Below are 144,179 nucleotides of genomic sequence, written 5' to 3' on the forward strand. Positions count from 1 at the left end.
GTTTAAAAATTATCTTAAATTGAATAATTATTCTCTATTCATATTTTTAATGATTACCTCCTGTGATGACATTTGTGGATAATATCAAAAGTACTAATTTGTCAGAAGAAATTAGTAATGGTTCTTAATAACCCATATATTCATCCTATCTCAAATTTCTATATTAATTAGAAAATGTTACAGAAATTATATTTTAAAAATTCAAGCTCTTCCACTAGTAGAGAAGAAATTTGTACTCCTATTCACAATACAACATAATGAACCTCCTTTTAAAGATGAACAAATATCATAGAATTTATCTTTATATTTCATATATATGAACAATGATTAGTGCTATATTTCTTCTATATCCTGAAGGTGCATTTAAATTTCAGATTTCTTTGAATTGAAATAACATATTATTTTCACCCTTTAATTTTATTTTTTTTTCCATTTTTTATTAGGTATTTAACTCATTTACATTTCCAATGCTATACCAAAAGTCCCCCATATCCACCCACCCCCACTCCCCTGCCCACCCACTCCCCCTTTTTGGCCCTGGTATTCCCCTGTACTGGGGCATATAAAGTTTGCAAGTCCAATGGGCCTCTCTTTCCAGTGATGGCCGACTAGGCCATCTTTTGATATATATGCAGCTAGAGTCAAGAGCTCCGGGGTACTGGTTAGCTCATAATGTTGTTCCACCTATAGGGTTGCAGATCCCTTTAGCTCCTTGGCTACTTTCTCTAGCTCCTCCATTGGGAGCCCTATGATCCATCCATTAGCTGACTGTGAGCATCCACTTCTGTGTTTGCTGGGCCCCGGCATAGTCTCACAAGAGACAGCTACATCTGCGTCCTTTCAATAAAATCTTGCTAGTGTATGCAATGGTGTCAGCGTTTGGATGCTGATTATGGGGTGGATCCCTGGCTATGGCAGTCTCTACATGGTCCATCCTTTCATCTCAGCTCCAAACTCCGTCTCTGTAACTCCTTCCATGGGTGTTTTGTTCCCAAATCTAAGGAGGGGCATAGTGTCCACACTTCAGTCTTCATTCTCCTTGAGTTTCATGTGTTTAGCAAATTATATCTTATATCTTGGGTATCCTAGGTTTGGGGCTAATATCCACTTATCAGTGAATACATATTGTGTGAGTTTCTTTGTGAATGTGTTACCTCACTCAGGATGATGCCCTCCAGGTCCATCCATTTGGCTAGGAATTTCATAAATTCATTCTTTTTAATAGCTGAGTAGTACTCCATTGTGTAGATGTACCACATTTTCTGTATCCATTCCTCTGTTGAGGGGCATCTAGGTTCTTTCCAGCTTCTGGCTATTATAAATAAGGCTGCTATGAACATAGTGGAGCATGTGTCCTTCTTACCTGTTGGGGCATCTTCTGGATATATGCCCAGGAGAGGTATTGCTGGATCCTCCGGTAGTACTATGTCCAGTTTTCTGAGGAACCGCCAGACTGATTTCCAGAGTGGTTGTACAAGCCTGCACTCCCACCAACAATGGAGGAGTGTTCCTCTTTCTCCACATCCTCGCCAGCATCTGCTGTCACCTGAATTTTTGATCTTAGCCATTCTGACTGGTGTGAGGTGGAATCTCAGGGTTGTTTTGATTTGCATTTCCCTGATGATTAAGGATGTTGAACATTTTTTCAAGTGCTTCTCTGCCATTCGGTATTCCTCAGGTGAGAATTCTTTGTTCAGTTCTGAGCCCCATTTTTTAATGGGGTTATTTGATTTTCTGAAGTCCACCTTCTTGAGTTCTTTATATATGTTGGATATTAGTCCCCTATCTGATTTAGGATAGGTAAAGATCCTTTCCCAATCTGTTGGTGGTCTTTTTGTCTTATTGACGGTGTCTTTTGCCTTGCAGAAACTTTGGAGTTTCATTAGGTCCCATTTGTCGATTCTCGATCTTACAGCACAAGCCATCGCTGTTCTGTTCACACCCTTTAATTTTAAACTTGTCTAAATAATTTTCTAATAATTTGAACTTTTAAGACATTCTTTATACAATTTCTTGTTACTTTAGTGATAACTTCATTTTTATTTACTTCAGATTTATAATGGTATGTCATGGTAACATAACTAAGAAAAAGCTAAAACGTATTCCTTTAGTCTATGGTCACCTCTATAACATGATTTCCATTACTGTGTTAGGTATTTGTTATTGCTGAATTGGAGTAAGTTAAATATTTGTTAAATAAAACAAACAAAAATGTATCAACACATGTCAAACTTCTTTCAAGCCAAAAGTTTTGAAGGTAATAATAAAGTCTAATAAACAAGCTACTGTAGGCTTTTCTACAATAATATTCTCAAATAATCTTAAATTAATTTATAAATAGAAAACATAAAGCAAAAATATAGTAGAATTGGCCCTGATTGGTAGCATTACAGGTAAGTCATCCATGGAAGCATGAGAGAAAAATAGCTGGTCCAGTTATTCACCTGCATCACATGGGAGGGCAGACCCAGCCCTTCACCTGGGCAACACAATCGAGATGACCCTGCTAACCTGGACATGAGAGCAGGAGACTGGCTCTCTGCTCCCAAAGGCTCAGAGATAATCATAAATAAAATAATATATAAGACATAATGTTTATTTTCTGGTAAATCGTTGCAGTGAATTTTTTGGTTGTTGTAATATAACCATAGTGCTCCATCTAGGTTCAGTTCATACAGCCATTTCAATGTTAATGCTCTCACATCAAAGATTACTTCTCTGAAAATAATAAATAATGTACGTTATTGGGTAGAATTTTGTTAAACCTGGACCTAATGACCTCATAAACCATAAGTATTGTAGCATTTTAACATAGTGATTTTCATTTGGTGGAATTGAAAAGTTTTTCTTAGAAAATTTTGGTATTGTAAGAAGTGTGGTCAATGTGTATCCCAAGCTTTTGTCCCCGCCGGCAAGAACACACTCAGGAATCTTCTGCGGCAAAAAGCTTTATTGCTTACTTCTCAGGGGGAAGACCCCGAACCCAGAAATTGGCGCTGCTTATATAGCCTGCAGCGTGACGTTTCAGCACCTGATGTGGCGTGACAGCTCCTTATTCGTTGCTCGCCCATCACCCCATTACTACGCCCCAAGATGGGCAGTGACTAGGCGTGAATTCACTCTTGCACTTGCGCATAAGGCTTGTTTACTAGTTAGGCACAGTGGAAGCCAGCGCCATCTTATAATGGCGATTGCTCACGGCACAGCTCTCCATAAACGTGCCTATTGCACACTCCATTCTGCATACAGTCATTAAGCTTGTGTTCTTTCACTTACAGCTCAGAATGTCTGATTTTCTTTTGTTGGGTATCCTTAAAGTCCAGCCCCCACTTCAAAGAAAGGGTAGAAGCATCCAGAAGCTAGCCCTGGGTAACTTCACCTCAGTACAAGTGCTGCAGTTTCAAACATAACTTGGACAGGCAACAGGGGAGGAGAAGAAGAAGGAGGAGGAGGAGGAGGAGCAGGAGGAGGAGGAGGAAGACGAAGAAAGAGGAAGAGGAACAGGAAGAAGAATCTGGGAGGCTCATTCTTCACAATTTGTGCAACTGACCTAATTGTGGCAGAATTGAGTAACTACCATGTTTTATAAAGACATGCTGTGCATCAACACAGTGAAAAAGAGGAATCTCTTTCCTTCAGTAAAACATTCTTTGGGGATATGTATTTTCAACAAATCAATTGAAGCACCTTTTAAACAAAATTATGATTTTATGTCTCATTATTAGACATAAATGTGGATCCATGGGACTCTCAGAGACTAAACCACTAACCAAATTACATGCACAAGTTAGACCTAGGCCTCCCTGCACATATAGTAGATGTGCAACTTGATCTTCATGTGGATCCTGAACAACTGGAGCAAGTGATATCCCAAAGGCTATTGCCTCTATGTGGGATATGTTCTTCGAGCTGGGCTGCCTTGTCTGGCCTCAGTGTGAGAAGAAGGACCTAGCCACATAGAGACTTGAGGTGCTAAGGTAGGGGGATACTCAGGGGGCCTCATCCACTCAGAGGAGCTGTGGGGGGAGAGGAATGAGGAAAGGATTGTGGGATGGAGTGACCAGGAGTGAGGCAATGAGCAGTATGTTACCTGAATAAGTTTATAAAAAATAAATAAAAATAATAAGAATCAGTAAAAAAAAAAAAAAGTATATAAATTGAACCTGTCTTTAAACCATTAAAACTGTAAGCTATAGAATCATAAAAGGTGCATATACTTCCAATAATGCTTTTTTCTTTAATACGCACACACCCAAAGAAAGAGAGAGACAGAGAGGAAACAGAGAGAGACACAGAGACAGAGAAAGACAGAAAGAGGCTTATATAAATGTGTCAGAATAGCCAGAAGCTGGAAAGAACCCAGATGTCCCTCAACAGAGGAATGGATTCAGAATATGTGGTACATTTACACAATGGAATACTTACTTCTCAGCTATTAAAAACAGTGAATTAATGAAATTCTTAGGCAAATGGATGGATCTGGAGGATATCATCCTGAGTGAGGTAACCAATCATAAAAGAACATACATGGTATGCACTCACAGATAAGTGGATATTATCCCAGAAGCTTATAATACCCTAGATACAATTTGCAAAACACATGAAATTTAAGAAGAAGGAAGACCAAAGTGTGGACACTTCAATCCTTCTTAGAAGGGGGACCAAAATTCCCATGGAAGGGATTAAGAGAAAAAGTTCAGATCAGAGACTGAAGGAATGGCCATCTAGAGACTGCCCCACCAGTGGATCCATTCCATAAAAAACCACTAAACCCAGACACTATTGCGGATGCCAACAAGAGGTAGCTGACAGGAGCCTGATAAAGCTGTCTCCTGAGAGGCTCTGCCACTGCCTGACAAATACAGAAGTGGATGCTCACAGCCATGCATTGGGTGAAGCACAGGGTCCCCAATGAAAGAACTAGAGAAAGTACCCAAGAAGCTGAAGAGGTTTGCAGCCCCCTAGGAGGAACAACAGTATGAACTAACCAGTATCCTGAGTGCTCCCTTGGACTGAACCACCAGTCAAAGCAAACACATGGTGGGACTCATGGCTCTAGCTGCATATGTAGCAGAGGGTGGCCTAGTTGGTCATCAGTGGTAGGATAGGCCCTTGGACCTCTGAAGGTTCATTTCCCCAGTATAAGAGAATGCCAGGACCAGAAAGTGAGAGTTGGTGGGTTGGGGAGCAGTGGGAGAGGGAGGGTATAGGGTATATTCAGAGGGGAATCTAGGAAAGAGGATAACATTTAAAATGTAAATAAAGAAAATAACTAATAAAAATGTCTCAGAATATGTAAAAATAAAATATATAAATGTGGTTTATTATTATATGTTCATAAGACACAAATCATGTTTAAAACCAATACTGTTTTAATGCTTCTTTCAATTACCAAAATATTCCCATTGCTCCAATTAGAATCAACAATTTTTTGTGTCAATTTTGATGGACAAAAATGCCAGGTGGTACATTTATAGAAGTAAGCTATTTCTTCCCTTCTCGTGAAATTCACAATCTACCTGTAGAAAAAAAATTCACTAATTCTTCAAGGGGTAAGTCAAACAGATGTCATTCTTGAGTTCACCACAGAGGAGTGTCTCTGAAAAACTGTAAATTTTGGGCAACACAAATAACATATTTAGAAATTTTTCTACATCATATAAAATATTTCCTTCTTAGCCCAGGTAAGCTTGCAATTGTAGGAAGTACTGATAACATTCTGTCCTAGATATGTAGGGCAATTTCTGTTTTTCAAATATTGTGAGGAGCAGGTGTGGCGGCAGTCTCAAAGGCGCCAGGGACTGCAGCTAAGTCGTATGATTTGCACCTGACTTCCTCATATAAGCCACAAACGTCTTGCAAGCTGCGCAGGTGTACCAGGATATCGGTGAATCCATTTTGATGGAGATATGCCCCTGCTGCCCTAATTAGCTGAAGTTGCGTGCCTGGTGAGGTGGCGTGGCCTGCTGTGCGTGGATGGGAACTGAGAGTATAAAAGAGTGAGAGGCCCAGGGTTCGGTGGAGATATAAACAAGGGAGATATAAACAAGGGAGATATAAACAAGGGGGATATAAACAAGGGAGATATAAACAAGAAGAAACAGGACTGAATAAACGTGTGCAGAAGAATCCTGTTGCAGCGTCGTTCTTCCTGGCCAGTTGGGCGTGCACAAGAAAATATTATTCAACACGTGAGGAAAATCTGTTGACGAGGGAAAAACTGTACTTTCTGTGTGAATTGCATGTTTGTGTTTAATATCAATACATTCTACATAAGACAATACTTAGAGGTAAATAAATTAGCTGAGAATGTAGATTGAAATTTGCCTAGAAATATATAATTTAAAAATATTTAATATTTAAAATTTCAAAATATGATTTAAAATATATAAAAATTATAATTTAAAAACAATGTAAAAATGACCAAGACTGATAAAACTGACAGGGGTTATGTCTAATAAAAAGAAAGCAAGTACCTTACCTGCTTTATATTTATGTTCTACTTACTGGCATGTGTGCCTTTTGCTTTCAGCTATCTGACCTCTCCAACTACCTCTCTGTTATGCAGACACATTAGAGAGGAAAACAAGGGAACTGCATCCATTCCTATTTACTTAACATACTGAGATTGAAAAAAAGTAATTAACTGCAAACTGAAACCACTACACTCTCACTAAAGTTACTTTATTGATCATGTCTTCTTTGTACTATAATACCATGTTGCTAATGTGTAGATAGATGTTAAAAACTGTAGGAAAGTGACTGAACTCACCTAATGTTTTCAAGGACATTATGTGCAGGTCTGCCAAATTATAAAATGTTTCTAAAAGGTTACTTTCTGGATATTGAAACTAAATTTCCAAGGCAGACCTTTACTTAATAGAATTGTAAATATAAAAATGATCGACAAATTTCCAATTGAAAACTTCAGGGTTTTCATGTATTTTTTGATAAGTCTCTAAAATTATATGAACATTTAGAGATAAGATGTGATCTTTATAAACTATGTAATATCAGAATGACAAAGAAGGAGTTTCCAAATTTTCCGGAGATATAATAGGAGAAGCTGAATACTAGCAGATGATCTTCCTGAGATGGTCTGCTTCAGAGTATTATATAATCTGTGACAGATTTGCTCTTATTTGTCAAGGCTGAAAGATAATTCATTTTAGGAAAGAATCCTGCTATTAATATGCTTTTCCTGCGATTACTAAACATATATAGCAATAACTAGTTATTAGTCCACCACTTTTCAGCAGATCTCTGCAGATCCACAAAGATGTCCTGTCTTGTAGTGAGGCTACCTAGAGAAATAGATGACTTCTTAAATCTTAATGGTAATCCTATATGAATTCCTAAAACTTTATCAGTGATTATTAAGCTCTTCTATAATGTGAAGATTGTCAAAACTGCAGTGAGAACTCTGCCAGTCTCTCGTGTGTCACCAGTTAATTAATGCTCTTAGTAACCAGACTTTCTCCTATTCAGAACACATTCCAAGAGGTTGTAAAACAATTAACCAAAGTCCATAAAAAAGAAACTAGCAAATTATTATAGATGCTAAGACAGAAGTTCAAATATTGACTGGGTTTATCTATGTAAAACTTCACTAATAATGTAGAGAAAGTTTTTCAACTGACAATGAATCTGTGGAGCTGCAACAGGTGATGGAAGTTTAGTCAGATAATTACTCCTAATGGATATGGATGTAAAAATTCTCTGTTGTCATTTTCTATTTCAGTTTATGATTTGATTTTATGTGTGAACTTGTGCTGGACTTTTTAACATGTGATCATGTATTCTGAAAGATGTTTTACATGCTGAGGACAAAAGTAAGAGTCAGAACTGAGCTAAGAAGAACTGAGCTAAAAGAAAATGAGCTGATAAGTTTTTTTAGACAGAAAACCTTTTAGACAGAACAGAACTCAAAAAGAACTTAGAAGTGTAGGCATAGCTTTGGAAGAAAAGACACTGAGAGTAAGAGCGTTGTTGAGACTTCAGAGCAGGAGGAGGGAGCAAGATTAGAAGAATACAGAAGGGAAAAATTTAGAAACTATAGGTAACATGAAAAATAACCTAAGAGAGCAATGTGCAGAATGCAGAGGGAAAGAGGAAAAGAGAAGATTCTGCAGAGAGTAGAAGAAGCAGACAGGCTTCTCCTTACCTTGGGACAGAACATGTCCTTTCTTAATCACAAGACAGACTTAGTCTTATTAAAAGGAACAAAGCTTATTTCTTATAAACATGGGCTTAATTCATTTAGCGTTAAAAGGGTAAAAGCTTTTTCTTTGTCTATGCAATATAGATTGGAGCTCATTTTTCATCCAGAATGAGTGAGTTCTTTCTGCACTGGTGCTTGGATTTTTCCTCCATTTGCATACATAAGTATGGTTGCCTGTGTGTAACTATGTAATTGTGAGAATGCATAAAAGTTAAGCCCAACTAGTTTGAATAGAAATGCAAAAATGAGCATGCATGTATCTGTATATGAACTTATCTGAGTTTTTGCATATTTGCTTATGTAAAAGTTTTTTTTCTTCTGTGGTTGCTATTCTCTTCCCCTGGTTCAATAGAAGTTTATTGCTCCAAATTTGTCCCTATCCTGACAAGCAAGAGGCATCTGAACAAAAGGGAAAAGACTAGCAATTAATCCTTTATTTACTCTCCTGCTGTTTTAGGATGGCATGCTACATGCCAGAGACTGCAGCTTCTGTCCTCAGAGAAACACATAAGGCTGTGCAGCTACAGTAGGTAACTTAGAATTATATAAGTAAGCATTTTATTATTATACAGCAACCCTAAATATCTCATAAGACAATGTCTTACCCCTGTATCTTGTAAGAAAATTTACCTTCTGCCAATGCTTTTGCCCCTCTGAAGCTTCAAGAAGCATCAACAAGAAAGAAGACCTCTTCAAGGCTACCCCCTGGCACCAAATAGCACTAACCCATCACATAAGTCACTTAGTTTGATAGTAAACTCATATTGCAGAGGATAATTTATAGATAGATAGATAGATAGATAGATGATAGATAGATAGATAAATGGATGATAGATAGATAGATAGATAGACAGACAGGCAGATACAAGGCTCCCTCCATGTGCATTCTTTGGTTGGTAGTTTAGTCACTGGGAGCTCTGGGGTGGGCGGTGGGTGTCTGGTTGGTTGATATTGTTGTTCTTCTTATGGGTTGCAAATCCCTTCAGCTCCTTCAGTCATTTCTCTAACTCCTCCATTGGGGATTCTCTGCTCAGTGCAGTGGTTGACTGTGAGCATCTGCCTCTGTATTTGACAGTCTCTAACCGAGCCTCTCAGGAGACAGCTATATCAGGCTCCTGTCAGCATAGTATCTTCAATAGTGTCTGATTTGGTGTCTATATATGGGACTGATCCCTAGGTGGGGCAGTCTCTGGAAGGCCTTTCTTTTAGTCTCTGATCAAAACTTTGTCACTGTATTTTCTACCTTGAGTATTTTGTTCCCCCTTCCAATAAGGACTGATGCATATACACTTTAGTTTTCCTTCTCCTTGAGCTTCATGTGGTCTGTGAATTGTATTTTTGGTATTCTGTGTTTTGGGGCTAATAACCACTTATCTGTGCATACCATGTGTGTTCTTTTGTGACTGGGTTAACTCAGGATGACAGGATAACATTTTCTAATTCCACTTATTTGCCTAGGAATTTTATAAATTCATTGTTTTAAAAAGGTGAGTAGTACTCCATTGTGTAAATGAACAACACATTGTTGAAGGACATCTGGGATCTTTCCATCTTCTGGCTATTATAAATAAGGCTTCTATGAACATAGTCGGACATGTGTTCTTGTTATACTTTGGAGCATCTTTTGGGAATATGTCCAGGAGTCATATTGCTGGATCCTCAGTTAGTACTCTGTCAAATTTTCTGAGAAACCACCTGATTGATTTCAAGAGTAGTGGTAGCAGCTTGCAATCCTACCAAAGGAGGAGTGTTCATCTTTCGCCACATCATCACCAGCATCTGCTGTCATCTGAGTTTTTGATCTTAGACATTCTTACTGGTGTAAGGTGAAATATCAGGGAAGTTTTGATTTGCATTTCCCTGATGACTAAGGATGATGAACATTTCTTTAGGTGCTTCCCAGCCATTCAGTATTCCTTAGTTGAGAATTCTTTGATTAGCTCTGGACCTCATTTTTAATAGGGTTGTTGGTTTCTCTGAAGTCTAACTTAGTGACTTCTTTGTCACATATGTAGGATACTAGCCCTCTTTGGGATGTAGGGTTGGTACAGATCTTTTCCCAATCTATTGGTTGCCATTTTGTACTCTTGACAGTGCCCTTTGCCTTATAGAAGCTTTGTAATTTTATAAGGTCCTATGTGTCTATTGTTGATCTTAGAATCATCAGTGTTCCCTTGTGCCCATATGTTTGAGACTCTTCCACACTTTCTCTTCTATTAGTTTCAGTGTATCTGGTTTTATGTGGAGGTCCTTGATATACTTGGACTTGAGCTTTGTTCAAGGAGATAAGAATAGATCAATTTGCATTCTTTTATATGCTGACATCTGTTTGAATTAGCACCATTTGTTTAAAATGCTGTCTTTTTTCCCACTGGATGGTTTTAGCTCCCTTGTCAAAGATCAAGTGACCATAGGTGTGTGTCTGTGTGTGTGTTTTAAGCAGAATATTATTTTATTCTAAACAATTTGTTTTCTTAACATGTCCCTTGAATCTTTTTTTTATTAGGTGTTTATTTCATTTACATTTCCAATGCTACTCCAAAAGCTCCCCACACTCTCCCCCACTCACCTACTCCCACTTCTTGGCCCTGGCGTTCCCCTGTACTGAGATATATAAAGTTTGCACAACCAATGGGCCTCTCTTTCCACTGATGGCTGACTAGGCCATCTTCTGATACATATGCAGCTAGAGACAAGAGCTCCAGGGGATACTAGTTAGTTCATATTGTTGTTCCACATAGGTGTGTTTCTAATGTTAATATCTGTTTATCTTTATCATTAAAGCTTTATGGTCTAATTTTATGTCAATTGTGCTGATGTCTACAATTTAATTCTTATATTTTATGATTACCATGGGTATTTGTGTTATTTAATAAATATTTAAAATATGACATCAAATTTTTATGTGGATTATGTCATTTGAGACGTTATTATTATTATTATTATTATTATTATTATTATTATTTTGTTTTTTCGAGACAGGGTTTCTCTGTATAGCCTTAGCTTTCCTAGAACTCACTCTATAGACCAGGCTGGCCTCGAACTCAGAAATCTGCCTGTGTCTGCTTCCCAAGTTTTGGGATTAAAGGCGTGTGCTATGACTCCCAGAGAGGCATATTATTCTAGCAAGCATTCTTGTTTTAGTTTCAATTCCCATTGGTGGCATAGAAAATGTATTTGGATAGTACATTTGAATAGCATTTGGAATGTTTTTCACCACAAAAAAATAATTTTTAAGACAGGAAGAAGATAAACTTGTTCTAAGCATTTCATAATATCATCATGTGCAGGAATATCAAAAAGTATACATCCCATTACTATACATTTAACATACAATTTTTGACCAAGCTAGCTCAGTCAGTCAACAGATGACTTCCCTCAAGAGATGGAGGGAAGATTGAAAGGAAAAAAAAAAGACAACTAGACAATATTATAATATGATGCCAGCCAGTGCTGTGGCTGAAGCACCTTTATTTTTCCCAGTCTGCGTTTATATCAATCTATGTTCATCCAAAAAAACATGGTCAGTTCTAAATCAAAGATAAAATAATCAAGCAAAGCAATAATCAATGTCCCATGGTACATTGATTCAGGGACTTGTTGAGACAATCAAAGTCTTGAGCCTACTTCCTTGTCTTAGGCAATGTCAAATTACTGTCTGAGCCTACTTCCATGTCCTTGACTAATATCAAATTCTTGCCAAATTTCTAGAAGTGTCACAAATTGCTCCACATCTCCCTCTTATTCATTTTATAAGTAAGACTCTGTCTATCTTAGGTTGTTCTGGCAAGAATGCCTTCCTTACCTGTTATGGGGTGTACATTTTTAAAAGCTAGGTATTTCTATCTTAGATTGGTAAGGCACTGTGCAGAATCTTACCTGTCTTTTACTGCCAGCCTGTTGAATTAATAACTCTGTCTGGGGATCCTTGTTTAGTTTCAAGCCATGTATTTTGGCTACCAACATGTTGATGTTGCTAAAGGCAAGATTTATCACAATGGGAATTAATAAATGTATTCCCAGGACAAGAATGGCAAACATGATCAAGTTATATAAGCCATTCTTGAAGCTTGAACAAGATGGAAATAGTGATTTTAAGCCACAAATAATTCAGCAGAACAGTATTATCTAAATTTATAATCTTGTTATGCAAACTTAAAACATGCAGAGAAGTGATAAAATTATGCCAAATACCCTGTATCTTTGAACTTTCTCCCCATTATAGTGGCTGTCATTGTAAATTTTTGAGCGAACCAAAATCAATTGATATTTAGCCTGACAGCTGAGATCGCTTCTTACTCTTAAACTCTGAACCTCCTCTCCAATAAATTGAATATTATTATAAAGTTCATTTATTGTTTTGAAAACTCCTATCTAAATAAAGAACTCTAGCTAACTTCCAAATATGTCTTGGGAAAATGTCCAGAAACTAATTGCAAAACCTATGGATATCTCGTTTGTTCAATGTATGACTGATTCCTAGACCAGTCCATGATAGAGTCAGAATAACTTGTCACATTAAAGAAAATTGAAGGGTTATTATAACAACTTCTCTGTTTGATTAATTTTTTCAAAGGCTGTTTTCACAGTCTCTATATTCTCTGCCCCCAAGGTCTAAAAGCTTGAAACAAGACAACTTGTCTGTGATATAGGAAAACAAAGGTGGATCGGGATCATATGTCCAATACAGCTTCCCTGTCACCATTGTCAGGGCACTCAGCAAGGTGATAGCATTATTCTTTGTCTCAGCATCAGTAAGTCTCACCAATAACTCTGGTAGCTACCATGCTCCCGCATTGTCCTGCAAAAACACTAGCATGCCCTCTTCCCCTTATTAATACCTGATTGGAATCATGCCATATGCCAGTAAGTAGGTGCTTCCATTTCATCTAGGCATATATATGCCTTCCTGTAGTGTGATATAAACACTCAGCAAAGAGTTTCTTGACATCCAAATTTTAAAAATAAAAATAAAAAGAGAATGATTTAGATAAATTTGTGGTGTGTAGGGATATAATTCTCCCTTTTTTTATTTTATGAAAATATTGTTTTTCGGTTCCACTATACATTTTCCTTGAGGAATATAAGGAATCCCAGTAGTATAGGTAACATTAAATTGTATCAAAACATCTCAAATGCTTGCCTGCAATACACAGTTCCATTATTTGTTTTAATGTGATTTGGAATATGTAACATAGAGAAACAACGTAGGCAAAGAGCAAGTACATTCTTAATTGCGTCTCCTGTTAAAGCAGGTACAACTAGAAAGCTTGAGGTGTCAATAGTCATATGTACATATTTTAATTTTCCAAAATTAGAAATTTGAATAACATCCATTTTCCATAATTGAAGGATTAACACCATTGTATGGTACAAGAAGAAATGGAGTACATTCAGGGCAAGTCTATACAATTTGATTTGTACATTCTCTAGAGATACCAAATTGTTGTCTCAATCATTGACTATTTTGATGATGTAAAGAATGGTATTGTTTGGCTATTTGTTTCTGTGTAAAACCTATAATATGCCTGGTATGCAAACCTGCTGTGGCACTGCCTCCACTAAGGTGTCTTGGCAATCCAGTAATCCTTACAAAGTAAGGAACACTATGTTCTCTTAAATTGGGTTATATTTGTTTTGCATAAATAATCACAAAATTTGATAATTAGAAGTATCTAAAAAGGTAACAATATCAAGAAATTGTAAACCATGATCTATATATTAGCCATCAGTATACAAATTAAAAACATTTCAAGAAAAAATGGCTACAGCATGCAATTCAATTATTTATGCTGAAGCAGGAGAAAATTCAAGAGAATAAACATGTGATCCAATTATATATGCCACTTTCTCATTTGATCCATCTGAAAATACAGCAAGCACAGTCTCTATAGACTAGATGCATACATTTACCGGAAATAAAAAAGTATGCATAGAGGCAAATAGTATCAACTTGTATTTCATATAACTATTATTAATTTTTCCTGGAAAGTTTGCACAAGCAATAGGCCAAATATCAGTATTCTGCAGTATATACGATATATATCATAAATTTGGGATGCATATGACATATATGACATACATGACCCACATGACACATATGACACTTATTATACATATACGTTATATTTAAAATTTTAAATATTTATTTCTATCCTTGTATGTGTTGTTCTCTAAACTGCTTATACACCAACATAGGAAGATTTTTTAATGCAATATTCTTGAAAATAACAATGTGCCTGTGTTGAAATTTCAAATTATTTAATAATTTTAAAATAGGCACTGGCCATGGTCTTTGTATTTTATTTTCAATTTATTTGCTGAAATGAAAATTGTAGTTTAAAGACAATTAATATATTTGAGACAATTTCTATTTTAATTCTTACCTCCAACTGCACCTTTAATTAGAAGAGGATGACTATAGACAAAAACATTTCTCTGAATATGTCTTAATTACAGGAATGTATGTTTTTAGTGTATTTCAAATGCCTTCCTATGAGATAAAGAATATTATATACTTTTTATTGGAAGTGGGATGAATTTTATTGCAAATATTCCTAAATAAGACTGTGACTTTGACAACTTAAATACTCAACCAAAGATGGGACCCTCCTGTTAAATTGTTTTAAGATACTCTGTAATGAAAAATTATTTCCAGGGACAAAGAGTAGAGCACAGACTGAAGGAAAGGCCATCCAGACACTGCCCCACATAGTGGTCCATCCCATCTACAGATATCAAACTCAGGCACTATGGCTGATGCCAAGAAGACCTTGATCATAGGAGGATAGTATAACTATCCCTTGAGAGGCTCTGCCAGAGGCTGACCAATATAGATGCAGATGCACACAGCCAAACATCGGAGTAAGCGTGAGAAGTTAGGGGAAGGAATGAAGTTACTGAAGGGATTTGCAATGCTTTAAGGAATAATACCAACCAACCAGACCCCCTAAATTCCCAGGAACTAAACAACCAACCAAAGAGTACTCATGGAGGGACTCATGGCTCCAGATGCATATGTATCAGAGGATTGCCTTATTTGGCATCAATGGGGCGGGAGAACTCCTTGGTCCTGTGGAGTCTCGATGACCCTGTAAGCAGTATAATAAGAACAAACAAACAAACAAAAAAAGTCAAAGACAGGAAAGTCCAACCATCACTTATGATGAAATGCAAAATACTCTTAACAGGTGAAGGAGAGGAGAGATGGGTTGGGGGACTATAGATGTGGAACGGTGAAGGGGAGACAACATTTGAAATGTAGACAAATGAAATAATTGATGAAAAAAAACTGAATAAAAGAACTCAGTTTATTTTAGAATTACTGAAATGGTTTCATGCAGAGCCTACAATGGTAAGATTGTGCTAAAAGGACACAAATTTCAAATAGCCTTACTCTTATATGTATACAATATGAGGATTTCTAGACCTATTATAATTAATTTTTTACTTTTATTTAATGAAAAATAAATTGAAACTATCTGATTATAAAGCTAAATTATAAAATTTGATATATTGACTGGATTGAATCCAGCATTTAAATTGTGCAGAAGTATAAAAACAGAATTGTAACTCATTTAAGCATACACATATAATTATATCTATTTTAATTAGACATCTTATATAATTGTATAATTTATATAAAATATATAATATGAGGCTATAAAATATTTATTTATTGTACATAATTACTATAAATTTAAAAAATAATTTTATTATATATTTAATATAAACATATGTAAATTCATGTGATATATATAAATATATGAATATAAATATATGTATAATATATAATATATTAATGTATTATGATATATAGCTATGTATACTACATTTATAACTATATATACTATATGTAGTTATATATAATCTATTTTTAAAATATTGATATATTATATATTATATATATCATCTATATATGTATATAGTCATATATAAAATATATAATATATCAATGTGTACAATATATTATATATAGCATCTATATATGTATATAGTCATATTTATAATATATAATGTATCAATATGTACATATATAATTTTATTTATAAATCAAGTTGATATCTACATGAAAAAAAATCCTATATGAAATCTGAATTTTAACCCCACATCTGATAGAGGGCTAATCATTAAAATTTATAAAGAACTCAAAAAGCTAACCTCCAAAACTCCAAACAACCCAACCAAATATGGGTTATAATAAACCGAAAATTGACAACAGAAGATTCTCAAATGGCTGAGAAGTACTTAAAGCAGTGTTCAAAGTCCTAAGTGATCAGAAAAGTGCAATTCAAAAGGACCCTGAGATATCATATTACACCATTCAGAATGACTAAGATTAAAAACTCAGGTGACAGTATATAGTGGCAAGGATGTGGAAAGAGGAACACTGCTCTATTGCTGGTGGGATTGCAAACTGGTACAACCATTCTGTAAATCAATATGGAGGTTCCTCAGAAAATTAGAAATAGATCTTCCTGAAGATCCAGCTATACCACTCCTGGGCATACCAGAAGATGGTCCACCATGCCACATGGGCACTAGTTCTACTATGTTCATAGTGGCATTATTTGTGATACCCAAAAGCTGGAAACAACTCAGATGTCCCTCTTTGGAAAAATGGATATGGAGAATGTTTATTAAGAGGGAGGACACCATGCATTTTACACTCAAATGACTTGAACTAAAAAAAAAAAAAATCATTCCAAAAGACATGCATGGTATGTACTCACTAATACGTGGATATTAGCCAAAAAATTACCGAATACCCAGGGTACAATGCACCAAATTATTCAAGAAGCTTAACAAGCCAAAGGGCTAAAGTGAGGATGCCTCAATCCACTTGGGATGGAGAAGAAAGGACTCATTGTAGGAGGGGGTGGAGAGTGGGACATGGACAGAAGGAGAGAGGGAACTGGATGAAAGAGGGGATATGGAGGGGAAAAGGGAAACATGATCAAGTATTGAGTGGGGTGAATCAGGACAGAAGTCCTGAGGGCCAGCAGAAAAAATTGAAACAGGCAAACTCAGAAGGTAGTAGGCAGGGAAGGGTGTGAGGGGGTTCTCTAGAATTTACCAGAGACCTGGAAAGGAGGAGATGCTCAGGACTCAGAGGAAAGGAACTTAGATGAAATGCCAAACAGTAGGGAAAGGGAACTTGTAGAGTCTACCTCCAGTAGAAAGACAGGACATCAAGTGAAGGGATGGGGTTGCCATCCCACAGTCAAAAACTCTGACTCAGTATTACCGTTCTCTAAAAGGACTGCAAGAACAAAAATGGAAAAGAGACTGAGGGAAAGGAGGTCCAGTGACCAGTCTAAATTGGGATCCAACTCAAGGGAGTCTCCAAGTCTCCTGCTGCTATGGTGTACTTACAGACAGGAGCCTAGAATGGTGGCCCTCTGAGAGAGCAGAACAAGAAGCTAAAAGACCCAGATGTAGATACTTACACCCAACCAATGTGCAAAAGCTGGGGAACCCTGTGATTGAATTTGAGAAAATCAAGAAGGTGGGGATGACCTCATAGGAAGACCAGCTATATCAGCTAACCTAAATTCCCGAGATCTCTCCAACATCTAGCCATGAGCCACCATCTAAGCACATGCACTAGGTGATATGCGGCCCCAACACATATACAGCAGATGACTGCTTAGTCTGGCCTCAGTGATAAAAGAAGCATCTAACCTTTGAGCAACTGAAGGCCCCAGGGATGGGAGAGGTCTTTTGGGTTGGGGGAAAGTGGGAATATCCTCTTGGAGACTTAGAAGAGGAATGAGTTGAGGAACTGTCAAAGAGTGGACCGGAGGTATAACAACTGGAGTGTAAAAAAGATAATAGCAGGGTCCATATGCCATTTCATTTTAATTTAGTAACTTTTCAGTCGATTTATATTTACTTTCTTACTCAATAAATTCATTTCCTTTTCCAACTCTGGTATTTGACATTTTCCAACTATATTTGTTAAAAAAGTATAGTGGTGGGTTATGGTGTTCAATTTCCTATGAAATTATATCAGCAACTTTATTTCTGTGTACTCTAAATGTAAATTTTTACATGCTTCATCAAAATCTTTAAGAATTTAATATATACTTCATTTCTTAGTTCATTGATAAGTTCTCAAAGAAAAAGAAGTGTATTTTATAGGAAAATATATTTATATACAATAAAGACTGTTTCAAAGTGAATGTTGTTTTCTGTAGACTGTGTTTAAAGATGGCTTCATGACTGCAACACAAATTTAATTGTGTTAGATTTTATTTCTGACATTTAGATATATAAATGAGAAAGGTATTTATATTTCAGGAAAAGGACAACCCACTGAGTGCAAAATAAAAAGGACTGAACTTTGAAAACATTCAAAGCACAGTGTCAGAAAACACAAAAATTATGGACAACTAAAATCAATCTTTCCAAGCACAAAAATAGTGCTCTGAAAGGACTTGTGTTCTTTATGACCATAATTGCAGGTCTGAGCAAAATGCACTTTCAGTTTTGGAGCTGTAGTCATTTGCTAAAGCATCTACTGATTGAAAAGAAAACCCCATGTGAGTTCTGATTATCATAACAGTTCTTTTTGGAGTGAAGGGGACAGCTTTTTCATTTCATTTCATGCAAAATTACAGTACCTGGTGTCTGACCTTTCTGATATGGACTGTTAAGCATTACAGTGCTATGTCTTTTCACAAAATCAATTATTTTAATTATGTGTATCTAACAAGATGACAAGAAATATCCAGGACACAAACAAGAAGAGAATATTTAAATAAAAAGAAAATCAGGTTATTTTTTCTCTATGATGCACAGTGTGATTACTTATAATAATGAAACATGAGCTTTTAGCATTGTACTTCACCCAATTCCTATTTCCAAATTATTATATTTTCTTTAACAAAGACTATTTATGTAATGAATAAACTTTTAGAATAATGAATAAATTGTTTTAGAGAGCCACTATTTTGGAAGATAAGGAAGCATTATGATGAGATGAGATTGAGATTCATTTTTCACAAACCATACTAAAGCTTCTAAGGCAGTAAATATCATGTTAAATTTTATTTTTCAGTGGCAAAAAAATGAATAAAATATTTTCCTACTTTAACAGAATCCTAGTCAAAGAGAGAAGTTGCTGAATCTGAAATGGTGATGCTTAGCTCACTGAGCTGCATAAAATATTTGTCCGTTTTAGATACCATCTCTCTATGTAGCATGTCCTGTAATCTGCTATTTAGAGCAGTTTGGCCTCAAACTCAAAGTGAACCACTTGTGTCTGCCTCCAGCCTCCAGATGGCTTTGATTAAAGATGTGTTCTGCCATGCTCCATTTTACTTATCTTAACCTCTCCTCACATTTACCAATGTTATAATATCTGCACAAGATCACATCCAGGTAACCCATGCATATGACATATTTTCTAGGGAAGAAATTTCTATGAAGTCCTGAGATAATTTCCCAAGATGATTACATTTGTATATGCAAGCCGGGTGTGGTGGCACACGCCTTTAATCCCAGCACTCGGGAGGCAGAGGCAGGCGGATTTCTGAGTTCAACACCAGCCTGGTCTACACAGTGAGTTCCAGGACAGCCAGGGCTATACAGAGAAACCCTGTCTCGAAAAACCAAAAAAAAAAAAAAAAAGTATATGCATATCTGATAAGGAAATTGGCTTTATTTTACTAAAGTGATATTTGTTACTGTATATAATCACTCACCTCTCAATGAACATTTAATTTATCATAGTTGTAACATATCTAGGTTACTGTGAAAGGTTAAATTTGATCACCTTTATCCCACTCTCAATTCACTGGGTGGGTATTACCCAGGTGAGATTTATTTGTTTGTTTGTTTGTTTATTGGTGTCTTCCTTAAGACTCATGAGGAGCAGTGCAGTTGCCAATAAATTCTGTTGCAGTAGGATAGAGTTTCACAGCAAATTGGTTCAACTGCTTCAGGAAATGGAGGAAGTTACTTGATTTGTTAAGATTTTTCTGTGGGCTGGAGAGATGGCTCAGTGGTTAAGAGCACTGACTGCTCTTCCAAAGATCCTGAGTTCAAATCCCAGCAACCACATGGAGGCTAACAACTATCCTCCGGGGCCTAGCAAACACAGAAGTGGATGCTCACAGTCAGCTATTGAATGGATCACAGGGCCCCCAATGGAGGAGCTAGAGAAAGCACCCAAGGAACTAAAGGGAACTGCAACCCTATAGGTGGAACAACAATATGAACTAACCAGTACCCGGGAGCTCTTGACTCTAGCTGCATATGTATCAAAAGATGGCCTAGTTGGCCATCACTGGAAAGAGAGGCCCATTGGACTTGCAAACTTTATATGCCCCAGTACAGGGGAACGCCAGAGCCAAAAAGGGGGAGTGGGGGGTGGGTATGGGGGACCTTTGGGATATCATTGGAAATGTAAATGAGGAAAATACCTAATTAAAAAAAAAGATTTTCTGTAATGCTCCACTATGGTCATAGAAACCATATTTATAATAGCCAGAGGCTGGAAGGAACCCAGATGTCCCTCAACAGAAGAATGGATATAGAAAATGTGGTAAATACACACTGGAGTATGACTCAGCCATTAAAAACAATAACTTCATGAAATTCACAGGCAAATGGATGGAACTTTAGAATATCATCCTGAGTGAGATGACTCATTCATAAAGGAACAAACATGGTATATACTCACTGATAAGTGGATATTAGCCCAAAAGTTCGGAATACCCAAGATTCAATTCACATACCATATGAAGCCTAAGAAGAAGGAAGACCAAAATGTGGATGTTTAGTGCTTTTTAGAACAGTGAACAAAATACTCAGAGTAGGAAATATGGAGACAAAGTGTGGAGCAGAGACTGACGGAAAGTTTGCAGGCTGTCCAGAGACTGCCCCTCCTGGGGATCCATCCCGTATACAGCCACTAAAACGCGACGTTATTGTGGATGCCAGTAAATGCTTGCTGATAGAAGCCTGACATGGCTGACTCCTGAGAGGCTCTGCTAGACCCTGAGGAATACAGAGGAGGAAGCTCACAGCCAACCATTGGACTGAGCTTGGGGGTCCTCAGTTGAGAGGGTTTGAAGTCCCATGGAGGGAATAACAGTGTCAACAGGCCAGACCCCCCAGAGCTCCCAGGAACTTCACCACCAACCAAAGAATACACATTGAATTGTCTCTGGTGCTGGCCACATATGTGGCAGAGGATGGCCTATTGGACATCAATGGGATGAGAGACCCTCAGGCCTGAGAGTGTTCGATGCCCCAGTGCAGTGGAATCCCAGGCTGGAAAATTGGTAGTGGGTAAGTGGGGGAGCACCCTCATAGAGTCAGGGGAAGGGGGAATAGAATAGGGGATTTCTGAAGAGGAGACCTGGGACTGAAAATGAGAAAACATTTGAAATGTAAATAAAGAAAATATCCAATAAAATAAAATAGCAAGGAAATTTAAACATAAAAAAGAAAAAAAAAAGATTTTCTATAATGGCTAATGGTGTTTTCAGCTGTCTTACTGTTTGGATCCTGGTTGAAATTATTACCACCCAACAGCTTCATCTCACTATGTGACACTGACCTATAAATTACTTCAGTTTCTCAAATGAGACACAGCAGATTGATCTTGTCAGACATCTTTCACAGTAAATGACAGAGTTATTGGAATCCAAAGTATTACAATTAACAGTAGGTAGTAGATTCACATGTGTCTTGTCGACAGAGGATCTGACAGTCTTGATTCTAGATTTTCTTTTCAGATTGCTATTACAGTAAAATATTCAAAATATAAGATCCAGGAAATTTGTTTTTGTTAAGAGAGTACAATTATTTTAATGTTACCTACTGCAGTGACTGGCTGTAAAATGGCTGGCTTGCCTGTTCTCACAGAGCTTACAACTGAATAGTTAATAGGTCTCAGCTTAATCAGTTCTCTAGGCAAGAACTTTTGCTTCAGTCATGTTCAAAATGTTCACACCACCTCTTATCTGAGTATCATGAAGTGAAATCATCGGACATTTTCTAAAATGGTCTTCATAAAACAGAAGGTCTGCACTGACCAGTCAGTTTGATAACTGCACATAGCACTCCTAGCAGCCAAAGAGTAGGAATTCAAGAGGGGAAGAGAATGTGATAAATGACTTCAGGTCATTTTGAAACTAACAGGCCTTGAACTATAATTTCCTTGATCATACTCCATGAGGTCACAGGACATCCTGATAGTAAACCAAGAACTGAGGTCAGTGACTCATTAGCACACCAGAGATGATCATTCTGTTTCATAAACTGACCATATATTTATAACATGGGAAAGCCACTGGTGATCCTGTCCTGATTGTCCCTGGTAGAAATGCAGAACTGTCTTTTAGATCCTACAAGACATCTGCCTCCATTGTCCCTTTCTTATCCAAGTTATGCCATCTTCTGTGCTCTGAATAATCTTAGCACTATTTTGATTCTAATGCATCAAACAGTGCCTAAAGTCATGTGTTCTGGGACCCTAGAATGAATTCTTCCCACTTGACTTTAATTTATCTCCATCCAGAAGTAACCATCTCCTATTTACTGCCCACAATGGAAAAGTCTGGTCTTCATTACATAGACAAAGTGCATCCAACAATGAGGGCAAGGGACTGTAGCAAAGAAAATTGTCTTGACCATGAGTATATCCATGAGTTCCAGACACAATTGGGAAAATATCTCCGCCACTTCACCCATGTCATCATAGTACCCTAGAGGGGCAGGGTACAGCTTTATTGTCAACTTGCTGAGACTGGCCATGCATTTCAGAAGGTCCTTCAGTATAGGACTGGAGAAGTTGCCACAGAAATTGATCTGTTGAGCTGGGAGCATTGGCTAAGGGCAGGCAGCAGTGCACTGAGCTGGAGTCCTTCATCCTACACTGCTCCAACTCTAGGATCTGCAAAGAGTCTGCTACATTTTTAGGAGAGCTCAGAGATGTGTGACTTTCATGAGCAGGTGTTTAGGTTGACAAAACCAGTTACACTGTGACAAGTATTTCAAATGTAACTCTGAGAGACACCAGAGCTTGATAAACAAAGACTCCAAGAAGAACCTCAGGCACCTGAAAAACTCTTTCATGTTGTCATTGGAAAAATAGATTTCATTCATGTAGAGATGCTGGAGATGGTTGAGTTTGGAGAACTGAGAAAGGAACTTGGCTCTACACTTCCCTTTGTCTGCCAATGTATCTGAAATTATGTCTCTATCTGAGCTGATGCAAGTTAGTTGTAATTTGCAGATATCACATATTTCCAAAGTAAGGTAATCCAGGGAAGATACAAACTGGTTTATGTTCCAAATCATTGATATAACTTGACTTGAAAATCTCTAAGAACTCCCTGATAATCCATACAGGGAAGTCACAAGTCTCCATCTTTTGAAAGCATAGCTTCAAAGAACTTTTTCTCAAAGAGCCTTTTTCTTCTGGGTCCACTGCAGCACATATGTCTGGCATTCATTCAGGTCAGTGACCACCTTCAAATCCTGCCTCAATGTTTTTCTAGAAATGAGCTCTGCTTCTTGCTTCTCACTCCCAGTATCTGCTGAGTGGACTTCATCCTCTCTTCTAGCCCATGCATCCCACAAATCCTGATGCACATCTCTCAAGTCCAATACTTGAACCTTCTACCTTCTGGGATGAACATTCTGTGACAGCAGTATATCTATGCCATCCAGCACAGCTTGCAAGATCTCACCATTGGGGATTTTTTTCATCAGTGCCCCCACAGGGAGGCAGCAAAAATCCCAGGCTTCCACCATTGTCTTCAATATTCCTGTGTGTCTGTCATTGAAAGCCTTTATGAAGAGCATAGTGGGTAGGTTCTCCAGATCAGAAAAGCCTATGACATAATTCCTCAGCATCCACTCCTGTACCAGCTTCTGGAGTGTGGGAGAGTTGTAGATGCCCATCCTGATAGATATTCAGTTAGAACAAACAGTCTGTGGTCCAACTCCCAACAGCACAGCTGTGAATGGAAGTCCAAGGATGTAGCAGTTGCTCAGTTCTACAAGGCAAGCAGGCTAAAAAGAGAGTAAATCTTCCTTCTTCCAATGTCCTTATGTAGGTCTGCAGCAGAAGGAGTAGCCCAGATTTAAGGTGTGTGGCACCACTCCTTTAATCCTAGATGACCCTGAACTCAAAGATCTCCCTGTCTTAATCTTCTGGAATTCATTGCCACTATGCCTCAAGATCTCCATGCCAAGATCCAGGTCAGAAACATGTATCTCTCAGTCTCCAGATTAGGATCACAGGTGGGTTTTCCAATTCTGGACTGTAGTTCATTCCAGATATAGTCAAGTTGACAACCAGGAATAGCCACTACACCTTCCAATCTTGAATGGAACTCATTCTATAGCCCAGGCTTGTGCCTACTTACCATGCTCCGGCTTGTGATTAGGAGTGTAAGGTTATTTTTTATTTTTTTCCTTCCACCATTCTTGTCCAGAGCACAATGCTGTTAGAATGCTGCATAAATTCCACACATGCCAGTGGGAGTATATTATTGTAGCTCTTTGGAGGATGAGTTGGGAGACGTCTAGGTCAATCTAATTTATATAGGGTGTTTCCAGCAAATCCAGGTTAGAGGAAATCAAGTAAAATAGGATTTTAAATGTTTTCATTGAAATTGTCCTGTAGGGGACTTGTTCCCACTACACAAATGTTCTACAATTCAGTCATAATTCCTTCAGAAAACTCCCTTTGCCATCTCCCCTCCCCCTGCTCACCAACCTACACACTCCTGCTTCCTTGTCCTGGCATCCTCCTATACTGGGGCATTGAGTCATAATTCCAGGTTATTTAAATTATTTGTTTAATTTCATGTAGAGATGAGGTAGGTCTCTTTGTACAGACAAGTCTAGCCTGGAATGTGGTATTTTGTGCACAGCACATTAATTATAGTTTCCAGGTGTGGCTGTTAAATGCTTCTTCGCCACATACATACATACATACATACATACATACATATATACATACATACATACATACATACATATATACATACATACATACAATAATCACTCTCAGGCAATGTCTAGTCAAGTAGGCAAAGCTGAAGCCACCACATTCCTACAGCCTTAGTTCCTGGATCAGCTAGACTTCAGAATTTTGTCATTGAAGCCTTCCCCAGCAATTTTTAAACTTGAGTTATAAGGAAATTTTAGTTCATACAGTTGCCATACCATAGTAATCCTTGAGACATAATTTAAGAGATTGTAAAGGGATTAAATTATAAATATCCTAACTGAAATTCAAAAATGAATCTAGAAAAGTGAACAGAAGAAGAAGGATAGAAAGTTCAACTTGCATTTGCAAGTTCCCATATTTAAAATCTCAACTGAATCTAAGAAACTAGCATGTAAATTCCCATGTAATGGTCATTTATCATTAAAAAGAACTATAGCATATTTAAATTTTCTAAATTGGAAATACTGCTGGTTGGCTCCATATGGTTTTTGAATTGTATCTTGGGTATTCCGAGGTTCTGGGCTAATCTCCTCTTATTAGTGAGTACATACCATGTGTGTTCTATTGTAAGTAGGTTACCTCACTCAGGATGATATTTTCTAGTTCCAACCATTTGCCTAAGAATTTCATGAATGTATTGTTTTTAACAGCTGAGTAGTATTCCATTGTATAAATGTAGCACATTTTCTGTATCCATTTTTCTGTTGAGGGACATATGGGTTCTTTCCAGCTTCTGGTTATTATAAATAAGGCTGCAATGGACATAGTGAAGCATGTGTCCTTATTACATGTTAGAGCATTTCCTGTGTATATGCCCAGGAGTAGTACAGCTGGGCCCTCAGATAGTACTATGTCCAATTTTCTGAGGAACTCATTGTGGATGCCAATAAGTACTTGCTGACAGGAGCCTGATATAGCTGTATCCTGAGAGGCTCTGCCAGTGCCTGACAAAAACAGAAGTGGATGCTCACAACCAACCAGTGGACAGGGTTCCCAATGGAGGAGCTAGAGAAAGGACCCAAGGATGTGAAGGGGGTTTGCAGCCCCATAGGAGGAACAACAATATGAACCAACCAAAGAGTACACATGGAGGGACCCATGGCTCCAGCCACATATGTAGCAGATGTTGGCTTATTTGGGCATCAAAGAGAGGAGAGACCTTAGGTCCTGTGAAGGCTCGAACGCTCAATACCCCATGTAGGAGGATGCCAGGACAAGGAAGCAGGAATGGGTAGGTTGCTGAGCAGGGGGAGGCAGGATGGCATAGGGAGTTTTCTGAGGGGAAATGAGGAAAAGGGATAACATTAGAAATGGAAATAAAGAAAATATCTAATTAAAAAAAAAGTCAAGTTGGGCTAGATCTTAAGGTTGTCTTCCATGAAACTCCTACTATGAGAGGAAAGTGTAGAAAGAAGAGAGTAAAAAGCCTGAAGCACATAGAATATGAGACAGAGGTCTAAGTAAATAACTTGTGCTGCCACAAAGACTTACGGAGTAGAAAAATGCTATTCTGGAGACAATGATGCTGGTACAAGCTGCTAGATTGTATGCTATTGTCAGAAATATGACTCATTTAACCTAGAATTCACTATCTCTACTTGCCATGACCTTCAGAAAGACTGGCTGTCTTCTTGGCAAACAAAACTGGCCAACTGGCTATCTGCCCTAGACTTTTGTTATTCTGGAATACCTCTGTCCTTACTTGTGTAAAAGTGTAAGTTGTATAAAATGAAATCATATTTCTTGCTGTCATAGTTAATGATAAAAATAAATAAATAAAAAGAACTAAAATCATTAGACTTTTTGGAAAGTAGTTTTTCCATTTGCCTGCTCAGCCCTTGTACTGATCTTTTAACCTAGGTTAAATATTAATAAACATTCACAATGCAAAAACTAAATGTACTAATAATTTTCCTTTGGGGAAGCCCAGCCCAGTCTCTCTCTGAAGGACAAACTTCCTTTTGCTTTGCCAAATAAACCTCTGATTAAAATAACTGAATTCTTTATTTCTTTCACTAAATAAAACAAGAAATTTACTCCCAGGTGTGGTTCAGCAGCCTTTAACCTCAGCAATCTTATGTAAAGGCAAAGGAATTTCCAAGTTCTAGGCCAGCTGGTCTATGTAGGAATTTTCAAGCCAGTCAAGGACACATAGTAAAACCCCATTTAAAAAAAAGAAAAGAAGAAAAAAAATTCAAGGTAGATGTTTCTCTGCAATTTTCTGAATAAACTCAATTTTAATGTTCGTTTGGTCCACTTTTTAAGAAAAATATAGCAGTTTTAATTGGGTGATGGCCAAAAATAATAATTCTTCTTTCAAATGCCAAAGACTTATGAGACTCATTTATTAATGGCATTTTCATCTTGTTTTTTAAGTGAATCAAGCTGCACTGCTTTCATCTCTTGATCATATACATGTAAGAACTTCTCAGTGTTCACCCCTCTGTTTCCAAATTCATTCTGATTTAAATTAAACTAGTGTGCTTTAAACTTCATGGAAAGTGGTCAAGTATTGAAATCTAAGTGCTACACTCATGTTTTGTTTTATTAATAATGTCTTGGAACATTTCATATGTCCCAGGAAATTGGGACCATAAATCCCTCAGTCGTAGGTTTGCTCACAGTAAAATCAACAACAGCAACAAAACAAAACAAAGCAAAACAAAAAACAAAAACAGAAACAAACAAAGACAAAACCAAAACCCCTGCTTGTGTAGTTATGACATCATGCTATATTATGTTACAGAAATTCTATTCAGCAGGAACCTAAACTCATATATGTTATCTCTTTAAATATGATTTATGAATAGCTTTTATACCAATATCAAGATGACTAAACATAACATTAAGCAACATGATTTTTCAATGTACCCCCCTTTGTTTCATTTCTTTATTCACCTTGAAATACAACCATACCTAATGATAAAAAATACTGTAGACTTTTGATTAATGTTAATTAATGTTAGTTCACAGGATAGAAAATCTTTTAGATTATATCTATGCCATGGCTCACAATGATAGGTAGGTTATATTAAACATCTAAGGAAGCAATGACTAGATAAAAACAACTTTAACTTTTTTCTTGTAAAATTATTTAATATTGTTAGATGTTCAAGAAATCTATCCTGAAAGATACTCTGGCACCTCACATGCCTTGTTTTAAATATGTTTCAGTGTATCAATGCTGTGTGAAAAACAAGTGAAGGTGCATGCAAATCCCTGTCTGACCTATTTTTGATGTGAGCTATGGAGGTGGAAGAAGTTCACAGCCAACCCCTTTAAAACACCAATTTATCAGGGAAAGTGAAGTACTCAGTACAGGTACATTTCTTTTTCTTTCAATCATTCATCTTCTTTTTAATATTATAGTATAATTACATCATTCCTTCTTCTCTTTTGTCCCTCTAAGACACCCTCCAACAAAAATTTGGTTTTGATTACGTTTGGTCTCTACCACTGAATTTCTGAATCAAGTTTTGAGACTTCCTCTTTTTGAGTTGAAGCTTCAAACTAAATATTAAAATTAATGAAAACAAAGTTTGTAGCTGGGTAAAAATCCATTCATGATAAAAGATAGAATAAGTATATTGAACAATTTTGGGACATGAAATTTTTGGGCATAGAGGACTACACAAACTGATGTATGTACAAACACAGTGCTTTAGTTTACAATACTTTATTTTATTTATTTATTTATTTATTTATTTTTACAAAAAGATACAGGTAAAATCCAAAATCCCATAAGAATGCATACTAGAATGAGTAAAACTACATATGTTAACATATTTCTTTGTATTGTCATGAAGGTAACAGATAAAGAAATGCTAGTGTAACAAATGTCTTATTAGAGACAAATGTATGAGCTTGTAATTATCTTAAAAACTTGGATACTAATATTTAGGAATATTATCAACATTTGCTTGATTAGTCTGTACTATATAAGAACAAATTTCTTTGCTTTCACCAGACAGTGCCCAGAAGCAATCATGTTACAGTATTACAGAATCTCCACAAATTAATCAAATTAAAAGAGCAAAGATTATTTATACAAATAAATAAACCTGGAGCTGGATAAAATATATAGATGATGCCCCTGAGATATTTGGTGTCTACTAAGAATTGTTTTAAACTTTAATAAATGGATATGGATGTATGAAGAAAATAATAAATAAGCACAAATCAAGAATCAAACTACCTTTCTTAAAAGCTTAATGTGAATGGGATTGTATAATTCTAATGATATAGTTAATTAAATTTAATTTCATTATATTTAATTTAATACTTCATAAACCTATAGTTCCATATTAGTTAAAGAGTAGTTAATGATTGTCAAAATAAATAATTACAAATTGTATGCAAGTATGCAAATTTCATTCATATTTATTGATTTTAACCTAAGCTCTTGATTCAATGCAAAATATAGTCACACTAATATAGCTTAGAGAACAAAGGCGATTTTAAATACTTAGTCAATGTTAACTATAATGTTATTCATATTATCAGAGGAATAGTTTTTTCTTAAATGTTGTAATATTAAAAATGATAAGTAGTAAGTCCAAGATATACCTTTCTGAAAACGAAGTTGGGAATTTCTTCTTAAGTAATAAAAAAATTTTATATTACTGGAAAACAGATTAATTTTACTGTATTTTTGAAGACTAACTCTTACATATCCAGCAATCTCCAATGGAAGATAATTGACTTAAGCTAGAATATTTTGTATGTGATATATGATTTTATCAACACAGTAACATTTTGCCTTTCAATTAAGAAACACATGAAATACATTTTAATATATGAATAAAATAACTATGCTCACCATGTTCTTTGCAAAATTTTATTTTTCATCAGTTTATTGAATTTATGTGTTAGCTCTCCCTAACAGTAGTCCCAATTTGCATATAATTAAGAAAAACTTTATTAATAGTGGTATGTAGTTCTATAAATTCATAAATACAGATTGGTATTCTCTTGTGTAGATAGTATATATAATACCTGGTTCTTATTCATCAGTTACTATGTTCTCTGATTAAGTTACTTGCTGTCCTATAATTTTTTGTGATCCATCAGAAATAGAAATAGCGTCAATGCAAGTGTTTAAATCCAAAGGGGATTCAGATAGTGTGAGGTTGACCTAATCTTGTGGAAATATAACAGTCAAACTAAACACAGTTGAAACTGTTGCAGCACTGAGTAGGTTATCTGATATGCATGTCATGGCCACATGGAAACGATAATTAGCAAATACTTAAGGGAGCTTGAAGGGATCTTATAGTCCTTTCCCTAGTACCATTTCTACATGATGAAGAGTCCTGGAACATAGATTGAGTTCAGCCTTTGAGGCATAAAATATGGGACCAAGGTTAGAAGCAGTCATATTCCTACAAGGGATTACTGATTTAAAAAAAACAAAACAAAACAAACAAACAAACAAAACGTTGTGGATTTATGTGGTTAAGTCAATGATAACTTGATAGAGAGTAGTAATGGTTCAAATCAAATATAACTGATTTAGTGATCACAATTTTTATAATATAGGTTCTATGGTTCTTCCAAAGCATGAGTAGTTATGCATTAAAGTCATGGTAGCATGCTTTGATTGAAAGTAATATTGCTATGTAGTAAAAGCAGGTTATTTAGTATTATTTACTATGATCTCATGATCTGGAATCTTTTTTTTTTTTTTTTTTTTTTTTCGAGACAGGGTTTATCGGTATAGCCCCGGCTGTCTTGGAACTTGCTTTGTAGACCAGGCTGGCTCGAGCTCAGAAATCTGCCTGCCTCTGCCTCCCAAGTGCTGGGATTAAAGGTGTGCACCACGACTGCCTGGCATGATCTGGAATCTTACCTGAGGCTCATGTAGAGATTTGTCTTTATTTTACTGTTGTTAAATAAATCAGAAAAAAAAAAAGACTAGGAAAAGTACTCAGGATTAATAAGTACAAGAAAATGTGACATATAGTCACATTTTTTAAAACCCTTTACTATCCTTATAGCTAGTAACATTTCTCATTCTCAAAAATAAATTTAAAAAAAAATCAAAGTCACTCAAGAACTATTCATGAAATTTTATATTAAAGCACTTGGATTTAGCCAGTCATCTCTCAAATAAAGCAGGGGTATCAAGTGTTCAAGTTCAACATGAGATAAAACTGAGACATTGTTTCTACAAAACCAGGGGCTATAGTGCCATCTCAGTGTCAGTGTTCTTTTCTTGAATGCCCAAAGTCCTGGAGTGTATCCTTAATACTGAAACACAAAACAAAGCAATTGCAACTACCACCAATGTGCCTCTTTCTGAAACTTTGCTTTAGCCTTAGAGTAAAATTTCTGTTCCGTCTGTTTAAACCTTTCACCATAATTGTATCTGTCTTCTTCACTTTTGATGGACATTCCAGAGCAATACTACTACTACTTCTTTGTACTGGGAATTTCCTATTTACCTTCTGAGACTTTGTTAAAACTGTTTGGTATTCTCAATGTAGGCCATAATGTAAAATTGCTCTTCCATTGCTGTACCAGAAGCTACTAATTTCTTCCTGTTTTTTCCATGCTCTTGGTACAGCTGAGTTACCATGATTTCCTTTTGCCTGTTTTTTTTTTTTTTTTCCCACAAATATAGCAAAATCGGTTTTTTAACCCCATGCAGGTTAATTTTTATTTTGTCTTTAGCAAATTTTCTTGATTCTGATCTTATACATATTTATCTTCAACATTTAGCTTTAGATACTAAGAAAAAGTAATTATAATGATTATTATTAGTAGTAGTAATTAGTAATGTATTAATTACAGCCACGATATTATCAGTTAAATGCTCAAAACAATTTTGCTCCTGACAAGGATTAGTTATTTTTATTAGCTGTATGGTGAAAGATGAACTTTCACATTTGAATCTAATTATAGATTTGAATATTTTTTAAACTCGGAAGAATTTTAAAATATTTAAAAATGTACTATTTTTCACTTATCAAAGGATTGCCTTCTTTTTTGGAAAAATAGTATAAATAATCTGATAATTATATAACAGCATTAAGGCTCAAAGTGTCTTTTGCATTTATATGCATAGGCCAGTATTCTGTGCAGTTCCTGATTTTGCCTCTGCTCTACTATGACATTTGCAAAATCTTTTGTTTTTTTTTTCTCAGTATTCAACCACAGCTTACCTTTCAGAAGGTATTTTCTAATGACACTGAAAGTGTTTTCTTAACCTGTCAATCTCATGAAGATAAAAATCTTATTACTTGAATAATTCATCATTGTTAGAATACTTACAATTTTTTAAGTATTGCAGAAAAAACAGTGTCTTTACCAAAAGGGGAAAAAAATCTTTAATAATGAAAATTGAAGTACTGACAGAAAGGGCTCTGGGCATACAAATGAGACTCTTCACAGAAAACCATATCCTTTTCAGGTCAACTTCTACCATATTATAGTTTATGTACTATAAGTCTTCTTTAATAAACACACACACAAAAACACACAGAGAACTGCTCTTCAATTGCTAAGTTTAATATGTCTATTCTTGTGGTTTTCATCATTGAATTGTATTTTCTTTTGAACTCTCTTATTGCATTTTTTCTATTTAAAATCATCTGCCTATTCATTTTCTTATCATTTTATTACATTTGCTTCAATCGTTTTATATCCAGTCCCATAATTAATTTGACTATTTTCTCTAATGCATCTAAATAATGTGTGTGTGTGAGTGTGTGTGTGTGTGTGTCGGTTTGTGTGTGTGTATGTGTATGTAAGTGGATCATAGAGTAAAGCATGCACATGTGGAATTTAGCATACTAAATTACTGTTTATGTTTGTTGTAAATGCATATATATTTTTATTGTGATGAGCCTGGAAGGAGGTTATGTGTACGGCTCCTTTACCTGCACACTGGGGATTTGACCTCTATCTCCACTCTCATTAATATGGGTGGCCTATTGCTCTTATTAATAGAAAAGGGGGAACTGTGGGAAGCCACCCCCACATTCGCCGTTACAAGATGGCGCTGACAGCTGTGTTCTAAGTGGTAAACAAATAATCTGCGCATGTGCCAAGGGTAGTTCTCCACCCCATGTGCTCTGCCTTCCCCGTGACGACAACTCGGCCATGGGCTGCAGCCAATCAGGGAGTGATACGTCCTAGGCGAAGGATAACTCTCCTTAAGAGGGACGGGGTTTCGCTTTTGCTTTTGGGGGGCTTGCACTCTTGCTCCTGAAGATGTAAGCAATAAAGTTTTGCCGCAAAAGATTCTGGTTTGCTGCATCTTTCCTGGCCGGTCGCGAACGCGTGTAAGACCATAAAAGGACATGTAGAGGACTTCTGAGTCACATTTGACGTCTCTGAACGGAAGATACTCCCCATGAATTTGTTGGGTCTTGAATATGCACACAGGCATGAATGAAAGAACTGGCTGAAATAATCACATAGTGGACAACATATTACAGGATTAGCCTGCTGTAGACATATTTTTTCTTCATGAAGCACCTATCAAAAGCTTTGTATATTATGCCAGAAGAGAGTGATAAATGATCGAAAAGCATCCCTTAGGCCCATAAAGTATACTCTAAGAGTTACATAACAATGACAAACTCTAGAGGCACTAACAATTATTTGGCTGAGCAATTTCTGGTAAGTCCTTGATTCTCAAGAGCTATGTTGAGTATTGATATAATAGATAATTTGAAATCAGCTTAGGAGTATGTGTACATAAGGCACCATTCCAAAAGTATCCACAGGCAGCATGATGAACCTCGTTCAGTGCAAAGATGTTACCTATCATCTCCAGAAATTCTGATGACATCCAGCTAAGTGTAAAGAAAACATGTAGGGAAATCATTTGTGAATCATGTGACAGTACAGTAACAAACATGACCTTCAGGGAGCATGACCTGAGCTTGCCACCAGTGCTGTACCTGCAGCTGATGAAGTCTGTACATGATCCTCAGATATCCAAAATGTCAAGGTCAAAACGAATTCAAATTCTCAGAACAATCAACAAGTGCTGAATCATGGGGAAAACAGAATGTAAGGACTCCACAAATTATTTTTCATGCACCCCTGAATACTATCATATAGAATAGTGATAGATATTATGTGGTTAATCTGATCCACATGGATAGTCTGCAAATAGTATAATTTGGGGGTGATGTGGTGTGCTACCAAAGTCTGTAAAAGAGAGGAAATTGTGCTACCTTTGAATATGTGTGCTCCTAAACTAATGGAGCATGAGTTACTGTGATACTTCTAGATAAGTGATCTCCATTGTCTGTGGCATGAAAGATTGATTCACCTTGGTCTCAAAATTGTGGCCAGTCCCACAGAGCCCAGAGGAGTCTCTACTCCCAGGAGCTTTAGGACAACCTGCTTCTTAAGATCCAGGGGTCCCAGGAACCCAGGAGATTGGTCATACCAGGATTATATGGTCTCAGAGGCAGCTGGACTCCCAGGAACTCTGACACAGCCAGAATCTCAGGATCACAGGATCCTGGAATCACAAGGTCACAGAGAAAGGTCTTACTCAACCACGATGACAGGAACGACAGGTTCCAGTCAGATATAGGGAGGGAAGGGAGCACTAGAGATAATCGGATGTCAGGAGGCAACCATAAAAACAGAAGCAACAGAAACCAAGGTAACTTTGTATCATGAGAACACATTTTTCTCACCATAGCAAGTCCTGGATACACCATCACACTGAAAAAGCAAGGTTGGGATCTAAAGTCACTTCTCATGACAATGATCAAGACTTTAAGAAAGACATAAATAACTTTCTTAAAGAAATACAGATGAACACAGGTACACAGCAAGAAACCCTTAAAGAGGAAACACAAAAATTCCTTAAAGAATTACAGGAAAACACAATCAAACAGGAGAAAGAAATGAACAAAACCATCCAGGATCTAAACATGGAAATAGAAACAATAAAGAAAACACAAAAGGAGACAACACTGTAGTTAGAAAATCCAGAAAAGAGGTCAGGAGTCATAGATGCAAATATTACCAACAGAATACAAGAGATAGAAGAGAGAATCAAAGGGACAGAAGATACCATGGAAAGCATTGACACAACAGTGAAAGAAAATGTGAAATGTAAAAGGCTCCTAACCCCAAATATCCAGGAAATACAGGACACAATGAGAAGACCAAACCTAAGGATATTAGGTATAGATGAGAAGGAAGATTTCCAACTTAAAAGGCAAGTAAATATTTTCAACAAAATTATAGAAGAAAACTTCCCCACTCTAATGAAAGAGATGCCCATGAACATACAAGAAGCCTATAGAACTCCAAATAGGCTGGATCAAAAATTAAATTCCTCCTGTCACATAATAATCAAACAACAAATTCACAAAACAAAGAAAAAATATTAAAAGCAGTAAGGGAAAAAGGTCAAGTAACATATAGAGGTAGACCTATCAAAATTGTACCTGAATTCTCCCCAGAGACTATGAAAGCAAGAAGATGCTGGACAGATGTCATATAGACCCTAAGAGGGCACAAATGCCAGCCCAGGCTACTATAACAATCAAATCTCAATTACCATAGACGGAGAAACCAACGTATTCCATGACAAACCAAATTTATATAATATTGTTCCACAAAACCACCCCTTCAAAGGATAATAAAGGAAAAACTCCAATTCGAGGAGGGAAACTGCACTCTAGAAAAAGCAAGAAAGTAATCTTTAAACAAATCTAAACGAAGATAGCCACATGAACAGAATTCCAACTCTAACAAGAAAAATAACAGGAAGCAACAATGACTTTTCCTTAATATCTCTTAATATCAATGGACTAAATTCCTCAATAAAATAGACATAGACTACCAGACTGGTTACATAAACAGGACCCAACATTTTGCTGCATACAGGAAACCCACCTCAGTGACAAAGACAGATACTACCTCAGAATAAAAGGCTGGAAAATAGTTTTCGAAGCAAATGGTTCCAAGAAACTAGCTGGAGTAGCCAGTCTAATATAGAATAAAATCAACTTTCAACCAAAAGCTATCAAAAAGGATAAGGAGGATATTTCATACTCATCAAACGTAAAATCTACCTAGTTGAAATCTCAGTTCTGAACAGATATGCTCCAAATGCAAGGGCACCCACATCCATTAAAGAAACTTTAGTAAAGCTCAAAACACACATTGCACCACACACAATAATAGTGAGAGACTTCAACAGCCCAGTCTCATCAAAGGACAGATCCTGGAAACAGAAACTAGATAAAGACACAGTAAAACTAACAGAAGTTATGAAACAAATGGATTTAACTAATATCTATAGAACATTCTAAAAAAAAAAAAAAAAAAAAAAGGATATACCTTTTTCTCAGCATCTCATGGTACCTTCTCCAAAACTGACCATATGATCAGTCATAAAATAGTCCTCAACAGATACAAAAATATTGAAATAATCCTGTGCATACTATCAGATCACCAATGAGTAAGGCTGACCTTCAATAACAACATAAATAAAAGAAAGCCCATCCCATATACACGTGGAAGCTGAACAACACTCTACTCAATGATAACTTGGTCAAGGAAGAAATAAGGAAAAAAAATTAAAGACTGTTTAGAGTTTAATGAAAATGAAGCCACAACATACCCAATCTTATGGGACATAATGAAAGCAGTCATAAGAGGAAAACTCATAGCTCTGAGTGCCTCCAAAAAGAATGTGCAGAGAGCATACATAAGCAGCTTGACAACACACCTAAAAGCTATAGAACAAAAGTAAGCAAATTCACCCAAAAGGAGTAGACAGGAGGAAATAGTCAAACTCAGGGCTGGGCTGAAATCAACCAAATAGAAACAAAAAGAACTATAAAAATGAATCAACCAAACCATGAGCTGGGTCTTTGAGAAAATCAACAAGATAGACAAACACCCAGACTAACTAGAGGGCACAAAGATAGTATCCTAACATAACAGCAGAATCTGAGAAGGTCCAAAAAATCATCCTATCCTACTACAAAAGCTTATATTCAAAACAACTGGAACAGCTGGGTGAAATGGACAATTTTCTAGACAGCTACCAGGTATGAAAGTTAAATCAGTATCAGATTAACGATCTAAACAGTCCCATTTCCCCTAATGAAATAGAAACAATCATTAATAGTCTCTAAACCAAAAATTCCCAGAATCTGATGGATTTAGTGCAGATTTCTATCAGACTTTCAAAGGGGACCTAATTGCAATACTCCTCAAACTACTTCAGAACATAAAAAACAGAAGGTACTCTACTCAATTCATTCTATGAAGCCACAATTAACCTGATACCTAAAGGACACAAAAATCCAATAAAGAAAGAAAACTTCAGACCAATTTCCCTTATGAATATTGATGCAAAAATATTCATTATAATTCTTGCAGACTGAATCTAAGAACACATGAAAACAATTATCCATCATGATCAAGAAGGCTTCATCCCAGGGATGCAGGGATGGTTCAACATTTGGAAATCCATCAACATAATCCACTATCTAAACCAACTCAAAGACAAAAACCACAAGATCTTCTCATTAGATGCTGAGAAAGGTTTTGATAAAATCCAACATCTGTTCATGATAAAAGTCTTGGAAAGATAAGGACTTCTAGGCGCATATCTGTACATAGATAAAGCAGTATACAGCAATCTAGTAGCCAATATCAAACTAAATAGAAACAAACTTGAAGCAAGTCCAATAACAATATGGACTAGACAAGGCTTCCCACTATCTCCCTACCTATTCAATATAGTACTTGAAGTCCTATCCAGAGCAATTAGAAAACAAAAGTAAATCAAAGCAATACAAATTGGAAAGGAAGAAGTCAAATCATAATTATTTGCAGATAGTATAATAGTATATATAAGTGACCACAAAAATTCCAACAGAGAACTCCTAAACCTGATAAACAACTCAGTGAAGTAGCTGGTTACAAAATTCACATAAACAAATCAGTGGTCTTTTTCTCCACAAAGGATAAACAGGCTGAGAAAGAAATTTGGGAAACAACACCCTTCAAAATAATCACAAATAATATAAAATACCGTGGTGTGACTCTAACTAAGGAAGTGAAAGATCTGTATGACAATAACTTAGAGCCTCAATGCAGCCCCCATCAAAAGATCTCCCATGCTCATGGATTGGCAGGATTAATATAGTCAAAATGTCTATCTTGCCAAAAGAGGAGAGCTTGCCTGCAGAGAGTGCTAACAACTGAAACTCAGGAGAGAGCTAGTCTCCCAGGTCTGCTGGTAGAGGTTAACAGAATCAGGAGAAGAAAAATCTCTAATCAGAGAAAACTATACCAACTGACTCCAGAGACTACCAGATGGTGAAAGGCAGATGTAAGAATCTTACTAACAGAAAAAAAGACCACTCACCCAGATTTAAAGGCATATCTCATAATGATGGTAGAGGACATCAAGAAGGACTTTAATAACTCACTTAAAGAAATACAGGAGAACACTGCTAAAGAGTTATAAGTCCTTAAAGAAAAAGAGGAAAACACATCCAAACAGGTGATGGAAATGAACAAAACCATACTGGACCTAAAAAGGGAAGAGGACACAATAAAGACAACCCAAAGTGAGGAAAAGTTGGAGATAGAAAACCTAGGAAAGAAATCGGGAACCATAGATGCGAGCATTAGCAACAGAATACAAGTGATGGAAGAGAGAATATCAGGTGCAGAAGATTCCATTGGAACAACAATCAATGACAATTCAAAATGCAAAATGATCCTCACTCAAAATATCCAGAAAATCCAGGACACAATGAGAAGACCAAACCTACAGATAATAGGAGTAGATGCGAATAAAGATTTTCAACGGAAAGGGCCAGCAAATATCTTCAACAAAATTATAGAAAAAAAATTCCTAAAACTAAAGAAAGAGATGCCCATGAACATACAAGAAGCCTACAGAACTCCAAATAGACTGGACCAGAAAAGAAATTCCTCCCAACACATAATAATCAGAACAACAAATGCACTAAATAAAGATAGAATATTAAAAGCAGTAAGGGAAAAAGGTCAAATAACATATGAAGGTAAGCCTATCAGAATTACACCAGATTTTTTACCAGAGACTATGAAAGGCAGAAGATCCTGGACAGATGTTATACAGACACTAATAGAACACAAATGCCAGCCCAGACTACTATACCTAGCCAAAAGTTCAATTACCATAGATGGAGAAATCAAAATATTTCACGACAAAACAAAATTCACACATTATCTTTCCATGAATCTAGCCCTTAAAAGGATAATAACAGAAAAAAAAATACAAGGACGGAAAACATGTCCTAGAAAAAGCAAGTAAGTAATCCTTCAACAAACCTAAAAAAAGACACCCAGAAGAATAGAATGCAAACTTTAACAACAAAAATAATAGGAAGCAACAACTACTTTTCCTTAATATCTCCTAATATCAATGGACTCAACCCCCCAATAAAAAGACATAGACTAACAGACTGGCTACACAAACAGGACCCAACATTCTGCTGCTTGCAGGAAACCCATCTCAGGGGAAAAGACAGACACTACCTCAGAATGAAAGGCTAGAAAACAACTTTCCAAGCAAATGGTCTGAAAAAACAAGCTGGAGTAGCCATTCTAATATCTAATAAAATCGATTTCCAACACAAAGTCATCAAAAAAGACAAAGAATGGCACTTCATACTCATCAAAGGTAAAATCTTCCAAGAGGAACTCTCAATTCTGCATAACTATGCTCCAAATAAAAGGGCAGCCACATTCATTAAAGAAACTTTAGTAAAGATCAAAGCACACATTGAACCTCACAATATAATAGAAGGAGTGTTCAACACACCACTTTGATCAATGGACAGATCATGGAAACAAAAACTAAACAGTGACAGAGTGAAACTAACAGAAGTTATGAAACAAATGGATCAAACAGATATCTACAGAACATCTTATCCTGAAACAAAAGGATATATCTTCTTCTCAGCAACTCATGGAACCTTTTCCAAAATTGACCATTTATTTGGTCATAAAACAGGCCTCAACAGATACAAAGATATTGACATTATCCCATGAATCCTATCAGATCACCATGGACTAAGTCTGATTTTCTACAACAACATAAATAATAGAAAGCCAACAGTCATGTGGAAACAGAACAGCACACTTCTCAATGACACCTTGATCAAGGAAGTTATAAAGAAATAAATTAAGGACTTTTTAGAGTTTAATGAAAATGAAGCCACAACATACCCAAACTTATGGGACACAATGAAAGCATTTCTAAGAGGAAAACTCATAGCGCTGAGTGCCTTCAAAAAGAAACTGGAGAAAGCACACACTAGCAGCTTGACAACACACCTAAAAGCTCTAGAACAAAAGGAAGTAAATGCACCCAAGGGGAGTAGAAGGCAGGAAATAATCAAACTCAGGTGCAAAATTAACCACGTGGAAACAAGAAGAACTATTCAAAGAATCAACCAAACGAGGAGCTGGTTCTTTGAGAAAATCAACAAGATAGATAAACCCTTAGCCAGATTCACTAGAGGGCACAGGGACAGCATCCTAATTAACAAAATCAGAAATGAAAAGGGAGACATAACAACAGATCCTGAAGAAATCCAAAACACCATCACATCCTTCTACGAAAGGCTATACTTAAGAAAACTGGAGAACCTAGATGAAATGGAAAAATTTCTAGACAGATACGAGGTACCAAAGTTAAATCAGGATCAAGTTAATGACCTAAACAGTCCTATATCTCCTAAAGAAATAGAAGCAGTCATTAATAGTCTCCCAAAAAAAGCCCAGGACCAGATGGTTTTAGTGCAGAGTTCTATCAGACCTACAAAGAAGATCTAATTCCAGTTCTTCACAAACTATTCCACAAAATAGAAGCAGAATGTACTCTACCCAATTCATTCTATGAAGCCACAATTACTCTGATACCTAAACCACAGAAAGACCTAACAAAGATAGAGAACTTCAGACCAATTTCCTGTATGAATATCCATGCAAAAATCCTCAATAAAATTCTCGCTAACTGAATCCAAGAACACATTAAAACAATAATCCATCCTGACCAAGTAGGAATCATTCCAGGGATGCAGGGATGGTTTAATATATGAAAATCCATCAATGTAATCCATTATATAAACAAACTCAAAGACATAAACCACATGATCATCTCCTTAGATGAGGAGAAAGCATTTGACAAAATCTAACACCCAATCATGATAAAAGTCTTGGAAAGGTCAGGTATTCAAAGCCCATACCTAAACATGATAAAAGCAATCTACAGCAAACCAGTAGCCAACATCAAAGTACATGGTGAGAAGCTGGAAGCAATCCCACTAAAAGCAGGGACTAGACAAGGCTGACCACTTTCTCCCTACCTATTCAACATTGTACTTGAAGTCCTAGCCAGAGCAATTGGACAACAAAAAGAGATCAAGGGGATACAAATTGGAAAGGAAGAAGTCAAAATATCACTTTTTGCAGATGATATGATAGTATATATAAGTGACCTTAAAAATTCCACCAGAGAACTCCTAAACATGATAAACAGGTTCAATGAAGTAGCTGGATATAAAATTAACTCAAAGAAGCCCATGGCCTTTCTCTACACAAAGGATAAACAGGCTGAGAAAGAAATTAGGGAAACAACACCCTTCTCAATAGTCACAAATAATATAAAATACCTTGTTGTGACTCTAACTAAGGAAGTGAAAGATCTGTATGATAAGAACTTCAAATCTCTAAAGAAAGAAATTAAAGAAGATCTCAGAAGATGGAAAGATCTCCCATGCTCATGGATTGGCAGGATCAATATAGTAAAAATGGCTATCTTGCCAAAAGCAATCTACAGATTCAATGCAATCCCCATCAAAATTCCAACTCAATTCTTCAAGGAATTGGAAAGGACAATCTCCAAATTCATCTTTAATAACAAAAAACCTAGGTTTAACAAAAACTCTTCTCAAGGATAAATGAACCTCTGGTGGTATCACCATGCCTGACCTAAAGCTGTACTACAGAGCAATTGTGATCAAAAATCAAAACTGCATGGTACTGGTATAGTGACAGACAAGTAGACCAATGGAATAGAATTGAAGACCCAGAAATGAACCAACACACCTATAGTCACTTGATCTTTGACAAGGGAGCTAAAACCATCCAGTGGAAAAAAAGACAGCATTTTCAAAAATGGTGCTGGCACAACTGGAGGTTATCATGTAGAAGAATGCAAATTGATCCATTCCTATCTCCTTATACTAAGGTCAAATCTAAGTGGATTAAGGAACTCCACATAAAACCAGAGACACTGAAACTTAGAGGAGAAGTTGGGGAAAAGCCTCGAAGATATGGGCACAGGGGAGAAATTCCTGAATAGAACAGCAATGACTTGTGCTGTAAGATTGGGAATTGACAAATGGGACCTCATAAAATTGCAAAGTTTCTGTAAGGCAAAAGACACCATCAATAAGACAAAAAGGCCACCAACTGATTGGGAAAGGATCTTTATCTATCCTAAATCAGATAGTGGAGTTATATCCAATATATATAAAGAACTCAAGAAGGTGGACTGCAGAAAATCAAATAGCCCCATTAAAAAATAGGCTCAGAGTTAAACAAAGAATTTTCACTGGAGGAATATCGAATGCCTGAGAAGCACCTGAAAAAAATGTTCAGCATCCTTAAGCATGAGGGAAATACAAATCAAAGCAACCCTGAGATTCCACCTCACACCAGTCAGAATGGTTAAGATAAAAAATTCAGGTGACAGCAGATGCTGGCGAGGATGTGGAGAAAGAGGAACACTCCTCCGTTGTTGGTGGGATTTCAAGCTTGTACAACCACTGTGGAAATCAGTCTGGCTGTTCCTCAAAAAACTGGACATAGTACTACTGGAGGATCCTGCAATACCACTCCTGGGCATATATCCAGAAGATGTTCCAACTGCTAAGAAGGACACATGCTCCACTATGTTCATAGCAGCCTTATTTATAATAGCCAGAAGCTGGAAAGAACCCAGATGCCCCTCAACAGAGGAATAAATACAGAAAATGTGGTACATTTACACAACGGAGTACTACTCAGCTATTAAAAAAATGAATTTATGAAGTTCATAGGCAAATGGATAGACCTGAAGGGCATCATCCTGAGTGAGGTAACTCAATCACAAAAGAACTCGCATGTTATGTACTCACTGACAAGTGGATATTATTCCAGAAACTTAGAATACCCAAGATATATGATACAATTTGTGAAACACATGAAGCTCAGGAAGAATGAAGACCAAGGTGTGGATACATTTCTCCTTCTTCTAATTGGGAGCAAGGCACCCATGGAAGGAGCTATAGAGACAGAGTTTGGAGCTGAAATGAAAGGATGGACCATCTAGAGGCTGCCATACCCGAAGATCCATCTGATAATCAGCCTCCAAATGCTGACACCATTTCATGTACTAGCAAGATTTTGCTGAAAGGACCCTGATATAGCTGTCTCATGTGAGACTATGCCGGGGCCTAGCAAATCCAGAAGTGGATGCTCACATTCATCTATTGGATGGATCACAGGGCCCCCAATGGAGGAGCTGCAGGAAGTACCCAGGGAGCTGGGGGGATCTGCCACCCTATAGGTGGAACAACAATATGAACTAACCAGTACCCCCGCCCCCAGTGCTCGTGTCTCTAGCTGCATATGTATCAGAAGATGGCCTGGTCGGCCATCAGTGGAAAGAGAGGCCCATTGGTCGTGCAGACTTTATATGCCCCAGTCCAGGGTTATGCCAGGGCCAAGAGGTGGGAGTGGGTGGGTGGGGGAGTGGGTGTGGGAGGGTGTAGGGGACTTTTAGAATAGCATTGAAAATATAAATGAAATAAATACCCAATAATAATTTTAAAAAGGAAAAAAATAACAAAAAACCTAGGATAACAAAAACTATTCTCAACAGTAAAGTACCCCTGGGGGAATGGCCATTCCCTACATCAAGCTATGCTACAGAACAATTGTTTTAAAAAAACTCATGATACTGGTACAATGACAGACTGGTTGGTACATCATTGGAGTAGAATTGAAGACCCAGAAATAAACCCACACATCTATGGTCACCTGACCTTTGACAAAGTAGCTAAAACCATCCAGTGGAAAAAAGACAGCATTTTTAAAGAATAGTGCTGGCTCAACTGGTGGTTACCATGTAGAAGAATGCAAATTGATCCATTCTTACCTCTTTGTACAAAGCTCAAGTATAAGTGGATCAAGGAACTCCACATAAAACCAGAGACACTGAAACTTACAGAGGAGAAAGTGGGGAAGAGCCTCCAACATATGGGCAGAGGGGAAAGATTCCTGAACAGAACAACCATGGCTTGTACTGTAAGATATGAATTGACAAATGGGACCTCATAAAATTGCAAAGCTTCTTTAAGGCAAAGGACATTGTCAATAAGATAAAATGGCAACCAACAGATTGGAAAAAGATCTTTACCAATATTTCCTAATATTCGATATATATACAAAGAACTCAAGAAGGTAGACTCCAGAGAACCAAATAACCCTATTAAAAATCAGGTACCGTGCAAAAGAAAGAATTTTCAACTGAGGAATATCAAATGGCTGAGAAGCACCCAAAGAAATGTTCAACATCCTTAGACATCAGGGAAATCCAAATCAAAAATCAAAACAACCCTGAGATTCCACCTCACACCAATCAGAATGGCTAAATTAAAAAACTCATGTAGCATCAGATGCTGGTGAGGATATGAAGAAAGAGGAATACTCCACCATTGTAGGTGGGAATGCAAGCTAGTACAACCCCTCTGGAAATCAGTTTGGTGATTCCTTAGAAAATTGGACATAATATTATCTGAGGACCCATCTATACCATTCCTGGGCATATACCCACAAGATGCTCCAACATGTAATAAGGACACATGGTCTTATATATTCATATTTATAATACCCAGAAGCTAGAAAGAACCCAGATGTCCTTCAACAGAGGAATGGATACAGAAAATGTGGTACATTCTTAGGCAAATGAATGGAACTAGAAATATCATCCTGAGTGAGGTAACCCAATTGCAAAAGTAAACACATGGTATGTACTCACTAATAAGTGGTAATAGCCCAAAAGGTCTAAATAACCAGGATGCAATTCACAGACCACATGAAGCTCAAGAAGTAAAACCAAAGTGTGGGTGCTTCATTCCTTCTTACAAAGAGAACAAAATAAACACAGGAGCAAATATGGAGGTAAAGTGTAGAGCAGAAGCTAAAGGAAAGTCCACCCAGAGACTGTCCTACCTGGGGATTCATCCATATACAGTTACCAAACCAAGACACTATTGTGGATGCCAAGAAGTGCATGCTGAAACAAGCCTGATATGGCTGTCTCCTAAGGCCCTGTAACAGCCTTAAAAATACAGAGGCGGATGTTAGCAGCCAATCATTGAACTGAGCTTGGGGTTTTTAATAGAGGACTTAGAGAAGGGACTGAAGGAGTTGAAGGGGTTTGCAACCCCATAAGAAGAAAAACAATACAACCAACCATTCCCCTGAGAACTCCCAGGGACTAATCAATCAACAAAGGACTATGCATTGCTCTAGCTGCATATGTAGCAGAGGATGGCCTTGTCATGCATCAATGTAAGAAGAGGTCCTTGGTCCTATGAAGGCTGGATAGATGCCCCAGTGTAGGGGAATTGAAGGTGGGGAGGTGGGAGTGGGTGGGTAGGTGGAGGAACACCCTCAAAGAAGCAGGGGGAGAGAGGATGGATAAGGTGTTTCCAGGTTGAAGGGAAACCAGGAAATGAGGTCACATTTGAAATGTAAATTTAATAAAATCCAATAAAAAAAGATTTATCCAGGATATGAAGTGTATCATCCACAATTAAGTTAAACCCAATATCACAGACAAAACTTGGATTCCTACTACTCTCTTAATAAAGCCTTTGTTAAATGATGACACATTATAGTTTCAGAGGTGTAGGAAGTCAACTCTAAGATGGCGCCGGTTTCCGGTGTGCCTTTGTGGTAAATAACACTACTGCACAGGCGCTAGCCTGAATCTGGCGCCAACCCCTCCCGAGCAGGTGCATGCAAATTAGGTGCTGGCAGACTGACCAATCCCAGGGGGCCACAGAGCCTTCTCCTGTGCTGGAGTGCATATAAGCAGTCCTCCCTGGGTTCCCCGGGGTCCCTGTAGCAGCATCGAGGCGTTCCTGCAATAAATGCTTTGAGAAGAATCTGACTGTGTTGTGTCTTCCTTGCTGGCCGAGGTGGGCACATCACAGAGGGATGATCTGAAACATGTAATTGTAAATATTTCTGCAAAAGAGCATTTCAGAGAATTTTATTTCTGCAACTGTTTAACTGCAATTATTCATTTATCAGGTTTGTAAGGTTGGAGCAGGTCATTATTAGACATAACTGTGTAGGGATAATGAGAACTTCTATAATGCTAAAAGATGAAAACCTAAGAAAATTCACTATTTGCAACTAATGTCAAAAGTACAGACTTGGGAAACAACAAAGCTTTTTTTTTTTAAGTGCCTTAGGCTTAAGAGCCATTTCAGAGCCAAGGAAGCAGTACTATATCCAGATCAGTGCTGCTGTGTGTAGGACATGTCAGACAAAGTGGGAGGGAAGCTATAGATTTCCAGGACAAAGCATCAAGAACAATTAGGTTGCTAAAAAAATATTATATTATATTACATTATATTATATTATGTTATGTTATGTTATGTTAATTATAGTATGCTAAAGTTTATTGGTATTCATCAAGAAGATACTCATATCCTTAGGTGTAGAAAGATCTGGGCAGAGTTAAGATGAGGACCCAGGTAGACAGGAGAAGTATGTTTCCACAGAGAGGTGTGTGGGATTCCTCTCTTGCTGAAGTTGCACCAGGCAGGGCTTCAGCGAAGGCAGAAACACATCCAGAGCTGCTCAGCATTCAGGAGAAAAAGTCCAAGACTATAAATTAATACTTGTCCTGATCTGCCACAGAGAATATTTAATGGAGGTGAGTTAAGTAAAATTAAGACTTTGAGCAAAAGCCTATAACTTTTCTTATCCTTGGCCAAAAAGGCTTAACCTCCAAAGACCTCAAAGAAGCATGGCAACACTTGCCTTGATGGGCTATTTCATCTGCATCTGTGTCTCTACCTTGTCTCCAATGCTGGCCACATGGTGTAGCTCAGTGTTGCTAAAGTACAGCAAGAGAATATGACTTAACTTTACATTTTATTGTTTGATTTTTGGTTTGCGTTTTGTTTCCTTTGGCATTTGGGTTGTTTGTTCCATTGGTTTGAGATTTTGATATTTATTTTCTCTTTCTTTTGTTCTGGTCATTACTTTGATATTTTGCTGTGGTTATATACACTATGTATACTGATCCAGCTGAGTAGGGGCTCTTTTAAGCCCCTATCGAGTGAAATGACTGTATTTTTATGAATTAAAAAGTTAATTTCCAAGGCTTCACTTTTAAGACAGCTGTTTTTCACCAGGGTTGTGTCACACACCTGTAGCCCCTGAATTCACAAGCAGAATGAATCTGTAAGCTCCAGGCACTATGGGCTACACTGGGAATTCCCAGCCAGCCAGTGCTGCGCAGGGTAAGTTTCCTGGGGTGTGGATGTCATGGCCTACTCTGTGGATACCCACTTAATGATAGGAAATGAATCAATACTGTATCCTTTATGTCATATATTTAGATTGCCTTAAAATATGGTCCGCTGCATTTGCATGTTCCTAAAATTGTCATGCAGACCAAATTAATGAGAATCACAACTGTATTGTGCTAAAGCGTCTTAGGAAATGAATATTCATTTGGGGGTGTATACAAGAAATCAGGAAATCAAGAGTTATTTGCCTCTCATCTCCTTGAAATATAGGCTCAGTGATAGCTGCAAAATAGAGATGGCTTCCCAGATAAAGACTTCCCAGCTTCTCTATTCAAACTGCCCAGACAGGTTGAGACATGGCTTTATTAATAGGTACCATTTGTGGGGCTATACATTTGGAGCTTTTTGGGTTTTGGTTTGTTGTTTACATAGCATATAGTCTGCAGGGTATTGATATGTCATTCACATGACTCTTTGTTAAAAACAATGCTAAATAAAAGAAGCCAGACACAAAGGATTACAATGTATATGTCATCCAGTAGGGCCTGGACATAGATATGTTAAAATATTTATGTAAAATACCTCTCCAATCTCTGACAAACCTAGATATGATACACTGCTCAGTCTAGTGTACACTCCCAGATCTCAGCTACATGAGGCATCTCTGGAAAATGTCTCATAATAGATGTCAAATTTCCATCTCTACAATCCTATATAATCCCCTCTTCATTGCCTTTTCCTTTTCCAAATTTGAATATAGTCCACTGATGTTATGCTTAGAGTGTAACACTATTCTCCTACAGCTATTAGTCATTTTTTGACACGTGTTGCTAAATTTTTTCTGTAGAATAAGGTTCAGGTCATGTACCAAATCCATGTCCCAGTTTTTCTCCTGCATCAACTGGCAATGTTGAAATTCTGACATGAAATCTATGAGAACACCTGGTCATCTTCACCATACTTTGGTCTTTGGTGGAGACACCTTACTTTCTGTCCAGGTCAGTCCTCACAGCAGAGAAATTGGCTTGAGATGTATTAACCTCTTCTGGATGATTTTGGTACTGCAAGGGGATCTTTCACGCACTTCTGGATGCTTTGTGTATTGCATAGCATCTATAATCTTATTCTGGAGTCTGCGTATTACATGTGGATTTACATGGGGATCCAAAGGATCTCTTTGGAGATGTTTGGCATTGGAAGGGGATCAATAGCCACCTTCTAAGTATTTTGAGTACCAAAAGGTATTCTATCCCACTCTCTGGAAAAGGCACCTTGACTTCAGGTAAACTTGGGTGAGGTACTTAGCAAGAAGGCAAAGAGCTATCCTGTGTGACATCAACAGTCCCTTCCTAACATGTTGTATTATAACCTGGAGTTCCCTGGCATTGTCTGTGATGTTATTAATGTTGAGTTGACTCCAACTGCTCTTGGAGCATTCATTCAGTACCTTTACGGTTCACCTATAGACATGTTTGCAAAACTGAGCAGGCTTCTTGGAAGAGAGGACAGTGAACATACAGAGACCAGTAAGGGGTAGAAACAAGATGGCCTTTGGTCTTAGTTTAAAAGAACTCTAAAATTAATGGTCCTGGGGAATTCACAGTGAGTCCAGGAAATGAAATAGGGAGCTTGAGCTGCATCTTCCAGCAACGGGATTCAGGCGCTTGGAACTTCTGGGAAGCAGGTTGTTTGGCAGAGTGGCAGGAATTGTCAAGGCTACAGCTGCTGTGCTAGGAGCTCCTTAATTTCACTCTGACTCTCAGAAGAGGGTTTCAAGAGGCAGACTCCTCCTCTTTGTTCCTAGGGCTACATCACACGCTGAACATTGAGCTTAAGATGCTCTCTGGATGCTTTTGATACTGCATGGGAATCTGCCTTATTCCATCTTGTGGATACTTTGGGTACTGAGGATCTAGCACCCTCTTCTGGATGCTTTTCATATTGCATGGGAGGACTTTCATCGTTTTCTTCCTGCTTTGAGTACAGGAAATAAATCTAACCCATTCTTCTAGTCACTGAAGTTACTCCATGAAACAGGCCTCAAGGATCAAGTGGATTCAGGCTATATCCTGGACTACCCCCATGCAGTGGCTGCCACATTCTGCCTCCTATATACTCGGACCTTCTGGTGCTTATTAAACTTAGTATTCTGACCCCAGCACAGCACAGAAGATTTCCCTGGTAAGGGATCCAGGGCTTCAAGAACTCCCTCATGGGCCTGAAAGGAAAGACTACCCCTCTAAAAAGTTCCCAGGAAGTCTGTGCCACAGGTCCTGGCCCACCTGAAACCTGTTACCACCTTATTTATATCTTCAGAACACAGATTCGCAGTCATGGGTTCTTATTGCCATGCATATGCTCAGAGTAAATACTTCAAGGAAGGAGACTCAATTTCAGGATGGCAATATAAACTGGCATGGAATTTCAATGTGCAACATGGAATAAAAGCACTGCTGCTTAAAGTGGGGCTCCCTGCTCATGGCGCGGGCATCACCTCAAAACAGGCCCCACTATAGACTTCAGTACCCACACACATGCACATGCACACATACAATTGGTCCTCTGTGAACAGTCCTTGTTTGTATGTTTTTGCTGAACTGCATCCTTAGCAGATTCCATTAAATTCCTTGGATGTCTGATTGCAAAAACCAGGGGAAGAAACTCCCCATGAACATACACCAAGGTCTCAGACATTCAGGTACATCCTGTGTCTTGGACACAGGAAATCACAGCCTGGTGATGCTAAGCCCTAGGGACTCTAGGACCTACTTGCATCACATCAGCTATTAGCTGAAATTGTACTCCAAGCACAGCATGGCTGGGCTAAGTTAAGCAATTCCAGATCCAGTAGGAATGCAGTATGGCCTGAAACATGTGTCTAGCCACAGTGGTTGGGAATGGGATCCCAGCTTGAGGAGAGCTGTCCTGCTTTTAGGGGCACCAGTAGATCACTATTTGGAACTCAGCATGGTCTCTCCTGTCCCTATACCACTCAACCATACAAGGTCACTTGTGATTATGTACCTAAAGATACTACTGGAATGTACTACGTGGTAAGGTATTGTCCTGTTCTGGATGATTTGAGTACAGCATTATGCTCTGTCGCCCTCTTCTAGTTTCTCTTGGTAATGCAATAGACTCTCTTTTTCTTTGATGCTTTACACACTGCATGTGGCTTTTTCTCCCTCTTCTGGGTGCTTTGGATACTGCATGGGGATGTATCCATGTCTTCTGTGTGGTTTGAGATCTATCACCTCTTTTAGATGTCTTGGAGACTATATTGGCATATATTGGCATTTTCTGGAGTCCTTGGGTGAGACATGTGACTATATAGACCTCTTCTACATGCTTTCTGTATAGCAAGAGATCAATGTCCCTCTTTTGCCCACTGCCAGTACTGCCTGGGAAGCTATAGACCTCATTTGGATGGATAAGTCACTGCATGGGAATCTGTCACCCACTTCTGAAGTTTTGGCGTACTTTCTATGTATTTTGTGTATTGCAAAGGCAACTATCATCCTCTTTTAGAAATACATATAACACCTGGCATTACCCACTACCCCTACTATCAGGCCTCAGGTCCAAAGGACAGGCCTTGGAAGGAAAAAGTCCAGAGATCTGGAGAACATTTGTCCTAGGCTGACCATGGGATAGCTTCTTATTAAAGTCATTGTAAGGAATAGCAGAAAGCTAATGTAGGTCCTTAATAAAGCTATGTGCTGCAAAAAAACCCTTGCCTTTCCTTATCATATTCTCTTAGTGCATATTGTACTTAAAGATAAGACTGATTTAGTAGACCAACTCCTGTTGGGTGATCACCTGACTCATCCAGGACTCAGGCACATGGGAGGTACCAATTCTGTCTTCTTTGTCTTTGGACCATAGTGAGGTTCTAGTCTGTATGCCTCTTAGCAAGCAGCATGCCTTGTGGACTTGGGAGTTCTGCCTCTTAGACTTAATTTTTCTAAGTGTGAAAAACTGTGAGCCCCTTCTAGGATTGTCCTGCAGTCTCAGGAGCCTTTAAATGGAAAAACGTTTTATACGCTGAGGGGATGTTAGGCATCCCAGGGACTCTGGGGCTCTGGCAGGGACTTTACAGAACTGGTTGCTATGGGACCCATGGAAGGAATGTGATTCTGAATGTGGGCAATCTTTCCTCCTTCAGGTGATGTTTGCACTCTGCCTGCTGATGTTATGGCACTGCCATGGACAGTTAAGCCAAGGTGGGAGCCACGTCTAGTACTTGGAGGTCCAGAAATCCTTTTGCTATTGTCCTTTTGGTATCAGAATTTTCAGTAGTAGGATGAATCTTTTAGAAGTTGGCTTTTCTCTGGACTTGGCCTGCTTCTTGGAGATGCTGGCGCATGGCTACTGTTGGCTCTAGTCTGATGCTGTCTGGGAACCATGAACTTTTCAAGGTTGGCAGTAGTACATGGAAGTACAGGTGGCAGATGGAAGCTGGCTGAGGCTCACAATTCTTTGTTGGTGATTCAGCACCCTCCACAGCCATCTATGGAAAGAAAGCAGAAGGCAATGTGAATGCATTGAGATGAGAGAACAGAAACCTACAAGAGGAGCAGATATGCTGCAAGAGTCCTATGAGGAGGTGAGGAGACTGTGAGGAGTCCCATGAGAAGATCTGTGACCTCTCAGCAAAGAAGTATCAAGTAAGCTGAGAGAGTGGAAGCAGGCTTTCCACCTATGTAAACACACACACACACACACACACACACACAAATCCAGCCACCAACCTAAATTCCCATCCAACTCTTCATTCTTGTCATCATTAACAAGTCTTTCTTTGAAGTTAGTTTTTTGAAAGAAACTGGATGATTAGCAAGCAAACCCTCCTGCTATACTAGAAGCTTCAGTCCATTGATGAGATCGGTCGGTCCCATATCACCTACATGTCATTATGGTCCATAAGGTGCTATATAGATATTATAGAGTAACATACAAGTTTTAATGAAGGAGGTCAGGGGCCAGTGAGTCATTTGCTGTTCAGGGGTTGAGTTCACAAGTGGGAGGCATCTTGCAAGGAGGAGAGCCCTTGCCAAATATAAAAAGAGTGAAGATTCCCCCTCATATTTTACAGTACTGCACTTCAGACAAGCTCTAGAGGTAACTTCAATAGTCTACTGACTGACCTGGGTGTCGCTTTCATATCTTATACAATGCTATCTGTTTAAAAGTTCCTAGGGAAGGTTTTGTGAGGAGACTATGCTGGGTCAACTGGGAGTTAGCTAGAGGCTTTTTTAGGAGTCCTTCTTGAAGGCTTCTTCTTGTGTGGTCCAGTTTTGCTGTGCAGAGATTGTAACTTACCATTAGGATCAGAGAGTGTCAGGATAAAAAAAAATCCTGGAAGGGAAAATAATGTGCAAGCTAGGGCAGCAAAATATGGATGAGTCTAAGAACCTCGTAGTCGTAGACAGTTCAGTGGCCCAACACCTCCTCCTGCAGCAGAAAAATTACTGCAACATGCCAGAATTCTCTCTGGCCTTTCTAGGTAATGGATGTCTGTATGTGGATGTGAGTGTGAGTGTGAGTGTGAGTGTGTGTGTGTGTGTGTGTGTGTGTCTGTCTGTCTGTCTGTCTGTCTGTCTGTCTGTGTTTTGTGCTTGTATTTGTGGTGTTCTTATGTTTTCGTGTGGGTGTATCGATATGGGTGTTTATATACATATGAATATACGTGTGTGTGTGCATGTGTATGTGTGTGTATACACATGTGAGTGCATGCCTAGCCATGTGTATAGATAGGTCTTTGTTTGTACAATATTGTCTGTGTATATAAGTGCACATGCATGCACATACATGCATATATCCAGGTATGGGTGAGCATCTGTGTACCCATGTTGAGCAAATTGTATATGTGGGTACCTGTGTGGTGTTTTGTGGGTGTGGCTGCTTCCCTGTGGGAATGTATATATGTTTGTCTCTGTGTCTCTGTGTGTATTTCTGTCTGTGTGTGCACATGCATGTGTGTGTATGAACATCTATGTGTTCACTTTCTCATGGAAGGAGAATCTTTAACAATTATGGTAGCCAACTTAAATGAGAAAGTACTATGCCCACTCAAGTTAGTACCACTCTGTATCCACTGAACATTGCATGAAAGTTCACTCTCTTTTTGCACATTCACACAGGACCCTAGAATAAAAGGACAAAACAACTGTAATTGCAAACTCAAAAGTTTTCAAGTGGTTGTAGAGCCTATAAAATATTTATCTACAATAAAATCATTTGGAGGAAACAAAAGGAATAGGTGCTTGGGGGGGGCAGAAACACTAGCTGAGGGTTTGTGTCCCTTTTTCCTGGATGAATGGTAACAGCCCACTGGATGGTCAGGAGTTTTCACTCTTCCCTGCAGCCCATTTTCTTCTCATCCTCATTGCCTGCAAGCATCATTTTCCCCCTTTGCCTAACCTTGGCTTAGTTATCCTTGGCTGGAATTTGGTCTTTGAGAGATTCTGTGTAGCAGAGTGCTTGTAGCTGCTTCCCACACAAGCAGAAATCCCATAGCCACGTTGAAGTGAACAGGCCTGCCTCAGTGCAACCTACCGAGGCTCAAGATAGTCTAAAGCTCTGTGTCTGCAGCACTCAGTCACTGCTTTTATTCCAACGTTTTTCACACTGAGTTAAAATTGGCTTCATGGAAAGTTGAGAGGAATAAGGTTCCTCAGATATAGACGGTGGTATTAAATGGTGGAACCCTGTGAGAAGTCATGTACATTTCTTCAGAAAGTTGAACAACAGTTTCCAGGTGCCACGGTGATTCCAGAATGACAAATGGGTGACCACAGAGAAACTAGGGGACATTAGGGTCTTAGCAGTATTCCTCAGACTAGCCTCAAATTTGAAACTACCCAAATGTTCATCAGTTAAAGAATGAAATATATATAATGTGGTCCACCCCTTCCATGGAATAATTTTTGGTATGAAATAGTTCATACAATAATTTGCCCATGAGTTCACCAGCCTTTGGTTACCCAAACAAATCCCTGGCACACTCACCTTACAGGTAGGAAGGGTTTATTTTGCCTCCTGGTTATGAAGATTTTCTAGCTTACTGAGCTGATGTGCAGGAAGTGAGGCAAGCTGTGGTTAAGGGGACTCCTTTTGGAGAAAGCTGTTTACCTTGAATCAACAGGGGAGCAGTGGGTGAGAGCAATGGGCTGGTCCTTGCTGGGGAAACAAGCCATTACTACATATAGCCTGGGGAACTTGCTGAGCAAGCTTTGCTACAAGGGCAAGGACCCCCGTGGGTCTGCTTGTCTGTGCACTTTGCCAGAGCTCTCTTATCTCCTCTGTTCACTGTGTTCTTTTTCCATCCAACAAAAGTTTACTTTCTTTTTTAGAGTAGCACAGGTTATCTCTGTTTGCATTAGCTTGAAATGGGAAACTAAACACATGACTGCAATGCAGTATGCTTTTATATGTTCATGATTGTGTGTTCATACATGTTCTGTGATTGTGTGTTCACGAGTTTGTGTGTGTTTGTGCATGTGTGTGCGCACACACACACACACACATACACACACACACACACTTATAACCCTCCACCAAGTCACTCTTATCTATTGAACGAGAGCAGAAAAGACTGGAGGAAAGAGTGTAATACCTGCTGAAGCACAAGGACTTAGTCACCTACTCAATAGACTTGGCATTAAAGCTGCAGAATCACTTCAATATCTTTTAAGAGAACTTAAGAGCTCAGGCTGAGAGGAGGGGGTAAAACCAAGAGGGTTCCTTGTAGCTGTGTTCTTTTTGAGTTTCTCACGATTTACTTGGCTATCAGTCATCCAAATTGTGGAAAATTTGTCATGAAATACTTTGCTGATGTCTTCATGCTATCCAGGCAGAGCAAACCCAAGAGCATCACATTATCTCTCCAAATAAGTGTTGAAGTGGATCCCATATCATGAACAAGTGTTGCTGAAGATAATGTACTGTAGAGATGTTAACAGTTCCACTCTCCTTTTGTTATTCTTTTGCTCTTCCAAAAGGCAAACAACTGGGGATTCTTCAGTTTCACATCTTGCTTGCATACACTTTGGTGATCTATAACAAGTTGCTTGGTTATGAATGGACATGGTACTTTTAGAATAGTTTGTTTTCTTTACCTACACTACCTAATGTTATTTCTTGTAAATGTATTAGAAAACACAGTTTGTTTTCATAATCATTCACTAGAGGAAAACTGAAATGTAATCACATTGTAATTGTATATGGCTTGAAATATTTTGCTGGGATATATAAACGATGGAAGGAAGGATTAAAAAATGCTAATGTGTGGTTGGAACATTGTTTTTCACATCCATAGATTGTGTGTATGTGTAAAGTTTGTGTGAAAGAAGGTTGGAACATTGTTCCTACTATCAACCAAATGTGTTTATTTAAGTGTATATGTTTGGAGTATGTGGAATGTGCCTGTCAGAGCTTTGCTGTAACCATTCAATGCGTGAATATGTGTATGTCTGTCTTTAGGTCTGTATAAATGTATATATATATATATATATATATATATGTGTGTGTGTGTGTGTGTGTGTATGCATGTATGTATATATGTATGTATGTCTGCATTTCTATTTGTATGTATGAAGTAATTGGATTCTGACCTTTGTTTTGTTCATTCAGTGTGTGTGTGTGTGTGTGTGTGTGTGTGTGTGTGTGTATGTGTGCTTGCGTATTTGTGTGTACATGTGAATTTTCTTTCTTTTCTTCTCTTTCTTGCTGGCCCCAAGGAGTTAAAGGAGTTCATAGTTTTTCCACTGTCCACAACATGCCAGCCCCAGTAAATTAGGTTTTGTTCCCTCAATAAGAAATTCTGTTGAGCAACTTCTCTAATGCCTGGCTGCCTTTGGCAGCAGACCCTGTAGGTATCTGGAGTCACCCCAGTCAGCAGCTCTAAGCACTGACTACCAATGGCTGCCTGCCTCAGTTGACCCACCACTTGGATGCTAAAGACAGAGTCATTGTCATTGACTTCTCCAAGAAGGGATTTATAGAGGACTTCTGAGTTACATTTGACCAATTTGGACAGAAGATGCTCCTCGTGAACCTGAACAACAGGGATGTCTGCAAATGGTATATTTTGGAGGTGATGTGGTATGTTACCAAAGTGTGTAAAAGACAGGAGGTTATGCAACATTTGATGATGTGTGCTCCTAATCTTATGCAGCATGAGTTAATGTGGTCTCTTCTTGATACCTGATCTCCACTAGGTCTTGAATACGCACACAGTCATGAAAGAAATGACTGAAAGAATCACACAATGGGCAACATATTGCACTATTAGCCTGATGTAGTCTTAAATCTTCTTCACGGAGCAGCTATCAAAAGCTTTTTATATTATTCCAGAAGAGAGCGATAAATTATCAAAAAGCATTCCTTAGCCCCAGAAAGTGTATTCTATGTATTTCACATAATGACAAACCTTGTAGGGACTAACAATTATTTGGCTGGGAAACTTCAGGTAACTCTCTGCTGCTCAATTACTATGCTGAATATTGTTAGATAATGTGAAATCAGCTTTAAGGCGTGTGTACCAAAGCACCATTCCAAAAGTATCCACAGGCAGCATGATGAACTACATTTAGTGCAAAGATGTTGCCTCCCATCTTCAGAAATTCTGATAAGATCCAGCTAAGTATAAAGAAAACATGTAGGGAAATCACTTGTGAATCATGTGACAGTACAACTGGACAACAACAACAAAGACGACCTTAAGGGAGCATGTCTCGAGCTTGTCACCAGTGTTGTACCTGCAGCTGATGAGGTCTGTACATAAGCCTCAGATATCCAAAATACTAATGTCAAAACAATTCGAATTCTCAGAACAATCAACAAGTGTTGAATCATGGGGAAAACAGAATGCAAGGACCCCACAAATAATTTATCATGCACCCTTGAATCCCATCATATAGAATAATGATAGATATTATGTGGCTAATCTGAACAACAGGGATAGCTGCAAATGGTATGTTTTTGTGGGTGATGTGGTGTGCTACCAAAGTGCATAACAGAGAGGAGGTTATGCTAATTTTAAAGATATGTGCTCCTAATCTTATGGAGTATGAGTTACTGTGGACTCTTCTAGACACCTGATCTATATTGTGTGAAATGAAGTGTCTCATCCACAATTAAGTTAAACCCAATGTCACAGACATAACTCCTATTCCTCTCTTAATAAAATCTTTGATAAATGATGACATATTAGAGTTTCAGAGGGATGATCTGAAACATGTAATTGTAAAATTTTTCAGCAAAAGAGCATTTCAGAGAATTCTACTGCTGCAACTTTTAAACTGCAGTTATTCATTTCTCAAGGTTGAAGGGATGGACCAGACATTATTAGACATAACCGTATAGGGTCAATAAGAGCGTCTATATTGCTTCAAGCTGAGGACCTAAGAAAATTCACTATTTGCAACTAATATCAAAAGTGCAGACTTGGAAATGAACAAAGCTTTAAGTACATTTGACTCAACTGCCTTTTCAGAGCCAAAGAAGCAATACCATATCCAGGTGAGTGGAGGACATGTCAGAAAAAAAGGGGAGGGGAGCTATGGGCTTCCTGGACAAAGCATCAAGGTTGCTAGAAAATGTATTCTACATTATATTAATTATATTATATTTATTATGCTACAAAAGTATTGGTGTACATCAAGACGTTCATTTCCTTAGGCGTATAAAGATTTAAGAACAGGTAAGATGAGGCCCCAGGTAGGCAGGGGAAATGGGTTTCAACACAGAGGTGTGTGGGATTCCACTCTTGCTGATATTACACCAGGCAGGACTTCAGAGAAGGCAGAAGCACATCCAGAGCTGCTCAACATTCAGGAGAAAAGATCCAAGACCATAAATTAACACTTGTCCTGATCCGTCACTAAGAATATTTAATGGAGGTGAGTTAAGTTAAAAGACTTTGAGCAAAACCCTGTAACTTGTCTCATCCTTGGCCTTGGGAAGGCTTAACCTACACAGACCCCAAAGAGGCACTGCAACACTTGCCTTGATGGTCTATTACATCTGAAATTGCGTCTCTACTTTGTCTCCAATGCTGACCACATGCTGAAGTTCAGTGTCACTAAAGTTCAGCAAGCGAATACTGCTTAACTTAAATTTTTTATTCGTGTGGTTTTTGGTTTGGGTTTTGTTTGCTTTGGCATTTGGGTTGTTTGTTCCATTAGTTTGAGGTTTTGATATTTATTTTCTCTGGTCATTATTTCGATATTTTGCTGTAGCTACATACACTGTGTATATTGATTCAGCTAAGTAGGGACTCTTTTAAAGCCCCTATTGAATGAAATGGCTATATATTTTTTTGAACTAAAAAAATCAATTTCTAAGTCTTCACTCTTAGGACAATGGTTTCCCCAGGTGTGGTGTCACACTCCCATAGCCCCCGAATTCACAGGCAGAGATGGATCTCTGTAAGCTCTAGGAACTGTGGGCTACACTGGGAATTCCCAGCCAGCCAGTGCTGCACTGGGGTATGTCTTCTGGGGGGTGTAGATGCCATGGCCTACCCTGTGGATACCCACTGCATGATGAAAAAATTAAAATCTATACTGTATCGTTTAGATCATATATTTAGACACCCTTAAAATATGGTCTTCTGCATTCATATGTTCCGGAAATAGTTATGCAGACCAAATCCATGAAAGTCACAACTGTATTTCTCTAAAACCTCTTAGGAAATGGATATTCACTCAGGGTGTATACAAGAAATCAGGATATCCAGAGCTATCTGCCTCTCACTTCCTTGAAATACAGCCTGAGTCATAATTGCAAAGCAGAGATGACTTCCCAGATAAAGGCTTCCCAGTTTTACATAATAAAACTGCCCAGACATGTGGAGACATGGCTTTATTTTTAGGTACTATTAGTTTTAAGATTTTGGTTGATTGGTTGGTTGGTTTTGGAGAGTTGATTTCTTGTATTCATTTGTATGTTTTGCCTGCTGGATGACTGGGTACCACATGCATGCAATTCCTCCACAGGCCAGAAGAGGGCATGCGATTCCACCTAGAGCCAGAATAATGAGATTGTCACTTGCCTCGGTGTCCTCTGGTGGATAGACAAATGCTCTTAATGTAGGAGCCTTCTCTCCAGTCCCTACAGTATCCTTCCAGACTAGTGGGATTTTTAATTGAACTATATCATTCAAAACCAAAGATAGAAGTTTCTGGAGGTCTGTCGGTACAGGTGCATGAAGGTACATGACTGTGAGGCTCTGTGGAGGTGTTTAAAGTCTGCCAACCTCCTCATAGAACCCTCCACAGACTACACTTCTTGTCCTTAATTAAGCAGGTATATTCTCTGGGGAAAGTTTTTATTCTTGGGGTATAAACCAGAAAATAAATATGGATACATAGCTTATTAAATCCTGTGTTTGTGGTGATTGGCTAGTGAGATGGCTCAGTGAGTAAAGGGAATGCCACCACGTCTAGAGAACTGTGTTCCTTCCCTGTAATCCACATGACAGGAGAGAACAAACTCCATAAATTTTCCTCTAACGTTCATGTGTGTGTGTGTGTGTGTGGGGGGGGGGGGTTGACAGGTCTTAGCCCACAGAAGCAAAGGTTTCCCACTCCTCACTTAGACTGGAAACTCTCCATCTGATGCACACATGTAATTCTATCACTATGTGCTCCACTTGAGAGATTCAGAACTTTTGTTATTTTACTTTTGTTGCCCGGAAGCTATAGAAAGCAAGAAGGCCAGCATAACCCATCATCTGAAACACAAGTTTAGAGAATATGGCCATAGGGAACTTGGACCTGAGCTGCAACCATCATGGGGCCTAACTGCTCTAAAAGATTTTTTTTTCCTTGCCTGGGTAAGTCTGATGATTTCTGAGGCTTATACCAAGGTTTTTTCACTGCTAGAAGTTCTTTGGATCTGTAGTCTAGGCAGCATAGGAGAGCAATGAAAGCCAGTGTCTTGTAAACTTGCTCCTGAGACAATGTATCTTTTGTGCTGAATAAACTCAGTGGGGTTGGCCCAGGCCCAGAAAGAAATAGCCACCACTGAAAGAAAAGCCACCATTCTTTCTGAGAACATTCTTCTTCTCTCTCCAGCCCACATGTATTACTTTTGTTCCTCCTTGCTCCCTGGACACTGACATGACAGGGATTTGGTCCTACTTTCTTGATATGTGTACCCCAAGATCACTTTTTAATGGCTCATGTGGTCTAATTCAATCTTGCCAGAAACAATAATATAGCCTCATATGGTGGCATTTGCCTTTAATACCATGAAAGGCAGAGACAGACAGAATTCTATGAGATCAATGCCATCTAAACAGTTGCTCCAGACTTTATTTTTATTTTCAGTATCAAGTTCCTGAGGTTAAGAGATATTAGGTTTACCTGGTAAGGGGATTTTGTACTTATAAGAGGGGATGATACAAATATTTACAGATAAATTGTGGATCCCAGGCCTACATTCAGCTCCAAGGCACAAGGTAAATCCAGGGGACTAATGGATAATCTGCTTTGGGGATACGGACTAGCCTAACAGATGAGAGCTAAACATATTTATTATGAGGAAATAATCCCACTCGTTCACAAACAGTATGATGCATGGCCCACACTTGTATATGGGCCATTGGTAAAGCTCAGGAGGTAAAGGTGTTTTTTTGCCATGCCTGATGACATGAGTGTGCTCCAAAGGGCAGACGTAAAAGGAAATATCTCCCCAAGGATATCTTCTGACCACACTCACTTCACACAGTAGCATGAGCTTGTCCATACTCTCGTATAAGAATGAAAATAAAACTTACATGAAAAGTTCTCCATGCGATCAAACTGTCAAATTACTTTTATTTAAATAAAAAATGTGAATGGATATTTTGGCATCATGTATTTCCACGCATCTTGTGTGTAGATGATGTTGAGAGACCCGGAAGGCATCATATCCCTTGAAACTGGAGTTACTGACATCTCCCACCATGCTTGAAATTCCAGCACTTGGAAGAGGCAGGCAGAATCACGAGTTCGGGAGCATCCCTCACTACATAAGGAATTTTAGGTCATCTGCAATATTTTTAGACATTCATTGAGGTTCTATCTGCTACTATATCCTGCAAAGCTAAACCCTGTTCCAGTGAAGTCTAGGCATAGAAATGAATTCTCACAATTAAGAGCTTTTGTTGTGCAAACCTTGTTCCTTAATTTAAAACAATTGGTTAAATAAAATTTACTACAGCCAATTACTGGAGGGTTTAAACATAGGTAAGTTTGCAGAATTTGGTTGTGGGTGGAAAAGCAAGAGATAAGAAGAGAAACCAGAAGAAAGAGACAAGAAGCTACCATGAGAGGAGAGGTACTATGAGCACATGTCTAGGAGAAACAAGTGTTTGAGATTAGACACCACTGGGGAGGTAGCCAGGCCAGCAGTTAGAAAAGTAGTTTAGGGCTTATACCACCCACAGAAATTGTCAAAGCCAAATAAAATAAACATAATCTGAGTCATTAATGTGGAAGCTAGTCTGTAATAACCTTAAATTGGTTCTACTACAGTCTCAACAAATAAGGTGATGGGGAATGTGAAGAGCATTGGCATGGAAGGGAGAGGAAGGAAGACCATGGAGAAAATGGTCAAAACCATGCTTGAACAGAAAGTCTCCAAAAGTCAAAGAATGTGCACTTTTTTTCAGTAATTTATTTATTTATTTACATCTGATCACAGCCGCCTTCCTCCTATCCTCCCAGTCCCACCTACCCTCCCACTCCTTCTCCCACATTTCCCTATCCCATTCTCCCCAGAGAAATACATTCTCCCATATCCCTCAGCACCAACCGACCATGACACATCAAGTTGCATCAGGACTAAGTGTATCCTCTCCCATTGAGGCCAGATAAGACATACCAGTTAGGAGAAAGTGATCCAACGGCAGGAAACAGAGTCTAAGTCAGAGTCAGTCCCCACTCCAATTGTTAGGGGACCCACACAAAGTCCAAGCTGCACATCTCCTACACATGTGTAGGGGGCCTAATTCAAACCCTTACATGTGTTTGGTTGGTGGTTCAGTTTCTGTGAGCCACCATGGATCTAGATTAGTTGACTTTGTAGGTCTTCTTGTTGTGTTCTAATCCCTCTGTCTCCCACAACCCTTCCCCCAATATGTCCACAGACACTCTGACTACAGCATAATGTTTAGCTGTGGGTCTCTGCAATTTTACATTTAAATGGTGCTGGGGACAGTATACCATGAGAGGGACTGCCAGCAGCAGGCCAGGATGAAGACATCTCAGAAATCTGTAGCGGCTAATTGTAAAATAGGATGATGCCTGGGGCCCTAAGAAGCAGGAGAAACAACACTCCAGGGGACCCACCATCTGAAGTAAGGGACTGCCTACAGTAGGCTGGGATGGAAACATCTGAGTAGCCTGTGGCAGGCAGTTTTTTGTACAAAGTAGTTGTTCCCCTTTGTCCTAATCTTAGCTCTGTACAATGATAGCAAGCACTGGATAACCCAACACACAGGAAAACAAGACTCTGATTTAAAATCACATTTCATAATGATAGAAGACTTTAAGAAAGGCATAAATAAGTCCCTTAAACAAATGAAGGAGAAGGCTGGAGAGATGGCTCAGCAGTTGAGAGCACTGACTGTTTTTCCGAAGATCTGACCTCTTCTGGTGTGCCTGAAGAAAGCTACAGTGTACTTATATATGATAATAAATAAAGCTTTAAAAAAAGAAAGAAAGAGAGAGAGGGAGAGAGAAAGAAAGAAAGAAAGAAAGAAAGAAAGAAAGAAAGAAAGAAAGGAAGGAAGAAGAAAAAGAGAGAGAGAAAGAATGAAAGAAAGAAAGAGAGAGAGAGAAAGAAAGAAAGAAAGAAAGAAAGAAAGAAAGAAAGAAAGGAGGAAAGAAAGGAGGAAAGAAAGAGGTAAAGAAATGTGGAGAACACATGTCAACAGGTAGAATCCCTTAAATAGGTAACACAAAAACCCCTTAAAGGAGTACAGAAAAATGCAACCAAACAGGTGAAGCAATTGAACAAAACCATCCAGGATCTAAAAATGGAAACAGAAACACTCAAAAATTACAAAGGGAGACAACCCTGGAGACAGAAACCCTAGGAAAGAGATCAGTAGCTGTAGAGCAAGCATCACCAACAGAATACAAGAGATAGAAGAGTCATTGTGAGCAATGTACAGAAGCAGAAAGCTACCGGAACTACTGAGTTAAGAGTTACCTTGATTCTTTCTTGCCACTGCCAAGCAGCTTAGCCCATGCCATTTATCATTTGAGCTTCACAAGGAAAGGCAAGTAGCTAATGGCTCAAAAGTTAAATTTAAAATGATGATTTTGCAATTAGTATTGTTATGGCCACAGGCCTGGAAATAGAAGAAGCTGGAAACTTTGGGGAGCAACTGTAATTCTTAATTCTTTGTGGATGTGGTTAGTCTTTTGAATTTGATTTGGTAATTATTATACAATGTCTTTTTTCCTACCTCCTTTGGGGGTGTCAATAAAAGACTGAGGCAAGAGAAAGGCAAGAGAGCATGTAAAGAGCAAGCAGAAAGCATGTGGTGACTGAGTCAGTGAGTGAGTGAGTGAGTGAGTGAGTGAGTGAGTGAGTGAGTGAGTGAGGTGAGAGTGAGTGTTGCGTGAGGTGAGTAGAGTGAGCAGAGAAAATAGGAGAGACAATGTGAAGAGTGAATGAAAAGAATATGAGGTGTGTGAAGAGTGTGCGTTTGAGTGAAAGGTGAACATAAAAAAGATGTGTATGAGTGTTGGGGTTTGAGAAAAGAAAAGTGCACAGGGGAAAAGCAGAGTGCACAATACAGAGTGTGTGCAGCCTCAAGCTGTGAGCGAGCAAGAGAGAAAGAGAGCACAGAGAGAGGAGAGGGCAACTTTAAGCTTTGAAAATTTGCCTGTCAGTTTGTACTGGAAAAGTAGTCTGTGTCTATTTATTATGTGCCTCCCAGAAAACCCTGATTTCAGTTGAGAATTCCAGTCCTGTATTGAGGCTGGACCACCACAGAAGGGTCATTGAGACTTAGGATGTGGCTCAGTGGCAGAGCTTGTGATAGTGTGGGCATTGCCTGTGTCCAATGTCCAGTGTACAGTGGATGGAAATAGGATCATGTCTGAGCAGATTATTAGATTTTTCAGTTACTGAGTATAAAAGAGAACATCCTACAAATCTATAGAAGGAAGAAGGGATACCATAGGAATTTGACTAGTCCAGATCATACCATAGACACATTGGAACATATAAGACTAACTGTTTTCAAAATTCTATAGATAAGGACAATACATACTCTAGGCAGGAAAGCAGGTAAGCTAACTCCAAATGTTCACTTCACCTGTGCTGCTTCAAATCAACACCATCAACTGTTCTTCTCCATGCTTAGTCTTGAAAGAAAACGTTCCCCACTAGAAGTGCATGGTCTCTGCTGCAGTCTCCACCACTCCCCACTCCCCCCAACCTCCCACCCCCGGTTAGTAAGAACCTTGCTCTTAACACTGATTAAATGACAGTTTAACATGATATCCATTCCACCTCAACCCTCAGGAGTTTCTCAATTCTTCATTTCATCTGATGGGCCTAATCTGCATTGTCATACTGGATGAGACATTAGAGATCTGTCCCAACCCTGGCAATAAGAGATGCTGAGTGACATTGAATCCAATAATGCCTTATGTGATGGTTTGTATATGCCTACCCAGAGACTAGTACTATTGCAAGGTATGGCCCTGTTGGAGTAGATACGGCTTTGTTGGAATATGTGTGTCACTGTCCAAGTAGGCTTTAAGACCCTCATCCTAGTTGCCTGAAAGTCAATAATCTGCTAGCAGTCTTCAGATGAAGATGTAGAACTCATCTGGCCTTTGGGGAATGGCATGCATATGGTGAACAGACCTAAAGAAGGCACAACATGCAGGAAAGCATGTTAAATATATTATAAGCATGTTAAATATAAAATAAATAAATCAAAATAAAAAACAAAAGCACCCCCCCCCAGATTTACAAAGTAATAACCATGGGAGAAAACCCATAAAGTACACGGGCCTGGATTTTTCCTCAGCTTTTAAAAACATCTAAAAACTGATCTGTGAACTACACACTGTGTTTGAGTTAAATCCCCAAAAGGAACCAAATGCACTGTCAAGAACAAAAATCATCATCAAAATCAAGAAGAACAAAACAATTCACCCTATCCCCTGACAGGTCTTGGAATTTATTATTTCTGCTGTGCAGTTACCACTGACAGTGTATTTGAAGGAAACCAGAGACATACAGTTCTGTATTTCATGACTGCTTTATATTCCCTTAAGACTACATTTTTATTTTCTGAGAGATATTAGAGAATATACTTCCCATTAATTTGTTCAACACTATCATCTACAGAATAGTGTATTTTAGTAGTAGGTAAATATTTGACAATAAAGATACAGCACAGGTCATTTTTCTATCACAAAGTTGGTATCCACAAAGTTGGACAAACTATCCACACTGAAAGTACAATCACCTTTGTAACTCTGGCTGGGAAGTAATTCTGAAGCCCAAGCCCTGTGAGAATGCAGATATCCATCTCTGTCTGATAGCTGTGGGATTTCAAGACAGTGACACCGCCCCTGAATAAAGAAGGTTCTTAAAAGTGAAGAGCTAGAGATTGCTGTTTTATTCATAAGAATACATCCAATTTACTCAATAGCAACTGCAAGTGGGAAGTAAATATGTAGTGTATAGCCTTGTTAAAATATTCAAAAATTACAGGAACAAAACAACAACAAATACATGAAAAAACTTCAAATGAAAACAAGGAAAACCAAATAACCAAAGTAATTAAAACTCAAAACAAAATCCAAACACAAGAATTGTGCTTAAGCAGCATTCTTTGACTGATCATTTTGTAGCACAGACTTACAGCCTGTGGCTGGCCTTGGCAGCATAGTAGAAAAGCAGTTCCTGATGGAAATAATCTTTTCAAGGGAAATGAAAGCAAGTCTCTGTTTGGAGTATGTGTTTGAAGGATATGGCCTCCCAAGACTAAGCATAAGACATGTTACAGCCTTTGGCTCAAAGTCTTTCCAATTCTGTTGACTAATCTCCATGAAACTATTCTTAATGACCCATCAAGATGAGAAAAATGTACTCTTAGACTCTTCCTGGATGTCCAGCAGCTCTTGATGTGCCTCAGCACTTCTCTGAATACCTCAAAATGTGCACTTTTGCTGGGTTTGAGGTTAGAGAAATTAAGGCCAATTCAAGCCAAGGAAACGAAAGTAAAGGAAGAAAATGCAGCCCATGTTGTCATGATTAGTAGGGATGAGATTCAATAGTAGTGTCTTTGTTGCACACACTCAGTGCTCCTCCAACAGCAGTTCTCTCTGATAGAGCTCTTGTCCTGGTCTGTGCCATGTTCGAGTTTCTGCTGGAGTATTTCAGATCTTCAGAAGGAAAGGACAAAGGCCTGGTAAGCCATTCAGCTATCCCTCCCACACCAGCTTTATTCAGTTGGACGGTCCAGCTGAGGTCATCCCCTGTATCCCCAAGTGTCATAGAGTACCTAGGTTTGGAATCGTCTCAGCTTTTAAAAAGTACTAGAAACTGAACTGTGAACTACACACTGCAATGGCATTAAAAAAATACCCACCATATTTCTCCAATAGCCCAGGTATATTATATTGAATAATAATATTGTAGCAATGTCTGAATCTGAGTTCAAGAGAGATATTAGTAACCTAGAAAACTATGTGAATGCCTTATGGGGAACCTGCTCAGAATTGAAGTGAAGGCTATGATTACTTCTCTAATGCAGGAACCTGCCTGGGTTCCACTTGTCAACCCCTGTATCTGCAAGTAACCAGAGAAACCATCTCACATGAAATCCATGGGCACTGCATAGGTCCTATAATCAGCAAGAGTGTGCTGCATGAAAATATTCCCAAGGCTAGGAACTGAACTTTAAAGGTGATGGCCATGGAGAAACAGAACAACACCCCTGTACATCTATGGCTATTGTAGGGCACACTATCAAACACACAAAATATTTGTGCTCACATAATACAAGCATAGTATTTTGCAGTAAACTGTTTAGTTTCCCAGTTACTGTTAATATGAACATCCCCCAGGGTACTTTGGAGGAATAAAAAAAAATCTTGAATGTGATAGGTATATAGTGGGCATACATTATGCTTAGTCAGTGATATGCTTTCCCCTCATAAACAGAACTTCAAATCAGGGTTCTTGGCCTATTACCCAATCTGGCTTAGCAAGTTCCCAAGGCTGTGTAGACTTGTTTCCCAACAAAGGATCACATGTTGGTGGTAGGCTAGCTTCTTGTTCTTGTTAACTGTTTCAGACTTATCCCAAAGTAAACAGCATCTTCTAATAGGAGCTCCCTTTACCAAAGTCTGACTGACTTGGTGTCCAAAGCTGTGACCCCAGAATAATAGGAAATCTCCATAATTAGGATCCAAAGAAACACCTTTCTCCCCATAATGAAATTGTGTCAGGGATATTTTGAGTAAGATAAGGCTGACTAGTTGAAGGCCAAATGGATTATGTCACACTGATCAATAGTCCATGGCAGGGCTACAGCACATAGTGCATTTTCACTCCTTGGGTTATAGACATCTGGATAGTTGCTCCTATAAGGATGCTCTAAGGACCACTAGAGCCCTGATGTGCCCTAGTTACCCTGTGGATATCTACTATTTGTTCTGGAATTTCCAGGTCAAAGGGGACTTCTGTTCCACTTTCTGAAAATGCCTTCTCACAGTCCTACCTGATTTTACACTACCAGACTTGTCAGAAGGCCCTCATTTTTTCCAACCCTTATTGAGGCTGATTTTAACTCAGCAAAAATGATTTTGAATAACAGCAGTTGCAGAATGGTACACCTATAACACAGGATGAGTGCTTTAGATTATTATGACCAACAAGGGGCTCCTGAAACAGCCCTGTTCTTGCACCCCAGCATAGTTATGGAAGTTCAGCTGGATGCAGATACAACTCCAAGCAAATCAGTTTCTCAATTTCTCAACCAAACTCCATGGTGAAGTTTACTGAATCAAGGAAGCTGGAAAGGAAATGGTAGCAGGCAATGAGGAAAACAACCTTGAATGCTGACAAGACACAGTGAGCAACCTGACCTTTCATTGGGCTTTCACAATACAGCAAGAGCAGAAAAAGGACATAAACACATGGATTTTATACAGCAACCTCCTTAGCACCTACATGTACTATATTCCTTTGATTTGCTCCAAGAGATTTCAGTGAGGATTCTGACCTTACAGGAGTTTCTGTGCCCTCTGTTCTTGGGAGGTAGGTGGAGATGCAGAATAATTGGACTGCTTTCTTTGATGTTTCATGGATGCAAAGTGAAATCTCAGAGTAATTTTTCTTATTAAACTTGGCCTCTGAAGACACACACTGGTGCATGTCTGCACAAACACACATAAACACACAAGCATACAAACACAGTTGTATATACAAGCACTCACACCACAAACACTTGCAAAAACACGCTCAGCCACAGCTGGTCCAAACACAAACAGCCACACAAACACATATACCACAGCACACACACACACACACACACACACACACACACACACACACACACACACATCAATGAAAATGTTGCTATTGTTCACCACATTTCCTGTTGTATGAGCAAGTAGTGGGACCTATGCTGTATAAGACTCGTAGACTCAGGCAAGTTTTGCTGCCCTGGTCTTTATTTATTTCCTGTTCAGGAACTTTTTAAATACAGATACTTTCTGGTCCTTCAAGTAAGTTACAAGCTCTGCACAGATAACCTGGAAATCACAACACCAAATTCCTAAGAAAGAAATTTCTAAGAAAAGCCTCCAACAAGCCCCATGTTGACTCATCAAAGTCCTCTCACTAAACCTACCCTGGTTCCTTCATAGGAGCCCTGGGTAGCATCAGAGAAGGACAGTGACCTATCCCACAAGTATTATAACCAGTTACTCAAATCTACATTCTACCACGTGGCTGGTTACCTGTGCTCAGGTACCATGTGCCTGTCTCGTCATATTTTCCAGGGTAAATCTCCTACAACAGGCTCTATCCCAGAATTCTTTCTGCCTTCTGGATGGCCCACCTTCTATTCTACCCGTTCCTATAGGCCAAAGTTTTCTTTTAACTGAAAGATGATACATCCATATAATACAGAAGATATTGTCTCCACAGTTCCTAGCATCCTTAAAGCCTTCAACTTGAAAGAGCTAATTATTCCAATTCTGCTTTTACTTCTAAAGCACCTACACCACCTGCAACATCCAGAGGCCATCCAGAGATGTACTATGGCTTTAAAGAACTCATGTGTACCTGCTTTTCCTTTCAGGATTTTATTCTGGTAATATTGCCACTCCAGCACCAGGATGAAAAGGTGACCTACCTATGTTCCGGTTACTTGTAAGAGCCACTGTTTTTCCTGTGAGAAAAGAAATTAAATCGTTTCTCTAAGTATAAAAAGTTGTTAAGAACATGTAATGGAAATTTTTTCATGGAATTTTAATTATATAACATCTGTTCTTTAATCACTTAGGCATTAAATCTTAAATAAGCTAATATACTCATCACCATATAATATCAGCTAATGATTTTGGGTTGGTTTTGTTTGTTTGCTTGTTTGTTTGTTTTTTCAAGACAGAGTCCTCTGGAATTTTCTCTGTAGACTAGACTGGCCAGGAACTCACAGAGATTTACCTCCTAGAATTAAAAGCATGCTGCCACCAAGCATGACTACAGGAACGTTTCTGATAAATGGACTCAATCTAAAAGCAACAAAGTCAGTTTTCCCTGGCGTTTGATTTCTTACAATGAAAAACAAGGCAACTCAGATCCCAGGTTCAGACTGTAGGAAGAGACAATGAAACAAAAACTATAAACAGACTTTTATAATTCTGGTATAAATATGTTTACCCTCCATATTTTTTAATAGCACTAGAGACCAATTGGAGATTCATGCCTAGCAATGAACATCTGATTTTTAACCAAATTCACATTTAGCCAAATGTGAATTTCAGACCCCCAGATTTTGCTTTGGTTAAGAACATTACTTTAATATATTATTTCCTTTTATGTATTAAATTACAAAAAAACTATAATGTTGTAAAATTGATTTGTAAGTGAAATAACACAGGCATAGAGGGCAGGCGACTCAACAAAGAAACACATAACACACAAAGTTTCCTGCCTCTCCACATAAGCTAGATAAAAGAAAAATACACTAGAAGGTGAGTTGTCCCTAGGTTAAAATCAATTCATTCAAATTCAATAAATCCCCTTCTGAGCTGAGTCACAACTACCTAAGACAAAAATAAAGCCCAGTTAGGAAAGTAGAATTTTCTAGGGTTTTCACATAAGAGAAAAGCTCACTTTAAAAATAAAATGCTATCTTGTCAAAAAAGTAGTAAAGTCCTAAATAAATACTTCTAATACTACTAAGAGGTACACACATAAACCTGAAATTTCATTAAAAAAAAAAAAAAAAAAAAAAAAAAACAGACTGCCCAGATGACTCAACTCAATGATACAAAGTTATCACAGCACAAAAGTTAGTATATTTACCTACATTAAGGAAGGAGAGTTATTTGAACAGAAGAATAGAAAGTCTGAAAACACAGGATACCAGAAATTTCCCTGTAACAAACATTAAGAAGATAGAGAAAATATCCAGATGTCTTCATCTATGTAAGATAAGAGTCCTCAATTTAAGATAGTCTTCCCTATGTATTTCAACTCACACCAAGCAGTAGTTTCCTAATTTCCCTACACCTGTGATAATGGACTCCACCAATTTGAACAAAGGAATAGATTTGACTGAGAAAATCAAAATTCTTTCCAAAGAATACATTGTTATCAATTCAGACACACACACACACACACACACACACACACACACACACACACATTAATATGTATCAATTTTCTTAAAACAAACAAGAATATAGACCTTCAAGACCTGCTATATTTCTTATATCCCTTACATCCCCTGAGACAAAGAAGCTATCAATATCAACATACCTGACAGAGCTCTGGTGTCTGGGTGTGCTCATATTGACATATTGCCTAAAAGGAAAAAAAGAACATTCAAATCCAAACTAATTCTTCTCAATAAAAACAGATTTAGTTAATTTTAGAAATCACATTTAAGAAGAATGGTCTCTTAACATAATATAGAAAATATTACGGAGTGTATGCCACCTTGATAGATGAATTTTAGTTTCTTTGGTTATCTGATAGAATTTTAAATCACTTCTAACAATACTATTGTATTATTTCTTATTCTACTTTCTGATTATTTATAAATATTTTGATATGTGAAATTTCACATACTCAGTTTTCATCAGCTCCATTCTGCACAACTGTACAAACTTTATTTAGTGAAACAACAACTACAATGGCTACTACTACTACCCAATGTTCCTGGTAAGTAATAAAACACAAGATGTTTACAGGGGGTTAGATTAATTCTCACATGGGGAAAAAGTACTACCACCCCCATCTTTTATAGATTACTAATTTAAGTCCCAAAGCTGGTGAATACCCAAATTGGAATTTAACTACAGTCAGTTTGTGTTCCAAGCGCTTAAACTATTTTTTTACTGTTATAATTAGACATATTTCAAAAAGTAGTCCACAAAAAAACCAAAAATCTATATACAAAAAGAATTTTTCTTTCACTGTTAGGTGTTACTAGTTCTGCAGCATGGAGATGAGAGCAAATATTATCTCATAAGGACAATTAATGACTTAGAATAACCAGAGTTTTTAATAAGAATTATTATATTACAACTATTATGATATTATTTTATAATAACAATATTATAATACTCCTCCTAGTGTTCCAAACTATAACAGTACAGGTCCTAAATCTAAGAATCTAAAATCTAAGAATTTTTTAAGCTTGTGACAAGTTTTGATCTCAGAGAATATTCTTGCGTATAAGCTTTATGATAAGGTTTTTTAAAAAACAAAAAACAAGCTTAATCCCTAACAATTGAGCTTCTTTATGTACTACCTGTGAGGCAATTGTCTAGTCTCACTAGGTGCAAGGCACTGAACCTTTCTCTATGTTCTTTTTTTTTAATATTTTTTATTACATATTTTCCTCAGTTACATTTCCAATGCTATCCCAAAAGTCCCCCACACCCTCCCCCCCACTTCCCTACCCACCCATTCCCATTTTTTTTTGGCCCTGGCGTTCCCCTGTACTGGGGCATATAAAGTTTGCATGTCCAATGGGCCTCTCTTTCCAGTGATGGCCGACTAGGCCATCTTTTTATATAGAGGCAGCTAGAGTCAAGAGCTCCGGGATACTGGTTAGTTCATAATGTTGTTCCACCTATAGGGTTGCAGATCCCTTTAGCTCCTTGGGTACTTTCTCTAGCTCCTCCATTGGGAGCCCTGTGATCCATCCAATAGCTGACTGTGAGCATCCACTTCTGTGTTTGCTAGGCCCCGGCATAGTCTCACAAGAGACAGCTACATCTGGGTCCTTTCGATAAAATCTTGCTAGTGTATGCAATGGTGTCAGCGTTTGGAACCTGATTATGGGGTGGATCCCTGGATATGGCAGTCTCTAAATGGTCCATCCTTTCGTGTCAGCTCCAAACTTTGTCTCTGTAACTCCTTCCCTGGGTGTTTTGTTCCCAATTCTAAGGAGGGGCATAGTGTCCACACTTCAGTCTTCATTCTTCTCGAGTTTCATGTGTTTAGAAAATTGTATCTTATATCTTGGGTATCCTAGGTTTTGGGCTAATATCCACTTATCAGTGAGTACATATTGTGTGAGTTCCTTCGTGAATGTGTTACCTCACTCAGGATGATGCCCTCCAGGTCCATCCATTTGGCTAGGAATTTCATAAATTCATTCTTTTTAATAGCTGAGTAGTACTCCATTGTGTAAATGTACCACATTTTCTGTATCTATTCCTCTGTTGAGGGGCATCTGGGTTCTTTCCAGCTTCTGGCTATTATAAATAAGTAGCCATGTTCTTTTTAAGCAGACATCACTGGTTCCTGTCGTTCCTCTTGCAGAGAGGACATAGGCAAGAAAGGCAAATACCCATGCATGTTCCTGTTGCAGAAAGTGGCAGAGCAAGAATTCAGATTCAGGATACACTATCTAGATCAAACACTCGCCATTCTCTATGAAAATTTCAATAATCACAATCTTTCTTTCTTTTGAAGTACAAGGTATCAAACTCAGGGCCTTGAAGATGTAAGGCACACAACAATCACACTCCTATTGTTCAAAGTACTATGAAACAGAAGTTAGACTACCTAAAATACTATTAAATATTTAAGAGTTACTGAATGTATAAATAAAATATCTACACATGCTTTCTTACAACGTAAAAATTTATGAATTTATTCCCATTCTTCGACCTAACTCATAATAGTATTTTAAAGCTTTCAAAATTAAGTGACCTCCAGATTATAAAGATCAAGAAATAAATAACCTATGACATTATTATGAAATATTCCAAAAATACCGACTAAAAGCCTATTGGAATGTATCAAACAAATAACCTTAGAGCAACATACACTCATAGAAAACCCTGCAACTTTCTAAAACCCATTAGCATCTTCCTCTTTATGCCTCCCTTCCCAGAGTTATAAAGATTACTCTCATATAATCTTGATCCTTTCTTTTTTACCACAAAAGAAAAAGATCAAACCCTTTGTCAAATGAACTAGAATCAGGTTTAAGTAACAACTATCACAAAACAGCTTCCTGTTTGATTTGGATGACAAACGTTAGCCACACACACAAGTTAGACAATCTAAGTAGATGCTAAAACAATCTCACTAAGTTTACCACTGTAATTACAACAGTTCTATTTCAATGTTTAATTTTTAAGAGTGCATATTGAAGAAACCTTCTAATAACTCTCAGTTACCCTTACCAATCAACTTCATTCTCTCAGGCGATTAGGCAAGGAATACAAAATGTCATGTTTATACAGTTCATAACTTTAACAATTTATAAAATCTCCATGAAGAAGGAAAGCTTGGAATCCCAGCATTCACAGCACTGAAATGACCTGTCATTTTGAGTTAGCCACAGTTAAGTTTAATATGAAATATAGTCATTCCTAGAGACTTTTTATATTAAGAAGTCTTTAGTGATTACAATACCAGTGAAAACATCAGAATGAAATCATCAAATATAACTGTTTTGAAGAAAACAATTTTAGTACTTACCCATGTCAGGTACAAAAAGGGAAGACCTGCCTGTTTTCATTTTTTTGTTTTCCATTCCTGAAAGATTCCACTATATTGACTTTGTAGGGTACTAGCAAACTTGGCCAATTCATACTTCTATGCTGAGATGTGACACAGGCTTGAATGAGAATAGAAATCTGAAATGAAGTTGCAGTCTGATGGTTTCGATGGCACTAAGAGTAAGAACAGAACTGTGTTTTGTGCTTGAAGGCCCCGGAACAGTGAAGTGCTGAGCTCCATTGATTTTAGTGTTACTGTGCAAAGATGGTGAGAGAGAATTAGTTCTGTGTGGATACCACAAAACCTCTGCATTTCTGGTGTTGTGCTTCAACTGTAGCATTTTTCTGTCTCTGACCTCTGTCTTGTTCTTCTCTCCTCTCTTCTCCTTCTGGGCAGAATCTAAATAAAGACTGTTAGCAACACTCTTGGCCACAGGCATAAAGCAGTTCTGTGTCTTTAAGGCACCATTAGAGCTGTATGTCCATGAAAAATGACAAAGATGCCTCTGGAATTCATTAATCCATGGTTTCTTCCTGGAAATGTATGTCCAGGTCCTCGAAACTATAATCACCATTTGCACTGTCTTTATTCCAACTTCTCAGCCCATTTGCTTTCCCTTCATTTTCTGTCTCAATCTTCTTAATTATGTGATTTCTAAAGAATAAAAGAATTTAAGTTAATGTATCAAACTTGAAAGCTTAAAATATATACTCTGTTAATTATTGTTTCCCTCCTAAGTACAAGAAAGGTAAACCATCAACATTATATTTGTTTGAACAAAGGATAATTCTTGTTCAAACTAAAGACATGAACATTTTCTTTCTTTTCTTGTTTTTCATCTTTTTTTTTTTAAAATAGGGTCTAAATTGCCTACTACTTAAATGGACTCTTTAAAAAAAACAAACAAACAAACAAACAAAAAAAAAACCATGAAATAGAGTTTATTTAGGGCCTGGGGAGGGGAGTTAGCAGCGTAGAAGAGGCAGAGAAAGGCAGAGAAAAGGAGAGAGTAAAGAAGTAAAGGCCGGCCAAGACCATGTGGAGAGAGTCGGGAAGGGACTGGGGAGAGAGAGGGCAAGCTAGAAGCAAGAGTAAGAGAGACAAGAAAAGCAAGAGGGCAAGAGTTAAATGGCCTTCTATTGACATTTATCAAGTACTAAAATTAAAAGCACATACAGGCATGCCCACTGGTGTTCTATAACTTTCTCTAAAAGATTCATGAGAACCTATCATCTCTAACATAGGAGTTGTCATCTATTTATTATGTGAATAACATTTGCTTTTCATAAAATGAACAATAGTTTTCCCTGAGTCTCTGCTCCTGATTTTACATTTGCTTTTTATATAAGCCATTTTCTAACACATTAAACCCAATACCACAACATATAGGATTGAAGACAGCCAGGGCTATACAGAGAAACCCTGTCTCAAAAAGACCAAACCAAAAAAAAAAAGATACCAAATAATTAGACCAAATAATAAGAATTAAAATAGTAATTACTGCAATCTTTTTCTTCTTCACTTCTACCTATGTGAGTAAGGTGCTATAGAGAATTAAAGGAGTTTTTAGCTATTGATTATACAAAGCAGTGATTTTGTTTTTGTTTTTAACATTCTTAGATTCTCAGAGTATATGTGACCAAAGTCTAAGAAATTAAATTTGCCAAGGTACATTGAAGAAAATTTTGCATTTTCTACAGGCTAACTTTAAAAGCTGTTCCAGGATCCACTCTGAAGTAACACTTTACCAACAAAACCTATAATTATAAACAGTATGATCTGCCCTCATTAAGCAAAGCAAATCTTTTGATTGATTAGTACTTAATTTTACCAAACCAAAACTATCCTGAATAGTTAGATTCAGTCATCATAGAAACAACAGTACAATACCACAATAATGAAAATGTACTCTACCTTTTGTCTCTATAACAAGGAACAACACTAAGGACTAAAGAGTGTGAATATGCATATCCATTAAGAGCCATGGCCTCAGAAATAATGTGAAATCACCTAAACCAGGATGATGAAGACAACCAGGCAATCGAGCAATCATGTATAAACAGAGATCTTAAATGCTAAACATATAGCAGCCAGCTGCACAGGTTAAAAAAAAATGTAATACTGAAATATATATTGAGAACAATTTGCTGTGGGGGCAAACATACATTAAAATGACCATAAGAAGACTCAAAATTTTTTTAAAAAATGGGGAGAAATACCCAATACACCAAGACAAGTCTAAAATGATCAGAAAGGGGAAAAAAATCTAGATTGGGTAAATGAAAACACAGAAAGAGGTTATCTGGTATCAAAAACAGGAAAATAAAATAAAGTAAAATAAAATAAAGAATTTTGGTGAACAGAAACTGATAGTAGTGTCACTGGGCCAAAAAGTATGGGTGAGTAGGTGTCATACTTAGGTTTTATTGCAGTTAAGAGACACTATGACCAAGGCAACTTTTATAAGGAAAATATTTAATTGGACTGGCTCACAGTTTCAGAGGTTTAGTCCATTGTCATCATGGTAGGAAGAATGGCAGCATCCATGCAGACAGGTTGCTGGAGAAGGAGGTGAGAGTTCTCAGTATTACTATCAATGTTCAGATAAACTAAAATATATTAAATTGTTCTGTGCAATAATATCTACTTCCTCAGAACAAAATTCTTAACAGAAAAATAAGGATTAGAGTTTATGAACAGTGAAAACACAGAGAGTATAAAGTCACATGTTATACCTGAAGCCATATCATAGACTAAAAAGAACAAAAATTATCTAGACATGTTTAGATAATTAAAAAAAAAATCTTTATTCAGTAAAATACACCCATTTTGCCAGCCATCATTTTCAGCTTGCTTCCTCCACTGTTTCATGGTGGTTAGAGCTTCTGTATGAGGACAAAAAAAATAAGTGGATTTTATACCATAATGTACTCTTCATTGATATTTTGAAACTCAAATGTCCAATTAATGAAAAAGTATAATTTCAAGTAAACTTTGTCAAATGCATTATTTTCAGGTTGCTTTATCAGTGCAATCTGTCCAGAGAGCATACTCCCTACAGTTTAAGCCTCATATTTAAGCACTTTTCAACTTTTCAAATGGGTGAGAGGGATCGATGGAGATAGAATCTATGTCCTCTAGAACAACAACACTTAATATTTGCATAAAATATCTATAAATCCAACTAACAGTCATTTAGTTACTTGTTACCACTAATTAGTTAAACAATCTATTAAACTATTCCCTTCATCATCTAGCCTAAAATGGCTCTTCAACTGTGTCATACTAGCCATTAAAGAAAACACACACAGGATAGCACATTTTCTATACAAAATGTACTCCCCCCCAAGAAGTTCATTAAAAGAACACATCATAAGGGGCTGATTATCATGATAACAAATGTAATACATGAGGCTGAAATATAATACAACAAGGGGGTATTACTGCAGACACATGCCAAGATGTGCTCTTGAGAAATGACTACATAGAAGAGGTCAGGTATAAGGAGGTTTATTGGGAGAAGAGAGAGGGGTGAGGACCTGCAGACTGGGTAGAGGCAGGCAGACAAGAGCAGGGCCATGAGGACAGAGAAGGAAGGGAGTGGGGGACAGAGGACAGAAAATACTGGCATTTTTAAGGCAACACTTAATTGTACCATTCAACACCAAGATTACCAAATGCTGGCATGTCTCAAACTTAAGACTTAAGGACTTACTAGTAAGCTACTTAAGTCAGTGTTAGATCAGAAGAGGTACGAAGTCAAATTCTTCTAGCTACAAGTTAGGCTACCAAGGTATTATCTTTCATAAATTAATATAATATTTACATTGCTTTCTGTAATTATTTAAGTTTATATCAAAGATTATTATATGAAGCCTTACACACACTATCACAGTCAAATTAGCTTTGCTAAGATTCATGAGAATCTTTAACACTTAAACATATTTTATCCACACACAGTTTTGAAATGAACTTTGATTTGGTTTCTCTTTCTGACATTTGGATTAATGACATATTATATATATGAAAATGGCTAAAAATACACAGAAGTTATCAGCTAAGTCCTAGGAGTGAGAAAAAAAATTAAATGTTTTAGAGGCATATGTAAAAGGCCTTGAGAATAAATTACTAATTCTGTGGAGAGAAGTGTTTTTCTTTTAAATTTGCTCTAGGCAGATGCAAAGGTGTTCAATGACATATTCATTATCAAGCCCAGAATTGTCGTGTTTCTTTTAAGTTCCCCTTAAGTAGCTTATTTGCCAGTCCTAAAGACTTCATCCCTTAAGAGTCAAAGGAATTCCTATTACAAAATTACTGATTCATAGTACCTCTGAATCTATACACCTACTTTTAAAAGCAAATGACTAGAGAATTCTGCTAAAGTGTATGTCATAGTCATTAAATGTAACTATATGCAGTAATATGAGTAAGAATGTTCTCACAGACTTAGACATTTGGAGACTTGGTGTGCTGTATATTTGCTCTTTGGAAGGGATGAAAAGGTATGGCTTTGCTGGAGGAAGTATGTCCCAGGAGGTAAGCTTTGAGAGCTCAATGATTGTTGCTATATCCAGTCTGCTCTCTCTGCTTCATTCTTTGTGGTTGAAGATGTGAGCTCTCTGCATTCTACTCCAGCTGCCATGCCTGCTGCTTGCTGCATTGTTCCCCATTATGATGTCTATTAGCTATAGACAATTATAAACAAAGTTATTTTCTCATGGAAAAAAAGAACAGGAAGGTCCCTTCCTCAGGTTTGCAGCTTACTTGTCAGAACACCAGGACTCTGCTTAATAAAGTGTGCTTCCTGGGTCTCAGCTGAAAATGACAAAGACCTTACTTAGGTTTCCTGGAAGCTAGCAACCAGGGAGCAGTCTTCTCATGCCATTTCTCTACAAATAATAAAATATATCTTCAAATTAAAAGCCAGGTATGGTGTATCACATCTATAATTTCAGTGTCTGGGAGGCAGAATAAGAAACAGAAGTTCAAAGCCAGCACTATTTACATAATGAGCTCAAGACCAGGGTAGACTAAACACAGTCTCAGTTTAAAAACATAAAAATGAGTAAATTAAAGAAAAATAAGTGAGAAATTAAAAATAGTAATTCATTTGATTACTCATTTAAGAGCACCTTATACTCACTAAGGTTTCTGCTCTGAAAAGTCAGTGAGAAAGTCCTTACTGATGGTATAATGAGGAGAGTAGACAGATATAACACTGAGATAGATGTGAAGACTATGGGTATGGATCAGAGGTGCAGCACTTGCCTGTCATTCAAAAGACTATGGATTTAGTGTCAATTCTGAAGGAAAAACACAAAACCAAGCAAATCCCAGAAGAAACTAAAACTATGTTTTCTATATAAAATTGTCACAAAGCAAAGATGCATTCCAGGTAGTGGAAATTAGCTAACAATCAGAAGGGAACAAAATTTACAAAGATCTGCTACTTCTCCACAAAGGGGATTCTTTCCCCTCTGAGAATAATCTGTCAACTCCAGAGGAGTGGCTGAAGAGTGGGCCATGTTTTTAACAAATACCTTACTAAAATAATGAGAACTGGAGTCAAATAATTTTCCAAATATTTTGATCTCTATATTACGGGTTAGAATCTTAGAAATAAACCAGAAGTAAACAAATCAAGTTTTCCAGAAATTAAACCACATCTCACATTAGTTTATCCGTGAAGTGGACTAAAGTAACCCTGGCAAGAAGCAACTGACAAGAGCAACTATATTCTACTATGGCAGCACTTTTGTTTACTTGTCTCTGCAGCCAATTTGCAAATACGACTGTGACACAAAGAAATAACTATACAAATAAGAACAACCAAAGAATAAAGTTAGTGGATAGCGAACTTTAGCCTTTTCAACGATCATGCTATGTTCAAGGAGATAAAACAAAGCATAAAAGTTAACTTATAAAATGATAACTTATAAAAGTCTTTAGCCTTAAAACAAATTTCAAATATGGTGGATCACGCCTGTTGTTCAGGATTCTGAGACTGGAGGAGAGCCAAAAGTTCAAGGTAAGCTTGGGCTGCGTAGGAGTTTCAAGTTCAAGGCCAGCAAAGGCTACAGAATAAGAAATTGTTTCTTTTATGGGAGGGAGAGCAAATGTCTTAAACAAATGAACTCAAGGTGAAGATTTTCAGCATCATGGCCAATAGGACTCCTTAAGCACAGAGTTATCAACAGGTGTCTCTGCCACTTGGCAACTTCTATAAGGTCAAATACAAGGCAAATAATAGAAACAAACAATATGTATACATCTATCAACACTTGCATTGATACTCACTGCCCTAGTTAGGGTTATTATCACTGTGATGAACCACTGATAGAAGCAAGTTGTGTAGAAAAGGGTGTATTTGCCTTACACTTCCACTTTGTAGTCCATCACTGAACGGAGTTGGGATAGAAACTCAAAGAGTGCAGCAACCTAGAAGCAGGAGCTGATGAAGAGGTTAATGAGTGGTGCTGCTTACTGGCTTCCCCAGCTTGTTTTCTAATACAGCCCAGGACCACCAGACCAGGGGTGACCACACCCACAACAGCATGGGCCCTTCTGTATCAATCCCTAAAAACATACCTCATAAGCTTGATTACAGCCTGAACTTATGCTGAGGAATTTTCTCAATTGAGGTCCCTTCACCCCTTATGATGACTATAACTTATGTAGAGCTGACACAAACCTATATAGCACATTTATATATACACATTCATATTTCACTGAGGCCAACAAGAATCGTGTTTCACATACTGAAATATTATAATGGAAATATATTAAATTGCCCTAAACTGTACATGTGATTGGGTAGTCAAGAGTGTTTCAGGCAAACCAGGGCTACATATTGAGACCTGTTTCCAATAAAAAACAAAAACCAAAAACAACACAACAAAACAAAAAACGCCAAACAAAATGAGCAAAAACATCATCTATTCCAGGACTGGAGAGATGCTTCAGAGGATAACAGAACATACTAATCTTGCAGAAGACCAGAGTTTGGCCAAAACAACCACATCTAGCAACTCACAACCACCTCTAGCACTAGCTTCAAGAGCTCAGACACACTCTCTGGATGCCTGCACTTTGATTCACATGTGTGCACACCCACCACTTCCACCAAGCAGCTGCCAGATACAAATGCATATAATTAAACTAAGAACAAAAAAAAAAATGTTAACAGAAAAAAAACTCTGAAAATTCAGAATCAAACTCTGAACACATAGGTCACAAAATTCTCTCCTAAAAGTAGCACAGACAAAAATCAGCATTTGGACCACACTGATAGCATCAAGACCCATGTAGTATATGGGAATTAACTACAAATCATTTATAGGATTGCTAATATACTGTCAAATAAGGAGCCAAATAAAACTCTATTCTTATAAACTATAATGTGTTATGATATAAAAGCATAAATTTTTGCTAATCCATAATGGTCACCAAACAAGAAATAGTTTACCGATGTCTCTGCAGTCTTATGTGTTTTCTCCATACCAAGAGACTTGTCTATTTAAATAAGACTTTATCTAAAGTGAGGAGGGCAATGAATTAGGATAGAAATAGCCTAACAAAACAGTCCAAAAAATAATGAGCTGTTTTCTTCCTCTGTTCCAAGCAACCTTTGCAATTACACTGTGTCCTCTTTACTATGCTGATTCATTAGGAAGCAATGGCCCTGCATTGAGAAGTCATTGGTTATAAAGCTTGACTTGTAAGTAAAAGTCACCTTGTTCTGAGGTTATTGGGTTTTCCAAGCTAATTGTATGGTGAAGTGAGAAATGGTTTATAAAAATCAATACACAAAATCAAACAGCCTACAACTTCTCTGTATTCTGCAACATTAACAGAGAAACTATCAATGATGATGTCAACGATTTAAGTTTAAAAATGAATAAGGCATGAACTCATAAATCTAAAATGCACTTATGCCCATCATTTGGGGTATGACCTCAAAGAACTTTAGTGGTTTATCATCATATTCTACCCTGCCAGTACAGAGTGAAAATCGAATTGGAACAGACCTAGAATCCCATTAAGAACTATACATAACATAATGTTAGCTAAACCAAGCATCCATCCACTACATAGAGACATAATGGAAAGGATTTAGTAGTGAAAGATCTCAGCTCAAATCCCAGCTAAAGGACTGCCACCTTAGTTATGATACAGAGTATGTTTAAGAGCAGTGAGGCTCACATCTCTTCACCTGTTAACAAGAAATCATACTGAATAGTGCTCAGCAAACTCCCATATGGGGCCATATATGGATATGAGGTAGAGATGTGGCCAGAGTAACAAGAACTGGATGTAAAAATCGCAAGCAAGAGGGTTCCATTCTTTAAACCTATCTTTAGCAGTTCTCTTTCTTATTTAAATTTTAGATTTAAGTTCTGAATAAAGAGTCTCCTCTAGGGTTTAAAAATAAAACATTTTGAACAGACTAGATTGACTTAAATTAATCAGCTAAAAATATGTCTAAGGTTCCTCAGTTCTTACTTGTTATTTTCATGAGACTGAAAGGGGCCAGAAATGCCTCAACCACTGCAAGGATCTATAAGCTAAAACTATAGGGAAATATTCAGGTGAAAATATTAAAGGCCAGCCAAATTAGTAACTATAAAATATAACTATGCCCTGTCCCATTCAATATTCCATAACAGCTAGCCAGGTGTGGTCAATGGAAGGGAAATGATAGAGCAGCACGGATTTGAAATGTGTATTCCTGAGTTACAGGATTACTATATGTGTCCTTCTTGTTGGGCACAGCAGTCACAGTTCACTCTAGACTTCAATGCGCATGTTAAAAGGCTGCTCACACCCAATCAAAAAAACTTCCTTTTGACTGCTTTCCATGGTTCTTGGTAAGTTTTACTTATTTTTGCTTATTTTTTTGGTTTTCTGACATAGGTTGTCTATAGTCCAGGACGGCATAAATTCACAGCTATTCTCCTGACTCAGCCTGAGTCCTGGAATTAGCCACATTTGATTCTTAATTTTAATATCTATGAAAGGAATAATCTTCATTAGGAACAATCAGTTTTGTGCAAAAGAGGTATTTCACTATTTAGTAAAGATCAATTACTAATACCATAACTTATAAACAGTTCATCACACACTGGCAACACTCTCCCATATACAGTCAGTGTTAATTAATCTGACATTTGTGAGTCCTAAATAAATGGACTATTAGTAAATGAAACAGAAGCTTCATGGTACACACTTGTAATTTCAACACTCAGAAGACTGAAGCTAAAAGATCATGGCTATTTTGTGCTGCCTAGTCGTAGTAATGGTGGTAGGGAGGGGAGGAGAAATAGGAAGAAATATGCAATGAGTTAACTGATGTGCACATTTTAGTCATATGACATAACTCAAAATGTTACACAAATTCAGAGAAAGCAACCTGTGGCCACTCTAGGATAAGGTGAAACAAGCTTGCTTTGGGCCCAAACCTATCTCTCCTCTCAGTACCTTTTTTCCTTACCTTAGCCATCAGTTTTCTACTTAGGCAGTTACTTACAGCTGAGGAACTTCAGATATTGTGGAATCCAGGGATATCTGTATTTAAAAGGGTTTCTCCAGAAGAAATCAATGGGACATTTTATTTTTTTAATGAAGAAAGCTAGTGAAAATGGGATATCACATGCAAAAGAAGTTGGACCATTAGCTTACACTAATATAAATATTAATTCAAAATAGATTGTAAAATGGACTTAAATATAAGAGCAAAATTTTGAACTCTAAAAAGAAAAAATAGGTAAATATTTTGGCAGTGGATTTGTCAATTTCTTAGATATGATATGATATGATATGAAACCACAAGAATAAAAAAGTAAATTATCATATTTAATACTGGTTCCTTTTGTGCCATGTAACCCAACCAAGTGCTATTATCTCTACAAATCGGTTTCTTGCTGAGTATGCCAAATTTATATGCTGCTTTTTAATATTAAATGGGAAACCACTTAGCAAAGAGTCCTGCAACAAAGTCCATACATAGCAATTTACCAATTATTATTAAAATTTTGGAACAAATGTTAAAAAAAAAAACAAGCAGTATTTCCTGTTCATTTTTTAGTGTCAGGCACAAGGCTTAGAATACTATGACTTAAAGTTAAGACAGATATAAAGGAATTACAAAAAGCCATTTTGCCAAGCACAAATGTTAAGTAAAAGTATCTAGTATTATAGAAATATAATTGCCATAGGCAGTTTCATAAGGTTGTAAGAATAATTTGATGCATTACCTGAAAGTTTTTATTATTAAAAACATATGGTTTCGTTTTCATAAACGATAAAGGAAAAAACAACCCATTAAAAAAGAGAGAGAGCAAAAGTAAGTATGTGGAATATTACTAGCTTGCTTTATGGTACAAGTTGAGAACCAAAATACAACATGTAGGAAAATCTCCTTGTACAAAATGGTAGAAAACATCACACCAAAGATAATAACACATCTCTCCTTCCTGAACACTTAAAAAAACAGACTTCCCTGAGATGTTCGAGTTTTCCTGTATGGAAACAAGAAGCCCAGTAAGTTCTATCATCACCACAATCATATTTCCAGTAGAACATCAAAGCAAAACCTAAGAGAGCCACTCTGGTGGCTTTCTCATTCTCAGCAGTTTATTTTTATTTTATTCTAGACACACAAAGAAACTAGTTAGAAAGTCAAATAAATTTTGGTAGGCAATAAAATTTCACTCAAAAAAACAAATATAAAAATGAATTCCCTTTTAACTTATGACAACCATAAAAAATGTTGTCAGAAGACAGGCAATGGTAACACACCTTAAATCCCAGCACTCTGGAGACAGAGGTAGGTAGGCAGATCACTTGACTTTGAAAAACAGCCTGATCTATAGGCTACTCCTGAAAATCCAGGGCTTCACAGAAAAACCCTGCAAAAGAAGGAGGAGGAAGAGAAGGAGGAGGAGGAAGAGGAGGAGGAGGAGCAAGAGGAGGAGGAGGAGCAGGAGGAGGAGAAGAAGAAGAAGAAGAAGAAGAAGAAGAAGAAGAAGAAGAAGAAGAAGAAGAAGAAGAAGAAGAAGAAGAAGAAGAAGAAGAAGAAGGTGGTGGTGGTGGTGAAGGTGAAAGTGAAGGTGAAGGTGAAGGTGAAGGTGAAGGTGAAGATGGTGGTGATTTTGGCTTGTCTGTCTGTTTGATTTTTAAGGGTTAGGAAGATGCTCAATAAATGAAGCGCCTGCTCTGCAAGCATGAGGACCTAAGTTCAAATCCTTATCCACATAAAATCTGGTGCAGTGCTGCACATTTCTCTCTAACTCCAACACTGGGTCTCACAAGACACAGATCCTAGGAGTCAGCCAGTCTAGCCAAAATGGCAACTCTAGGTTCAGTGAGAAATTTTGACTTAAAAATTTGGACATAGACCTCTGGTCTCTACACAAAGCATAGGAAAGTCAGACCTATGTTCATTAACATGTATTAACTCTCACTGTAGTGCTATGAAATAGGTAATACTGTAGTCATCATATACAGCTGAATAAAATGAAGCACTAGAAGTCATTAACTGGTTCAGGGTCATGCAGTCAGTAAACGGGAGTAAATCTGGACTGAAGATGTCAAATGTTCAAATCAACTACAGCATTCACTTTTACAAAGAACCTATTAGGTACCAGGCACAGTTCTAATTACTAAGGATAAAATTATGAATAAATCTAAAGTGATCTCTATGGTGTAGTTAGGAAGAGAAAACCAAAAAGTCTAATGGGAATAATTAACAAGTAAAAAGTGTATCTTATAATAAATACGAATAAAAAAAGAAAAAAAATAGTTAATTTAATACCAAACAAAAGTGTCAAATGACAAAAAGAGGGAGACTTGCTTCAATTTTAGGAACCAGGAGAAGTTCTCTCAAGAACAGCAATAGAAGACAAGAACAACTACCAACAGCCAGAAGAGGTGACCAGTATATCTGCCTGGGTAGCAACCTGAAGCCCAATAGTGAGAGTCATGGGCTAAGGCTAAGGTTAAGTTGACAGCTGCCCTGGTAGAAAGAAGTTTAGATCAATTTTGTATGTAACCCAGAGCTTTTTGAAGGATTTTGAGCATAAACAGTTAAATCCAAGTTCTGTTTCTTTTCTTTCTTTCTTTTTTTTTCAAATTCTTATTAGATATTTTCTTCATTTACATTTCAAATGCTATCCCGAAAGTCCCCTATACCCTCCCCCCACCCTGCTCCCCTACCCACCAAGTTCTTTTTCAAACCATCATTCTGAATGTTTAGTGGGGAACAGCAAACAAAATAAGGATACCAGTGAGGGCGCTAATCCTGCGAAGGAGGGAGGCAGAGGGAAGGCTGTGGTCGCACAGATCGGCAAAGGACGGAGTGCAGGTGGCAGAGCCAAGGCGGACACGCCGCAGTGGAGGGGGAACCGGAGGTCAAGGGTTCCATAATTCAGCAGCCTGAGTTGCAAGAGCAGCGAGTCGGACCGAAGCCTCCAGGTTCAGCTCTAGTCCGCGACCCGCCAGCCAGGGTGTCGCTCACCTTCTGCGCTGCCTCTAGACACCATACCTGAGCCTTGCCGGCGTTGCCACCACTCAGTGCCCTTGCCGCAGTCGGAAGGAATACCAGGGAAGGTAGGCAATCAGGCGGCCTCTGAGCAGCACACCTCCGAGCAGCACCACGCTGCATCGCATCCCTCGCTCAAAAGCGGTACTAGCTTCCCTCTTCCACAGTTGCTCCGCCCCACTCGTCGCCTCCGCCACGCCCCTCTAGCACGCCCTGCATCCATCCTACTCAGGACCAGACAAGCTGAATGAGAGCTGCTGGCATTCAGTAGGCTCAGTGCACAGGGGTCGCCAGCACAAAGAGTAAGGCAACCAAGGCCCCACTCTCCTCACGAGTTACGGGTGGCATATCCTTGGTGGTACATTGCTGGCTGGCAAAGGAGGCCTCTGTGGTATACAATCTGAGACTCCATTGTAATTACACTAGTTTTATTTGTGTGTTTGTTTGTTTGTTTGTTTGTTTATTTTTAGTTAGGTATTTTCTTTATTTACATTTCAAATGTTATCCCCTATCCTGGTTTCCCCTTCGAAACCCCCTATCCTATCCCCCTAACCCCCGGCTCACCAACTCACCCACTCTTGCTTCCCTGTCCTGGCATTCCCCTACACTGGGACATCAAGCCTTCTCAGGACCAAGGGCCTCTCCTCTCATTGATGTTCAACAAGGCTACCCTCTGCTACATATGCGGCTGGAGCCATGGGTCCCTCCATGTGTACTCTTTGATTAGTGGTTTATTCCCTGGGAGCTCTGGGAGTAAGGGTTAGTTCATGTTGTTGTTTCTCCTATGGGGCTGCAAACCCCCTCAACTTCTTGGGTTCTTTCTCTAGCTCCTCCATTGGAGACCTTGTGCTCACTCCAATAGTTGGCTGAGAGCATCCATCTCTGTATTTATCAGGCACTGGCAGAGCCTCTCAGGAGACAGCTTACAATAGTCTTTATTGTTGGAATACTCAAACACAAAGCCAACCAACTCCTCTCCCAAAGTTCAACACTTTCATTCCTCCACCTTAGACATTTGAAAAGAATTTGCAATTCTTAAACAATCAGTACTCTTTTCAAAACTGACATTGGAAGCCTGAGGGTTTTTTTTTTTTACCCCAGAAAGAGAGGAGATATTGAAATAAAATAGCTCTCATTCTCCCTCTTTCTTGCTCTCCTTCATAAATTCAACTTCAGTATTCCATCCCCATCCCTAGAACACTGAATGTTTCTCTGGACTCACAACTGAAAAGATATACACAGCTTAATTTCAGGAGTTACAGACGGAGCTCCTAACTGCACCACCAGCAGGTCATGTCCTAAAGTGCCACAGTGAAGAAAAAGAAAGAAAGAAAGAAAGAAAGAAAGAGAGAGAGAGAGAGAGAGAGGGAGGGAGGGAGGGAGGGAGGGAGGGAGGGAGGGAGGGAGGGAGGGAGGGAGGGGGAGGGAGAGGGAGAGGGAGAGGGAGAGGGAGAGGGAGAGGGAGAGGGAGAGGGAGAGGGAGAGGGAGAGGGAGAGGGAGAGGGAGAGGGAGAGAGAGAGAGAGAGAGAGAGAGAGAGAGAGAGAGAGAGAGAGAGAGAGAGAGAAACTGAAGATCTGGGGAAATGTTATTTTAAAAATTGTCTCTGCACAGATTTCATTGGCATGCTTGACTTCCAGTGCTGCTCCCTGCTTTGTGCTTGCCATTGAAGCCATGATTTCCTCAGCACATTAATCCTATTCCCAGCCATATATCTGTGCCACGGGGACTATTATCCCACTGGAACTATAAGTCATGATTAATTGTCTTCTAAAGTGGCCTTGATCATGATACTTTATCAGAGAACCCAAAAGGTATATAATAATTCATAATTACAGAAATGGCTCATGATACCAGAATTTTCCTGACCTTTAAGGCAGATGCCACAATGTGTGCAGAATCCCTGCACATGTTTTCTTCTTTTTCCAAGTCTAGCATTTCTTTTAGGGCCTGACATGATCTTGAACTCTCTGAATATCAATTCTGTGTCTTGGCACTTATCACTGATATGAGAGCGCATACCCTATAAGGGAAAAAGACAAGCACCCGCAGAGCTACACTTGCAGACCGAGAGTGTGAGCCTTTTTGAGAACTACAGTCCTGTATCACTATACAAGACTGCAGAGTTAGAGCTAGCAGAAAGGTGAGGATTTTGAATTGTATTTGATCCCTTCACACATATTTTCTTCCATGTGGTGATACATTAGTATTGAAATATCTCCCATAGTCTAAGAGACTGGAACTTTTGCTGGACCGCAGAGACAAGTTAAAATATACCTTGAGGTTATTTAAGATTTAGGATCAATAATCTATATATGCTTAATTTGTTTAATATGCCTTGAAGAGAATATTATAACACCCAACCTTATTTGCCTTGGATTTCCCATGTAATCAACTTTTATAACCTTAATTAAAATAGAACATTAATATTGAGTTATGTAAGCTGACATGACCCCGAAACAAGGGACTGAGTGTGTGTGTGTGTGTGTGTGTGTGTGTGTGTGTGTGTCTGTGTCTGTGTGTGTGTGTGTGTGTGTGTGAAAGTGTGTGTGTATGTGTGAGTATGATATGGTAATGTTTAATCCAGAAAACATATTGAAAGTAACCCTAATAAGAAATATCCACGATGAATACTGCATGCAGCATATAAATATTGCTTGATACTACATTGCTTGATAATACTCGTTTGTTTATTATCTGGATCAATGAGGCCACTTAGAGTCAGTAAAATTCATCCTTTATAAAACTTTCTTAAAGATTTCTGTAAAGCATCCCCTGTTCTTTCCAAATGTGATGATTACTTATCTATTCAACAAACAGCAAAGCTTTTTATTAGGGTCATAGCCACAGGGAAAGACAAGCAAGAGAGAATTCAACAGGTACAGATTCAGACACATAGCACAGACAGAAGACAGACAGAGAGTACATAGACAGGAAACACAGGGAGCAAGGTAGGACATGCAATTCTGGGTATGCTCCTGCTTAAACTAGCCCAAGGAAAAATTATATGATTACTTTTCCTAATGTGAAACCAACACAGATTTGGGACTCTGAAGTTATTACTAATGAGCTAAAATTCAAGTACTTTCTCCTTAAAGAACCCTAAATTTTCACCCTAGAAACAGAAAAGGTGTTTTGGATCACAGGTTTATCTTCTGTGAGCTGACTACCTTAAATCAGACTTCTCTGCCTCTAGGCCTCTAGAAATTTTCCTCTCAGCTTTGCTGTTCTTTCATAGGTATCCCATTCCATAGTGTGTCATTCTTTTCTCTTTAGTTTCTCCTTGTTTAATTGAATAAGACTCAATCCAGCCTTCCTGTATGTCTGTACTCTTAAAATGCGGCTTACATATGAATTCTCAAGGACGTTTAATTGATAACACATCTGTTAACTCGGTCTTTCATTTCTTTCTATGCTAAGTGTTTATAGCTCCCAGTGTAGAAAGATGCTGTCAGAGTCACAAACCCAATGCAACTGCAATCTATCCAATCGCCACTGATTTATTCTGTATGTTTGTGCACTCCACAAATCTTTACTGAAGTTATTCTTAATTTTCAGAGGTAGGATTATAGCAGCTGTAGGTATTGCTAAATTTATAAAACATATAAGGCTGATTGTAGTACAGTCTTGCACCTAATATGATAAACGTATTCCCATATAACATAAACTTACCTACATCGAGTATAGTGTTTGCAGGGATGTTGGAAATTCAAAAAAAAAAATGCTTCCAGAGATTATTTGTTAACTCATTTGAAATGAATCAGTTTTTATATATTTTGTTCTTAGTAAAGGATTGACGCTCACTATATTAACATTTTCACTTAAAATGTAAATGAAAGCATGCCAAATATTTCACATTATAAGAATGAGTATTCTAAAATGCAATCATTGTCCGTGAAAGGAGATCTCAGACTAATAGAGAGTTCAAGGAAGAAGCTGACAGAGGGATGTGAGGCTGAGGTGAGTTCACAGGTGCCCCCTCCCCCAATCCAGAAAGTAATGTCTTTGCTTAAAACAGTGGAAGAGACAATAATCTATTTTCTCCTCATGCTTGCCTTCTATAAATCAGTAAAGCCTAAATAGAATATTTTTTAAAGTAATATTTTACCAGATTTTTCTACTCAAATCATGAGTTGTCTTATAGTTCTTTCAATTAGGAAAAAAAAATTTGAAAGTGCTGATTTCTGTCTGTTTACTCTTCCTCTGGGAGACCACAGAAGAGAAAAAAATGATGCTTACCATAATTGAAGCAGACAGTTCATATCGTCACAAATATACCAAAAAGGTGCCCAGTGTTTAGGGCTGGCATGTCCAGACAAATGATGTCATGTCCCAACAACCAAAAAAAAAAAAAAAAAAAAAAAATCCAATTCATGAAAGAGCATCTTCTTCTCTTTCCTTTGCATCTGAGGAAGAATGGAGGTAAAACTACTTGCTGTGGTTTGATGATTTTTTTCAACATTGTACTATAATATTTGCTTAAATAAGCTGCACATATCAAATAAAAGTGAACAGAGTTGGTATGCAGTAGAAGATCTTGGATTTGCTTCTTAAATACATTCAGCTCACTGTTCAAGGTACTAAGTGGGATTCTGGCTCTAGATAAATGTGTTTCACTTGGAATAGACTTAGCATCCAGAAAGTAAGTAAGGAACAATGGAGGAAAAGTTTAAGTCAGAGAAAATAGAACACACTGATATAAAGGAGGAAAGGAGAATCATTAAAAAAAAAAAGGTTAAATGATGGGGGAGTGGGAAATCAGCATAGAGAACATATCACTAACATTTAAAAAAATTTGAAAAGCTATCTAGAAGCTAATTATTGTTGAAGCTGCCTACACACACACACACACACACACACACACACACACACACACACACACAAAACATATATACATATATATGTAAAACAAGTATAAATGGAGTTACCTACTAACAGGTATTGATTCTCATACTAGGCTCTATATTTTCACAAATACAAATATAGTGCTAGAAATGAAATATTACTTGTGAGCTCTTGGCCAGTCAATCACATAGATCCCCACCAGGCAAAGCTCCTATTACTAAAGATAACATATGCTTGACAAACAGAAATGGAAAACTGAACCTGGTAATAGCCTGGAAATTTCCTTCCAACTGTGATGTGTACACCACTGGGGATATTCACTTAGCATCTTGTTTAGATTGAAAAATAAAAAAAATAAATCTTACATACACATTAAGTCTAAAGAGAAGTCATCATTTTTAGCAGTTTATTTTTTAATTTTGTTCTAAACATTCAGAGAAACTAGAAACTCAAATAATTTTGGTGACCAACTAAATTCCGTTCAAAAATCTAAATACAAAAACTAATTCTACTTAATCTTATAACAATAATAAAAAAAAGTGTTGTCTGAAGACAGGCAATGGTAACACACCTTTCCAGCACTCGGAGACAAAAGTAGATAGATCTCTCATGGTTGAGGCCAGCCAAATCTACAGACTGACTGTTCCAGGAAAATCAGGGGTACACAGAGAAACGTTGCCTCTAAGGAAAAAGAATGAGATGGAGAATGAGGAGGAGGAGGAACAGGAGGAGTGTGAGAAGGAGGACAAGGAGAAGAGGAGAAAGGAGGGAAGGAGGGAAGGAAGGAAGGAAGGGAGGGAGGGAGGGAGGGAGGGAGGGAGGGAGGGAGGGAGGGAGGGAAGGAGGGAGGGAGGGAGGAAAAAATAATGAGACAGAGAGAGAAGGAAGGAAGGAAGGAAGGAAGGAAGGAAGGAAGGAAGGAAGGAAAGAAGGAAAGAAGGAAAGAAGGAAAGAAGGAAAGAAGGAAAGAAGGAAAGAAGGAAAGAAAGAAGCAAACAAAATTTTTAAAAATTTGGGTTGGTTGGTTGGTTGATTTTTTAAGGGTTAGGAAGATGCTCAATAAATGAAGTGCCTATTTTGCAAGCATGAGGACCTAAATTTCAGATCCTTTTCCACATAAAATCTGGTACAGTGCTGCACATTTCTCTCTAACTCCAACACTTTGTCTCACAAGACACAGATCCTAGGAGTCAGCCAGTCTAGCCAAAATGGCAACTCCAGGTTCAGTGAGAAATTTTGACTTAATGATTAAGAGAGAGCAACTGGAAGACATCTGACATAGACCTCTGGCTTCTAGACAAAGCATAGGAAACTCAGACCTATGTTCATTAACATGTATTAACTCAATTACTCACTGTAATGCTATGAAATAGGTAATACTATAGCCATCATATACAGCTGAATAAAATGAAGCACCAGAAGTCATTAACTGGTCTAGGGTCATGAAATCAGTAAATGGGAGCAGGCAGGATCTGGACTGAAGAGGTCAAATGTTCAAATGAACTACACATAAGTTTAAGGGGCACATTTCACACTCAAACAATAAGAAAAGTTAGAGATTTTTAGAGATAGACAGATAGAGAGACAGATTGATAGAATGGTGGACCTATCTGTTAGCAGTAGTTCTCAACCTGTGAGTTGTGATCCCTTCAGCAAACCTGTCTCCAAAACCATTTACATTATGATTGTCAGGAGAGGGCATGGGGAGGGGGTGCTCTAATGGTAATGGTCAGTCACTAATGAGTTCCTATATAGTCACAAGCTACCACTGCTAGGAACATAGTAGGTATGTAGTGGTGTTTTGGAAAGTCCAGTGTACAGCAACTACAGTAAGACTACCATCTCTGGGCTGGTAGTCTTGGGTTCTATAAGAGAGCAGGCTGAGCAAGCCAGTGGAGGCAAACCAGTAAAGAACATCCCTCCATGGCCTCTGCATCAGCTCCTGTTTTCTGACCTGCTTAAGTCCTAGTCCTGACTTCATTTAGTGATGATCAGAAATCTGGAAATGTAAGCTGAATAAACCCTTTCCTCCCCAGTTTGCTTCTTGGTCATGATGTTTGTGCAGGAATAGAAACCTTGACTATGACAAATTGGTCCAGAGAAAGGGTGCAATGCAGCTTGGGGGTCAGAGTAAGGCCTGGCCACTGATATAAACAGTGAAGACACCACTTTACTGACAAGCATTACTTCTACAAGGGACTGGCATTTATTTGTTGTGCTTACTTAACAGACTTCTAGAAATAAGAATGGAATACAAAGAATGACATTTACTACACTTGCAACATTAGAGAGGTCTATAGCTGCTTTCTTCTTCTCTTTTCTCTGGCATCTGTCTTTGTCCTCACTCTTTCCCTGGACTCATTTACTGACCAGCTAGATACTTGACTAGAAATTCAAATAAACAAGATAAAGTCTTTCTTGTCCCTAGAGTCTAACTCAGTCTTGTAACAGGGAAGTATAGGAGTGGAACTAATGAAACTATGACCAAAGCACCTTACCAATAATAATAATAGTTATTTTTTACAACCTTACTAGTTTAGAATCACCCAGAAAACATGCCTTTGGACAGGTCTACAAGCATCCCTCCTAAGAGGATTAACTGTGTGGGGATGACACACCCTGAATGTGACTGGCACCTTCCAATGATCTAGAGTTCTAGACTGAACTGTTCTAGAAACTGTCTTTTTTTGCTTCCTAAGGTGGATGCAATGTGACCAGCAATCTCACTGTCCTGCTGCTCTGATTCCATCCTCACCATTGACTTTGATGTAACAGTTTCCTTTGAGATTGAAACATAAAATGCTCCTGGGAAGCCCTTTAAACATGTATGTGAACAACTGAAGATAACTTCAGGAAGTCCCTCAAACTAACTAGCTTTACTAGGCCCCTGCCTGCCTGAGTAAGTAATAAAGAAGGGCCTAGATTTGCTCTCAGAACAGTCAAGCTACAAAGTAGACTCTGAGGCCAGACTCACTGCCTGGAAAAAGCAATAACAAGCCAAGCTGCCTGGAAAAGGTTTAGGCCAACTGAGTCACTTGGAAAGGACACTCTTCAATCCACGGAGCTGCCTGCAGGCTGTTCAGTGTGCTTCGGGCTCCTAGCATTGATAAGCTGCCCTGGTGCTGGGGTAGGCCTTGGTGATAGAGCTGTCCGTGTGTCATTTCAGTTCCTGAAAGGGTTGAGAATTGCTAGCTTTCTTAGAAGTGTAACACATTGCTTTTCTTCTTACTCTGATTGTCACTGAACTTTCATGTTCCATGGGTCCAATACAATTCTGTGCTCACAAGACACTAAAACACTAGCCTTCAAACAGAGAAGCAAGGACCATGGCCATGAATCTCAGACAAGTGCTCTACTCACAGATATAACGTTCTTGTCCTCCTGTATTTCACTTACATGTTTAAAGATTGTTAAGAATTTTAAAATAATGAAAATGGAGCCCACTGTTGAGGTTTTCAAAGATCATCTTTACCCTTTTCTTTCTGCTTTATGTTACAAGTTCTGAGAATTCTCCACACTTCATTCAAAACATCTGAGAAAATACACAAGCTCTAAAGGGTTTTGTTAAGAGCCATACATAACCCTCATATGCAAAGGGGCCTGCATATGAGAAAGATGCTGAAAGACGTTAATAAAGCAATTGTCCTGAGCTACCTAATGACCCTCTAAGTGACAAAACACTACACTAGGAGCCGAGTAAATTCAATCTGAAATTCATATTTCAATAGAGGCATCTGAAAATGTTGACTTTATCAGCCAACAGGGAAGCAAAACATACACTGTGGACTAAAATTACCGTGGCCTAAAATCATTTGGCTCAAATTCAAGAAAGTTTAGAAAACAGCTCTGGTAGTATAGGACAGTACATTCATTCACAATGCCCCATAAATGAGTCTGTTTTCAGGCAAGAAAGACAAAACTGTTATCCTTGTGCTCTGAGGCAGGACCACAAGGGGAAAGAGAAGAAGGTAGAGAGAGGAGAAAATGTTATGGGGTAGGAATCTTGAAAACATGGCCATAAGGGCTGGCCAGTTGGAGTAAGAGCAGCCTAGATGAATATGACAAGTCATATTGCGGGATTATTGGCAGGGAGTAGAAATAATAGCATAGAGGGTATATATCTGCCCAGCTCTAGTATGGATTAAGCTGTCTTATGAATATAAAAGTTTTGTCTTTTATCTGGGAACTGAATGATCAAAGATGGTGTAGAAACCCCCAACTGATGATTAAATATTTATTACAATACAGTCTATATTTGATGCTCCTGTCCCTGGTTAGTCAGAAGATCATTATGCTCTAGTGCATTTTCCCAAGTGGTCACTGCACTCAGAAGCCAAGCTCACTCGCTTTTCCTCTCCCTCTCCTTCTCCTTCCTCCTCTACTATGCTACCATAGTTCTAAGCAACAATATGGGTACTGGTATTCCATGTGACCTCATATATTCACACTCGATCTGTGATGTCCCCTTTACAGCCCTTTTACATGGTACTTCCGTCCTCCCCTCCTGAGGTCCTAAAGCAACAGCCACTAATGCCTTTAATATCTAGGTCTATTTATTCCTCAGTAGCAACCTAAGCCAGGTCAGCACACTGCACACCAATCCAGCTTCACTTCTTGGAGCACAGAGAGAATGGTTGCCCTCTGCCTGGACCTGAGATCACTGACACCAGACACAAGGAAAGTACATCCACCTAGTACTAATGTGGTCCCTTATCTCTAGAATTTTGGCTCCTGGTGATAACCTCCCCCATGTAGGCAGGTGCTCAAATTCTGCATTGACCTCCTGAAAAAGCTATCATATTAGCTGAATGTCCTGCACACTCAGACTTCAGGCCCACATTCATGTATTAAAAAACAAAACAAAATAAAACAACAACAAAAAATAACATTTTTTTTCGAGAAGTCTACAGCTACTGAGAAAGAAAGGCCTCAGGGGCACTGGGAAGGCCAAGCTGCCATGTGCCTCAACTGATTGTAACTGCCCCACTTAATCCTCCCCAAGATGCTGAACTACAATCAATGTGTGTATAGGTGGAGGTTGGGGACTGAGCAGTGTGTGACCACCAGGATACAAGGAGTGTCTGTTTGGCCCTCTATTTTGATGGGGTGGTGACAGCTCAAATGGCTTGGTTTGACTCTATCCCTGTGCCCAGGTATGAGGGATGTAGGGGAGGGTAAGAAGATCAGGCAAACACACATGTAATTCTGGGTGTCCAATTCTTAGACTCTGGCCTTGTTAGAATTCAGTGTCCACTCAGACTTTAATGGCCAACAGGGCTGCTTAGCTTGCTCTCAGGATCTTGGGAAAATTGCCCTTCACCTCCCAGAGAACAATCTACCTGGCAGTTGTTGTACCCCTGGAGACCCCATCCCTCAGGATGCCTACATAAAAAGAGGAGCCCTGTAGTTCTTGTCTTTTCATGCAGACAGTGGCTGACAGAAGCTGGGCTTTGGCTGAGACATTCCTTCACACCCCAAAAATCTAGACTATACTTTGGTCTTAAATGAGGAAGAACTGTCCTGGAGGCTTTGAGAACCAAGAAACACTTCTGTTAACAATGAGAAATCACAGGAACTCAGCTCAGCTTATGGCCCTCTAGCCTGCCTCAGCTGAGTAGCCCAGGAGACTTCTGCCACTGTGAACCACTGGGGTAGTGAGTCTGAGTCTCCAGACACTTATAAATTGCCACATTACAGGATTAGAAGGGAAAATCAGTGGTGCTAGTCAACCTAATACATATCCTCACCCATGGGATTTGCTGTTCCCAAAGTTCTGTTGGCCACCACTATCACCCCACACTTCAAACCCACTGCCAGGTTCCTTGAGTCAGTCACCCTACTCACTATCCTCTGCTCTGAGATAAGATGCTTGGAGGCAGCTCTGGCCACAAACACTATACAGGGTGTTAGCATGCAGGCCAGGAATCCCATGACTCTCATGGCTGGTGGTAGCATCCTGAATCTCTGAGCTTGGGCATACCCATCCTGAAAGGTTCCAGGACAAGTGGGAGGGCTAATCTTGGGAAGTCTGTGGAGGGCAATAGTGAGTTCACTGGGGTGAGCGAGGGGGGGTCATCAATGGGGAAAGCATGGGGCCTCACACCTGTACTTGAACCCCAAGCCATCCACCCACTGTGGTCCATCCCTCCTATGTCCCTCTCAGGCTGCTGCATAGCTCTCAGCACTCAAATGTATTTTCTGTAAGTTTTATTTCGTTCTTTGACCCTAAACTCTGGTAAAATTAAGGGAAATTTCATTATGATGTTTGGTTCCATTTTACATTTAAACCTTCTCAGTAGCTTTTCTAGGATGCTTTTGAAATTCTTAAGCAGGCCTTGAGAGACTACCAAAAGAATGTTTCACTGTATTCTTTTTGAAAAGGCCTTGTCTTTTCCCAGCCCACAGGCATAGTCTTCCTGCCAAGAATAATCAAGTCATAACTCTGCAGAATTCTACAAAACTAAGTAGGAATCTATTACTGAACTGCACTTAAGGCTTCACTAAAACTATGTCAAAGAACAGGAACAAGTATAGACTGGAGAGGGGGCATGACATGTCTTCCCTCAGAAGCCAGGATCCCTAGCAAGCTTCCTCAGGTGAGGATAAGGAAGATGGAGCAGGCTGCTGTCTATGGGCACCAGCTTTCCATTCATCTGCACAGCCTGTCAACAGTTCCTCACACATAAACACAGACCACCCCCCCCAAAAAAAAGGGAAAAATAATCTTCACAAGGAATAAACAATAGTTTCAAATATGTGCAGAAGAGTCCAGAGTAGCTACAACTGAACTGGGACCTTCCAGAGATAACATGAACCAAGGGTAAATCTGAGGAGAGAGAGGCCTTAAGAGCTAACTGGCTAAGTCACTTTGACATTGGCAACCCCATTGCCAGACTGGAAATCAGTAGAGCACAAAGACTGAGTAGGACCAGTTCTTATAGGCTTCAGTATGTGCACCAGACTCTCCTTTCTGCCCTTCCTGTCGAAGGTAGGTAAGTTCCCAGACCTCCCGTGGTTGTTCTTCTTAGCTTCTTTTCACTTTGGAGCTGATGCCAAAGTCCCTGGACCCTGTGATCAGCACCCTTGGGTCCACACCCAAAGATGCCATAAAGTGAACTTTCAGGAATTGAGGCAGCTGAAGTCAATAATGGTTCTCAAGTGCCTATCCTGAGCCCACTTGGTTTCTCAGTCATTGTCATTCCAGTCAGGGAAGGATCAGAGAAGGGGTCTAAGGTGGTGTTAAGCTGCAAGATCCACTCTAGCTCTAGTGTAGATACCTCTCTGGAGTTAGCTTTGCCCCTACCTCCACCCCCTCCTTGGATTCACTGTCCTCAAGAGAGCATTCAATCCAAAAGTGGGTATTAGCAAGGCACAGGTGGAGAGGAGGGGTTTCTTAATGGTTTGGGGTGATAGAGATGGACCCAGAGTCATAAGGGTATGAAAAATGATCAATTCTGACACTGCATACCTCAAAACCAATGCAGTCTATTTTCTTTTGGGGTTTAGAAAGATTTAGATTCCTTTAATCCTTCCCAGGGTTAAACTCAGGTTATTAGACTTGGTGGCAAGTGCCTAATTTACAAACTGAACCATCTTGTCAGCTACTCCATCAGTTTTGAAGTTTAACAATAAGACAGAAACATAAAAGAAAAATCATTTTTTCTCTGAGCCCATGCTCCTGCAATGATGACTCTGACACTAATTATTTACTAATAAATGTCCAGGCCATAAGCTTTGGCTCATTTCCTTACTAGCTCATAACTTATTTAACCCATTCAAACTATTCTGTCTACCACATGATTAGTTACCTGTCCTCAGCTTCATGTGTCCAAGCCTAATGCTAATCCTCTTTATTCTTTCCTGATTTCAGCTACCTGCTGGTTTATGTCCATCTGCTCAGTGGTCTCAGACAAATAGTTCCTGTTATTCTAACTTGAGTTCATCTGTGTGGCTGATTACCTCTACTCAGTTATCACGCTTCTGTCCTCAATGTTCCCTGGTGAATCTCCCTTTATTCTATCCTGAATTCATCTACCTGCTGGTTAGTTACCTCTCCTTCAGTCGCTGACTGCTTCTTCCTTAGTGTCTTCCTTCATCATCTCTACCAGCATGTCTCTCAAATCTCTCTTTATTCTCTCATTATTTCCCAGAACCATCTCTTCTCCCACCTGTGTCCCACCTCCTATTTCCTACTTCAGCTCATTAGCCATAACCTCTTTTATTGTGAGGTGTTGCTTATAAGAGAATATCTCTATTTGGAACTTAAAATGGAAAACAAAAGAAATTCTTCAAGAAAGAAGGTGTTTTAGGACTAGCAAGGCATAGCAGGGAAAGGCTTTTCAAAGCAGGCCAGAGAATCTGTGTTTGGCCCTGGAATCCCACAAGGTAGCAGGATGCAACAGACTCCTCAAGACTTGTCATCTTAACTCCATATGTGTACTTCTCCCCATCCCACATACTACAAAAAAAATAAACTAGGTTAAATTAAGTAACTGGTGTGTGTGTGTGTGTGTGTGTGTGTGTGTGTGTGTGTGTGTTTAGACAGGGTCTCACTATGTAAACCTGAGTAGTTTAAACTTCAGTATGTGAAATTGAATGACATGAGATCTACCTGTCTCTTCATCCTGAATGTTATAATTAAAGGTGTGCACCAACCAACCAACCAACCAACAAACAACAATGAAAACCTCCTACCCCAAATTTAAAGTTTTATAGCAATGCTACTTATAAAATACAAACCAACCTGGTGTGTGTGTGTGTGTGTGTGTGTGTGTGTGTGTGTGTGTGTGTATTTGTGCGTATATGATAATAACATTTAAAGAAGACTAGGCCCTTTGTGGTGGATATAGTAGAAGTTGAAAGGAGTGAAGGACAATGGGGAAACAATGTAATTATAGTTTAATTTTTAAAAATTGAAAATATACTTTCAACCTTAAAAATATAATGCGAATAGACTGGATGCTGTCCTGTACCGGCTTTGTACTCAATATTACATACATAACAGATAAACATACTTCATGAACTATACATTAACATTTCCTTAGCTATTTACTGAAATAAATTTAATCCAGAATTTCATCTCATAAATGTCATTTCCCTATCCTCTTTCTTTTGTAGTGATGCTGCTTCCATCTTTTGCTGTGCTAATACTTTTATTGGACTAGAAAGATAATTCAGTGGCTAAAAGAGCTTAGTATTCTTCCAATTTGATGAAAATTCTGATTCTAGCACTCAGGTAAAAGCTGGGTATCTTGAACATGCTTGTAACTCCAGGTCTGAGGGATCTCATATTATTTTCTGACTTCTAAGCACACACACACACACACACACACACACACACACACACACACACTCACTCACAGACACCAAACAATTTTATAGTAATAATTTAGCTATTGAACTCTGACCAACATCACTAGGTAAATCACATTTTGATATTGCATAGTAGTTGTGTTTTGCATTCTTTTGCTCACAAGTGTTTCAGCTAGACTACATACATTTCTAGGTTAGCTTGGCTATAGGGTAAGAACTTGTTAAAAGAAAGGAAAAGAAATGTAAAGATTTTAAATTAAAGTAAAAGGTAAGACAATTAATATATTAAAATATACCATTATGAAGTAATTCTTTGACCCTAACTATAGCAGAAATTTATCAGGTGTAAATAATCAGCATATGCTAAAACTGAAATGATACCAAATCTGAGGTTTACTGGAACTTGTTTGTAGTCTAGGCAGTTCTCCACAAGACACTTACTAATCACAAAAAGAAAAGTTGTTGCTTTGCTAGAAGAAACCTGAGAGAGACCACTTTTAAAAAGACAAGGTTAATGTCACCAACAACAGAAAAATTCATTATCATGTACTTCCTGACTTGAGACCTAATATTTCTATATAAATTCATAGTTTGAGTCTAACCATGAGGAAGATTTAGACACATCCAAACCATCTACATTTTATTTGCTCCATGATGTTTGAAACTAAACATCAAGATATGCAAAGGAGAATGAAGAAACGTGACAAATGCTATGCATAACTCAGGACTCCTGCTTCATCAGACATTACTAAGATAACTATAGGGGGCATGAGATTGGTATAGCAAAGCATTCAGGAGTAAAAGCTATCATGTCTTCAGAACTGCACAGATGGATGGGCAGAACTAGGGAGCTAGAAGTAAAAAACTTTTAGCAAGTATCTTTACTAGTGTCAGCAGAGAATCTACAAGTAAGAGGCATGAGGGGACTGCACTGAATATCACTAGAACACATCAGAGAACATGAAGGAATACTTGTGGCAGAGACTAACCTTTCACTTTGGTGTAACAAAGCTGTCTGGGCAGGGTGTTTAATGCTTCTATAGCAGGTATGTTGAGGTTGAGATATTAGGAAAATAAGATTTTCCAAAATTTTACAATACCTTCATTTATGGCCTAACTTGGTAGAAATTCTTTAAATCCCAAGTAAATTGTAAGAGTACTTGAAACTACGGAGATCTCTATATCTTTACATTAGATATTATTTAATCAAAACTCTGTTATTTACTGTTTATTTTTAGGCAGATTTAAAGCATATAAAAACCTGTGGTTTGATCTCACACACACACACACACACACACACACACACACACACACAGACAGACACACACACACACATACACACACTCACACACACCCTTGCTTGAGGGGGAGGCATAATTTATCAGAAATCAATATAGTTGAAAAGATGCTATTGGCATCATGATTCACTTACATGTACCTCAAAATAAGTACTTAATCAATGGTAGATTATTTTCTTAAAACTAGTTCACATGGGCTGGAGAGATGTCTCAGGGGTTAAGAGCACTGACTGCTTTTCCAACGGTCCTAAATTCTAATCTCAGCAACCATGTGGTGGCTCACAGCAATCCATAATGAGATCTGATGCCCTCTTCTGGTGTGTCTGAAGACAGCTACAGTGTACTTACATATAATATTAAATAAATCTTTGGGCAGGAGTGAGCAGAGGTCCTGAGTTCAAAACCCAGTAACCACATGGTGGCTCACGACCATCTGTACAGCTACAGTGTACCCATAGACATAATAAACAAACAAACAAACAAACAAGTAAATAAATAAATAAATAAATCTAAAAAAAAAAAAAAAAACCAAACACTAGTTCAGATGCCCTAACCAAGAGTCAGATACAGCCATTATCAACCTAGGATCCATTTCTGTTGTGGGTTTGTTTCTGTGAACACTGTATATTGAGGAGCATAAGCTGCATTTGAACTTTTGGATTTTATTTTCCAATAATCATAATTGGAGATTCATTTAATGATCCATTTTTCTGCAGATTATTTGTAGGTATGCTCATACCTATGTAACATATTCTTATATATTTAATTTTAAATATCTCACAATTGAAGGGCTTGTGGAAGCCTCCAGTTTGAAAATATTGCAAGTAATAGTTGTTAAAAGCATTTGTGTATATGCTTAAAAATCATTAGTTTTTTTTTTTTTAATCATGTTCCACTGATGATAGGGTCTAATAGACATACTTCATATTCATTTACCCATTGCAAAAGGACTAATAAACCTAGAGAAAATATCTTAAGTGAAAATACACACTGATAACTGTGGAATCATCACTGTCAGAATTGATTTCACAGCATCTATCTGTGGCATTGCATGGTTATACAATATGATCCTTCTCTTGGAATCACCATGGACCTGTGTTCTTTGTACTTGTTCTTTCTGAGTGAGTTAAGTTGTGTCCATCCTTTCAAAGCACAATAACTCAAGATACTTCAGAAAGTCCTTATTCTAACTTTGCACGGTTATTCTGTAACACTTTCCTCTGAAATTGAAGCATTCCACTCCACAGAAACCCTCTTTCAGCAGGAAGAGAAACAACTCAAAATAGCATCAAGAGTCCCCCAAAGTAACCAGATTTTCTAGGCTCTTTCTTCCAAAGAATAAACAAGGCTGGCAGCTTGTATGAATCACTCTCAAACAAGCCAAGCTGCAAAGTCTCAAAACCCATCCCAGCTATGTGGAATAGGTGTAGATAGATGGAGTCCTTTGTGAAGGGCTCTCTGTTCAACGTGTCCAGCTGCCAGAAGAAAGTGCAGTGGGCTCCAGGTTGCCAGTCCTGGGGTGGGCTTTGATGATGCAACAGGTTTTGTTTTGTTTGTTTATTTGTTTGTTTTAATTATTTGTGCTCCTGTTAGTAAGTTCTCCCCTGTATCCTGTAACTCCAATAAAACTCACTGTCTTGTCAATTATACCTGTGTGGTGTACATACTCTGATTTGTTTTAGACTCCCTATCTAGGGTGAGTAGACTGTGTTCTATCTTACCAGAAGTTCTGTCATACAACTATTTACTGAACTTACTTAAGATTTTTATCAACCATTAACATGTAAGGCAAATAATCATAACTTTAAAGTTCTTTGTGAAATGCATATTTTACAGGCTCAGAATTAAGTTAGTACAGTAATTATAACCTCCAAAGATCCCATAGACAAACCTCTCTTCAAACACCTTATGCTATAGCCAAGGGTATTAGCTTCTCTTGTTGTGGGACTGGGACTATTCAGAGATTCACCAATCTGACTCAATTTTTTTTCTAGTAAAATAGAGGCTTTTTGTTTAAAAAACCAAACCAAAACAAAACAAACAAACAAAAAACTAAAACAAACAAGCAAAAAACTTTGCCAGGAGCAAATCAGAAAGAGTTCTATAGGTAAGGTCTATAGTTACCAATGGACAGTCCAAGTATTAGGAAGACAAAAACACAAAGTTATAATTTTGGGGAGCCAAATTAACTCATTTCCTGTCTGAGTGCAGGTAAAGTCTGATTATGTAGCAGATACCCAGTACTCGCTGTTTCACCCATCCAAGCAAGCAATCATTTCATACAAAAGTGGAACTTGGCAGTTAGCCTATTTAATCTTGCGACCCATTACTTTGTAAGAATAGCTGAAGCAGTGAAACATTTAACAACAATCAGCAGTTTTTATAATAGCCTACCTGCAAAGGGAGGTTGTCTTTCTTAGGCAAGTTGACTGTCAGGGTACATTCAAGATAGGAGCAACATCCTCATGGTTTTCATAAGTTAAAAACAATGTTGTTTTACAAGTCTTTACAGGCCAGTAAATCATCATCTAAACAGAATGTCCACTATCACACTGCTCATAACCTGATGGTGAATCCTTGTTGAAGACACCAATAGTATAGACAATGATCATGAGGAAACAGAGCTAATATTTAACTAGATATTTCACTCCTACTGAGTAGCATCTATGGTGCTAGAAGATACTATGCATTCTCAACCCCAAAATGATCTTGTCCATCATTAATTTTTAAGAGTTTTTTTGAGACTATACTTTGATTACAGCACCTCTGCCTTATATTTCCTTCTTCAAACCTTCCATATAACTATTTTCATTCAGATTCATGACTTTTTCTAATTGTGGTTGCTTGCTTGCATATTTTCATAAAATATTTTATGCATAATGTGTGTATATAAAAGTATGTATACACACATATCTATCTCTATCTCTATCTCTATCTATCTATATATACACATATATATACATATTCCTAAATATAACCTTCCATAATGTAACTTGTTTGAATAGTTTTAGGGATGGCCTTTTTGGCCTTGTCCCTAGGGAAGATCACCTCATTTTCTTCCTCTGAAGTTTTCTTGGTTGACATTAGTTCTTTGGTTTTTTGTTTTGTTTTGGTTTATTTTTGTGTGTGTGTTTTGTTTTGTTTTGTTTTATTTTGTTTTGTTTTGTTTTTGAGGCAGGGTTTCTATGCATAGTCCTGGGTACCCAGGAACTCACTCTGTAGACCAGGCTGCCCTTGAACTCAGAAATTTGTCTGTTTCCTCCTCCCAAGTGCTGGAATTAAAGGCATGCTCCACCACTGCCTAGCTGATATTAGTTCTTTGTATAGGCTAAAAGCCTTATCAGTTTGACATGTTCATTGACAGGTGTCATCCTTGTTACGCTCATGTTTAAGAAGAGATGTGAGAGAAATTTTATTACCTTCCTGATCACCTTACTCTTACTGTCTTCCTGTCCCTTCTTCTAGCATGTTCCCTGAGTCTTAGGTACAGAAGTGTTTTGTAGATGTGTCCATTTAGACTAAGTTCTAAAAATCCCAATTATGATTGTAGATTTCTGTAGCCGTCTCTGGTGGAAAAGAAAAGTTTCCTTGATGAGGACAAACAGGTGTAACAACAAACATATATAGATATTTGTTACAGAGTATCCTAGTTTGGTAAATTAGGTTGTAGATTTTTCACTTCCCTATCATTGAGTAATTAGCTATGTTTCCAGTATGAGGTATAATTTACCTTTTGTTAAACTAGACTTTAGTCAAATTAGAGAGCTGTTGGTTACCATCAAGTTATGTTTGCCCCTACTGTACCCTTTAGGTTATTGTGCCACTGTGGTCATTGAAATGGTTCCTAGACATCATAACTAGATAAGACTGTTAGTGACCTCACTTTTTTGGCAGTTTGCTTTTTGCCTTTTGGTACCATGAAAGCTAGTTTTCCAGGAGCTGCATTTGTGTCAGTTCCTGTTCGGGAATCTCTGAGGCCAATTTATAAAATCGATTGTGTCTACAGCAATAGAAACTTACCTTCCACCTCTGGGGAGTACACAAGTGCAACAGTGTTGTGATAAATCTCCAACCCCAATAAGCCTGTGTAAAGAACACACAAGTTAGTTATAATATTTATAAGCTGCACATCTAGATTGGGCAGATATATCACTACACTACTCTGTTCCCCAGATATGAAATCTCTTGCTCCTTGCAGCTTCTCCAGGCCACATAGTTCTTTTCCATCTTTCTTCCACATCCGTTCCCTCCATCTTCCTCTGTCTCCTCTGTCTCCTTGTTTCCTTCCCTCTTTCCTCTCTCTCCCTCTCTAAAACCTCCAGCCCCATCTTTCCATTCCACTGCCCACTCACAGGCTCTAGCCTATATTTGACCAGTTAAAAATGGGGAGAAGGTTCACATAAAATCACCTGAGTACATGCATGATCTACTTCTCATTGGGGCAGCCCCGCTTGAGGAATCAGAATTAATATTAAAATATAAGCAGCCCCAGGGCAATCCACAACATAATAGGTTTTATATTTTGGCACCCTCCTAGATATCCAACCTTTTCTTTCAGACTTAACTGTCTATCATTTTTAAACACACTTTATATAATGATTAAAAATAGATTTGTCTCTGTTGTGGTTTGATCTGCTGCTATGTATTATAATGTTAAAAACTGGCTCCTATGACCTGATTGCCCTCAGGGATAAGGAGATACTCATGTACATCAAATGATGCTCTGTAACCTTGCTCATTACTGTAACGCTATTGGTTGAATGAAGATGCCTACAGACAGTAGTTCTGGGGTCTGAGGCAGAAACCACAAGGAAAAAAGAGTTGAAGGAGGAAGAAGATGCCATGAAGTAGGTGAATCCTGAGAACATGGCCCTGAGGCCCAGACAATTGGAGTAAGAGTAGTCATGTGAAATGTGGCAATTTATATCATGCCTTGGGTTCACCTAGGTCCTGCTTCATGCAGGAAGTATTTGGTGAGGACTCATTTTGGTCTGTCCTGCAGTAACTTCATTTCCAAAGGAGGGCACAGAAAGAATTCGCAAATCTAGCTAGTGTGTATGAAAGAGACATAACCCAGGTATTTTATTTACAAACTGTAAGCCTAGATTATGCGGTATAGAGCTATACTAACTTAGTCCCCAGCTCTCCTGGCCACGTGCTCATAGTCCCCCTCTGAATTGGAAACTTAAATGTTCTTTGGAGAGTTAGCTGTGTTGGATGATGTTTTGCCAGGGCAAACACATGAAGGCGTGTTTTCCTGAAGGGGCACATGTGAAAGACTAAGGCAGACTTGTGAAGGGACATTTAGCTGAAGCAGAAACAGGAGAGATATTCTGCTAAAGCAAGTAAGTAACAGAACACGTGATGAATGATTCTTTGCTAACAGCACACATGTATTGGTCTGCCTTACATTGTGAAATTGAGCTGCATTTCTTGAGACTCTATAGAGAGAAATACAGCAAAAAAGTTGTAGTGGTCTGCTGCAATTTCTTGTCACTTCCGCAGACTCAGGCTGATTAGATGCACATGCAAGACACATTCTGAGGCCATGTGATGTTTGGAGGGTATAAACACAACTCTACAGCGTGAAGGGAAGAGAGAGCTTTGCTTGCTGGTACAGCTAGCTGTGCAATGCTCGTGGGTCTCATTTCTTTGATGATCAATTTTCACTTCCCTGAGAAAGGAACAGCATAGAACTTTTCCTGGTCTTCTTCCAGGTTCATCCTGCTGACTCAAGCCAAGGCTATAAGGCCTGACTGTCTCTGCTAGGTCCTGCCACTGAAGTTGCTAACCCAACTCTACAGAACTAGAGTGCTGATGTATCTATGAAGTGTTTGCTAGTGGATCATGCTGCTGCTGCCTGCTAACCTGTGAAGTGAACTGCTGATTTCTAGACAACACAGATGGGACTTGCTCCAAAGAACCTTTCTAAACAGGTTCACTTCTTCCCCACCCCTGTATCCTTTCTTTCCCACTACCTTTGGTAGATGGTAGACTATCAGGGAGGTTAAAGCATTTAAGAACCATCATTAAAAATAAGGTTTGAAAAAAATTAAAGTTACACATCCCCTCTCATGGCAGCCTCCTCCATCTCTGTCTTCTTACTCCCTCATCACGATCCACCTGCAATCCCCTCATTTCGTCCCCAAGTCCCAACTTTCTCTCTCCACAAGCTCTAGCCTTTTACTGACCAGTTAAATTGGGGAACAATGTTCATACAGCATCACTTGGTGTATGTGAGGATCTGATGGTCAGGGCCAGCCACATCATGAGAAGCCAATATTTATCATTAGAAGGCAAGCAGCATTAGACCAACCCACAACAGGAATAAGATTTGGACCTTCTCAAGGTAAAATGGCCCAATGCTAGAGAATTCAAGGAATACAGGGACAATTCTTAAATATAGGAAGAACATGTGTTTCTAATGGGTCTGCTAAAATTGGGAAAAGTAGCCAGAAGTTTTGCGGGTACACTTGAAGGTCTTTGCCCTCTGCTGAGATAGACAGATGGTTCCCTTCAGCAGGGTACTCACTACATGAAATCTGTTTCTTGGTTGTTAAAGTAATTTTAATCTGTTCTAGTCAGCATATGTAATGTAGATTTAAAGAATTAATACTCTGTGTTGCATTTATAGACAAAACCCAGAGCTTTACATAGTGGAAGAGTGCTAAAAGTATGCCATAGGAAAGAAAAATAAACTTTGGATTTCCATATGACTTTCTTAGAAAAATGTCCAAGGACTAATAAAAGAAATATTCTCCATGTTAGTGATTATACAAGGGACGCTAGTGAGATAGCAGCTTTTCATTTACAGAAACCATTTCTCAGATTATACCAGATAATTTAAAGTGTTCTAAATACCTTGAACCTGAGTTTATAGAAACATTTTTAGGAAGATAATCTGAAATTCAGACAATTTGGAAGACCTGAATAAAACAGTTGCTTGTAATAAAATATGAGGGACACTGAAGCTGCTGTTGTAGGAAGCTTAAACAGCAACTCCATCCCAATGCCTTCCTATTAGGCAGAAGGAAATTCATCAGCACTAATGGGAATCTGGCCAGGCCCAGCATGATGAGCACGGCTCTGGCAGGCCTTTCCCTTCTTTCCCACTCCTTCTGGCATGACAAACCCCATTAGATTACATGCCTAAAGTTAGCCCATAAGGTCTATTTCCTCACTTGTCCACTTCTTCCTCCCGTGGCTATCTGCCAAGATCAAGCTGTCAAAGTCTTGAAGTATAGTTATAGAAGCTCCCTTTGGTTCACCTAATTAACATGCCCAATTAAAATTAAACACCTCATTGTAACACAGTGTTTCCCATTTTACCTTTATAAGTCTCCGTTTTCCTATGTGTCACCTCTGTCTCCTCTCTATCTAGAGGCAGTTAGTTATTTATCCTCTGCCACAGACCCTTTTTGGTCCCTGTCTGCATAGAATGGGTCTCTAGTTGCAGGTGGACAAGGAGTCCTCGAATGACAAACTGAAGTGACACAAGAGATTGTGTAGAATCTGAGTGTATTTTCACAAAGTGTACACCAGTCTTATATACTACAGAAAAAAAAGGGGTAGGATGTCACGGCAGGCAAAGTACATTGAAGTTATCTGACACAAAACAAAGGAATGACTTCAAAAGGACTTACAGGAACCAGGTAATATTTACAGTAAAGAAAAAACAGCCCTGCCTAGGGTCAGCTAATGACAGGTAAGGATTTCACACCCTAGTCACAATTTGTGCTACTCCTTTGAGCCTCATGAAAGCTAGCACCAGGGGGTTCTGCTCTAGCAGACCTTCTCATGAATAATGTAACACTACAAACCCCCTATTTCCTAGGCCTTGGTAAATACTTGCATGAGCATAACTTGGCTGTTCTTTAAAGTATCTGTGGAGAATCTCCATTTGTCAGAAGAATTCACCAACTTGCTTCTAATATGCAATGTTATTGCGTCCCGCTCGACCGGCAAGAAAGACGCAACAAACCAGAATCTTCCGCGGCAAAAGCTTTATTGCTTGCTTCTCAGGAAGATCCTGAACCGGGAAAATGGCGCTGCTTTTATAACCCGCAGCGTGACGTTTCAGCACCTGATATGGCGTGACAGCTCCCGATTCGTTGCTTGCCCATCACCCCACTATTACACCCCGAGAATGGGAGTGACTAGGAGTGAATTCACTCTTGCACCTGCGTGCAAGGCTTGTTTACTAGTTAGGCACAGCGGAGGCCCGCGCCATCTTATAATGGTGATTGCTCGCGGCACACACGGCTCTCCTCAGAGATTACTGGCGGCACACATGTGATTGCTCGCAGCACGTACCGGCTCTCCACATCTCCCCCTTTTAATTTTATTAAAATTTAAGGCTGGTCTAGGCCTGTGTAATTATGCCCATCCGCTGTGGCTCCTGTCTTAGGTCGTTCCTCCAATGTCACAGCCTTTCCTGTCATAGGGTAACCCTATCGCCACCGGGCCCCGTGTCTTAGGTTGATCTGTGCATGAGGAAAGTTGCCCGTCCCTGGATACCGCAGTGCTATATGACATTAACTACTAAATGACCTAGGGCGAACTCTATAAAAGAGGCCAGCCACCAATGTCAATTAATTTTTTAGCATAGATAGCCAGATTTCAGGGGAGGCCCCTTGCTCGATGGCAGCAAGTGCTTGAGTTATCACAACCTTGTCACATGTTTGTTGGGTTCTGAGCTTGCAAACCAACCAGAGCATGACCACAAGTCCACAGCAGGTGGCAACGCCAAATAAACCTACCCCCACCCATTCCTTAAAATAAGAAAAGGCAGATGAAATCCAGGAGGAGAGGCCCTCTGTCAATGACAGGTCCACTCGTGTCGAGTTGATCTTTAGAACGGCCGCTCTCAGGGCCTCAAGGGTCTCATCGAATCTTTCAGACCAATTTCCTGCAAGATATAAAGAAAGCTGTCTAGACAGATTAGCTGCATAAGTAAAATTTTCATATTGGACACTGGTAATGCACAGAGCTTCCAGTTTTCTTTCACAACCCAACTGGGCCATCTGGTATAGAACACCTATCTGTTCCTCCGCCAGGTCAAGGCGCTGATTCAAAATCATCAGCCCTCCCTTTAACTTGATACTAGCAGAAGTTTGGACAGTGATGGCATCAGCCAGATCTGCTGAAAGCTGATTTAATTTTGTGCCTGATTGAACCGCACTAACCATAGCGTACCCTGCAGCTGTAGCAGCAGCTGCACTGGCTGAAATTGCTATGATCACGGCAGCAGTAATGCCAAAATCTCTCTTTTGTCGAAACATAGATAAGGTGGAGGGTGTTTCCACCGGAACAGGGATCCAACGTGGGATCCGTGCCACCATGGCACGGGTGTTCTTTGTTACATCCCAACATTGAGAAATCCAACAAGAATCATTGGAACAGACTTCAAATGAATCATTTGAAAGAATAAACAAGAAAGGGGGGTAAACACAGACTGGGGTAGATGGATAATTAATCTGGTTTACCAGTTTTATTGAACCCAGTGATCTCTACACTGGTATTAGTATATCCGTAAGAGTCCTGGGAGGCATCATATATTCCCCAATACTGAGCAAATCTTGAGATGCCAGTAAAAGAAGCCTTTCCAACTGCTCCTCCCTGGATAAAAATCAAAGGATTGAGTTCTGTACAACTGCCATTGACTCCACAAAGCACCCACTTGTGAAAGGGATGCATTCTAAAGTCCTGTATGAAAAGTCCCTTTTTCATAACAAATTCCTTCTCTGGGTCATCTATCATGTTGGGAGAAAAGGAAAAGGTTTTACTCTGATCTGCCCAATGAGTGATGGAGGACTGACAATCAGACCAAGGCAGGATCAGCCCTTCATCTTCCAAACTACAATGAGGGGCTATTTTTGGTTGGTGTGGACGTTCTTTGTCTGAAAAGTTAGGTGGTAGAAATGTACCATTAACTCAATTTACCTCGTGCCAAAAGGTCTGATTTGTAAAGGTTATATCTACATTGGAAGTATCTTGGGTTGTGCTCACCCAACCTCCTCGATGCTCATTAAACTTCCCCAAAGCTCGGGCTGTGAGGTTGATAAAATTTCCTGGTCCATTAATTTGAAAACATAAAGAACCCTGTTCTAGTAAAGAGCGATTTTCTCCTAATGGTGCTCAGGTGGGATCATAGGGTAAATATGGCAAATCCCCTGTTTTATTAGTAGTAAAGAATTTTGGAAAAACTATAGCATCATGGCGAACTGGCATTTTTAGGGAAAGTCGAGAGAATAGCCCATCTCTGCTCGCCCATTATACTAGGAACCTGAGACAAGTTCAGCGTTGTCAGGATCAGGAACAGTCCTCGGGAGGTCAGCATCTTCTGCACCATCCTTGATGAATATCCTGCGGGTGAGTCGTTCCGGCAGCCAAAATGGGTTGTCTTTACTCTGTGGAAAAACACAAACAGCTCCCCGGGATCTGATTAAGATAGGATCCTGGCCTTTCCACTGACCAGTTAAAACATCCTTCCATTTGACCATTTCTTTTGGTCTATCAGGGTCTGAGCTATGTCGCTCAGCTGCAGAGTGTCCCTGCTCGTCGAGATTCAAAAAATTAAGTGTAAAGAGTGCCATAGATACCGCTACTCTTGGCACTGAGGGCAGAGTCTCATCAACTCCCCTTTTTGTTTTATAAGATTTGAGTGTGTGGTGGGCACGTTCCACAATGCCTTGTCCTTGAGGATTATAAGGAAGGCCAGTCAAGTGAGTGACATCCATTTGATGACAAAATTGTTGAAATTTAGTAGAAGTATATGCTGGCCCATTATCCGTTTTAAGAATTGTGGGCTTGCCCCAAGCACTCCACGCTTCTAGGCAGTGCTGTATAACATGAGAGGCTTTTTCACCTGTTAAAGGTGTGGCAAACATTACACCAGAGCAGGTGTCAATAGAAACATGTAAATATTGATTTCTCCCAAAGGAGGAAATATGAGTGACATCCATTTGCCAGACCTGTAATGGCCTGACGCCACGAGGGTTTACCTCTACATGAGGAGTAGGTAAAAATTGACCACTACTTCTGCACATAAAGCAGAGGTGCACTAGGACCCTGAAGCCGACAGTCCAGAGGCCGAGCAGCAAGCTGGCTTTCGCCAGCCGCTTTTTGCCTTTTTCTGGACTGAGTAGCTCGTTTTTTATCTTGCTGGTACCTTTTTCCCTTATAAGGAACTGCTTCTTCCTCCGAGTCTGTTTCTTCAGAGGCGCTAACCTCTTCATCTGGTTCTGAGTTACTAAGAGTTAGCTGCTTAAATTCATCCAGTGGCAGGTAGAGGCTCCTTTCCTTATGTGCCTCTCCAGCTCGATCTCCCTTCTTCTCTCCCTTTCCATCCCTTTTTCTTATCTCTCCCAAGGCATTCTTTCCTTTATATCTCTTTTCCTCGGGCTCAAGGCCCGTGGAAAGGCCTAAATTCTTCAGTGCACTTTGTTTCCTCTCTACTTTTACTTTCTCTCCCCGCTCTACCTCTGATAGACTTTCTTGAATTTTGTCCAGAACTTTCTGCCCCGCTTCTACCATTTGCTGACAATCCTCATCTGTTAAACACGATTTCACCAATTTCCATAGCGGCATAATCCCTGCTTTAAGTTTGCCTTTCTGCTGTTCCCTAACTAGATCTCCTTTCAGTTTGTCCCACGAGGCGACAGTTAATGACCCTGAGCAAGCATACCATGGTACGACACGGTCTATCTCTCTGACAAATCCCTCTAAGGTCTTAGTGGTGATTTTTAGGCCACACTGCTTCAGGACCGAGCGTAAGGCCACTACTATAGAATGGGAGATTCCCATACTGCCGCTGTCTAGGCCTGACCGCGACTGAAATTGGTCGCTGTCCAGGCGCTGTCCAGGCCTGACCGCGACTAAGAACCAGTCAGCAGTTCCAGTGGTGGAAACAAAATGAAACCGAAAGGAAAAGTGTAATCGCCGTGCAAACAATCAAAAGGGTTTCTAACTCTGAAGAAATTTCAAGATTGTACGTACCTTGTAGAGCCTTTTGTCCCACGGTTCTGATTCTGCCCCGCGAACGAGGGATCTTCCTTGCGCCGGTGTGATGACAGTTCCCGGGTTCTTCGGCGCCACTTATTGCGTCCCGCTCGACCGGCAAGAAAGACGCAACAAACCAGAATCTTCCGTGGCAAAAGCTTTATTGCTTGCTTCTCAGGAAGATCCTGAACCGGGAAAATGGCGCTGCTTTTATAACCCGCAGCGTGACGTTTCAGCACCTGATATGGCGTGACAGCTCCCGATTCGTTGCTTGCCCATCACCCCACTATTACACCCCGAGAATGGGAGTGACTAGGAGTGAATTCACTCTTGCACCTGCGTGCAAGGCTTGTTTACTAGTTAGGCACAGCGGAGGCCCGCGCCATCTTATAATGGTGATTGCTCGCGGCACACACGGCTCTCCTCAGAGATTACTGGCGGCACACATGTGATTGCTCGCAGCAAGTACCGGCTCTCCACACAATGTAGCCTGCTATACCTGGCTGTAGTGATGATTCCTGTCTCAGTGGGATTCCCTAACTCTTACAAGGTAAAACACACTTATTAGCTAGGCCATTGTGTATTCCCTTGTTTGGGTAAGACTGGCTACTGTCCAAAGTAATCACTCTGCAGACTATCCCTGAGCTGTTCTAGCTCTGTTCTTTGTAATGCCTAATTAGTTTCACCCATCTCTACTATAAGTAAATTTGAATGTTACTGAATAGGTAACATTCTTACTGAATTCCAAGCTCCTCGGCTTCAAGGATTTTCTAGGACATTGAAACATTGGTGAAGGCTTCGCTATGTCAGAATTCAATCTTTAAAGGCACTTATAATAAAATAATACTAATAGAGAGCACGTGGATCCATACACCAGACTAACGCAGGGATAGGGTATGAGTATACAGGTTATGAGAATGCCAAGGTTCCAGGAGGTTGAGTTTCCTAGAAACTCTTTGCCTCCTGAGTGCTTCCAGGACTCTTGGCTTGCCAAGCAGACTTCACTAGAGCGTGCGTAGCAGTCCTCAATGGAAAAATTTCTGAGAACTGGATGTCAAATATCACCTGTGCAAACTTCCTTAAGAAATAGAACCTGCCTGCCGTGCAACATCAAGAGCAGATATTTTATGAAACTTGCAATTAGATCTAACTAGGAGCTGCTTGTATGGTTCAGAGGCTTCTAGGAGACATTTCTGGACATTCTTACCAGCCTCCAGGTCACTGAGTCTTATACATGTAGTCTTATACATGTAGTATAAGACTTTGGTGAGCCTTAGCTTATTGGCCACTCCCTGAGTGAACAATGCAGAACTGGGTATCAATGCAAAAAGCAAGAGGAATGGAATTTATTGTTCCAATATGTTGGGATCACCCTGGCATGGAGAGAAAGAGAACGACCCTGGGCAACCTGTCCGGTTAGCCTTTATACAGTTCTCTAGGCAGCTGCCATTAGGCACAATGTAATTGGCAGAACAGTCTATAGGGAATGAGGTAGGTGCCCAACAGTCTACCTCTACCTGTAGGTGGATCGTGGTCAATCCCTCCTCCCTGTGGTCTGAGGAATGTAATTAGCCCCTCCCTTCCATAGGGGGGGTGTCTATGTTCTTTATGACCGTTTGCTTCTAGGAAGGGAGGGGTCCAGCAGAATTTCCTAGAGTTCCTGAGCTGACCTCTTCAATAGCTGTCTGGATCTGTTGATTGTGAGTGCCTCTCTGACAGGTGAATGTTATTTTAGGGCAGCCTGCTGACCCCATTGCTTCCTCCTGACTCTCCTTTGTTCTTGGATTGCTTCCCTCTACTTCCCTTCATTCTATTAGTTGCTTGCTTTCCCTGGGCCAATGTCTGAAACACAAGGAAGGAGATCAGGCTGTAACCAAATAGGCTCAGCTCCCTCCTCTCTTTCTTACATTTCAGGTTAAGAGATGCACTTCATACAGCCTGCCCACACACTCACCAGTCAGAAGGGCACCACTTTGCTAACTGCAGTGACTCTGGAGTATAGAAGGTCTGGCTCTGGGAATAATGAATCCTTACAAGTGTCCTATAGGATGTTCTGACCTTTCATACCAGGACTGTCAATTCCTGAGGATATGGGAATCATTTGAAAGCACTTCTATTATGATCACAATTCACTAAAAAATTTAAAGAGTGTGTCCCTCCCACATTAGCTATTGTTAAGAGATTATCTATCCTATACAACCCAGATATAGGCATTGAGGACTAAATTAGTTTAAGAGCTTGGGCTATATAATTTCAAAGACATGTTCCTTCTCAAAATTATTCAGGGCACTACCCTGGCATGCTGGCACATGCCTCTAATCCCAGCACTTGGGAGACATAGGCAGGCAGATCTTTGAGTTTAGTGCCATTCTGATCAATAAAGTGAGTTTGAGAATATCCATAGGTACCCAGAGAAACCCTGGGGGTGAAGAGTAACTGGGCCCTTCAGAAGTTTTAGTTGAATTTCTTGATTTCCATACAAAAGAATTAAGAAAATGGGTGGTCCTCTTTTTGTCCCCAGATATCTTAATCAAGCAATTAGCTTTTGAAAACACTAATACACTAGAGAAAAGCTGTGTCAAAGACCAAGGAACCAACCAAACAAACAAAAACAAAAACAAAAACAAAAACAAAAGAAAGAAAACACTAATACATACTCTAGGCAGGAAAGTAAGTAAGCTAACTGCAAATGTTCACTTCACCTTCTGCTGCTTCAAATCAAATCTCTAAGTCTCATATCCAGCATTGTTACAGAACACCTACTACAACCTCTTGTTCTCTCCTGTTCCCCAACTCCAATGGATCCCATCTATCTTCCTATACTAATCTCCCTTCTCCAACTTGTTGCTATGTTCTATATTCCACACAAGCTAGTACTTTCTGGGATGTTATGGTAATTTCTTATCCCAATAAGCCCATATGAAAAACACATAACCAATTATTAAATTTATAAGCTATATGCCTATACTGGGCAGATCCATCACTATACTAATTTATTCCCCATCAATGAGACCCCTTGCTACTTGTGGTTTCTCTGGGCCGTATGGTTCTGCTTCATCTCCCTCTACCTCCTCTTCCTCCCTCCTTTGAAATCTCCCCTTCTACCTTTTCCTTCCCCTGCCCAATCATTGGGTCTAGCCTTTGTTTGACCAGTAAACACATACACACACACACACACACACACACACACACACACACACACACACACACAGAGAGAGAGAGAGAGAGAGAGAGAGAGAGAGAGTCAAACACATGATAAAGGACTCTACCATCTATACTAAATTAGAGGGTTTACAATTCTACATATGAATTATGTTCTGACTTTAGTTACACATTACCATCTGAAAACCATCCATTCGAGTCTATATCATATCTTTCAATGCTAAACAACCTAAGTTTGCATATGAGACTATATCTAGTCTATAATACTATCAGAAATCAAAGAATGAATTAAATACTACCTGAGTATATAAGAAGCACAAAACATAGCTTATAAACTTAAATAGTTTATAGAGACAGCTAACTACCTGGACAGCCCCTAATTTCTCATAACTTTGGAGCATATGTCTGGCCTAGAACGATTTGTCAGAACTTGAAATGAAGCAGGAATTAGGACTAGCTTGCCTTGTCTTGCAGAGCTTACCAGTTGATTATCCCACATCTATTTGTCTGTTTTGGACAGTATTTTGTCTGCAGATAATATAGGCAATTTATGCCCAGTGGCTACCTTGCCAGGATAAGCAACCTCTTCTGGAGGTAAAGATGCTGAATATCTTCTTTGAACCATGAAATGGGAGCTGTAAAGAACAGACATGTCTCATGGTCAAATGATCCTTACTAATGAAATACTATTCAATGTCACATTTGACAGATATCTAATGTTTTTGAATACTACCTATCTATGTAAAGTATATCTGAACTGTTAAACCTTAATCACTCTTAGCAATTTCTATCTGAATAAATTGAAAACACTTTATTATAATTGAATGAGAATCTAACATAACCATGAGTTTGTTATCTGGCCCTTAACTTGTGTTACTAATCATCCTAAACAGTTTGTAATAACAGCTATTAGAAGGACTGGGTGAAAGCCTTGTATTCTTAAATTAGTTGCATAAGCACAATGCCTAATTAAGAATAACAATATTAATTTCCAATTTATACCAACGAAAACCTTAATTTTATATCAATATACAAATTCTGTACCAATGTAAAAATTATAACTTTAGTTTTGCATTAATTATAAAGATAGCTATCAATGTATGGTTATGGCTATATGATGTTTGTTTAAGAGTAAATTTTATAACCTATCCCTTTTTGTCTATTCTTTTAATTTCTATGATATTACTATATTCTCCCTTTTCTCTTACACTCCCTTTTCCTACACTTAAGAAGGAAGGATAGAGAAGAAGAAAGGAAAGGTAAAAATCCCTGAGTCTGACCACTTTAGTTTCCTCCCTGTCCAAAGTCAAACTATCACTTAAAATTAAACATATCTATAATTCATAAAATAGCCAGAGCCATCCACCCCAACCTAAAGGACCAGGAAAATGACCTTCTTTTGCTTGCTTCAATTGTAATACTAAGTGAGGTCCCCAAGACCTGGTTGTTCCAGAGATGAGAGAGCATGAATGTAGACCCAAATGACATCATGTGACCTTGCCCCTAAGTTATTTCTGGATTGTAAATAAAAGTGCCTACAGTCAAAAGCTGGACAGAATTGAAATAGGCATTTCCCGGTGCTCCCAGCCTGGGGATGGAAGGAGACCATGAAAGAGGTAGATAGAATAAGGTAAATAGAAAAGAAGCCACCATGAAGTAAGAAGCTTCAAATAATGGCCTCTAAGAAGTTGCAAGTTTTCCAAATATCACACAACTGAAGAAGTTTCCTGCAGTTGGCAAAATCTCATCCCTGCTTATAGTAAGAGTCAAACCATATTCAATTGCTGTGGACAATCTGAAGCAGCTCCATATCCCTGGACACCCGGAATTAAAATGAAAACACACTTTTATAATATTTCTGTGTTTTTTTAAAAAAAGAATTCCAAATTCCAATATTCTCACTACAGAGAAATGCTGTAGTTAAATGAGTTTATAAACCAAACATACCTAAAAAATATTTACAGAACATTCCACCCAACCACAAAAGATTATACTTCCTTTTCTGCACCTCATGAAACTTTGTCTAAAATTGATCACATTGCAAACAAAGCAAGTCTTACCGCATACAAGAAAGTTGAAATAATTCCCTGAATCCCATCAGACCACTTTAGATTAAAGCAGGATACAGACAAAAACTTCCAAACTCACAGAAATTGAACAACTTTCTACTGAATGAAAAAATTAGTCAAGACATAAATTTAGAAAGAAGTCAATGACTTTCTAGGATCCAAAGAAAATGAATACATATGTCCAAGCTTATGGGACACAACGAAACAGTTCCCAGAGCAAAGTTTATAGCAGTAAAAGCCTAAAAGCAAGATTTTATACTAATAACGTAACAACACACCTGAAGACTGGAACCAAAAGAAGTTACACACAGAGTAGAGAATAAGAAATATTCAAATTGAGTGTTGAAATCAATAAAATACAAACAAACAAAGAAACAAACAAACGATACAATACAAATAATCAAGGAAGCAAAGAGAACCCTTATTGTCAGTCTTATTGGTTTTTATCCAAACAATCTCCCCCTTAAAACATGTCAGCCTGCCCCGAAACATACAGAAAAACAAAAACAAAAACAAAAAAAGTAAAGATAATAGGCACAGAAGGATCAGAAGATGCCAAAACATATCAATTTTAAGCTTCATTTGTTATTTTCATTTCATGATGCTTCAGAGTCCGAGGAGAAAGTTTCTCTTTCTTCAAGAAAGATATTTAAAATCCCATAAAATGGCTTTCATTTGAGGCAAATGCCTCTCTCCCTTTACCCCATATGGGATTATTAAATTCTCCCTAAAGCTGCCTTCAGAGCTCCTTTGAGGAAGCCTGAGGAACACAAACCTCTGATAAAGTATTTTGTACAAGAGCGCGTGCTTGCCTTTTCCTTATTTCCACTACAGGAGGGTGTGGGTATTTTTTTTTTTTTGCAACCTACTTTTAATAAGCATTCAACATCTCCTCTAGCCCACCACCCAGAAGAGATAGTGGAAGATAAATGTTACTAAGATATGGGGGAAGAGGACCTGTTCAGCATTAGTTGTTTGGGAGGGAGCTTGATCTTCTTTGGCAGCAGTTCAGTACAGTAGCAAACACCAAATACTACTCAGCAGGGGATTTCACAGGTGAGAAAAGCAGGGGCATAGTGGAAGTAGTGTGGCAGTGGCTGTGCAGACTCAGGAACTCCTGATCAAGCTTCAACAAAGCACCCTGGCTCTGATACACAGCAGGTTAGCCAGTTCACTGGAGACCTGCCTCTCCCACTGTCTGCCTTGCCCGGATACAAGAGAATGAGCAACAGTGACCAAGCTGAGCCAGCAGGGCAAAAGTACCCATGGAGGATCCACAGGCACAAACTCAGTCAACTTCATTAGAGCAAAAGGTCTAAAGTGTTTTCCTCCTTCAAGTCTGGGACCCCCAGCCTGTTTTCTTTCATTCCATGCCTTAACTTAGATGGTTTCTATTTCCCTTCATATTTTTTTTAGTTAGTTTCTTTCTTTTCTCTCTCTCTCTCTCTCTCTCTCTCTCTCTCTCTCTCCTAAGCAATTTGATATTTTTAACCTTATATTTGTTGTGGTTTATGGCATGCATACATGCACATTATTTTTTTTTTCTTAAGTGTGCCACACTTTAATAGGATACATTAGCTTAAGTCAATCTGTGATCTGGGGTTTTTCAAGGCAAGGGAATGTTTGGGGTACCTCATCTCAACTCCTATTGCTTGTGCCTCTAATTGTAAATACTTATTAATTTTCAAAGTTTTCTTTGTCAGTGTATATGTGTGTGCTTGTGCACATATGTGCCACAATTTTCAATTCTTAGTTTATACCATGGGTCCCAGGGATTGAACTCAGGTAATCACACTATCATACTAGTCCAGCAAGTTGTTTTACCTGCTGAGTGCCTTGCTGCTATTGCACAAGTCTCTCTCTCTCTCTGTGTAATTTTCATATATGTAAGTTTTTCATTGATATCCTTGAGGTTTTCATAAATATTATTATAATATCTGCAGATAAAAATGGGTTATCTGTGTCTTTATTTATTTATTTATTGGTTTTTTCGAGACAGGATTTCTCTGTATAGTCCTGGTTGTTCTGGAACTCACTTTGTAGACCAGCCTGGCCTCGAACTCAGAAATCCTCCTGCCTCTGCCTCCCAAGTGCTAGGATTAAAGGTGTGTGCCACCAACGCCCAGCACCTTTTTTATTCTTATACTTCTATATTAATAAGTATCAACAAAAGCCTCCAATTGTATTGTGTGATAGAATATGGCCCAATGTCAACTTTTATTTCCTACTTGTGACAGAACTTAAAATATCACATTTCTCCATTCTGACCACAGCAGTATGCTGTCTATAAGTGTGATTTCCACTTAGGAGGGTTCAGTAGTCATGCACAAAAAATAGGGAAACAGCAGAGTGGTGTTGTTGCGACTTCTTCTGACCAAAGCTAGTGATGAAGCAATGAGGATATAGAAACCAAGTATGGAGTGCCACCTTGTGGAAGTAAGAAGTCAGTACATCTGACTTCAAGTCCAAGAGCTGGAGGAGACCCGAATCACCCTCATCTTAAGCACTCCTCTCTCAAAATAAACACAGCCTCAGTTTTAAATCCAAAGGACTTTCAGACTCATGAAAATGCTAGGCAACCCAGGGCACTGAACACTATTAGACAATTCAGGCCAGTGCCTGCTCTCTAGTCCAATGGAATAAAGCCTCAAAATATCCAGCTAAAAGTTCTTAATGTATAAGTCATGTCACATGTTATGAATCATCTAAGCTAATAGCATATTTTATAAAATGCCCAGGTAGGCAATTGTTTGTGGTTGTAGGACCTGAAGAAGAAAATACCTGTCAGGGTGGTGGTCAACTGTTAGTACAAGAGCTGAAACAGGAAAGCAGAAACAGGTAGATATCAGGGAGTAGAACTTCCTAGTTTACATACACAGTTCCTGACTAAATACAAACAGAAACAAAGCTTCGATTATCATATACAGTTTTCAGTAACTGACACCCAAAATGAACATGTCATTGCAGATGTGTGTCCCTTCTGAGTACATAGTGTAAGATCAAACTTTATCATGCCAAGAGAACATTCATGAGAAAATAAGGTGGAGACACAAGGCAGATTAGAACAGAAGTAATGGCTCTGCATTAAGAGTCCTGGCAGCTGTTCCAGAGTTCAATTCCCAGCAAACACATGGTTTCTCACAATCATCTGTGGTGTGATCTGGCACCCTCTTCTGGCCTGCAGGCATGTATGCAGGCAGAATGCTGTATATATAAAAGGGAAATATAAAAAATAAAAAATTCTAGGCCTTAGGCCCAGGCTTGAGAATGTGACCTTTGTGACTCAATGCCCCAAGGCATGCTAATCATAAAACAGATAGTGACACCCATCTGCTTCCTGGGTTCAGGGAGTGTTCATTCAAAGAAAGTCACCCTGACCCACCCTGACCATTGCTGGAACCCGCTATGCAAATGTGCTATTGTTAGAGGCTCAAAGAAACTATCTTGAGAAATAACCCACACAATTACCAGGTATTATCTTTCCACTTCCTCGTGACTCTTAATGGTATTTTTGGTATTTTCCAACAACGCCCTTCCCACCCCCTTGGGTTGTGTTTTTTTTTTCCTTTAAATACCCCCTCTCTCAGCTATTTGGGGTGCCATGGTCTTCTACCCCTGCATGGTGTATGACTGTGGGCCAGAGAATGCTCTTGAAATAAAAGTCCTCTTTCAATTTGCATCAAGACCTTTCTCATGAGTGATTTGGTATGTCGCCTCTCTTGAGTCAGAATGTGGGGGAGTCCTCACATTGTGGGTCTTTCATATACATAATAAATCTTAAAAAAATAAAAATAAGTAGGTTTGGAAAGCTACATGTATTTTATTCAGAAAGTACAGCTACATCTACTGTTATCCTGCATAGATATCCAGGGTCCCACAGTGTCCTTATATTTATTATAGTCTATCACTTCAATATATGTATGTGACTAGTGTCACTTATGAAATAACTTCAACTAAGTTATGTGTGTACCATTGTCATTCAATCCTAGAAAGAATAACAGGTGTAAGGAATTTATAAAGATTTTTAGTCAGTATATAGCCTTTGGAAAGAAGTGTTCTTTCTCTTCCTTATTTTGTTTTTTGTTTGTTTGTTTGTTTGTTTTTAAGATAGGATCTTTTGGGAGTTGGAGAGTTGGCTCAGTGGTTAGGAGCAATGACTGCTCTTTCAGAGGTCCTGAAATTTCCAGCAACCACATGGTGGCTCACAGTCACCTGTACCGGGATCTGATGCCCCCTTCTGGTATGTCTGAAGATATCTACAGTGCACTCACATAAATAAAAAATAAATCTTTAAAGATAAAAGCAGGACCTCTCAGTGTAACCTGCCAGATGTGAATGTCATGGACTTGCTGTGTGGACCAAGCTGACCTTGAGCCTTCAGGCATCCATCTACTTTCTTATTCTAGGTATTGAAGTCAGTGTTCTGCATCACTATGCTCACCCAGGAAGAGTGAAGAGTCTTCTTATAGTTGTAGTGAGCAACTTTGCTTATCATTTCCCATCAGTCAATTCTTTCTATGTAAATGAGAACATTCTGTAGTATCTGGCTGCAGGTGACTCTGATTGGCTGTGCGATTCTGGCTTTTTTTTTTTCTCTAGTGAATAAAGAAGAATTTCTATGTCTCTGAGTGTTTTGCCTGTTGTATGGGTGGGTAGATCATCAATACTATGTGAGTGTGTGTCCAAGTGTGTGTGTGTGTGTGTGTGTGTGTGTGTGTGTGTGTGAGTGTTTCTATGGCCAAGCTAGAATCAACCCCAGATTTCTATTTCAGCGATCTTTACTTACTTTTGTGCCTGGGTTTGCATAGGCACTAGGCCACCACACCTCCTGAAAACAAAACAAAATCAACCAACAACCCAACCAAAAAATTTAAAGTGATTGATTCACCTGTTGTTTAAAAGTAATAGACAGCCGAGTGTGGTGGCGCATGCCTTTAATCCCAGCAGTCGGGAGGCAGAGGCAGGCAGATTTTTGAGTTCGAGGCCAGCCTGGTCTACAAAGTGAGTTCCAGGACAGCCAGGGCTATACAGAGAAACCCTGTCTTAAAAAACAAAATACAAAACCCAACCAAACAAACAAACAAAAAGGAAAATAGACAAACAGCAGGAGAGAAAAATGTGGCTATGGCTGCTGGTGGCTTTTCAGTGCCTCTTCACCATTCTGCATTGGGTTTAATTAAGTTCTGTTCTCCTAGAGTCTGTGAAAGAAAGGGAAAAACAGAAGCAACCTGAAACAATAGGTCACATGTCTGGTAACCTCCATCTTGGTGAGGTCTGTCAACAGCAAGATGGCTGTCATCCACAAGTCGATTTCCATCTTGGTGAGGTCAATGAGCAACTGAGTGACAGAACAAGGAATTATAAACAAACAGACATACACATCTTCCAAGGAAACACACACACACATACACACACTCATTTACACAACTTGAATTTGAACTAAACATACAATAAAGTAACAGAAAAAGTAATTAAAAACGGAGACCAAATGAAAACAAAACAAAGTCCAAAAACCTTCCTAGGGTTAGAGCAATAATGAAACCAGGTATGGCCATACATGCCTTTAATCCCATCACTCAGGAAGGAAACATAGGCAGGTGGAATGCTGAGAATTGGCGGCAGGTCTGATCTACATAGTGACATAGTGATTCCCAGGGCTAAGTAGAGAGTTCCTTTCCCCAACTAAATAAATAAATAGGAAAAAAATATAATTATTAATTTGGGACAAGACTAACAACCAAGGGAAGGCAGTGCTGGGTGCCAGATTTATCATGGATGGGAGACCCATGGTCTAGAGTGTCTCAAGCTCTGGACTCCATACTTGGAACTGCATTCTCTTTAGAAATCTTCCCAATGTGGCTATATTTAACCACATTTTTATTTTTAATAAAATGGTTCTATTATTAATTACTTCCAAAGCAAACCCCCTTTCCACTAATCCCCAACCCCACCCGAAAAGATATTTATTCCTTGATCAGTCTTCCCTTATCCCTAACCCATCTCCTTTTTCTCCCCCTATCCTGACAGCTAATCTAGCATGCTCTCAGACCACAGGGGTATACCTGCCTGCCTTGCTGAACTCTGAACTGAGTACTAAACTCAGTAACTCCAGAAAGCAGGAGCTGAAAATATGCAGATAAGATGGTAGTCGAGTTGTGTGTGGTGGTGTGGGAGAAAAACTGCTTCAGTGTTTCTTTCCAGGGTTGACCCTTTCCAGCTTTTTGAGGAAACTCCATGCTTAGGATGTGTCTTTTTGTTTATTTGATTTTTACTTCACTTTTTCATTTGATTTAAATTTGTCTGCTAGCCAGAAAGACTTATGTATTGTTTTGCCTCTCTTAACCTCAGGGACCCAGACACATGGTCTCACGCAGCCTCTCGGGATTTTTTCTTTGAGTGAGTCTATCAAAATTATATTAACATCATTATACTTGTTACCCTTCTCCTCCTCTTTTTCCTCCTCCTCCTCCTCTATCTCTTTTACCTTTCTTCACCTTTTAATATGAGTCAGGGCAGGGAGGTCGAGAAAAGAGAGCAAGGGAGACTTGACTGGTTCTCTTTAGCATTCTTCCCAAGGTGGTTGGCTATATATTCTGAAGGAAACCCCTTTGCCAGTTATGCTCAACCGACCCCATCCTGCAGAGTTACTGATTCTTTGATCAGGTATTCCCCCGCCCCCCACTCTCTTTTCTCTGCTCCCATCACCAGAGAGATGATCTAGTATACTCTCAGACTGGCTCACCTAGGCAGGCACTTCCCAGTCCTTTGTCATCAACCGGGGATCAGGAGCTTTGCGGAAACTTGTCACCACTAGGTGTCGCTCGACAATGATCTCCATCAACCAACCAACAAAAATACTCTGCCACACTTTTCTCTGGAGAGTCCTCTCTAGCTCAGGAGGACACTCACCAATGCACAACAGAGTAGAGTACCCACCATTTCTCCCGAGTGGCACAAAGGGTCCCTGTTGTCCCTCCCGAAAATAGTGAACTCGGGCTGGACTCCGGCTGACCCCCTCGGCACCTCAAATACTGAAAAGTTTGACAGGGAACGGTGAAAACAGCCGAATCATTCTCTAAGTGAAAGTACTTGACTAACAGCATCAGCAGAAGGGAGACACAATTAGGGGAAGGGTGCATCCAAACATGGTGTAAGGGGAGGGTGGAAGCAACCTCAGTTCCACACTATTTAGGTCTCAATTTCAAAACACTCCAATGCTTGGGGTTTGCTGTTGTTCTCTGTTCCTCAGATGCCACGGCCAGCCCTCACTCACCCACCTGCCAGTCCCCTTTTCGAAGACTAAATACAGAGAGTAAATTAAAAGAGTGGTGGAATGGTTGAAACTCCGGTTTGTGTTTATTTTTTCTAGGAATGCCTTTTCATAGTGATTTGTTTTCACTTTGGCCAGAAAATAATTATTTTATGCACTGCTTTCCCTTGTTCGTGTGTATGTGTGTGTGTGTGTGTTGGTTTGTTCAAAGTTGATTTTATTTATGTTTCTATAGACCTGTTTTCTCTGTTCTCTCTGTTCTCTCCATTCTCTCCGTTCTCTCCGTTCTCTCCGTTCTCTCCGTTCTCTCTCTCTCTCTCTCTCTCTCTCTCTCTCTCTCTCTCTCTCTCTCTCCTTCCTTCTTCCCTTCTATCAGAACAGGATCAATCTATCAAACTGGTGATGTAGAACAGTCAGCTGCGATCCCTGAGCATCAACCACCACCTTATCTGTCTATTTCCAGCCCTAGAGTTACTGAGTTTATGCAGTACAGAATTCAGGAAGACAGTCTGCGAGTAGCTGGACAAGTTGGTCGGACAAGTTGTTCCTTTGAGGTTCAGTTCTCTTGTTCCTGGCACATTTTTGGGACACTTTAACAGGCATGACTACTAGGTGTTCCCTGTGGCCTGTGAATTTCTGCCCTGTATCTTTTATGGTTTTGAATTTTGCTATCTGTTTATATTGGACCTGGAGATACATGCTGACATGCTGTCCTATGGCTTTTGAGACTAAAGGACACTGAGAAGCCCTTCCAAGACTGTTTGTTTTTTCAGCCTACTGTTTTTTTGTTTGTTTGGTGTTTGTTTGTTTGTTTGTTTTGTTTTGTTTTGTTTTTTTCTGTCCTTGGGTCTGTTGTGGTACCTGAAGCTAAGCCCTAGCACACTTCCTGCTTTCCCGGGCTTGCTTGATTGCTTATGTGTGCTCACTGGGCAGTTTGTGACAAGAGGGCACCACTCTCAAAAACCTCCAGTCCCAACTTTCCCCTCCATTACCCAATCACAGGCTCTAGCCTTTATTGACCAGTTAAAATAGAGGAAAAGTTCTTGTGAGACCACCTGAATACATGACTGACTGCTCACTGGGGGGCAACCCCTCTTGGGGAAGCAGATTTAAAATCAGAAAACAAACAGCATCAGAACAACCCACAACAATAAATGACTTGTATGAGATTCTAATCTGATAAAATAAAATCAACAGACACTATTTTAGAAAAATGGCTTGAGGCTATGTTCATTACTGGCAAGTCTTCTGGTTCATTACAATAAGACAGAAGTGTTCGTCTGGAAGGGAGAAAAGCCTTACACATATGTCATTAAGTAAGTGTGTGTTTGTGTGTGTGTGTGTGTGTGTGTGTGTGAGAGAGAGAGAGAGAGAGAGAGAGAGAGAGAGAGAGAGAGAGAGAGAGGAGGGAGAGGGAGAGAGATGTTTATATTTGAGTAGTTATATGGTGTCTACATACATTTGAACATGTAATGAATATGATTAGTTGTGTGTGTAAGTGTGGCACCCAAAGGTGGACTTTGGGTATATTCTTGTAGACATTCATTTTTATTTTCTTGTTTTCTTTGCATCCTTTTCTGCACCTTTTGCTCACTGGTTCAGATATCCACCTATCTCATTTCTCTTAACATCCAGAGTAATATAGACACACCATTAGGTGGTCATTTGCAAGAGTGGATAACTGAACCCATGCTAGCACAACAATTACTTTACCCATTATGTAAGAATTACTGATTTTTATCTGTCATTAATCTTTCATCAGACCCTATAATAGATCAGTTCTCTGTCTCCTCTTAATCCATAATCACCTTCATCTATCCATTCTACTTTTGCACTACACCAGTAACAGTAGAATAGAAAGGTTTTCTGAATTTCCCTTTTCTGGCTTAATGTAAAGAGAGTCCAATTTACTCTTATACCTGCAAATAAGTGATATAAGTTCTATCTACAGGTATTCCTGGGCTCAAAAGGTGAAACAGAGCCACTTTCACATGGTACCACTAGACATGTGATCTTGAGTTTGTCATCCAAGCAGAAAAAACAGGAAGATAGCCACAGTGCTCTTGAGAAGCACCACTCCCTCCTGGCCCACACCAGGCTTAGTACCCAGTTTCTCATCACCTTATCATGGTTCTAAAACAGGCAAGATAGACCCAGGGCAAGTGAACAGCCATATGAGCCATACCACTGGGATGATATCTCAGGCAAGGTTCTCTACAGTCACAAAACTTATGGAGTGATATATATATGTATATATATATATATACATATATATGTATATATGTATATATATGTGTGTGTGTATGTGTATATATATATATGTTATATATATATATGTTATATATATGTTATATATATATGTTATATACATATATATACATATATATATATATATATATATATATATATATACATATGAATTTATTGGAAGGACTGATAGGCTGCAATCCAACTAAAGCAATATTAGATGAAACTAAGGTAGTGTAGACTAAGTAGGCACCCTGGGAATAAGGACAGTTTCCCACAGAACTTCATTTTAGTGCCTGCTGGAATCTGTTTAGTGATGCCACAAAACAAACTTTGCCAATTTACAGGATGGTAGATAGGGGGCTTCATATTCATACACAGCTAAGGCTGTAGAATTTATGCCTGACAATCTATGCACACATGTTTAATTTTTACTGTAGACCAATATCAAGGCAGAAGTTTGTCATCAAAAGAAGACCATGCAAATAAATATGAGGGCAAGCTTCGTTCATTACTTCAGTCTGGAGTATGGGTGAACTATGGCGATCAGCAGATGTTTCCAAATACATGCAAGTCACTAATATTTCAAGAACTATTTGTCTTTCAAGAGTTTGCCACTCTCTTATCCCAATTTTTGTGTACACCAATTAAAAATAACAACTTCTTAAAAGATTGCAAATAATTCCAGCTTATACAGAACACCTGAAACACCCAGCCTCCTGAGACTGAGCAATAACTCAATTCTTGAACTGTGCATTCATATTGGCCAATGTTGTGTTAGGTAGTATGTAGTGGTGATTTATCTGAATGTATATCTGAGCCACATGTACACAGTTCATTCAGGCCACCTATTGGTGGCTAAGTGCTGCGCCATGTCTCTAAATCATATATAGAACACTGTCTTGGCCAAGTGCTATCCCGGATATTTTAAAGTTTTATTTGATTCAAGAGTTCTAAAATAGCTGCATCAGACAGACCCTGTCACCTCATTAACTATTTGGGTAACATGCAGATCTCTAAGGATTCTAATTTTACCTTCTGTGACATATTTTTTTTCAACTTTTGAGTTCTCATCAGGGATTCCACAGAAACAAAGTTTGTCAAACCTTCTTAAACCAGTAAAAAAAAAAAAAAACAATTCCCCAAAACAACAGCAATAAAAATAATCCAAAGAAACAACATTCATTACACACACACACACACACACCAAAGAATTCCACTCAAATTGTCTGTCTATGAATGTGCATTTTCATACATAAAGTAGATATTTAAACCAACTATCAATTTATACCTCAAAAATAATTATGTCTGTATCAACATAAAATGAAATCAAATTACCACAGAAGTTAATTGTTTATAAAATCCAGTGTCTTGTACCAATTAAAGAGTTGCTTAGTTTTTTTTTTGGGGGGGGGTGCTTTTTTCTTTCTTTTCTCTTTTCTTTCTTTCTTTTTTTTTTTTACATGAGGTGACACGAGAATATTTCAGTGTTAAATTATCATACATATGACTCAGAATATACCTTCTGTAACTGAATGGCTGAACATGTGCAGAGAAAGAAAGAAAATCATGGATAAGTTCTATAGTCTATTATTAAATCAATTCAGGCAAGTGCCACTAGGAGGTTGTTTAATATAGAAGGACATCAAATGACACACATTTGACATACATACACCTGCCAGTGCTGAAAGTTTGTAAATTTCAATTTTCTTTAGGTATTTTATATTTTGTTCTTGTGAGTTTGTCTCTCTCAGTCTCTGTCTGTCTCTGTCTCTTTCTCTTTCTCCCTGTCTCTCTCTTCTCTGTCTGTCTGTCTGTCTCTCTCTCTCTTACACACACACACACACACACACACTGACACTTGTCTGTGTAGGCTAAAGATCAACCTCCATGAGCGTCATCTACTTTGAATTTTAGACAGGTTTACTCACTGGCCGGACTCTCCAAGTCTAAACCCTACAATTTGGCCATGGGTAGAACTATAATGGTTCACTTCCATAGAAGTTTCTTGTGTGTTTCAGTTATGGGTCTAGAACACAGATCTTCCAATATACATAACTAGCAGTTTGCCGGTTGCCAACCTTTGCCACATTTGTGTAGTGAATGAACAATGTTAAATAGTAAACAACACCTATTATAGTGTTGAACACTGGTCTAACTTAAAAATTTAATAAACATTACTGAAGGTTATGCAATTACAGGATAAAATAAAGGCATTGAACAACTTGAAAATATTACTTAATAGAAATGATTACAATATACTCATGGTGAGAAATGGAACTGATTTCTTTAATGAGTTTTTAATATGGTCATATAATTGAATTTCCTATTCTTTCAATTTTCTGTAACAACCAGATATTTTGTTTGTTTGTTTTATAAGCATAATGTTCATTATTGGTATAAAAAATGCAAATCCAAATGGAAGTAAGTGGCCAGTGTAGAAAGAGAAATGTAAACTATGAATATAATTCAATGTAAAGCACTTACAATGTTCCCTAAAGAGCAAGTACACAGCATTGGAAGCTTGAATTATCTATCCATTCTTTACAATGAGTAGTTATTGTTTGCCATACTTCAATAACTCTAAGGGTTCTTGAATATATAGAAATAAATGACAGGGTATATCACATTATTTAGGTTAAACATCAAAGGAAAATGCATTTTAGAACACTCAGACACAGGCTGCCCTCAGGCAGCAAGTATCCAGTGCAGTAAAACAAAGCAACGAAATACTTTGCAAATTCTCTGAGAAGACCAGAGAGGCCTGACAACCCTGTCTGCAGTTGTCATGATAAAACCCTGGCAGGATGAGATCCTGACGAAGAAAACAAGTAAGTTTACCAAAGCTTCCGACATGAGTGTACAGTATGGTTTAAGCAGCAAAAGAAATTATCAGTATTACTTTTAGATAGCTAATATGGAATACAAGAATACTGTGCAAACTGCTTGAATAAATCTTCTGAATTTTTTCAATCAAAAATTAATTTGTTCTGCCTATAAGAAATGCAGGCACAAAGATGGAACAGAGACTGTGGGAAGGACCAACTGATGACTGGCCCAACTTGAGACCAATTCCATGGGCAAGAACTAATCCCTGATTAATGATACTTTCTTATGCTTTCAGACAGGAGCCTAGGATAACTGCCCTTTGAGAGGTTCCACCTAGAAATGGACCAAAACAGATGCAGAGACTCACAGCCGAACATTAGTTAGAGCTCAGGGAATCTTATAAAAGACTTTAGGGATGAATTTTGGGCCCGCTGTGGATAGAAACTTCACAAGAAAGCCAACATTCAACTAACTTGAACCACCAACCAAAAAGCATATATAGACTTACCTGTCCCCTAACACACACAAACACACACACACACACACACACACACACACACACACACACACACAATGTGCAGACAGGCCTTCATCCAGGTCCCCTAGCACCTGGAGCAGGAGTTTATCCCTGACACTTGGCAGACTATGAATCCAGAACCCCTAAAATTACTGCCTTTTCTAGCCTCAGTAGGAGAAGATGTGCCTTGTCCTCCAGTGACTGGATGTGCCAGAATGTGTTGATACAGGGGAGGGGGGGTTTCCTCTTCTAAGAGAAGGAGGGTGTTTGTAAGCCACCGTACAGGTAACAAAATTGGAGCCCAGTCCTCAGCAATAGCAGCATGTACTCTTTTTTTTTTTCTTCCATTTTTTATTAGGTATTTAGCTCATTTACATTTCCAATGCTATACCAAAAGTCCCCCATACCCACCCACCCCCACTCCCCTACCCACCCATTCCCCCTTTTTGGCCCTGGCGTTCCCCTGTACTGGGGCATATAAAGTTTGCAAGTCCTATGGGCCTCTCATTGCAGTGATGGCCGACTAGGCCATCTTTTGATACATATGCAGCTAGAGACAAGAGCTCTGGGGTACTGCTTAGTTCATATTGTTGTTCCACCTATAGGGTTGCAGTTCCTTTTAGTTCCTTGGGTGCTTTCTCTAGTTCCTCTAGTTCCTGTGGTCCATTCGATAGCTGACTGTGAGCATCCACTTCTGTGTTTGCTAGGCCCTGGCATAGTCTCACAAGAGACAGCTATATCTGGGTCCTTTCAGCAAAATCTTGCTAGTGAATGCAATGGTGTCAGCGTTTGGAAGCTGATCATGGGATGGATCTCTGGATATGACAATCACTAGATGGTCCATCCTTTCGTCACACTTCCAAATTTTGTCTCTGTAACTCCTTCCATGGTTGTTTTGTTTCCTATTCTAAGAAGGGGCAAAGTGTCCACACTTTGGTCTTCGTTCTCTTGAGCTTAATGTGTTTAGCAAATTGTATCTTATATATTGGGTATCCTAAGTTTCTGGGCTAATATCCACTTATCAGTGAGTACATATTGTGAGAGTTCCTTTGTTAATGTGTTACCTCACTCAGGATGATGCCCTCCAGGTCCATCCATTTGGCTAGGAATTTCATAAATTCATTCTTTTTAATAGCTGAGTAGTACTCCATTGTGTAAATGTACCACATTTTCTCTATTCATTCCTCTGTTGAGGGGCATCTGGGTTCTTTCCAGCTTCTGGCTATTATAAACAAGGCTGCTATGAACATAGTGGAGCATGTGTCCTTCTTACCGGTTGGGGCATCTTCTGGATATATGCCCAGAAGAGGTATTGCTGGATCTTCCAGTAGTACTATGTCCAGTTTTCTGAGGAACCGCCAGACTGATTTCCAGAGTGGTTGTACAAGCTTGAAATCCCAACAACAATGGAGGAGTGTTCCTCTTTCTCCACATCCTCACCAGCATCTGCTGTCCCCTGAATTTTTGATCTTAGCCATTCTGACTGGTGTGAGGTGGAATCTCAGGGTTGTACTCTTAAGTGCTGAACTATATCTGTAGACAAAGCTCTTTCAACTTCTCAGTGAGATTGAAGCATCACCCCTTGGGTCTTCCTTCTTAAATTACTTTCTTAGGTTTGTAGCATGATTCCTGTACTTTCTGATTCATAACCACTTATAAGAGAATACACACCATGCTTGTCTTTCAGTGTCTGGGTTATCTCACTGACATGGACTCTTCTAGTTCGAATCATTTGCCTGCAAATTTGCTAGTGCCATGTTTTTAATGACTGAGTAATAATTCATTGTGTAAATTGCCACATTTTATTTATCTATTCTTTTGTTGAAGGGCATCTAGGTTATTTCTAGTTTCTGGCTATTACAAAGTGCTAGAAACATAGATGAGCAAGTATGTATGTGGTTTGTTTGAGCTTCTTTTGGGTATATTCCCAGGAGTGCTACAGCTGGGTAGATCTAATCCTGATTTTCTGAGAAAACACAAAATTGATTTACAAAGTAGTAGTACAAGTTTGTCCTCTGCAGCAATGGCGAAGTTTTTCCCTTGGACCACATTGCCACCTTTGTCACGTTAGTCACCATTGTCACCTTCATCACCAGGATGAGTTGCTTGTTTTTCTTTTCTTTTTCTCTTCTCTTCTCTTCTCTTCTCTTCTCTTCTCTTCTCTTCTCTTCTCTTCTCTTCTCTTCTCTTCTCTTCTCTTCTCTTCTCTTCTCTTTCCTTTCTTTCTTTCTTTCTTTCTTTCTTTCTTTCTTTCTTTCTTTCTTTCTTTCTTTCTTTCTTTTTTTTTTTGATAGTAGCTATTCTGCTGGGTATAAGATGGAATCTCAGAGTTGTTTTACTTTGGATTTTCCAGATTACTAAGACTGTTGAACATTAAGTTAATTCTGTTTACATTTGTACCCCATTTTAAAATTACATAATTTGATTTATTGATGTCTAGCTTCTTAAGTTATTTATGTATTTTTATGTATTCTGGATGTCATTCCTTTGTCAGATATGGGGTTTCTGAAGCCTTTTCCCATTCTGCATACTTCCATTTTGTCCTTTTAAAGATGTCCTTTGTCTCATAGAAGATTTTTGCTTACCTGAGGGCCCATTTATTGTTTGTCTTAATGCCTGAGGTATGCGTGTTCTACTTAGGAAGTTGTTTTATAAAATTATGCTTTATTCACCCATGTAATTGCTATCTTAGAGGACTACTGCTGTCTAAACCCATGCTGTCTAGCTCTTTCTGTACTCCAGCTAGGTGATTCAGCTCAGCTATTCCAAACTCCTCTCCAAGCTGACTGATTCAAACTAGTTTTGTTCAGCTTCTGAGTGAACTGCTCTGCTAGGCCTTGACATAACTCTGTTTTCATCTTCTGGCTCATTTTCATTCTCAGGAATGTTCTGTCTTCATCTGAAAAATATTTCTGTAAAAGTGATTTGATAAAACTGCCATCTCCTTTTATGCACTGGTCTTTTTTTTTTTTAATTTTTTTCCTTTTTACCTCTTTTAAAATTTATTTATTTATTTATTTTTACATTCCAGATTTTATACCCCACCTTGTCCACCCTCCAACTGTTCCACATTCCATACCTCATCCCTGCCCTCTTATCTCCATGAGTTTGCCCCAAGCACCACCTCCCACCCACCACCCCAGCAGACCTCTAAACTCCCTGGGGCCTTCAGTCTCTTGAGGGTTAGTTGCAATTTCACTGACTGAACCCAGACTTGGAAGTCCTGTTTTGTATATGTGTTGAGGGTCTCATATCAGCTGGTGTATGCTGTCTGGTCATGGTACAGTCTTTGAGAGATCTCAGGGGTCCAGGTTAATTGAGACTGCTGGTCCTCTTCAGGGTTGCCTCCCCCCCATCTTCTTCCAGTTTTTCCCTAATAAACCTACAGGAGTCAGCAGCTTCTCTATTGTTCCATTGGTTGGGTGCAAATATCTGCATCTGACTCCTTCAGCTGCTTGTTGGGTCTTTCAGAGGGTAGTCATGATAGGTTCCCTTTTTTTGTGAGAGCTTCATAGCCTTAGTAATAGTGTCCAGCCTTGGGAACTCGCCTTGAGCTGGATCCTACTTTGGGTATGTAGCTGGACATTCTTTTCCTCAGACTTCTCTCTATTTCAATCCCTACAGTTCTTTCAAACAAGAACACTTATGGGTCAGACTTTTAACTATGAGATGACAACCCCCTCCATCACTTGATGTACCATCTTTCTGCTGGTGGGCTGTATAAGTTCCATTTCTATACTGTCTGGCACTTCATATAAGGTCCCTCCCTTTGAGTCCTGAGAGTGTCTCATCTCTCAGGTCCCTGGTGTAATCTGGAGTGTTCCCCCAACCTCTTACCTCCAGAGGTTTCCTGTTTCCAATCTTTCTGCTGGTCCTCAGTCCTTCAGTCCTTTTCCCTCACTCAATACCAGATCAGGTTCCCCACTTACCCTCCTAATTCCTCTTTCCCTCCCAGGTCCCTCCCTCCTTCCTCTCTTGTAATTGCTTTCTTCTCCCTCCCTAGTGGGAGTGAGCTTATTGACCTGTTTTGAGTTCTGTGGACTGTATCTTGTGTATTCTGTACTTTTTTGTGGCTAATATCTACTTATTTACTGAGTACATACCATGAATGTCATTTTGTGTCTGAGTTACCTTACTTAGGATAATATTTTCTAGTTCCATCCCATTGCCTGGAAAACTAAGGATGTCCTCATTCTTATGAGTAGTATTCCATTGTGTAAATGAACCACATTTTCTGTATCCATTCTTCTGTTGTGGGACATCTGGATTGTTTCCAGCTTCTGGCTATCACAAACAGGGCTGCTATGAACAATATTGGAACATGTGCCCCTGTGGCCTGGTGGGACATATTTGGATACATTCTCAGGAATATGTTTTGCTGCATCTTCAGGTAGATCAATTTCCAATTGTGTGAGGAACCTCCAGATTGATTTCCAGAGTGGTTGTACCAGTTGGCAATCTCACCAAAAATGGAATGTTCCTCTTTTTCCACATCCTCTTCACCATGTGTTGTGATCTGAGATTTTGATCTTAGGCATTCTAATTGGTGTAGTGTGGAATCTCAGGGTCGTTTTTATTTGCATTTCTCTGATCACTAAGGACTTTGAACATTTCTTTACAACCTTCTCAGCCATTTGAGATTTCTCTGTTGTGAATTCTTGATTTACTTCTATACCCCATTTTTTTGATTGGGTTGTTTGGTTTTATTTTGGCGATTAGCTTCTTGAGTTCTTTATATATTTTGGATATTAGCCCTCTATTGGATGTGGGGTTAGTGAAGATTTTTCCCCCCAATTTGTAGGATGCTTATTTGTGTAATTGAATATGTCCTTTACCTTCCAGAATCTTTTCTGTTTCATGAGGTCCAATTTATCAGTTCTTAATCTTAGAATATGAGATATAAGAGTTCTGTTTAGGAAATTTCTCCCTGTGCCAATGAGTTCAAAGCTCTTCCCCAGTTTCTCTTCTATTAGATTCAGTGTATCTGTTTTTATGTTCTTGATTCACTTGGACCCAAGCTTTGTGCAAGGTGACAAATATTGATCTATTTTTATTTTTCAACCTACAGACAGCCAGTTAAAGCAGCACCATTTATTGTAGGTGTTTTCTTTCTCATGTAATTTAATGATTACAGCAGAAACAAGTATCAATTCCATAAGCTTAATAGTCTGAATGTTCTTATGAAGGTTAACTGATATGATGGGTCCTTCATAACTACAGTCCTGATCATCTGTCCTTCAGCAAATATCCATTTAAAATCAAGGTTTTTCAGTCTGTAGACCTGATGAATGATCTTTCCTTTTTTTATCCAGATATTTTGAGATGTCCTCATGCAGGTGGGGATCAGTTTTATGTGTCATTTGCATTTCTTGTCTTTCTTCATTTGTTTGTTCCTTGAGTTTTGCCTTTTATGGGCAAGTTTTTCTTATTTTCCTATTTTCTTTTTGAGATTGCAACTCTATCAGATTTGTTGGAAAGCATAGCCTTTGATCACCTATACAAATATAGTAAATAGTATATTCTCAACATAACACATTGCCTTATTTCAATTCTGATGTTAATCTGTAAAATATACAGTTTGATCTAATTCACCAGGTTTTTGTTTGTTTTTAAAATTGGTGTCTGGCACCCATCCCAAGAACTGGTGCTGCCTGTAGTTGCTGTCTTAACAGTGGTGCACACAGCAAAGGGGCTTTGTTGCTTTTGGGGGGGGGGCTGTGTAGTGCCCCCCCAGAGTGAATCAGTAGGTTCTACAGTCCTGGAAAAAAATAAAATTGGTGTCTTTAAACTAATTTTATTTCTCAATTCCTTTTATCAAAGTACAATTAGATATTAATTAATCAATGCATAAAGGAGACAGTTAGGCATTCACATTTCATGCCCCTCTACATAGAGACTGGCTTCTTACTAATTGTCAATGGCTGTCTATCTTGATCTTCAATTTTACTAGATACCATAGGTTGATAATTAAGTATTTTCTGTTATTTTACTTTCTCTATGTCTTTTCTCTTAAGCATTTGTGGTATCACAGCTAATATTTCCTCTAATATAGCTATTTTTTAAACCTTTTCTGAAAAGAAAACTATAAAGATTAAAAATGCATGTAAGGAGGAGTTTACTCTAGTGCTCAAAATTATGGCGTTTTCCAGGCATATTCCTACACCATCGACCCGTATTCTTGGCTTTAAGAGATCTATAATTTAGTTTCCATTTCTATTACGGGAAATGTCTATGAATATAATTTAAATTTTACTTTGGGGTGGCTCAATGTGATTTGCTGTCTCAGAGCCTCCTGTGCCATTCCGTGCTTTGGGCTCGACTGTCCTATGGTTCCAGAGGCTCCTGAGTATCTCTTAATGTCCAGAAAAAAACAAAGATCTGATGCTTCCTCTGAAGATGATCTAATATAAATTTCTACTCTGCAGCTTTTTGTCAGATAGCTCAGATATTCTGAGATTTTTTGTTCTCAGACGTCCTTTGCTTTCTGAAATGTTAGTGGGCTTTCTTCTTCTAAATGCAGACATCCAGTTAGACCAGCACGATTGTTTGAAGATGCTTTCCACTGTATAGCTTTGGCTTCTTTTATCCAAAATCAAATGTCCATAGGTGTATGGATTTGCTTCTAGTTCTTAAATGTGATTACATTGATCTATAAGTCTGTATATGTCAGGAACATATAGCTTTTATTACTATTGCTCTGTAGTAATATTGAAATTAGGGATGATGATATCTTCAGTAGTGCTTTCATTGTACAGCATTTTTAAGCTTTCCCGTGTCTTTTGTTTTCCCACATGAAATTGATTATTGCTCTTTCAAGCCCTGTAAAGAATTTTGCTGGCCATTTTTAATATGTTAATTCTACTGATCCATGAGCATGGGAGATCTTTCTATCTATTTATATCTTCTTCAATTTCTTTCTTCACAAATTTGAAGTTCTCATAATACAGGTCTTTCATGTTCTTGGTTAGTTTTACACCAAGACATTTTATATTATTTGTAGCTATTATGAATGGTATTGCTTTACTCCTTTTTTTCTCAGCCCCTTTATCATTTGTGTATATATATATGGTAGGGCTACTAATTTTTGGAGTCAATTTTGTATCATGCCACTTTGCTGAAGGTGTTTAGCATTGGCAGGAGTTCACTAATAGAATTTTGGGAGTCAACTATGTATGCTATCATATCATCAGCAAATTAGAATATTTTGACTTCTTCTTTAACAATTTATATCCCTTTTATCTTCTTTCATTGTGTTTTTGCTCTAGCTAAAAATTTCAAGTGCTATATTGAACAGATATGGAGAGAATGGACAGCCTTGTATTGTCTGTGATTTTAGTGGAACTGCTAAAGTTTGTCTCTTTTTAATTTGATGGTGGCTGTAAGCTTGCTATATATTGCACTTATTTTGTTTAGATATGTAGATTGGCAGTTCTTAATGTACTTTCACTATCATCCTTTAATATACCTTTCCTAGTTTGACTCACATTTTTATCATGTTGTGTGATGTGTTTTGTCTTAGATCCTTCCTGCACACCTCAGTTTCACAAAAATTCTTAAGTTCTGATTCTTAGAACCTCTTGCCTTACATGAAGAAAAGGACTTTGAGGATAGGGATATATACTATTGGGGAAAGGCTCATTTAGTAGTGTGCTTGTCTAGTATCTGTAAGGCCCTGGATTTAACTCCAAGCAAGAAAGTTGTGATGGTGAAAGAAAACATGAAGACCTTAGAAATAAAACAAAACAAAACAAAACAAAACTACAAGTTAATGTTCACATTTAACTATGCTCTCCAATGGTAGATTTGGAGGTAAGGACAGAAAACAGCCCAGAAGCTCAACAGTAAACAACAAAGACAGACATCCTCAAGAAAATTAGGAGAGACACCTGAGGAAATCCTCTGACTTCCACACCTGTGTCTTGTCATAGAGACATATACATTCATACACAAGAACACATACTTCTCATAAAGATAGATTTTAAAAATTAATACATTACCTGCAATACTAAGAAAATAACAAAAGTACATTTGAGTGTAGTTCTTATGACACATGGTTACCAAAATAACTTCATAAATGGAGTCTTCAGGAGTTTGAGTTTCTTTTGGTAAACAGAAACATGGCATTCATTTAGCTCTCATTTTTGGACCCTGCTGGCTACTGGAGTCCACATATTCAAGGTGATGAAGTAATTGCTATCTTCTGCTTCATAACCTTTCTTATTGTATGGATAAATTACTGCAAGTTAGTTTGCTAGTAATGTGCAGTGGCTAGGTTAAAGTAAACATAAAACCATAGGTTTGCTTTTTTCTTTAAATGAATTTCATCCATATTTTAAACATACAAATAAAATGACTAGGTACATGGTAGTGGAGTTATCTCAGGAGAACTGTTTTCTGTCCAAGCACTGGGACCTGAGTTTGTAACCCAAGAATCCACTAGAAAAAACCGAGCACAAAACTAAATATGAAGTTCAGTGGGACTATGTATTGGAGTTTAATAGCAATGCAAAATACTGGCCTCTAAGGTCTGGTTGTCCCCAGGGGGAAGAGAGTCTTCATGTACACAAGTGACACACCCAAGCAATCATATGTAACCTTGCCCTTCAAGTTATCTCTGATTGGTAAATAAAGATGTCTACAGCCAAGAGATGGGTGGAAGAGAGATAGGTGGAATTCTTTGATTTATGGGCTTGGAGTCTGAGAAGACCATGAAGGGGGGGGGGCAGAAGGCAGAAAGAGCAGGAAGCCACCATAGGGTTAGTTGTGAATACATAGCCATGAAGATTAGCCAAATGGAATTAAAAGTAGTCGTGCTGTAACATAGCAAGTTGTAATTCAGGTTATTAATGGGAATTATATTTTAATATCATAAAAAAGTAGATATCTGCAAACATCTAGTGTTGACTAAGGGTTGTCATTAAAATAAAAGTTGTATGTCTTTTGTTTGGGGACTGCAAGTTCAAAAATGGGATAGAAACTCCTATTTAAAATTAAATAATTATGACAATAGTTATGTGCACCTCTAATGCTAGTCCTGGGAAGGACAGAGGTAGGAAGATCACTAGTCTTTGTTTGCTCTTAGGCTATTTTAAAATAACAACCTCCAGGTTCTGCAGGGATGCTTCTATCAAAGGCTTGTGTGAGAATGCCATTTGCAAGACAGTAGGCAAAAGGAGACGCTCCCAGTAAGCCACAACTCTAGCTTAGTACTCTAAAATAATATCAGACTAGAAATGGATTTTCCAAGTAAGAGATTCAGACACTGGGTCTTGCTTAAGGTACGAAGCTAAGTTTGTTTGGAAAACTGAAGCCAATCTCTTTAAACAATATGATTTTTAAGTCAGAGATATGTAAGTGCAAATTTTCAGTGAACATGTTGAATTTGAGTCTTAAAAAAGATGGCTCAATTGATTTTGACAAAGCAAAATAAAAAAATACAACAAAAAGCCAACAAACAAATAAACAACAACAACAACAAACACAAAAACCCATAGGTATATGTATAAGGAAGTGGAGGGGAAAGTCCAGACTCCTAAGTCTTTAAGAGGGCACTGAATCTCCACTTTGCTTATATTTTTGACTCATATTTTGTTTTTTAAAATATTTCATGTCAGCTTTACTTTTTGACATAGTGTTTATTGTGTGAATGTGTCTATGTGTTTGTTTGTGTGCATGGGCATACGTGTACCCATGTGTGCATGTACATCTCTGCAGGTGTGCCCTGTGTGCATGTGTGCACATGACCCTTGGCACCCATGTATAAGTCAGAGTACAATTTGTGCAGTCAAGATTTGCTTTTACCGTGTGAGACCTTGGAATTAATAAAATTACCATGCTTGATGGCACATGCCTTGTAGGTATGATGTTCTATTCTGAATGTCATATTCAGTGAATGTTTCTATCTCCCACTTCCTCATCAGAAACTAGACACAGTCTTAATCCCTGAGTTCTTATGTTGACACAACTAAGAGATGTAGAATTAGCAAGAATAATGATAAAATTGTAATATTGGTGAATTCCATATGAGGAATTGTTCAATTTTTCTTGTGTTGCTGTCTACTATAATGCTAAATACTGGATGCCAAGGTCTCATTGCCCTCAGGGAAAAAGGGGGAAAAGAGACCCTTATATCAAGGATATATATATATATATATATATCCTTGCTTCTTAACTTAAAATTGTTGTTTAAGTAATGATGCCTACAGTCTGTAGCTGGGCACAACAGGGGTACTCACAGCTTCAGTTCCAGAGCAGAGGAGAGAAAAAAGAGAGAGGACGATGCCATGGGGTAGATAGATCATGAGAACATGACCATGAGGCCTGAAAAGTTGAAGTAAGAAAGACCATGGCAGAACATGGCCAATTATATCTCGGTGTTAATGACAGGAAGATGGACAAAATAAATAGATGATTGATATCTGCCCAGGTCTAATGGTATTAATGCTTTTATTTCAACAATTTCAGAACTAAATGATCAAAGGTATGGTAAAAATACTCACCAATATTTATGACAAAGAATAAGCAAACGTTTTAAGATAATTAGACAGAATCCATTTCGATGACAACCCCTGTCTCTTCTGTGATCAGTGTTAGGAGACACAGTGGAAATTTCTAAGTGGCACTTAAATCAAGTAAAAAAATTTTGAGACAAGAAAGAATTTATTATCTTGCTGTGCTGTGCATTCATAGTGAAGTGTAACATAGCCCTCTTTGACCAGTTATATAACTTTTCTTTTGCAAAATCCAGAATTTCAGTTTTAAGAATTATTTTTAGAAATGCAGTTTTCTAGTTTAAAAGCCAGGTGATAATTTACGTAAACAAGGAGATTTATGTACAGAAATGAATGTAATAGAATTATTCTAGCCAGCTGAGATAACAAGTATGTATTGAGAGTAGAATTGCTCAGTTGAATAAAAGCATTTCATACTTGAAAGAGCCAAGCTAAGTAACTCATGCTGCTTTTCATAGTCTTTTAACACAAAGATTCCTTTATCAACATTTTTAGTTTCTGAAGGACTTGAAAACTGAAAACTGTCCATTTCAATGTGTCAATGAAATGTTCAC

The 144,179-nt window shown here is 38.6% G+C and overlaps 1 long non-coding RNA gene, 1 other non-coding gene and 2 pseudogenes across 2 annotated transcripts; 2 read left to right on the forward strand and 2 right to left on the reverse strand.

The window, feature by feature from the left end:
• Positions 22,773–24,143, reverse strand: Gm29691 (predicted gene, 29691; annotated as a pseudogene).
• Gm32810 (predicted gene, 32810) lies at positions 48,155–87,744 on the reverse strand. The gene is made up of 5 exons (NR_157044.1): positions 87,310–87,744; positions 75,008–75,682; positions 73,613–73,877; positions 71,822–71,866; positions 48,155–52,307 (listed from the first exon to the last, which is right to left on the reverse strand). It is a non-coding gene; the product is annotated as a predicted gene, 32810 (long non-coding RNA).
• Gm18506 (predicted gene, 18506) lies at positions 57,103–57,804 on the forward strand (annotated as a pseudogene).
• A 50,992-nt stretch (positions 87,745–138,736) lies between the features above and the next one.
• Gm22331 lies at positions 138,737–138,872 on the forward strand. Its single transcript, XR_003949233.1, has one exon. It is a non-coding gene; the product is annotated as a small nucleolar RNA SNORA68 (small nucleolar RNA).
• The last annotated feature ends 5,307 nt before the right edge of the window (positions 138,873–144,179 follow it).

The sequence above is a fragment of the Mus musculus genome, chromosome 1 (assembly GCF_000001635.26).
Source record: "Mus musculus strain C57BL/6J chromosome 1, GRCm38.p6 C57BL/6J".
NCBI lineage: Eukaryota > Metazoa > Chordata > Mammalia > Rodentia > Muridae > Mus > Mus musculus.